This window comes from Pseudophryne corroboree, chromosome 3 (assembly GCF_028390025.1).
Source record: "Pseudophryne corroboree isolate aPseCor3 chromosome 3, aPseCor3.hap2, whole genome shotgun sequence".
Taxonomy (NCBI): Eukaryota; Metazoa; Chordata; class Amphibia; order Anura; family Myobatrachidae; genus Pseudophryne; species Pseudophryne corroboree.
In genome coordinates this window covers 103,381,172-103,525,350 of record NC_086446.1, presented here as the reverse complement: position 1 = coordinate 103,525,350, position 144,179 = coordinate 103,381,172, and the positions used below count along the sequence as shown (strand labels likewise).

Below are 144,179 nucleotides of genomic sequence, written 5' to 3'. Positions count from 1 at the left end.
TTCCAGGGCCAATACTTTAATGAAGAGTCCGGGAAAGAAGGGGGGCAGAGAGGTTGTCCCCTTTGTCCAGAAGTTTCATTCCTCCAGCAGGGAGATTGCCAAATGTACTAAAAGATTGTGGCCCATTGTGACTATGGATAAGGATCTGCCGTGTCTCCGGGATGTTACAGTGATGCCCAGCTTTGCTAGGGATCGTAATCTTAAAGATTGGTTGGTTAAGAATTATATTTCTTCTTTTCAGGATTCGGTTCCGACCAATTTTCTTACCAAAAAACCTGGTTGCTATAGGTGCACGGGGTGCACCACGTGCAGCTTCATGGAGACGGGGAGTTCTTTTCCGCACCCACATACGGGAGCTAGGTGTGCCATCCGACAGCTTTTGACGTGCTCTAGCACATTTGTTGTTTACATCATTCGTTGTTCTTGTGGTCTCCTCTATGTGGGGAAGACCTCAAGGCAATTTAAAGAACGGATGGCCCTGCATAGGTCTGCGATTAGACAGGCGATAGAAAACACTGGGATACACAGTCAGCCAGTTGCGCGGCACTTTAAAGCTTTCAATCATGGGTTAAGTACCCTGCGTTACAAAATTATAGACCAAGCACCCAAGAGAATGCGGGGGGGGGGGAGATCGCAATAGGGTATTGCTACAGAAAGAATCACGGTGGATTCACCATTTGGACACGGTCTCCCCACGCGGTTTAAATGAAATGTTGCCTTTGGGTTGTTTTTCGTAACTTGATCGCACTTTAAAGTATGTGTATATACTGCAATCAGGGTGAATGATGGCACCTGCGGCATCTGTATCTGGTTAGACACCTGCTGGTTGTCCATCATGAGTATCGCTATTGACATTAGGTTTTTTATTAGCCTGTAACTTCGTGTAAGCTTGTCATTAATTGTCTCTCACTTATGTGTTCATAGGGATTTGTTATGTTGTGCCGGGTTGCCATGATGCTGGGCTGTCATCTGGGCTCGCCGGGGGGCGTGCGTCGCACGTGTGGTGACGTCAGTGACCCGGGAGATGGCGCAGCGGCGATGGCTTCCTGACGGGGGGATACGAGGTTTTGTAAGTATATTTTGTTTGTGTTGTCTGTTATATGATCCTGAAGACGGTTTACTTATAAATCGAAACGTTGATCTATGGAGTAGTCTGCTTGTCTCTTCTGTCGCTGTAAAAACTGTAGTCCTGGGAGTGCCGCCCATTGCCGTATAAAGACTATAATGTACAGGAAGTCCCACACTCTCACCCGACACAGATAACGGCTGGGGTGCCAGATCAAAGCCTGATCCAATCATGGGGTCAGACTCATAGTACAATACAGTTTTTCTCCACATACCAGTGGAAAAAGATAGCACTCTCCAGACTTGCGCGATATGATGTAAAAAATTCAGTCATTTATTCAGAAGTTGGGTTCCAAATAACTTCATGTCACAAAGAAGTATAAATATACAGAGGGCTCACCAACGTTTCGGTCCTCAACCGGGACCTTTCTCAAGGTACACGCCAGACAATAAACAATCAAGGCATATTTCTCCATCTTCCCCCTTTCTCACTTGAGATGTGTGTGCAGGCCAGAGTGTAGGCGCCGCTCAGGGCCGGTGCAAGGGTGTTCGGCGCCCTCCTCCCTTAACTCATAAAGGGACAGCGTGCATCACAAAAGAGGGGTGTGGTCTCCCAAGGAAGGGGCGTGGACACAATAGCACCTGAGAACAGTACCTCCAATTCAAATTACGCCACACTGTAGCGCAATCTTATTCACATTACGCTATATGCAGGTAGGGACGCTGAGGGGGAGATACAGGGAGGGTGAGGGCAGGAAAGCTGACGGGGAGGGTGAGGGCAGGGACGCTGAGGGGGAGATACAGGGAGGGTGAGGGCAGGAAAGCTGACGGGGAGGGTGAGGGCAGGGACGCTGAGGGGGAGATACAGGGAGGGTGAGGGCAGGGACGCTGAGGGGTAGATACAGGGAGGGTGAGGGCAGGGACGCTGAGGGGGAGATACAGGGAGGGTGAGGGCAAGGACGCTGAGGGGGAAATACAGGTAGGGTGAGGGCAGGGATGCTGAGGGGGAGATACAGGGAGGGTGAGGGCAGGAATGCTGACGGGGAGGGTGAGGGCAAGGACGCTGAGGGGGAGATACAGGGAGGGTAAGGGCAGGGACGCTGAGGGGGAGATACAGGGAGGGTGAGGGCAGGGACGCTGAGGGGGAGATACAGGGAGGGTGAGGGCAGGGACGCTGAGGGGGAGATACAGGGAGGGTGAGGGCAGGGACGCTGAGGGGGAGATACAGGGATGGTGAGGGCAAGGACGCTGAGGGTGAGATACAGGGAGGGTGAGGGGAGGGTGAGGGCAGGGACTCTGAGGGGGAGATACAGGGAGGGTGAGGGCAGGGACGCTGAGGGGGAGATACAGGGTGGGTGAGGGCAGGAATGCTGACGGGGAGGGTGAGGGCAGGGACGCTGAGGGGGAGATACAGGGAGGGTGAGGGCAGGAATGCTGACGGGGAGTGTGAGGGTAGGGACGCTCATGGGGTATCATAGGGAGAGTGAGTATATGGATGCTGACAGGGAGTTAGAGGAAGGGTGAGGGTAGGGACGCTGACAGGGAGTTAGAGGGATCATGAGGGGCGAGTTACAGGGAGGTAAGGGCAGTGGTACTGAAGAGGGAGTTACAGGGAGGGTGAGGAAAGGGGCCTAAAAATAGATTAGAATAAACAAATGCTCTAAATCCCCCCAACCGTCACTTACCAGATATCTGCAGTGCCTCCTCACTTCTTCCGGAAGAGGCAGCAGTCTGTCACACGTGGGTCTCTATCAGAGATTGTGCAGGACAGGACTCCGCTCACCACCGGCAAAGCTCTTGACTGTGGGCTGGGTCTGAATCCCATCTTTATGTGCCTGGGGGGGACATGGCACACACTTTAGCTAGATGGGGGGACAATGCACACACTTTAGTTAGAGGGGGGGACACCTCACACACTTTAGTTAGTAGGGGGAGGGGGGGACACGGCACACACTTTATTTAGAGGGGGGGGACACGGCACACACTTTAGTTAGGAGGGGGACTTGTCCCCCCCTCTAAATAAAGTGTGTGCCATGTCCCCCCCTCCTAACTAAAGTGTGTGCCATGTCCCCCCCTCCCCCTCCTAACTAAAGTGTGTGTCGTGTCCCCCCCTCTAACTAAAGCGGCACACACTTTATACCCCTTTTCCACCTACGAGCACGGGTCGCAGCCGGGAGCTTGACACGGGAGCTGCCCCCTGCTGCGACCCGTGCTCGGCCCCTTTCCCATCAGCAGTCACAACCCGGCATATGCCGGGTTGGTGATGCTTCTAGTGACGCGGCAGGGGCGGCGCAGGGAGATCACATGATCTCCCAGCGCCGCCCTTCCATACAGTGTAAACGGGAGCCGTGTCGCATCGTCACGGCTCCCGTTTACACTACAACCCTACACTACAACCCTACCCGGATCATTCCCGTGTCCTACCCAGGTAGATAGCCGGGTAGGATTCACGGGTCACTTGATCCGGGTTTACCCTTTTCCACTTGCAAAAAACATGGGTAAATGCGCGCCCCCGTGCATTTACCCGTGTTTTTTGAGGTAGTGGAAAAGGGGTATTAGTTAGAGGGGGGGACACGGCACACACTTTAGTTAGGAGTGGGGGGACATGGCACACACTTTAGTTAAGAGGGGGAGGGGGGACATGGCACACACTTTAATTAGGGGGGGACATGGCACACACTTTAATTAGGGGGAGACATGACACACACTTTAGTTAGGAGGCGGAGGGGGAACATGGCACACTTTAATTAGGGGGGGGCATGGGACACACTTTAGTTAGGAGGGGGGGACATGGTATACACTTTAGTTAGGAGGGGGGATATGGCACACACTTTAATTAGGGGGGGACATGGCACACACTTTAGTTAGGAGGGGGAGGGGGGACATGGCACACACTTTAGTTAGGAGGGGGGGACATGGGACACACTTTTTTTTGAATAGAGTGTTTTTATTCAACAACATAATTAATGATACAGACATTTCAGTGTACACTGGGAAGCACATTTGACATTGTACATTATACTGAACCATACACCTCCCCAAGGATGTACATATACAGAGGACGTTCCCAGTATTGCTGTTCCAGAGCTTCCTTCCCACATAATACATATTTTCTGAAGTCCGTAAACAGATCATGATCTACATACTTAACATTTTAAATATTTTCTCCCCGAACCATTATTGTAAATACCCTATCTAGTAGGCCAGATATAGCCCACAACCCCCCTAACCCAAAACAAAACCCCCTTAAACAAACTCAAATCTAGCCAACCTAAAATGTGTGAGGTGAGGTACAGTAGCAAAATAATTAAACAAAATACGATAAATGAGAGAGAGAGGTCCGGCTCAGCGCCTCAAGGCCCAAAGAACGCACCACGGTTATGGCCAGTGCCCCCTAAATCCGAAGGGCAAGGGATGAGTATGTGAAATTGATCCAAGGAGACCATATTTTCTCTTATTTGGTAAGAGCATTATATTTCATATATACATAGCGGTCTTTCAATAGAGTATCATTTACCAAACCCTTGAATGCAGGTATCGTGGGGGGATGCGGAGCCATCCACGCCCGCACAATACACACCTTAGCAAGGGCGCATATACTGCGGGCATACATGCCCTCCCACCGAGACCCAGAGTCAGGATTGCCCACCCCCAAAATACAAAATCTCGAAGTCAGCAAGCCTCTCGATATTCCCGTATGTTCCAGAATCGACCCGACCCCAGCCCAGAACACCTGCAGCAACGGACACTCCCATGTAAGGTGTCAGAATGTACCTCCGGCAGCCCCGCACTTGGGACAAATATCAACACTATCGACCCTAAATCTGGCCAGCCTACTTGGCGTCATATATGATCTGTGCAAAATAAAGAGCTGTATCTGTTGGAACCGCAGTGATTTTGTGACCTGGCTCGAATTACCCAGAGCACCCTCCCAATCTTCCCCGTCTATGGGGCCCAAATCACACTCCCAGCGCTCCCGAAGATTCGAGAGCGGGTCTGCATGAATTGTTTTAAGAAGGTACGAGTAGGTGAAGGAGATCACCTTGACTCGACCCAGTGAGTGTAGAAAGGTCTTTATGGGGAAGGGGAGGAGCGTCGGGGGAGAATCTCCAAACTGTGCCTGCAAGGCGTGCCTGAGCTGTAAGAATCTGTAAAAGTGAGAATTCGGAAGTCCAAACTCCTCCTTTAATTGCTGAAACGATTTCAATGAACTATCGCTATATAGCTGAGACATTGAAATTATCGAATACGGAGCCCACACCTCCCCACCTTCAAGAGACCCCAGTTCACTGAGCGATGTGGAGTGCCAAAGGGGAGTATCTGGGTCCATGCCATCATACCCGAGCAGACCCTTCAAAGCTAGCCATATCTTCATGGCCTGAAAGACAATAGGAGGTGAGAATCTAGATGGACTCCCCCCCACCAGGACCTGCGCCGGGGAGACATCCGGGTAATAACACCTAAGAAACGCCCAGCATAAACCAGCCTCTTCCCCTCCTCGGAGCCAAATACCGATATGTGACAACTGAGCAGTGTAGTAATACAATTGGAAGTGAGGCAAGGCCAAGCCGCCATCTGTTTTTTGTCTGGTAAGGGTAGTTAATTTTATTCTAGGCCTTTTATTGGCCCAGATCAAGGACGTTATGACACTATTTAATTTCCTGAAGAAGGCTGGAAAGATGTACACAGGGGATTGCAAGAGAACATACAGTAGTTTGGGCAAAACTACCATTTTAATGAGGCCAACCCTGCCCGTCACTGTCAGCGGAAGCTTACACCAAGCTCTCGACTTGCGCACAAATGACTGTACAAGAGGATCAAGGTTCAAGGGCACAAAGTCTGATGGATCGTTAGTAACTAGGATCCCAAGGTACTTAAACTGGTCTGTCCAACATAGCGGCAGGGATAGCCTCGGAACCTGGGGGGGAGAGCCCATAATGGGCATAATAAATGATTTGGACCAGTTTATGCGGAGACCAGAAAACCCACCAAAGGTCTCTAAGACCTGCAACACAGTAGGCATATCCACCACATAATCTCGGAGGAATAACAGCAAGTCATCCGCATAAAGGGCTATTTTGTCAGTGCATGTATCCGTATCAATTCCCCCAATGTCCGGGTGCAACCTAATCAAGCAAGCCAGGGGCTCGATGGCTATGGCAAACAAGGCAGGAGAGAGGGGGCAACCCTGTCTGGTGCCCTGTGTCAAAGGAAAGGAGGAGGAAATATAGCCGTTTACCAGGACCCTGGCGCGTGGATTTTGATATAACAATTTGATCCATTGTATAAAATTAGGGCCAAAGCCCATGTTCCTCATGACTCTCCACAGGTAGGGCCACTCAACGCTGTCGAATGCCTTGGCCGCATCCAATGAGACCACAACCGCGTCCGAGGGGAAGTCATGAGGAGCCTGCAAAACAGTGTACAGCCTGCGCAAATTAATGGACGTGGATTTCCCGGGCATGAAGCCAGATTGATCCGGATGAATTATAGATTCAATAACTAAGTTGAGCCGGACCGCGAGAATTTTCGCCAGGATCTTGGCATCGGTGGGGATGAGGGAGATCGGCCTGTAGGACTCCAAAAGTTTAGGGTCCTTACCAGGTTTTGGGAGCACTATAAGGACAGCCTCGGACATTGAGGGAGGAAGGCGGTTAGCGGTAAACATATCAACATACATGTCATGCAGCTTAGGACCAAAGAACTTTATGTACTGTTTATACAGTTCCGTGGGAATACCGTCACTACCCGGGGATTTGCCACTAGGAGACACCTCCACCGCCGCCGTCACCTCCTCCAGAGTCAAAGGCGCATCTAAAGCATCCCTAGCCTCGGGGGAAAGTTTAGAAAGGGGTATATTTGTCAGGTACAGGTCTAAGTCCTCCATGGAGCATGTCAGCTGAGTATCATAAACCTCCCTAAAGTAATGGAGGAACATTCGTGCAATGTCAGGGGTGTTATCTACCGTGGAGCCGTCAGGGCCAAGCAGCTGCGCTATCGTAGTCCCAGGTCGGTCATAATGCACCAAATGGGCCAGTAAACTACCTGGTCTGTCCGCCTGCATATATATATATTAGTAGCCCTAAACAAGAGGGAGCATGCATTTTTGTCTGAAAGGTGAGCCAGCCAGGCCAACGGGCCTTTAGCGCAGGGGTACCCTCGGTCAGATAACGTGTCTCCAGGTCCCTACACTCAGACTCAAGCTGTCTCTCCGTCGCCCTACGAGCTACCTTGCAGGCAGCAATTTTGCCAATCAGTGTACCACGTAAATAAGCCTTGAATGCATCCCAAACAACTGGGGCCGGGGCCGTGCCCACATTATCCGCAAAAAACCCATCCCACATGGACGCTAAGTCCGGGCAGTCGCCCAGCTGGGCCAACCAAGACGGATGCAACCTCCAATACGACTGTCCCCTCTGGCAGTCCCCATCCAGCGACAGCATCAGGGGCGAGTGGTCAGACAACCCCCGTGCCTCGTAATGGACATCTGTTACACTAGGAAAGAGCCCAGGTGAGACCAGGGCCAGGTCGATTCTGGAGAAGGAGCCGTGCGTACTAGAGAAGCAGGAGTATTGCTGAAGCGTAGGATACCGAGTCCTCCAGACATCCACCCACTGCATACTATCTAGAAAATCTGCAAACTTAGATCTAGATGAATTCGGGTCACCCACCGCCCCTGGATCCCGAGGAGTCCTCCATCTGTCCAAAGAGACATCCAACACATTGTTGAAGTCCCCCAGACAGATGACAGGAGTTTGGGGGGAGGAAGCAACAAATGAGGCAGCCTTTTGTAAGACATCATACGAAAACGGGGGAGGAACATACACAGACAATAGGAAAAAATTACGGGAATACAATTTACATTCTAGAAACACGTATCTACCATATGGATCTGTATTTACCGTGATCAACTCAAACTGTACAGTCCTCTTTATCATTACCGACACCCCTCGTGAATAGGAGGAGTGCGAGGAGTGATACGCCCAACTCACCCAAGGCCTGCGGAGCGACAACAGCCTAGTGCCCTCCAAATGGGTTTCGCTCAGGCAAATAATGTCCGGGCCATATTTCTTGATCATTTTAAATACTAAGGATCGCTTTACTTTGTTATTAATGCCCCGGACATTCCACGCCAAGAATTTTAAGGGAGACATGTCAGCCAATGTACCAACAGGGACACAGCACTCCTAGATACCAGAAGGCAAAGAGGAAATACCATCATCAATGCTATCCGGGCATCTGCCCACCCGTACGGTGCTCCAGTCCCGCAATCATATCGTCCGCAGGCCCCGGTCCCCAATCCAAACCCCATAAAACAGTACAACCTCACCTCACTGTCTGATTGACTAATATATAGACACCAAAAATCTAAGAAATAGAACAAAAAAACTGCTGAGAAGCCAACAGCGGCCCCAGAACAATCCCCCACCCCGTATACCTCCCCGAACTGTGGCATACACATCCCTAACAGAACTCTAGCCCTGGAGATCCCAAAGCCTACGGCAACACTGTACTAGGCGTACAGATCAAAAACAACCTGTCAGACTTGGTTTTGTCTGTGTCCCCGGAGGGGGCGCTAGTGGGTCAGTGGAGGTAGGAGGGAGAAAGTGAGGAGGCTGGATTAAGTTTCTGCGCATGGGCGCAATGATATTTATTAAACAGAAAGTTCACAACGGCAGCAGAAAATAAACAATAAGAAATGCAAATGTCAATAGTGCAGCGTGGAAGCTGAAAGTCTATGGCAACAGGAATATGGCAAATGGATGAATGGTAACTGATGAATGATGACTGGTAAATAATAATAACTGATGAATGTAAACTGATGAATGATAACTTGGTAGAAGATAATCTGGTATGGGAACCAGAGCAGTTTAAAACGTGGAGCCAGCAGAGATGGTAATGAATGGCAAACCTGGTAGCAGAGGCAGGAGACTGACAATGTCCACAGTGCAGGTGATGAGGCACTAGCAGCAAGCAAGCTGCATCACAGGTGGAGAGATGGAACACACCTGGAGTCAGTCTCTACTGCTTAGGCTGAAGCACACTGAGTTGATGATTAGTGTGAAGCCTGTAAACAGAAGCAGGTGTTGCTGAGGCTTGTAGTTCCACGGAGCTGTGAAAGATAACCAGGAGCACAGAGTCTCAGGTAGATGACCAGGAACACGGAGGAACAGGTAGGTATCCAGGAACATGGAGGAACAGGAACCAGATCCAGACACATGGGTCGCAGGAGTGACACAAAGTTCAGGATGCCTACAGACTGATCCTGCAGCTCCTGATATACCCCCTGATGTGCAGTCATTGGTGGGAGTGAGGAAAGTAGGTGCGGCCAAGCACCGGATTGGCCGCCGTGCTCTGACCGATGGAGACTGTCATGGCGGCGCCCATGCCGCGGCCTAGCGGGAACGCGGCGTGCTACACGCCCGCTGTCACAGGAGCGCTCCCAGGCCCAGGATGACGTCTGATGGCAGAGGTGCGGATGACAGTGGAACGCAGGGACCCTGGACGGAGTCCGCACCGGCGGACAGATGTGACCGTGGTGAGTCGATTCCTGACAGTACCCCCCCCTTTAAGGGTGGGCACTGAACACCCACGTGGCTTGGAAGGATGAGTGTTATGGAAGACACGGACCAACCTTGGAGCATGGACATCTGACGAATTCACCCAACTTCTCTCCTCCGGACCATAACCGGACCAATCGATAAGATATTGTAGACGACCATACCGGCAACGGGAATCCAGAATCTTCTCTATTTCGAACTCCACGCCCCGCTGAGTTCGAACTTTGGGGCCGACTGGAAGAGCTCTTTGGAAGCGATTCAGGACTAATGGTCTGAGGAGAGAAACATGAAAGGCATTAGGTATTCGCAGAGAAGGTGGTAATTTAAGCTTGTAGGCCACAGGGCTGATGACTCATTCAACAGGAAAGGGACCGATGAAACGTGGTGCAAATTTCATCGACGGGACCCTAAGACGGAGGTTCCGGGTAGAAAGCCAAACCTTGTCCCCAGGTTTTAAGGCTAGGAACTGCATGTCTTTTGCGGTCAGCAAAGTATTTATACCGGCTGGAGGCCTTCTTGAGAGAAGCATGAATCTTCCTCCAGGTTGAAGAGAACTGACTCAGGGCAGTAGTGGCAGCAGGAACATCCATGTGAGGGAGTTCTTGGAAATCTGGAACACGAGGATGTTGCCCATATACAGCAAAGAATGGGGTTGTCTCAGTAGCAGTGTGATAACGGAAATTGTGGGCAAATTCGGCCCACGGGAGCAGATCCAACCAGTCATCCTGAGAAGATGAAACATAAAGTCTTAAAAATGTCTCCAATTCCTGATTTACCCTCTCTGTCTGCCCATTCGTCTGAGGGTGGTAAGATGACGAGAACTTCAGTTTAACTTGCATGGCAGAACAGAAAGCCCTCCAAAACCTCGCTACAAACTGAACACCTTGGTCGGATATTATTTCTGAGGGTAGACCATGTAGACGGAAAATCTCCCGTAGGAAGATTTGGGCGAGTTTTGGGGCAGAAGGGAGACCCTGGAGAGGAACAAAATGGGCCATCTTGGTAAATCTGTCCACCACAACCCAGATGGTATTGTATCCTTGAGAAGGAGGAAGGTCGGAGATAAAGTCCATGGACAGGTGTGACCAGGGACGGCTGGGAACAGACAATGGTTGTAACTGACCTGCTGGAGACTGACGAGGAATCTTGTGCTGCGCACACTTAGGACAGGATGCCACGAAATCCTTGATGTCAGCTTTCATCTTTGGCCACCAGTATGTCTCAGAGAGGAACTTGAAAGACTTCAGGACACCGGGATGTCCAGTGAACTTGGATTGATGGGCCCAAGACAGCAACTTGGGACAGAGTTCTGGGGAAACAAAAGTCTTACCAGGAGGAGGAGCTGGCGAAACTTGAGATGCAGCAAATACCACTGGACTCAGGATGGAATGCGGAACTGAGTTAGACGTTTCCTCTTCGGACTCCATAGATCGGGATAAGACGTCAGCTTTAACATTCTGAGAACCTGGGCGGAAATGAAGCTTAAAGTTAAAACGAGAGAAAAACATAGCCCACCGGGACTGGCGAGGATTAAGGCACTGGGCTGCCTTTAAATATAGCAGATTTTTATGATCCGTATAGATGTTGAACGGATATTTGGCCCCTTCCAGGAGATACCTCCATTCCTCGAGGGCCAGCTTAATCGCCAGTAGTTCTTGATCTCCAACGGAATAGTTAGCTTCTGCAGGGAGGAATTTACGAGAATAAAATCCACAGGGGTGGATCTTCCCATCAGTTCCCTTCTGGGAGAGAACAGCTCCAACTCCTACTGTAGAGGCATCCACCTCCAACTCGAACGGCTTGTCTACATCTGGTTGAGACAGAACTGGGGCAGACATAAAGGCCAGCTTGATCTTCTGGAAGGCCGCCAAAGCCTCTTCTGACCAGTTGGAATGATCTGCCCCTTTCCGAGTTAAGTTGGTAATAGGAGCGATGAGAGTGGAGAATCCTCGAATAAATTTCCTATAGTAATTGGCGAATCCCAGGAATCGCTGAATAGACTTGAGAGAATTTGGAATGGACCAATTGGCAATGGCTTCCAACTTTGTCGGGTCCATCTGGAGATCCGATCCGGAAATTATATACCCCAGGAAGGGTATAGAGGAAACTTCAAAGGTACACTTGGATAATTTACCGTAGAGCCGGTTCTCACAAAGACGTCGGAGGACTTCACGGACTTGTAGACGATGAGAGGGAAGATCTTGGGAGAAGATAAGGATATCATCCAGATAAACTACAAGGTATTTGTACAGAACGTCCCGGAAGATTTCGTTCACAAAGTGCTGGAACACTGCTGGGGCATTACTCAACCCGAATGGCATTACCAGGTACTCGTAATGACCATCTCGAGTATTAAAAGCTGTCTTCCATTCATCACCACTTCGGATTCTAATGAGGTTGTAAGCACCGCGGAGATCTAACTTGGTGAAGATGCGGGCTCCCTTAACTCTGTCAAATAATTCAGTGATGAGTGGTAATGGATAGCTATTTTTGATGGTAATGTCATTGAGACCCCAGTAGTCAATGCATGGACGCAATCCTCCATCCTTTTTCTTAACAAAGAAGAAGCCTGCACCAGCGGGTGAAGACGAGGGACGGATGAATCCTTTCTGTAAGTTCTCCCTGATGTAGTCGCTCATCGCTTCAGTTTCAGGAATGGATAACGGATAGGTACGCCCCCTAGGTGGTTTCTTGCCGGGAAGGAGATCGATGGGGCAATCCCACTCTCTATGGGGCGGCAGGACATCAGCGGCTTTTTCACTGAAGACGTCAGAGAAATCTTGGTAAGCCGCAGGAAGACTTGACTGGGTTTTGACTTCAGTAGACTTGATAGGACAAACTTGGGCTAAACAGGACTGGTGGCAATGTGAACCCCAAGAAGTAAGTTGTAGCGTTGACCAATCAATCTGTGGATTATGTAGCTGGAGCCAGGGCATACCCAAAACGATCTCCTGGGTGGCCTGAGGAATGACTAAGAACTTTATTAATTCTGAGTGCAGGAACCCAACTCCCAAAATCACTGGTGCGGTTTGGTGAGAGATATTCCCCTTGGAGATTCAGCTACCATCCACAGCGGTAATGTAGACTGGGTATGAAAGTTCACATACAGGCAAACAAAACTTATCTACCGCAGCTTGAGTGATGAAGTTTCCTGCGGCTCCACAGTCCACTAACGCAGATGCAGATTGAAGCCCAACTGAAGTCTCTAAAGTCACGGGAAGGATAAGGTCTTGATTTGAAGGAGCTTGTCTAGAAGATCCCAACTTGACTCCTCCTTTACAAGTCAGGATCTGGCGTTTCCCGAACGCACTGTACAAGAATTAATCTGGTGACCTGCAGCCGCACAATAAAGACACAGTCTCTCACGAAGTCTTCTTGACCGCTCCTCAGGAGTTAGGCGGGACCTATTTATTTGCATAGGCTCATCAGAAGGTGGAGACTGAAACTGTACGGAAGGTACCATCCTTGACCTGCGTGGCTCACTACGAGCACGTTCACTGTTGCGTTCGAGGATGCGAGAGTCCAACTTGATGCACAGGGAAATTAAAGACAATTGCTCAGGAAGATCGCGGGTTGCCAGTTCATCCTTGATCCGATTAGAAAGTCCATGCCAGAAAGCTGCTACCAGGGCTTGATTGTTCCACTGAATCTCTGCGGCTAACATCTGGAACTGGATGACATATTGCCCCATACTACGGGTACCTTGACGAAGTTGGATAAGGTCTGCAGAAGCTGATTTTGCACGACCCGGCTCGTCAAAGATCCGTCTGAAGGTTGACACGAATTCTGCGTAGTTGTTCATCAGAGGGTCAGCACGTTCCCACAGAGGAGACACCCAACTCAAGGCAGAACCAGAGAGTAGTGAGATAATGTAAGCAACCTTGGATCTTGGCGTGGGGAAATTGTGTGACAGTAATTCGAACTGGATTTCACATTGGTTAAGAAACCCGCGACATAACTTTGGGCTGCCATCATACTTGCTAGGCACGGGCAGGTGCAAGCGTGACACTGGAGCTGATGCAGCAGGCATAGAAGAACTCACAGTACTTGCAGGTGCTGGAGTAACAGGAACTGTAGAAGTAAGTACACTAGGCAGGGTTTGCTGTAGTGTATCAATCCGGGAGGACATCCCTTGCAGGAACTGAAACATCTGCTGCTGCACAGCCTCTTGACCATCCAAACGGGAGACCAGATCTTGTAAGGCCTCTGACCCCACACTCCGACCACCGTCCGAGTCCATCGATCCTGAACTTACTGTCAGACTTGGTTTTGTCTGTGTCCCCGGAGGGGGCGCTAGTGGGTCAGTGGAGGTAGGAGGGAGAAAGTGAGGAGGCTGGATTAAGTTTCTGCGCATGGGCGCAATGATATTTATTAAACAGAAAGTTCACAACGGCAGCAGAAAATAAACAATAAGAAATGCAAATGTCAATAGTGCAGCGTGGAAGCTGAAAGTCTATGGCAACAGGAATATGGCAAATGGATGAATGGTAACTGATGAATGATGACTGGTAAATAATAATAACTGATGAATGTAAACTGATGAATGATAACTTGGTAGAAGATAATCTGGTATGGGAACCAAAGCAGTTTAAAACGTGGAGCCAGCAGAGATGGTAATGAATGGCAAACCTGGTTGCAGAGGCAGGAGACTGACCATGTCCACAGTGCAGGTGATGAGGCACTAGCAGCAAGCAAGCTGCATCACAGGTGGAGAGATGGAACACACCTGGAGTCAGTCTCTACTGCTTAGGCTGAAGCACACTGAGTTGATGATTAGTGTGAAGCCTGTAAACAGAAGCAGGTGTTGCTGAGGCTTGTAGTTCCATGGAGCTGTGAAAGATAACCAGGAGCACAGAGTCTCAGGTAGATGACCAGGAACATGGAGGAACAGGTAGGTATCCAGGAACACGGAGGAACAGGAACCAGATCCAGACACATGGGTCGCAGGAGTGACACAAAGTTCAGGTTGCCTACAGACTGATCCTGCAGCTCCTGATATACCCCCTGATGTGCAGTCATTGGTGGGAGTGAGGAAAGTAGGTGCGGCCAAGCACCGGATTGGCCGCCGTGCTCTGACCGATGGAGACTGTCATGGCGGCGCCCATGCCGCGGCCTAGCGGGAACGCGGCGTGCTACACGCCCGCTGTCACAGGAGCGCTCCCAGGCCCAGGATGACGTCTGATGGCAGAGGTGCGGATGACAGTGGAACGCAGGGACCCTGGACGGAGTCCGCACCGGCGGACAGATGTGACCGTGGTGAGTCGATTCCTGACACAACCCCAACACAGAAACCCTTATACGTTTATATCACTTTTCAGCAAAGTCCAGAACCACTAAACAAGAGGAAGCTCCCCGGACTTATACTTGCGGACTGTATGCCCATGGAAGAGGGCGACCTGGTGTCAGTCTGCAGCCAGGTGGCGGACCCCTGGAGCATATCTGTCCAACCAAGCTGCCGCCTCCCTTGGCGAGCTGAAGAACTTGGTCTCCCCATCTGCCACCACACGCAACCTAGAGGGGAACAGCATCGAGTAGGGTAGATTCAGGTCACGAAGACGTCGCTTAATGGGAAGAAACTGGGCCCGGTCTTTTTGAACGTCCGCTGCAAAGTCCGGAAATGCCGACACCCGGATTCCATTCCGAAGCAGGGGGCCCTTCACGCGTCCCAGGCGCAAGACAGAGTCCCGGTCCTTATAGTGCAGGAATTTTGCAATAAAAGTTTGTGGCGGGGCGCCCGGGGGCAAAGGCCGGAAGGGTACTCGGTGAGCCCGCTCCACTGCAAACTGGGAGGTAAAGGATTCAGCGCCATATGCCTCTTTTAGCCAGGACTCCAGGAAATCCTCAGGATGTGCCCCCTCCTCCTTTTCAGGTAGGCCCACGAATCTCACATTATTTCTGCGGAGTCTGCCCTCCATATCCAGGAGTTTGGTTTGCAGTGTCGAGACTTGTTGTGTAACTGCAGACACAGATCGTTGCAGAGGGCCGCTGAGGTCCTCCAGATTAGAGACCCGCGTCTCGGTTTCGCCCACCCTTTCCCGGACCCGCTGGACGTCCTGTCGCAGCAATGATAAATCGCACTGCACCTTCTCCATTTTGTCCGACAGGCGTTGTTCGCTGGCCGCTATGGCCTCCAGGACCTGTTGGATGGAAGGAGCAGATGGCTGTACATTCACCCCTGAGTCGGCCCCGGCCGGGGGATCCATTCTGGCAGAAGGGGAGGGCTTAGGAGGTGACTGCGTCGGCTGGGATGCAGGCTGTCGAGCAAACCTCTCCAATTTAGCCGTGGCCGCGCTCTGGCCGCCCCTCACCATCGTATCAAGGCCCAGCAGTGCTCAAAGTCCCAATATTCAGTGTCAAGAAGTATAACAGTGGGTGGTGAAAGCAATATCAACAGCACACCAGGGACCAGGACATCCAGCTGTAATACTGAAGGGGGAAGGGGGGACCAGAGGGATCCAGTAGTATATATATATATATATATATATATATATATATATGGTGTAAGATAGTCCAGCAGCAGAAGGCAGGGCAGCAGGGACCAGCTCAATTCCTCCAGCCCAACTCTATCTTCATATACACTGCACCATGCAGTGAGGAGGGACACAGGGAGCTGCAGATAAAATGGCCACCCAGCACACTGACTCTCCCTTCTTCACTCTCAGTATCAGCCTTCAGAGGAGCAGGATTGTGCCAGTGTGGAGCCCTGAGGGTGCAGGATTGGGGTGCTGTTCTCCTCTGGTGCCGCAGGCTGCTGTGGCCGCCGCGGGTGCGCGATCGCGCGCCCGGCGGAGCTCTGTAAATTGAGGCCGGGGACTTGTTTGAGGCCTAGGCCCGAGGTCCGGGAGCGCTCGCACGGGTCCTCCAGCGATGCCCGCCGCCTCCCCAGTGCCGCTAGACAGGAGAGGAGCCAAGGGGAAGCCACAAAGAGAGCCCCAGGATTTGTTCAGGATTAATATCCAGGGAGCTCCTCAATCCTGCTGCCTAGTCCCTTGCCACCGTGGCCACGCCCACATGGGACACACTTTAGTTAGGAGGGGGAGACATGGCACACACTTTAGTTAGGAGGCGGGGGCATGGAACACACTTTAGTTAGGAGGAGGGGGGACATGGAGCACACTTTAGTTAGGAGGAGGGAGGGACAAGGAACACACTTTAGTTAGTAGGGGGAGGGGGGGACACAGTAGACAGATCTGCCATTCCGCTCTCACCCTATACTGCTGCTGGTGCGCCCCATGTCTTCCGCTCTCCCCTCTCCTCCATGTGCTGCTGCTGCTGCTCTGTGACTTCCGCTCTGCCTGTGTGTGACAGGCGCCGGTCCGGCAGCAAGGACAGCTGTGCCGTGAGTAAGGAGGCAGGGAGAGGGGAGCCGCTCTTAAGTCAGCGCCGCATCCCGGTGTCCGGGCGCCGCCGCAGCAGTACCTGTCTGGTCCCGTCGCTTCTCCTGCCCGCGTCTATGTGATTGGACCAGCGGCTCCAGCACTGGATCCGCTGTCCAATCACTGGTGCCTAGCTAGCAGGGGCGTGCTTTCCCTGCCAGCGAGGCACTTGTATATGTGCCGCATTCCCCTTCTTTTGTAATGGGCTTTTACAGACCAGCACATGGCCCCGCCCCCTGCTTTGTCCCCGTTTCCACTGGCTACGGGAGGCACTAGCTATCAGTGCCTCCCAAACTAAATACATGGCCTACAATGATTATAATAATATAAATTTGATACATATGACACAGAATATGTGTCACATGTATCTGCTTTATATTATTTGAATCATTAATGGCAGGGGAGGCACTGCCTCCCCTGACTGCACGTCCCTGATTGAATGAGGAACCAGGACCTGTAGCCTCCCAGGCCCCCTATATATACCTGTGTGCTAATGAATGGTCAAACATATGGAACTACGGACGGGCGCGTCACTTCCGGTGGGACCAGAAGTCGCGTACCGTCCCGTGCCTCGTCAAGTGGAATTATTCGAATCGGACATCAGTACATACTTCCCCAACGTCAGCTATGGGGAGTATGTTGTTGAGTCGGCAGCGAGCAGCCGCACTGTATGTGCGGCTGTGATACTGGTCACCATGGCAACCCATGTTCTCCGCAATGTCACTTCCGGTAAGGACCGGAAGTCATGCGTTCCACCCACATAGCGCTGTGCGTTCCACTGGTAACTATGGGCGGTGTCAGGGAGCGGGACAGTGTGCCGCATCAGGAACCCAATAACAGGACACTAAGTGAATCACATAAAGAAGGGGGTGATATTAGGTATATGGGGACCCGGGAAGCTGCACATAGCAAAAATATAAAATGCAGTCACTTTTACATACAGAGTGGTGTACGCTACGCGCGTCACACCATGATATGACAGTAGACTGAAGAATACCTATATAAATGAGAAATATACTGATGACTCATAAATAAAGGAGAAATAAATGCATATGAGAAAACTACCCTGTGCGATCAATTGCTGTAAGGGTGAGCAAAGGATACTCAGGGAACAGGGGGAATGCCCACTAGGATCCGGTCAGATATATTCATATAGCATTGATGGAGAAACCTAGGGCCACCCTAAGGCTTGGTCTTCGGGACCAACAAGAAATTAATCCATCTTAAATCAATAGATATCATGAGGATACTATTGTACCAACAGGATCAGCCAGTGCTGTGAGAAATAAAATAAAATAAATATTGACAACTTCATACATAATACTCAAATGATGAACCGGCAAATCCACGAGTGGAGTCACACGTGCCAAGTCCCAAATAAGCCCAACTAGGATCCCAGTTTTAGTTGCCCTGTGTCAGGTAACCTTCATAGGGGTGCAGGTGAGACTAGACCACCATCACGACTACCTAAGAAATAACGAGAGAGGATTACTCTCGTTCATCCCTCTGGGGGAAATGGTGTCTAATCGGTGGATCCAAAAACTTTCCCTCCTTTTTAGTGCCAAGGTGCGGTCTCCTCCCCGGACGGGAGGTGGTACCCAGTCGATCAGCTTACACCTGAGATTGGATACCTGGTGTTGATGTGCCAGAAAGTGTCTTGGTACCGGTTGTTCTGCTTTCTTAGATTCAATGGCTTGATGGATGGTGGTCCTGTGGTTTGCAATCCTATCAAGGAACCGCCTAAATGTCATCCCGACATAATACAGGCCACATGGACATGTAAGGATGTAGATAACATGGTCCATCAAACAGTGTAATTTATATTTAATCTTGATAGGACGTCCCGAATGTGGATGAGGAAAGGTTGGGCCAGTGAGCATGCTCCGGCAAGTGGTGCAACCAGTACATTTGAAGCATCCCGGTTTCTGCTCTTGCAGCCATGTCCTACTAGGAATGGTTGGTGATGCCATTGGTCTCAAAAGAAGTTGTTTGAGGTTTGGTGCTTTTCGGTATGCCATCATCGGCGGTCGTGTGTTCTTTGCTTTTAGTGAGGTATCTGTTGTGATTATGGGCCACCTCTTACGGAGTGCTTTGCTGATATTTCTGGACTGGCTGTCAAACGTCGTAGTGAATACCATCCTGTCGGCTTTGATGTTCAGATTGAGAGAGATAGTGCTCGGATCCGTAATGCTGGTGTCTGGTGTTGTGATTTTTTCACGGGCTTTGCGCAGACAACGTTGTATGCAGCCATCAGAATATCCACGTTCCTGGAATCTCAGCGACATATCATGCAACTGCTGTTCCATTGTTCATTGGGTTGGAATTGTTTTGCATCACTCTCAGGAATTGTGAGATGGGCAGATTCTCTTTAAGTGCTGGTGGATGTTGGCTGGTGGATAGGAGGAGAGTATTCCTATGGTCGGTTTCCTGTAGAGTGTTGTGTTGATCACATTATCTTCTATGGTAACCGTGATGTCAAGGAAGTTGATATGATGGTCGTCAATCTGGTGTGTGAATCTAACCGGGTTTTCTAGTTCATTCAACGTCGCGACCATCTGGTTAAACATTTCAGTCGTCCCAGTCCAGAGGATGAAAATATCGTCCATGAAACGTTTGTACATCAATATATGAACCCCAAATAATGGCAGAATGTGCTTCTTCTCATAGGGTGCCATGTAGATATTAGCATAGGCCGGCGCCAAATTTGAACCCATAGCGGTCCCTGATAGTTGTACGTAGTGCTTGTCCAGGTAGGAAAAATGGTTAAACTTCAGCACTGCTTCAGCTAATTGGATAATAAAGTCAATCGGCAGATTGGCTGGAGGATTGGCGCTAAGGGCCTCCCTCAGTTTTTGCAGACCTTCTTCATGCGGGATGATGGTATATAATGAACAGACGTCCAGGGTTGCCAACCGCACAACTCCGCGTAGTTGTGGTAGATCGGAGAGTTTGGTGAGAAAGTCCATGCTGTCCCTGATGTAGCTATCTGACTGTTGTACTATTTGTTGCAAAAATGAATCCACATAAACTGCCAGTGGTTGCAACAATGAATTTCATGCCGAAATGATTGGCCTGCCTGGTGGGTGAGAGAGTGTTTTGTGGACTTTGGGTAGAGTATATATAATGGGACACACTGGGTAGGGGACTGTAAGATATTCAAATGTGTGTTTTTCTATCCACTTGGATTGAAAACTGTGTAGTACTAGGCGGTCTACTTGTTCTTTGAAATTGGGAATGGGGTTAGCTTCACAGGATAAATAGGTTGAGGTATCGGCTAATTGTCTGCAGATCTCTCGGTGATAATCACCCCAATCTTGCACAATGATCACTCCCCCATTATCCGCTGGTCTGATGACGATGGAGGTATCATCTCTAAGTGCCCTGAGTGCCTGTCTCTCCTGTTTGTATAGGTTATCATAGGACTTCCTAGACGTACCCGAGCTGATATCTTGCTCAACCAATCGGATGTATGTCTTAATACTGGGGTTGGATGAAGGAGGATCAAAGGTTGATGGCGGACAAAAGGGGGACCTATTGTCAAGGCTGGTGTCCCCGTAATGTTCATGGAGCCTAAGTTTATGCCCAAATTTGTACATATCAATGGCCATCTCGAAGGGTTTGTGTGGACACGTTGGCACAAAAGAGAGACCATGAGATAGGATGCTCAAAGTGGCTTCATCAAGTGGTCTATCAGTTAAATTGAACACTAGACTTTGTTTTTGTCTCTGCACCTTCGCCACACGTCGCCCCTTCCTTGGGTGTGGTCTGCGCATCCCCCGCTGGGGGGGTAGACCTGCGTCTTGGCTTTGTCCTAAAAAAGCTGTGTTACGAGGTCGGCAGGCATCAATCTGTTCTGTGTCCGAGGTGAATGCAGATGATCCAGTGTCGGAGGTGGTGTATTGTCGCCGACCCTGACGGCGTTGCCGGAAACCCCTCTGCGGTCTAGTAGGCCTCGAATCACCTAGTAGCCACCTATCCACGGTGTGGTTCTGATAGTCAGAAACCACCGTGGCCAATTTGCTCCGCTTAAATGCGGTGAGGTCCTTCTTATAATTATCAATTTGGGCTTTCAGTTTTTCAATATGATTGCAGGATTTATCATTCCTGATAGTGGATAGATGAGTGCTATTTAATGTATCAATCTGGGTTTTGACCTTGGTTAGTTCAGTGCCCACCTCCTCAATAACTAGCAACATTAGATCTAGGAAACATTTATTAAGTACACCGCACCAGCGGCTGCAGAACGTGGAGTTATTTCTCACGATGGTCAGGATGTTGCTGACCCTAAATCCCCTAGGGATTTGTTTTTTATGATGGTATTCGGATAAGAATTGACCATGTAAGTTAAGGTCAATTTCCCTCTTGCTGAGTCTTAATAATTGGTGGTATAAATCAGTGGTTGTTTCTGCCGGAAGTGTATCAAATTCTATCTGATCAAAGAGTACTTTCTCAGCATCATCATCAGTTAGTGACACAATACCGTGTTCAGCCTGCGACAAAAGATTGTCATCCAGAAAACCGGCGCCACCCTGAGCCATAGTCTGTGTACCACAGATCAGTGTACGTCCACCGTGGACTGGACTACAGTTCCCAATCTTCCCGGAGGTCTCCATTACCGGTACTACCTGGGCTCGCACTGCTTGGCTTCCAAGTTCAGAAGGAATTGCGCATCTCCAGTGCAGTATGACTGTAGTGAAAGGTACACAATGCAGACCTGTGGCCGAGGAACACTATGATAACTCACTCTCTGAGTCACATGCAAAAACAGTCAACATGTGAGAAAGACGTGCTATGTGCAGATCATACAAAGTGCCTGGTTCACGAATAGGTATTGTGGTGGGTGCAGGAAAAGATAAACTCAGCTTAAGGCCAAGTATATCCAAGTATATGTACAGGAAGTCCCAGACTCTCACCCGACACAGATAAGGGCTGGGGTGCCAGATCAAAGCCTGATCCAATCATGTATGTGTATTATTTGAACGTAACCAGATAGACCGGTCATGTTTACTATTGAAGCAACCAGATTGGTGTGTAGATTCATTTGATACTTGTTATTAAGTTGTAGGACATTGTGACAGATAGTTATGATTGAATGTATGAAAGCTAAAATCACTTTTATTAGAACAATAGATATTCCAAACAGGAATCTCAGGCCAGCCCCTTTGGACGTCCCTAAGGCTGAACCTGTTCAGCATATACAAAGGAACTGGTGACTCATCGTGAATCCCTCCCCCAGAAACTAGATAACACATTGACCACACAGGAAGTTAGTGGCTTTTTGGTCTCAGAGGATGATGGACTTGCTGCCAGTTCAGTTCCTGTTTTTATTTACAGAGAGAGGGAGACATAAGATGCATTGGAGGGAATGGTAATTGTATCGCTGGCCTGTAACTGTATGTAACTGTATGTAATTGTATGTTTTTAAACTGCTTACTGTGTGAGTGTAACCATGTAACTATAGGTATACTGTACTTTGTAATATATATTGAATCCATATCCTTTTAATAACAAATATATATACATCAATGAGCTTTGGAACTCAGATAATGTGTGGGTGTATTGTTTTCTCTTATGGGATGCAGTGTTATGCGATGTATAGTGCACATTCATGGGATATGGTAATAAGAGATGCAGGCATTTACAATATATATTAGAGCGGGCATTTTAAATATTTGTGAGAAATCAATTTGGCATTCTTAGATGGGGGCTGGTCTGCGATATCACGTTCTTAATGATGCACTGTACATTATAAACGAGACACTGTGGTCGATCAGCTTGTGATGGACGCACCCTAAAAGCTGAGAAAATCATATCCGTGTGTATTGTTGTGTTATTAGTAAGACGCTGATATATTTCAAGGGACAATGCGTTTCTCATAATATTTAAGATACTAAAATGTATTTTTATTGTTGCAAAACAAGGTTCAAATAAGTCATATTGTGTTTGATTCAGATTGGATTGTTTATCTGTTAAGTAGGTTTACAAGTATATTTAAAAGTTGCAGCATAGCCTTGATATAGTTTTTATTTTTAACTCAGGCCTAAAATATCTTCTGGTGCTTGTATGATGTGTGATTTCTTTGTGACAAAGGAAGCCGCATGGTCTGTCCTCCATTTTGGACTAACCACATGGCCTGTCCACCATTTTGTGTAACCCTCATGGATGTGGAAGGGGGAGGAGCAGCGGCCATTTTGGGAAGGTCATTTTCTAAATGGCTGATTTTCACTGCTCAGAATAATCAGCTTTCCTTGGTCACATCAAACACCATTTATGAGTTACCAATGCTTTATTTAACCCATGCCATAGTCAATTACAAATAGTTTCAGCTGGGCCTAGTGAGAGTTAATAGATGAATACTTGATGTAAGAATTACACACAGATATAAACAAAGTTTTTTTTCTTTTTCCTCCAGGATTTAGTTAAATCTGCTTGGTAGTTTAGGATAGCCATTGAAATGTTAATTAACCTGTGTAACTGCTTTTTCTTAGCAGTGAAAACCACTTTTACAGGCAGGCAAAAGCACATAGCTTTGATATGCAAATTAGAAGCACTGAATGGGTAAATGAGTCTCATAGGAGACCAGTGAATGGTACATATATATAATATTATTATAATTATGTGTATATTTATATCAGTGTATGTTCTGCAAAATAGCTATCCAATCTGAATCATATAATTTAAATTAATGATTATTGCTAGATTCATTATAGATATGTGTGAAACCGAATACATTTGTTGCTATATAGTTGAAACTAAAATAAATGTTTAAGGAAGTAAGTGTAAAGCACAAACGCAGTCTGGGTTGGTTGTAAAGGTTTATACAGAAAAAACTGTGTTGTGTTAAGTGAGCGAATATAGTTAGTATTGCTCACATTTATAGAAGCTGTGTGATTTGTTTTATTGCGGACGCAGGGTTTTGTACACGTGTCTCGGACAAAGTAAAGGACTGCGCACGCAGCGTAAAAGACACGCATGGTCGCGTGTTTGCACAAAGTGCGTAAGAATGCGGGCGCTGAGTACAAATTATACAATAGTGTCTTTTACTTCAAAGTTGGGATAGTAGACATTTAATACAATAGCACATAACTATCAGATTTCAAAAGCAGGTTACTCTAAATTTAGTTTTAAAAAACTGTATTGCCTCTGGGGTAAAGCTGCCTATCTGAATGAATCCAGAATTTCTGTATAGAAAAACAAAGTGTATTTGAGTGAGCGAAGGTAGGAGTGAGTGGATATTTGAACCCCGGGAAATCGGGATCCCGTCGTGTGGTACATCAAGTAAGAGGAGGCTTGGTGGCGTGAAGTGGCTGACTCACGTTAGTATAAGGTTTAATACGCAAATCGTAAGGTGATTTGCAAAGGACCATGATAGTGCATAAGTATTGCGAAGTATTGAAGTAAAAAAGGTTTTTGTATTACGCTCTGAACTGAGGGTCACAGTTTGTACATCGACCCGTGGTTATAGAGCATACGCAAGCGTGATTTGTGTATAATAAAGTGTATAGGGAGTTTTCGCTGGTCTCTCTGTAAAATCTACAATGGTGTATATTCACTGGAATAGGTAAGTCACTCCTAAACACTTCCAGTGAATAGAAACCAGATAGGGGCCTCACTGGGTTCGCGGTGGTCACTATTGGAGTGAGTTGTGGTACTCAGCGGAGAAGGAGTGGATGAAAGCTCTCTAAGAACTTTCACCGTCTATCTGCAGTGTGCATTGGGGATTGCGTTTATTGGCAAAAAGTCCGCGATGGGATCCAATTGCACAAGCAGTGGGCATTTGGTAACCAGGGTTCAGGTTGAAGAGGTGCGACCAAGAGAGTCAGCAAGGTTTATTAGGTGTGAACAATATGGTTCACACACTGAGGCTTTTTGCAATGAATGGGTATGTATGACTGACAAAGATAGGGTACCATTCCCTAGGGTGGGCAGCTTTGAACCAGAGGTATTGCAGAACTTAAGGATAAGAATATGTCTGATAAAATCCAGAAAACAAAGGGTCAGACATACAAATTGTTTAAACCTGTGACAGCAATAGAGGTTGGTGAGTTTGATCCTAAGGTATTGCAGGTGGTATGTCTAACCAAAGTCATATAAGACAAAAATGGAAAAATAAGAACAGTCTGAACTTGTAGCAACAATAAATAAGTAGGAAAAAAAAAGAGAATGCAAGTACACCGCCTTATGTAGATGTGGAAGCAGTTACGGCCAGCATACAAACTATAGAAAATAATAAAAATATGAAAAATATGACTGTAACCTATATATGTACTAATGAATGTTGAAGTTTTATTTAGGAGGAGAAGGTGACCTGATCGTTTTCAGCCATTTCTCATGCACCCAGAGGAGTATCCAACCGGTAAAAGAAGAGCAGTAGCCTGTGGGGGAAGTGGCTGAGACCAGTGGTACAGGTAAGTATGGTATCATTCGTGTACATATATAGTAAAAATTAAAAAAAATCAATAAAGTAATGTCATGAATGGAGAAAAAACCTGTCCGTACATTAGTATTTGCCAGTAGGAAAGCTGACAGAGACAAGGTAACCCCAGGGTATTTCTTTCAGTTACCATATAAGAAGTATTCATTCCTAGTAATGCCCCTAGTAAAGATGAGCTCGGAAATGTTTGTTGGATAATGTACAGACCCTTAGCACGGGATGAATAAAATACTTTGCATGACCTAGAAGCTTGTTAAACTTTTTTTTTTTTTTTTTGTCTCTTGCAGAAATAGAAAACTCTCCATCTGGATAAGACCACTGGTAAACACTAATTCGGCAAATGGGAGGTGGCTGTCTCTGTGCAAATGGACGGGCTCAATAAGGCATTGAGTGTCAGGGTGCAGACTTCTTTGCAATATTGGAAAAGGGTCACAGTAGCTATTCTTAGATAGTGTGCTATTGAACATCACAAGAATAGTGCTAGGCACAGAGAACAACAGGGTGGAGAGGTTGAGGACGGTAAGTATACTGCACATACAGGAAAGATCCATCAGTCCAAACCCCAGATCCCTAATGGTCAATAATATGTTACACTTGTAGGAAGGAAGGGCATTTTGCCAGAGATTGTAGGAATAGTAGAACACATAGTCAATATAGACCCCCTAGACAGAAAATACAAGCCACATTATTAAACACATAGACGGGACCAAGGGACATATAGTAAGGAATCACCATATAGAAAACACAGATTCAGGTAATGGGAAGAACAAAATAAATGCAACATTACCCTTTGACAAAACTTGAAGACTAATGTCGCATTCTTCTGTCCTAGAATCATGTCCATCACAGGTAGAGGAAATTATCTCACAGATACCAAGTTCCCTATGAACTTAGGATGGACAGGACACTGGATTGATGGCTGGGATAGTCCCAGTAGAGATAAGACACGCAGAATTTTTTTAAAGGGGTATAGATCAAGTAGAGAATCACTTCCCCGTAGTGCCCAATCCAGTTGTCAAATTTTTATAAAATCTTCACCTCTACAAACCTATCGGTCACCAACCTCTATTCTGTTTCTCTACAGTTTCCTTTTCATCTTTTGCATTCACACAGGGTGGTACAAATCATGGACCCAAGTACAGTTCAAACTCCACATGCCTAGGTCCTTCAGAGTTCTGCCTGAACCCAGTATATCTCAACAGCACGATGACACCAGTATTACTGCAGTGTGCCTTGTCATGCACAAAGGGTGGAGAATGGGAATACTGGTGAAGGGAAATTTTGTATAGACATTGATATGCCTGTTGGTGAATGGCAAACCTGACATTTTCTTTTTCATTTTCTTCTTCCTTCACTCCTCTAGAGATGTTTATTTTTTCTTTTTTGTTATGCTCATGGGACTCTACATTGCAAACACACGATAGAAAATTAAAATGAATTTTTTTTTGTGGTCTCTGCAGGAAGAGGCAGTCTGGAGGACAAAGGGGTATGGCCAGGAGTCCTCAGGACTGTGGGCAGGTGGACACGGTAAGCCAGTAGCCCCCAGAGCATACCTTCCAAGTCTAGTTGAGGTGGCACACGGTCTGACTCATCTAGGCAAAGAGGGTAGGTGCAGGCTGATGAGAACCTACTGGTGTGCGCCAGGATTCTATTCTCATGCAGGTAAAGAGAGCAATGACCTGTCATGCTTGCTTGAGGAAGAATATTGGTAAAGCAATACCAACAGAGCCATCCCATATCCCTCCTGCAGACAGATCTTTTCAGGAAATACAAATCGACTTCGTGCAGTTAACACCCTTTAGGAATTATTGTTATGTGTTGGTGTGCACTGATGTTTTCTCAAACTGGGTAGAGGCATTTTCTGCCGCCACGGATGCTGATGTGTTTACCGCAAAGAAAAATTGCACAGAAATTTGTGTGTAGATAATGGTACACCTAGAAGTAGGAGCAAAGCTTGACATTGTACTATTGTGATCATAGATACTGCCACTAGTATTATGTAGCTTCGGAACCACTCCCAGATCTTCACTTAACGAATCACCCTCTTCAAAATTTGTTTTTGTTTTTGTTTTGGTATTTGTGTTTTTTTTGGTTGTTTTTGGAAGACAACCTCATGTCATGATTGATCCGCACAATGATCAGAAATACACCAATTAGGTGACAGTACAGTACTTTATTGAGATGAACCAGCATTTGAGAACTTGACAAAAGAACTTGAAACTGTTGATTGCTGGTATACCAAATACGAACTGTCTTGATTGTGAACCAAGAGACTGTGTGATTGTTCTTACGCTCAGGTTGCCTAATAGACAGGTGGGAAGGAAAATACCAAGATTTGTTGACAGCACTAAAGGTCGCCGAAAGAGAGACTTGGGTCCACTCATCCCACTGCAAGAAGGTCGCTGACCCGGAGAGAACTCGTGACAAAGTAGTTTATTGCTCACATTCATCGAGTTTGTGAACTGTGTGTTCGAAGTGAACTGTGTGTCCAAAGAGCAAGGCAAAGAGAACCTTGTATCACCAGAGACTCTGTTCCGTGAAGACTGAGAGGCGGCACTGTTGAACACTACCTGAGCGTACTAAAGGATTGCAGAAAGACCAGTCATTGTAATTGATTTGTTATGAACAAGAGTTGTTTTGTTCTATTTCTCTTTTCTCTGTTTCCCGCTGACAAACATTTTCTTTCAGGATATTCTATTTTTGCAAGGTTTTTTTATGAGGAGTCGAGTGTGGGACTGGAACTGGTTCTGTAGGAAGGAGTGATCTCCTTATAGGATCCCAGGATTAGCCGATCAGTTTGTTAAAGTAAGAGAAAAATCAAAGGTCTAGTAGTTATGGAGTGCAGAGGTAATCAGGAACAATCAGACAATGGCTATTCACAGATTGCAGATAAAGAGCTCATTAATATTAGTGATGAGCGGGTTCGGTTCCTCGGAATCCGAACCCGCCCGAACTTCACCATTTTTGCACGGGTCCGAGCAGACTCGGATCCTCCCGCCTTGCTCGGTTAACCCGAGCGCGCCCGAACGTCATCATCCCGCTGTCGGATTCTCGCGAGATTCGGATTCTATATAAGGAGCCGCGCGTCGCCGCCATTTTCACACGTGCATTGAGATTGATAGGGAGAGGACGTGGCTGGCGTCCTCTCCGTTATAGTAGAACTATAGTAGAACTGAGTTAGTTATAAATTGTGGGGAGGATTGGGGACTGGGAGCAGCTGTTAGGGAGTGCAGGGTTTTGAATTTAATTAATCGGTTGTTTCTCTGCCTGAAAAAAAACGCTCCACCATATCTGTGCTCACTCAGTGTGCTGCACTGCTGCATGATATATCTGTGCTGAGTGCACTGCTCACACTGCCTAATTGTGGGGACTGGGGAGCAGTTATAGCAGGAGTACAGTGCACAGTTTTGCTGACAGTGACCACCAGTCCAGTATACGTTTGTCTGCCTGAAAAACACTGTGGTGTTTTTTTTTTTCTTTCTTCATGCTAGTTTGTTTAGCAGTCTGCTGACAGTGTCCACCAGGTCCGTTATACAGTATATTATATATATCATTAAGCACTAAGCAGCAGTACGGTAGGCCACGGCTGTACCTACCTCTGTGTCGACTCGTCACTCGTCGTCCATAAGTATAAGTAATACTATCCATCCATCTACATTATACCTGTGGTTTTTTTTTCTTTCTTCATACTAGTTCAGCAGTCTGCTGACACTGTCCACCAGGTCCGTTATACAGTATATTATTTTATATATATAATTAAGCACTTAGCAGCAGTACGGTAGGCCACGGCTGTACCTACCTCTGTGTCGACTCGTCACTCGTCGTCCATAAGTATAAGTAATACTATCCATCCATCTACATCATACCTGTGGTGTTTTTTTTTCTTTCTTCATACTAGTTTAGCAGTCTGCTGACACTGTCCACCAGGTCCGTTATACAGTATATTATATATATAATTAAGCACTAAGCAGCAGTACGGTAGGCCACGGCTGTACCTACCTCTGTGTCGACTCGTCAGTCGTCGTCCATAAGTATAAGTAATACTATCCATCTACATTATACCTGTGGTGTTTTTTTTTCTTTCTTCATACTAGTTTAGCAGTCTGCTGACACTGTCCACCAGGTCTGTTATACAGTATATTATATATATAATTAAGCACTAAGCAGCAGTACGGTAGGCCACGGCTGTACCTACCTCTGTGTCGACTCGTCACTCGTCGTCCATAAGTATAAGTAATACTATCCATCCATCTACATTATACCTGTGGTGTTTTTTTTTCTTTCTTCATACTAGTTTAGCAGTCTGCTGACACTGTCCACCAGGTCCGTTATACAGTATATTATATATATAATTAAGCACTAAGCAGCAGTACGGTAGGCCACGGCTGTACCTACCTCTGTGTCGACACGTCAGTCGTCGTCCATAAGTACAAGTAATACTATCCATCCATCTACATTATACCTGTGGTGTTTTTTTTTCTTTCTTCATACTAGTTTAGCAGTCTGCTGACACTGTCCACCAGGTCTGTTATACAGTATATTATATATATAATTAAGCACTAAGCAGCAGTACGGTGTTAGGGTCTCCTGCCCTGTGCTGCCACGTCGTCATGGCAACCGGGAGACAAGTGCTAGTGGAGTAACCTGAGCGCAGCTGATACTCCGGTTCGGGTCTTTTGCTGTGCAGTGGTTATAGGCTCTGTGCACGGCAGGGGATCCGGTGCTGGTTTTTGTGCTCACAGTCTGTGAGGTCTGAGTGGGGCGTGGACAGCACCTGCTTTATAAGGCCTCTTTTCAGGGTAAGCAGATGCTGCTGAATCTCTGTTGGTTAGTCAGTTCATGAAAGTTAGCCAGTACTGTGTAGCTTTGTATTTGTTTGTTGCTTACTGCAAATAGGCCTGGGGATTTGGTATTACACTCTGCCAATCCAGACCTAGCAGTAAGACTGGAGTCAGTCGTTTAGCTTGCTGGGGTTCTGTTATTACTCTGTGAACTTAGCAAGTTTGCGGCTGTATTCTAACACTTGCCTGTCTAATCCTGTCTCACTGTGCTAGGTGTCAGGGGTCAGTTTAGTGGCAGTAAGCTTAAACCTGTGCACTGCAAGTGAGAATCAGGATTGTGGAGGCTCTCCTTGTGTCTATCATTCCATCTCTGACCAAGGAGTTTACTGCCACACCCGTTGGTAACCCTTTAGGGTTTTGCTGTTGCCCTTAGCAACAGCATTTCGGGTTCTCTACGTATTAAAACACAACATCTTGCTTTTTACATCTGAGCAGTTCTAATACAAGGGAGATACCCAGTTCCTTAGCCTCTGGGCTTCTCTGTTCACTGTGTGTGTATTTTGTTACCCTATCACCTTCTGTGTACGTTATGTCATATTCCCCAGTTTGTCTGTGAGTCCATTTGTTTTGCATAACAGTTCAAACACCAGTACATTCCTGCAGACACTGGAGTGCATAACAGTTCTGACACTAGTACTTTCCTGCAGGCACTGGTGTGCATAACATATTCAGCAGCCTAATACTCCTGTTGAAATTTTGTGGGAATATGGAGCATACCCCTCAAAATATGTTGCAACAGGTGGTCGATCAGGTGCAGGTCCTGACTCGGCAATTTAATGATTTGTCCATTAAAATGCACACCTCCCAGGCTGCTGGCGGAGCTCCCGCAGCAGCAGCACCTGCAGGGGTTAAGGAGCCGAAAGTAAATCTCCCGGATCGTTTTTCTGGAGATCGCTCGCAGTTCTTTTGTTTCAAGGAGAGCTGCAAGCTATACTTCCGGCTTAGGCCTCAGTCTTCTGGGTCGGAGATTCAGCGGGTGGGCATAGTGATTTCCTTGCTACAAGGAGACCCACAGGTCTGGGCATATGGGTTGCAGCCTGACTGTCCGTCGCTTAAAAGTGTTGATGCTTTTTTTACGGCACTGGGCATGTTGTATGATGACCCTGACAAGACGGCCTCAGCCGAGGCTCAGATTTCGATCCTTAAGCAAGGGCGAAGGCCAGTTGAGGTTTACTGTACGGAGTTTCGGAGGTTGGCCCATGATACCCAGTGGAATGACCTAGCCCTGAGACACCAGTACCGAAGAGGTCTTTCTAACCAGATAAAGGACCAACTGGTACAATATCCCTTGCCTGATAGCTTGGATCAGCTCATGCAGTTATCCATCCGGGTGGATAGACGGCTGAGAGAGCGTAGGCTTGAAAGGGAGACTGAGATTTCCTTCCTTCCCAAGGGAACCTCAGACTCTGAGGAATTTTCTGAGGAGCCTATGCAGATTGGGGCTACCCGCCTCTCCTCGCGTGAGAAGACGCGGAGGAGACAGCAGGGGTTGTGTTTGTACTGTGGGAATAAAGGTCATGTGGTAGTATCATGCCCAGAAAAGCCGGAAAACTTCAGGGCCTGAGGGTGATGGGAAATATCCTGTCAGGCCAGAAGTCAGAATTTCCCAAGAAGACTTTTATCATTCCGGTGACCTTGAAGATCCTCGGTCAAACTGTCAAGACTGAGGCCTTTGTGGACAGTGGGGCCGACGTGGTTTTTATGGACCGCCAATTCGCCCTAAAACACTCTGTTCCCTTAGTACCCTTGGCATCGGAAATTGAGATTTGTGGGTTAAACGGGGAACCATTATCCCAAGGTAAAATTACCTCTTGCACTAGCCAGATTTCTTTGTTTATTGGAGCCACACACTCTGAAAAATTGTCCTTTTATGTGACTGTCTGTACTTTTGCCCCATTGGTGTTGGGGTTACCCTGGTTAAGGGCCCACAATCCTCAATTTGACTGGGTCTCTGGGGAGATTCTTAGTTGGGGTACTGATTGTTTCAGGAGTTGCTTGAGCCTTCCAGTCAGGCTCTCGCAGCTAAGTTTGCCAGGATTGCCAGGGTGTTATGCAGATTTTGCGGACGTGTTCTCCAAAAAAGTTGCAGAGGTACTACCTCCCCATCGCCCCTATGACTGTGCCATTGATTTGTTGCCAAATGCTAAGCTTCCCAAGAGCAGGTTGTACTCCCTGTCACGTCCTGAGACTCAGGCTATGGCAGAGTACATTCAGGAGAACTTGGCTAAGGGATTTATCAGACCTTCACAGTCTCCAGTTGGGTCGGGGTTCTTCTTCGTGGGTAAAAAGGACGGTTCGTTGCGACCCTGCATCGACTTCAGGGAATTGAACCGTATCACAATTAAAAACTCATACCCACTGCCTCTCATTTCGGTCTTGTTTGACCAGCTTCGTACTGCCACCATTTTTTCTAAGATTGACCTACGCGGTGCGTACAATCTAATCCGAATAAGAGAGGGGGATGAATGGAAGACTGCCTTTAATACCCACTCAGGGCATTATGAATATTTGGTGATGCCTTTTGGGCTCTGTAATGCCCCGGCAGTCTTCCAGGATTTCATGAATGATGTGCTCAGGGAATATTTGGATAGATTCTTAGTTGTATACTTAGATGACATCCTAATCTTCTCCCATTCCCTGGAGGAACATCGGAAGCATGTACGCTTAGTCCTCCAGAAACTCAGAGACCACCGGCTTGGGGCGAAGCTGGAGAAGTGCGAATTTGAAGTTCAGCAAATCGCATTTCTAGGATATATTATCTCCCCAGAAGGTTTCCAAATGGAGGGTTCCAAGGTACAGGCAGTCCTGGATTGGGTGCAGCCCACTAGTTTGAAGGCGCTTCAGCGTTTCCTGGGCTTTGCGAATTTTTATAGACGATTTATCGCTGGATTTTCGTCTATAGTGGCGCCCTTGGTGGCACTCACTAAGAAAGGGGCGGATGTTGCTCACTGGTCTTGTGAGGCTAAAGCGGCTTTTGCCCGTCTCAAAAGGGCATTTGTTTCGGCCAAGGTGCTGCGACACCCAGATCCAGAGCGTCCTTTTGTGGTGGAGGTGGATGCCTCTGAGATGGGTATTGGGGCAGTGCTTTCTCAGATTGGAGTGTCTGATAATCGCCTTCATCCCTGTGCTTACTTTTCCCGTAAATTTTCGCCTGCCGAGATGAATTATGACGTGGGTAACCGGGAATTGTTGGCTATTAAGGATGCACTCGAGGAGTGGAGACACTGGCTTGAGGGGGCTAAGTTTGTGGTCTCAATTCTCACTGACCATAAGAATCTGGCATATTTAGAGTCAGCGAAGCGTCTCAATGCCAGGCAGGCACGATGGGCTTTGTTTTTTGCTCGCTTTAATTTTTTGATAACATATCGCCCTGGGTCAAAAAACATCAAGGCTGATGCGCTCTCGCGGAGTTTTGCTCCAATCCAGGAGACCACCGAGGAGCCGTTGCCCATTGTTTCCCCATCATGTATTAAAGTGGGCATTACCCAGGACCTCTTATCATTAGTCCTTAGAGCACAGGAGCAGGCTCCTCCAGACCTTCCGGTAGGTCTTTTGTTTGTGCCTCCTAGGTTAAGACAGCGAGTGTTCCTGGAATTCCATGCCAAGAAGTCGGCAGGTCACCCGGGTATTGCCAGAACTCGGGAGTTGCTATCTAGGGCGGTGTGGTGGCCCTCGGTGGCTAAGGATGTGGATCAGTGGGTTCGGGCATGTGACATCTGTGCCCGAAATAAGACTCCTAGAGGGGTTCCTGTTGGCCCATTACATCCACTCTCTATCCCATCTAAGCCATGGACCCACATTTCAATGGATTTTGTGGTGGACTTGCCCAAATCCTCGGGGATGACAGCCATCTGGGTTGTCGTTGACAGGTTTTCGAAGATGGCGCACTTCGTCCCACTGGTTGGGCTGCCATCAGCCAGACGCCTGTCTGAATTATTTATGCTGCATGTTGTGCGTCTCCACGGGTTGCCACTTGATGTGGTCTCTGACCGCGGATCCCAGTTTGTGGCCAAATTCTGGAGGGCATTTTGTTCCGATCTCCAGATTTCTGTCAGCTTGTCGTCAGGCTACCATCCGCAGTCTAATGGGCAGACTGAAAGGGTGAACCAGTCCTTGGAGCAGTTCCTCAGGTGGTTCCTCTGTGGTTTCGGTCCTTAGAGGTATTTGGCGGAAAGTGAAGAAAGCCCTTGTGTCTGTGTCATTAGTGACCAAAAGGGTTTTTGATAAGCGGAAAAGACCCTGCAGCTTCAAATTAGGAGACTTCGTCTGGTTGTCTACCAAGAATTTGAAGTTGAGACAGCCATCTCATAAGTTAGGGCCCCGGTTCATCGGCCCTTATAAGATCACCAGGGTTATCAATCCGGTGGCATTTCAGTTAGATCTGCCCCGTTCTTTGGGTATCAATAAAACATTTCATTGTTCCCTTTTAAAACGGGCGATTAGTAATCCTTCTTCCAGTGGAAGACCTTCCCCTCTTCTGATACGTGGCCAGAGGGAGTTTGTTGTTGAAAGGATTCTTGACTCCAAGGTGGTTCGGGGTCGGCTGTCATTTTTGGTGCACTGGAAGGGGTATGGCCCGGAGGAGCGGTCGTGGGTGCGCAGTTGTGATCTTCATGCCCCCAGACTGATACGCTCTTTCTTCTCGCAGTTCCCCGATAAACCCGGTGGTAGGGGTTCTTTGACCCCTCGTCAGAGGGGGGGTACTGTTAGGGTCTCCTGCCCTGTGCTGCCACGTCGTCATGGCAACCGGGAGACAAGTGCTAGTGGAGTAACCTGAGCGCAGCTGATACTCCGGTTCGGGTCTTTTGCTGTGCAGTGGTTATAGGCTCTGTGCACGGCAGGGGATCCGGTGCTGGTTTTTGTGCTCACAGTCTGTGAGGTCTGAGTGGGGCGTGGACAGCACCTGCTTTATAAGGCCTCTTTTCAGGGTAAGCAGATGCTGCTGAATCTCTGTTGGTTAGTCAGTTCATGAAAGTTAGCCAGTACTGTGTAGCTTTGTATTTGTTTGTTGCTTACTGCAAATAGGCCTGGGGATTTGGTATTACACTCTGCCAATCCAGACCTAGCAGTAAGACTGGAGTCAGTCGTTTAGCTTGCTGGGGTTCTGTTATTACTCTGTGAACTTAGCAAGTTTGCGGCTGTATTCTAACACTTGCCTGTCTAATCCTGTCTCACTGTGCTAGGTGTCAGGGGTCAGTTTAGTGGCAGTAAGCTTAAACCTGTGCACTGCAAGTGAGAATCAGGATTGTGGAGGCTCTCCTTGTGTCTATCATTCCATCTCTGACCAAGGAGTTTACTGCCACACCCGTTGGTAACCCTTTAGGGTTTTGCTGTTGCCCTTAGCAACAGCATTTCGGGTTCTCTACGTATTAAAACACAACATCTTGCTTTTTACATCTGAGCAGTTCTAATACAAGGGAGATACCCAGTTCCTTAGCCTCTGGGCTTCTCTGTTCACTGTGTGTGTATTTTGTTACCCTATCACCTTCTGTGTACGTTATGTCATATTCCCCAGTTTGTCTGTGAGTCCATTTGTTTTGCATAACAGTTCAAACACCAGTACATTCCTGCAGACACTGGAGTGCATAACAGTTCTGACACTAGTACTTTCCTGCAGGCACTGGTGTGCATAACATACGGTAGGCCACGGCTGTACCTACCTCTGTGTCGACTCGTCACTCGTCGTCCATAAGTATAAGTAATACTATCCATCCATCTACATTATACCTGTGGTGTTTTTTTTTTTTTCGTTCTTCATACTAGTTTAGCAGTCTGCTGACACTGTCCACCAGGTCCGTTATACAGTATATTATTTTATATATATAATTAAGCACTAAGCAGCAGTACGGTAGGCCACGGCTGTACCTACCTCTGTGTCGACTCGTCACTCGTCGTCCATAAGTATAAGTAATACTATCCATCCATCTACATTATACTTGTGGTGTTTTTTTTTCTTTCTTCATACTAGTTTAGCAGTCTGCTGACACTGTCCACCTGGTCTGTTATACAGTATATTATATATATAATTAAGCACTAAGCAGCAGTACGGTAGGCCACGGCTGTACCTACCTCTGTGTCGACTCGTCAGTCGTCGTCCATAAGTATAAGTAATACTATCCATCCATCTACATTATACCTGTGGTGGCTTTTAGTTGTGCGCAAAATATGGAGAACAAAAATGTGGAGGTTGAAAAAATAGGGAAAGATCAAGATCCACTTCCACCTCGTGCTGAAGCTGCTGCCACTAGTCATGGCCGAGACGATGAAATGCCATCAACGTCATCTGCCAAGGCCGATGCCCAATGTCATAGTACAGAGCATGTAAAATCATTGCGCCTCTTTTTTTCTTTGCGTCATGTGCTGTTTGGGGAGTATTTTTTGGAAGGGCCATCCTGCGTGACACTGCAGTGCCACTCCTAGATGGGCCAGGTGTTTGTGTCGGCCACTAGGGTCGCTTAGTTTACTCACACAGCTACCTCATTGCGCCTCTTTTTTTTCTTCTTTGCGTCATGTGCTGTTTGGGGAGTAGTTTTTGGAAGGGCCATCCTGCGTGACACTGCAGTGCCACTCCTAGATGGGCCAGGTGTTTGTGTCGACCACTAGGGTCGCTTAGCTTACTCACACAACTACCTCATTGCGCCTCTTTTTTTTTCCTTCTTTGCGTCATGTGCTGTTTGGGGAGTAGTTTTTGGAAGGGCCATCCTGCGTGACACTGCAGTGCCACTCCTAGATGGGCCAGGTGTTTGTGTCGACCACTAGGGTCGCTTAGCTTACTCACACAGCTACCTCATTGCGCCTCTTTTTTTCTTTGCGTCATGTGCTGTTTGGGGAGTAGTTTTTGGAAGGGCCATCCTGCCTGACACTGCAGTGCCACTCCTAGATGGGCCAGGTGTTTGTGTCGGCCACTTGGGTCGCTTAGCTTAGCCATCCAGCGACCTCGGTGCAAATTTTAGGACTAAAAATAATATTGTGAGGTGTTCAGAATAGACTGTAAATGAGTGTAAATTATGGTTATTGAGGTTAATAATACTATGGGATCAAAATGACCCCCAAATTCAATGATTTAAGCTGTTTTTTAGTTTTTTTTGAAAAAAACACCTGAATCCAAAACACACCCGAATCCGACAAAAATAATTCGGTGAGGTTTTGCCAAAACGCGTTCGAACCCAAAACACGGCCACGGAACCGAACCCAAAACCAAAACACAAAACCCGAAAAATTTCAGGTGCACATCCCTAATTAAAATATGTGGAAGAAAGGTTTGAGTGGCTCTCCCCGAACTCCGAAGGTTTATGTTATTTAGGAAGGACACTACTTATAACCCTTGTTCAATGATTAAACCGACCTAGCATACGTTCCAGAAATAGAAACAACGTTCAGAAAATGATAGGAATATGTAGATCATGAAAATTTTATATGTCACTTTCACGATTTGTTTGTGTCTTCTTCATCTACCCAGCAGAACCTCAATTGAATCCAAACATCAGTGTACAAAGATGTAGGTACATGTATGTGTGAAATGTTTGTCGCAAATCAGACATTATAGGCCAAAGCACTACCCCTGCATACTTTATAGGTTGAATGTTGTTCCACACCCAACCAGTGGTCCCGTGACCGCTGAGTGCATATAGAGGATGTCTCGTCCTCCTCCCCGCATTCCCCAAATATAGCCAAGTGTCTGATTTGCAAAATGCATACATACTTGTGTCTAGGTCACCGATTATGGTATGAAATATTTTTACTTATGTGAATAATTTATGGCAGTTATTGTTTATTGCCAAAGGGTGGACTGTTGAAGTAAAAAAAAATTACATAGAGAACATACAAACTACACACATATAACTCGCTATACTTGCAAATACGAGCAGCGAGCACAGCAATATATGGTAACACACGCATTTACAGGGACATGCCACAGAGATGGATTCGACACTTATCTCATACAGTGCATAATTATAATAATATCAAGCGCCAGACATCATGATGATTTAGAATTGTATATGATGGAGTGGTGTCATGTATGTATATTATTTGAACAAAACCAGACAGACCGGTCATGTTTACTATTGAAGCAACCAGATTGATAAATAGATTATTAGAACAATAGCTATTCCAAACAGGAAGCTCAGGCCAGCCCCTTTGGATGTCCCCAAGGCTGAACCTGTTCAATATATACAAAGGAACTGGTGACTCATCGTGAATCCCTCCCCCAGAAACTAGATAACACATTGACCACACAGGAAGTTAGTGGCTTTTTGGTCTCAGAGGATAATGGACTTGCTGCCAGTTCAGTTCCTGTATTTATTTACAGAGAGAGGGAGACATAAGATGCATTGGAGGGAATGGTAATTGTATCGCTTGCCTCTAACTGTATATAACTGTATGTAATTGTTTGTTTTTAAACTTCTTACTGTGTGAGTGTAACCATGTAACTATAGGTATACTGTACTTTGTAATATAAAAAGGATATGGATTCAATATATAACAAATATATATACATCAATGAGCTTTGGAACTCAGATAATGTGTGGGTGTATTGTTTTCTCTTATGGGATGCAGTGTTTTGCGATGTACAGCGCATTCATGGGATATGGTAATAAGAGATGCAGGCATTTACAATATATATTAGAGCGGCCATTTTAAATATTTGTGAGAAATCAATTTGCCATTCTCTCGGGCTTGAGATGCTAAATTGGCTCTTCCAGGGAATAATATTGTCCATCAGTCTTATATATATACAGGTTAAGTATCCCATATCCAAAATGCTTGGGACCAGAAGTATTTTGGATATTGGATTTTTCTGTATTTTGGAATAATTGCATACCATAATGAGATATCATGGTGATGGGACCCAAGTCAAAGCACAGAATGCATTTATGTTTCATATGCACCTTATACACACAGCCTGAAGGTCATTTTAGCCAATATTTTTAATAACTTTGTGCATTAAACAAAGTGTGTGTGCATTCACGCAGTTCATTTATGTTTCATATACAACTTATACACACAGCCTGAAGGTCAATTAATACCTTTTTTTAAATAAGTTTGTGTATTAAATAAAGTTTGTGTACATTGAGCCATCAGAAAACAAAAGTCTCACTCCAAAAAGTCCGTATTTTGGAATAATCCGTATTTTAGAATATTATTATGATATGGGATACTCAACCTGTATATATATATATATATCAATACAAAATGTCAAAAGGGAGCTAGAAATGTTGTGTACATACAATATCCTTCCAGATTATGACCGCAAAGTGATAAAAACAATAGATTTTATTCACATATTCACCAAGTACATCATACTTTTAGTGAACGGAGATTATTACATGAAAATCCAATGGTAAATATAATAAAAATACAGTTTACAATGTTATTGCAGACATGATAACAGACAATGTATCCCATCAAATGGTGTATTATACAGGATGTCTGATGTTTTCACAAGAAACACTACCCGACGCGTTTCGTCCCAAGGACTTCATCAGGGGTTCATGTCTATTTGATAGATATGAATCAAATAAGAAAATTATTAAAAATTATTTTTCCAATATACCATGTTGATCATAATCTGAAAATAGTGTTTGATACATACCAATCAAAGTAGGGGCCAAAAACCGATTTTTACGGTATAATTAGTCCCACAATCAATTTCTGAAAGAACCATATCATAATGAAAATTAATTAATTAATTGCATAATAAGGGTAATTAAATAATCCACTACTATAAAGGAGGGGGGGTGGTACATGAAATTTAAATGGATCTATATAGATGGATTAATATAGATGGATTAAATAGATCTCGTTAATATTCATGGAAACAATCATATATGGACATAATCAACTTAATAGTGATGTATAATTGCAAAAATACAGATGCTAGAATTTATAGAGTTGATAAAAGACCATATATAATGGTCATATATTGTTACCAGTATATACAATAATAACATTAATGGAGAATTTCCATACAATTGTGCCTCATATAACTACAGAATACTTGCAAATAGTCCAAACTGGTATTTAAATATTAATAAGTACATACCAAAAAAGGATTTAAAATCAAATGATCACGCTGAATGTATCAATTTTCACCACGGGTCCAGCCTATATATATATATATATATATATATATATATATATATATATCAATTTTATCCGTCAATTAATCCCCTATACAGATGGGGGATAATTCGCTCCAAAAAAGGGGCCAGAAAAATAATTGATTGTACATACCCTCATAGGAGTGCAAACTGTAGGATTATGCTGTTGTGGTCTCTATTAGCTATAACCACCTTTACAATGTTCAGCCTATGAAACAATTGATGATAATCATGTGCTATTTTCCAAATGAATCCCAGGCTCACATGTTACAATGGAGCTGCATTTGCATCAATTTATATGACAGAGAATGATTCATTATTAGATTACATTGAATAACAAAATGGGACCTTAAACATATACAGATTCTCATAATCTATCTCAATTATAACATGATGACAAACATAGTTAATATGAACCAACATTTATGTGTCAACTCAGCCCTCCAGTGTATAGATTCTCACTAAAGAATACTGTTACAGAGAACAGAAACATTGTAACTTACTTTGAATAGTAGCAGCCTCTCCTGAACAGCAGTGTAACATCATGCTGGGCAGGGGGGTTTAAGTACTCTCAGCCTGATATATTCACTTCCTGTATGTGTGAAGCTTGTTAGTGCCTAATTGCCTCTTTCTGCTTTGTTTTTCATTGATTCATTAGAATCTGTGACTAGGTCTCTTTATTAACAAGTGCCCAGGAATCTTAATTTTTATTAAATGTTGTTTTTTATTAAATGTTGTTTTTTAGCCGCAGTGGACGCATTCGTTGTCTATGCGTTCCACTGCGGTCTCCGGCGTGCGTTCCATTGCCCTCGCTTCCGCTTTGTCTAGCGGAAGTGATAAGGTAATGAGAACGGTTGGGTGCATCTGTAGTGACAAACCTAAACCGTGTATATATTTAACATTACCTCATTTACACTATGTAAACTCTACCTATTAGGTGCATATGGTTTATTAATTATATTATTCCAAATCAGAGTGGACGCATTCATTATCCACTCCACTCTGATTTGGAATAATATAATTAATAAACCATATGCACCTAATAGGTAGAGTTTACATAGTGTAAATGAGGTAATGTTAAATATATACACGGTTTAGGTTTGTCACTACAGATGCACCCAACCGTTCTCATTACCTTATCACTTCCGCTAGACAAAGCGGAAGCGAGGGCAATGGAACGCACGCCGGAGACCGCAGTGGAACGCATAGACAACGAATGCGTCCACTGCGGCTAAAAAACAACATTTAATAAAAAACAACATTTAATAAAAATTAAGATTCCTGGGCACTTGTTAATAAAGAGACCTAGTCACAGATTCTAATGAATCAATGAAAAACAAAGCAGAAAGAGGCAATTAGGCACTAACAAGCTTCACACATACAGGAAGTGAATATATCAGGCTGAGAGTACTTAAACCCCCCTGCCCAGCATGATGTTACACTGCTGTTCAGGAGAGGCTGCTACTATTCAAAGTAAGTTACAATGTTTCTGTTCTCTGTAACAGTATTCTTTAGTGAGAATCTATACACTGGAGGGCTGAGTTGACACATAAATGTTGGTTCATATTAACTATGTTTGTCATCATGTTATAATTGAGATAGATTATGAGAATCTGTATATGTTTAAGGTCCCATTTTGTTATTCAATGTAATCTAATAATGAATCATTCTCTGTCATATAAATTGATGCAAATGCAGCTCCATTGTAACATGTGAGCCTGGGATTCATTTGGAAAATAGCACATGATTATCATCAATTGTTTCATAGGCTGAACATTGTAAAGGTGGTTATAGCTAATAGAGACCACAACAGCATAATCCTACAGTTTGCACTCCTATGAGGGTATGTACAATCAATTATTTTTCTGGCCCCTTTTTTGGAGCGAATTATCCCCCATCTGTATAGGGGATTAATTGACGGATAAAATTGATATATATATATATATATATATATATATATTATAGGCTGGACCCGTGGTGAAAATTGATACATTCAGCGTGATCATTTGATTTTAAATCCTTTTTTGGTATGTACTTATTAATATTTAAATACCAGTTTGGACTATTTGCAAGTATTCTGTAGTTATATGAGGCACAATTGTATGGAAATTCTCCATTAATGTTATTATTGTATATACTGGTAACAATATATGACCATTATATATGGTCTTTTATCAACTCTATAAATTCTAGCATCTGTATTTTTGCAATTATACATCACTATTAAGTTGATTATGTCCATATATGATTGTTTCCATGAATATTAACGAGATCTATTTAATCCATCTATATTAATCCATCTATATAGATCCATTTAAATTTCATGTACCACCCCCCCTCCTTTATAGTAGTGGATTATTTAATTACCCTTATTATGCAATTAATTAATTAATTTTCATTATGATATGGTTCTTTCAGAAATTGATTGTGGGACTAATTATACCGTAAAAATCGGTTTTTGGCCCCTACTTTGATTGGTATGTATCAAACACTATTTTCAGATTATGATCAACATGGTATATTGGAAAAATAATTTTTAATAATTTTCTTATTTGATTCATATCTATCAAATAGACATGAACCCCTGATGAAGTCCTTGGGACGAAACGCGTCGGGTAGTGTTTCTTGTGAAAACATCAGACATCCTGTATAATACACCATTTGATGGGATACATTGTCTGTTATCATGTCTGCAATAACATTGTAAACTGTATTTTTATTATATTTACCATTGGATTTTCATGTAATAATCTCCGTTCACTAAAAGTATGATGTACTTGGTGAATATGTGAATAAAATCTATTGTTTTTATCACTTTGCGGTCATAATCTGGAAGGATATTGTATGTACACAACATTTCTAGCTCCCTTTTGACATTTTGTATTGGTATCCTCTTTATGTACTCTATCTAACAGGGAGTACGTCATTTAGGTTTGGAGCTTTCACAAAGCGCATTATTAGGTCTACACCCTTTTCCATATATATATATATATATATATATATATATATATATATATATATATATATATATATATATATATATACAGTATATATGTGTGTGTGTGTGTGTGTGTGTGTGTGTGTGTGTGTGTGTGTGTGTGTGTACATTATATTGTGTGACCAATGTTGCATTGACATTGAAACGTTGGTCACACAAACCTAGACTGGTGTCTTTTTGTACTGAGTGCCGCCGTGGTGAGATTATATAACTACTGTTCCAGTTTTGCTATTTTTTAGTTTGGAGGACACGTATGGCCGAATTCAAATGTTCCCCCCTGCTGCCTCCAGCGATCGCGCCTGCCCGCAGCTATTCCAATGATCATTCATTTCAGCTCGCTACCCCCAGAGGTATCGAGCTGAAATGCGTGTGAAGAGACCTGTTTGGACGCCCAAATTAGTCTTTTCATGATGGCACCCATCAGTTTAGTCGAGTTTAGGTGCTTTGTGCGATAGGGGCGATAATGGGGTCCATGTGAATATCGCACCTTTATCTCCCGTCACTCTAGATGGGAAATAGGGGGCACGTTAAGATTTGATTCCCCCCTAGAGTTTATACTACTTTTATTGCCATTGTGGAGTGCTGCTTGTTGTAATTATATATATATATAATCTTCAGTATCACCCATGCAAAAGATTGTCTCAGCTATAGCATCACTAGCATAATGAGCAGGAGAAAAGGCATCCAGCCCTAGCCACTGGCAGCATATGGCTGCCTGGTTCTCAGAACCCACAGTGAATGTAAGTTCTGGAAATATAAAACTGTCATATACTGTACAGTAAATACTGTGGCTTTTTGGGGGGTGGGGTGATGGGGGCGGAGAGAGTATGCTGCCTGTCGTATTTTATATACTGTTTATTGGGCACTTTTTTTTTTATGTGTTAACCAACCGCCTCCTCTCATCAATGAAAGCCAAAACCCCTCACCACCAAAAAGGATTTCTGTGTATAGCACCAGACAGTCCTCTCAATGTGCTATACGCCTTTTTATTTATATATGAAAAAAATTTAATGGACAAATCAAGCCAAATTCTGAGTCGTATTCAGCCATGTCTGTGTGTGTGTTTTGCCACTGTATCATATTCGACTTAATGCTAATACTGGTACCACCCTGGTGTACGGTCATGCGTCTGAATGTGAATGTGCAAGAAGTGAGATGCCCACTTTGTGTTTCTTTAGACACTGTAAACCTGCTTTGTGCATCTTTAGATGCAACCAACAAAACTTGCACCAACTGCTTGTTAGGTGCAGAATCCCAGACAGACTATGGCTTCTATTAGCGATTAAACATTTCAGTTTGTTGGCACTCCCATAACATGTACATAAGTAATTGTATCTCCGTGCTTCTGAACTGCCACCTCCCCAGTCACTGCCCAGGAAGGCCCAATACATTATAGGTATATATTAGTGTTTCAGCATAGGGCCTTTCCCGCCTTATTTAGATCTGAAAACAAAGCAAAACGTCACCTCAGTCTTCCTGTCATTCTGCCCTGTCTCGCCTCTCTGTTGCTCTTCCTCACCACCCCTGATCTACTATCTTCTCAGTATAGCTATTATTAAAAAGGTAAGGTCTTTTTTTATTTTTCGTTTTTTATGCAAAGATTTCACATTCATAACATATTTTTTTCATATTACGGTCACATTAACACTACGCTATTGATATATGCAAAGAAGGTATTGAGATTGAGGTTTTAAAGGGACCCGCTAGTCACACCCCATGGCACAGACCACACCACCTGTGCAGACCACACCCGCACAACATTGACCATACCACACATATCACTAGTCACACTCCTGCTGCGGCACAAAATAGGCCATTCATAAACTTCAGCTCCAGGCCCATGTGTGCCGTAATCTGCCACTGAGAGGCAGTAGAATATGAGTGGCACTCTGTGACAAAAGGTCGCCTATAAGTCAAAGCTGGAGGCTCGTTCTATAGGTTTACACAAATAAGTTGGTGCAGTCCTCACAGGTAAAAGTTGACAAATTAGTTTTCCACTCTGCTAGGCCCAGGTCCCAACTCCGTCCTGTTGTGTTCGGCCAGTGATTTCCTGCTCTTGGTTTCTCGCTGTGATGACACTGGGTCTGATTCATGTTTGTAAGTAAAGCAAATAAGCAAGCAACTGGGCAAAACCACACTGCACTGCAGGTGGAACAGATGTAACATGTGCAGAGAGAGTTAGATTTGGCGGGGTGTGTCCAGCATCGGACTGGCTGACCGTGGGAACTGCTTCTGGTCCATTTTGTGTTTAGAAGCACACGACTCTTTACACCCATTACCTGCATCGCAGATGACTGCAGGTGCGAGTGCAGAGAACTGGTTGTCTCTAAACACTGTCCTGGCATAAATGAACCAGAAGTGGTTCTCCGGTCAGCCTGTCTGACACAGGGTGGGTCCAAACAGAAATCTAAATTGCAGTGTTAAAATAAACCTGTCTTTCATTTGTGTGCTACATGCAAAAGCAGCCATTATTTACCCTGAACAGAAAAAAAATTAAATGTATCTGATCCCCATGCATGGCATCATGGTTTGTTCCAGACACAAAGTTACTTTTTTTTGCTTTCCTTACAAACTAAGGTCTGATAAACTAGCATCTGTACACACTAGGCATGGCTGGGGGAGCTAGAACATATGTGCCGACTTTCATGCTGCCCCCTCCAGGAAAGGGCAGCCAGGTCGGAGAGCTGGAAGCTGTGGTTTAATATAAGGGGGTTGTGAAGGGGGCGTGGCAGCGGGATTGCGCCCACACGCTTCCCGCTATGCAGTGCCAAGATTACTGCCATTATACAGAGGGGCGTGGCTATGATGACACGATTCGGCACAAATTGCATCAACACCCACCGGTGGAGCTCACTTCACCTAGCCCTGGGAGACTTGCCCACTTTTCTGGTGGGCCGGGAGCACCACCAGTTTTTCAGGAGCCCCCCGGTAGTTCCGGGAGTGTAGGCAAGTTTGAGCTAGACTGAAGCGTCCTCTTTTAGTTTACATATTTATATACTTATATAGCACACACACATTATGCAGCTCTTTACAGAGAATATTTAGTTATTAATATAAGTTCCTGCCCTAGAGGAGCTTACAGTCTATGCTCACTATCACTGGACTCACACACTAGGCAGGGGCGAATTAACAGAGGAGGGGGCCCGTGTGTACCTCCTGGAATTATGCTGGAGTTTGGCATTGTGCCGGAGTCAACTGCTCATGCACAGGTCTCCAGAAACATGGCACTTGCCATGTTCCTGAGACGAAAATCACTACTGAGCATGCGCAGCAGACATTTTGGCGACAGTTTTTGCTGCAACTGCAGCGCCTGACGCTGGACTCTGGAAAGGTAATTATTAAAAAGGGGTGTAGTGTGTGCACACCACACACACTGCACGCATTTTTAATACTTACCTTTCTGGAGTCCAGCGTCAGGTGCTGCAGTCGCGACCAAGGGGCCCGTGTGTAACGATTTCTAGAGTTCTCTGTGTGTGCGTGCTTGGAAAGATGTCAGCTGAAGCCAGGTGAAAATTAAGTAAAGTTTATTGTGGAAACAGTGGTGGTAAAAATAAATATAAACTGGATGCTTGATTACATGGAACAAAACACGATAAATGGAATATTTCAGGTTAAACATAGATGCAAAATAAACATGAAGAAATCCGGGTTTAAATCAAGCAGGGGAAAAATAACATACCAAAAATGAAGTGATCAGGCAGGAATGGAAACAAACTGCAAATAATAGTCCAGAAATGTAGATGTTGAACTGGCAGGGTAAGAAGTCCAGAAGCAAGGCACATGCGTTTTAGCAAACTGCAGGGAAGTCTCCAAGAAGCAAATAAGGCAGAATCTGGACAGGGTTACTGGAGAGAGCCCAGTCTCACTCCATACGGAACCGCAATGATCTGCAACTAAGTGCCTGTGAGCTGGAGTTAAATAGCAGCAGGGTGTTGGGCTCCAGGTGCACACAATCAGGTAATTACCCTGCAGAGGCAGTGTGCAACTGCCATTCAGACCTGAGGCAACAAGTGAGACCCCTAGAGGCAGGAATGAGGTAATGCAAGGCAAAACAAAACACAAATATTCCTAACATTATCCCCCCCTTAAACAGGCGGATTCCAGACGCCTCAAAGTTCACCTTCTCTTCTTTTTTCCTTTTTTCTTTCTGGGTTGCCTAACCCTATTTGAAGGTGTCACAAAGACACTATTAGGCAATACAGGTCCATCAAAAACGAGTCTCGGATCATCCAGAAGCTCACTCTCAGAGTCGGAGCCACCACCCAGCGGTAGAACTGACCTCTTATTTTCCTGGATGGAATCAAGAGCGGATGGTAAACTTGTAGATGTTAAACTTGCCGAGCAATCTGCGTGAACACCTAGAGATACCTGCCCACATCTGAAAAACTGAGGGTGCTCCCCAGACTGCAAAGGCAGGTTCTCAGAGGGGCACACCTTAGTAGATTCATCTAGGAGCGTGAGGACAGTTGGTGGACTGAATCTTTCGGTCACAGCCTTGAGGAAACCGGGCAAATCTTGTAACACTGGATCTCCCTTATCTATAAGACCATTTACCCACTTCAAGGCCCTCCCCCTGAATCTCATACATACGTTAGCAATGATATCAATAGGGGACAAGTCATCAAAACTCAGATAATATCTGAAGAGAGCTAAACAGTGAGAGATATTTCCATAAAAGTAAGGCAGATCCTCGGGCAAATCTTGGATCTCGGGCATGGCAGGCACCTCTATCTGGTGTTGGACAGGCGGAACCCCCTCCTGGGGCTGGACAGGCAGAACCCCCTCCTGGGGCTGGACAGGCGGAACCCCCTCCTGGGGCTGGGCAGGCGGAACCCCCTCCTGGGGCTGGGCAGGCGGAACCCCCTCCTGGGGCTGGGCAGGCGGAACCCCCTCCTGGGGCTGGACAGGCGGAACCCCCTCCTGGGGCTGGACAGGCGGAACCCCCTCCTGGGGCTGGACAGGCGGAACCCCCTCCTGGGGCTGGACAGGCAGAACCCCCTCCTGGGGCTGGACAGGCAGAACCCCCTCCTGGGGCTGGACAGGCAGAACCCCCTCCTGGGGCTGGACAGGCAGAACCCCCTCCTGGGGCTGGACAGGCAGAGCCCCCTCCTGGGGCTGGACAGGCCTTGGCCGGACCTCTGGCAAGGTGGACACCTCTCGGACCTCTGGCAAGGCGGGCACCTCTCGGACCTCTGGCAAGGCGTGGACCTCTGGCAAGGCGAGCACCTCTCGGACCTCTGGCAAGGCGTGGACCTCTGGCAAGGCGGGCACCTCTCGGACCTCTGGCAAGGCGGGCACCTCTCGGACCTCTGGCGAAGCGGGCACCTCTCGGGCCTCTGGCGAAGCGGGCACCTCTCGGGCCTCTGGCGAAGCGGGCACCTCTCGGGCCTCTGGCGAAGCGGGCACCTCTCGGGCCTCTGGCGAAGCGGGCACCTCTCGGGCCTCTGGCGAAGCGGGCACCTCTCGGACCTCATGCCGTGAGGCAAGGGCAACGGGGACCTCATGCCGTGAGGCAAGGGCAACGGGGACCTCATGCCGTGAGGCAAGGGCAACGGGGACCTCATGCCGTGAGGCAAGGGCAACGGGGACCTCATGCCGTGAGGCAAGGGCAACGGGGACCTCATGCCGTGAGGCAAGGGCAACTGGGACCTCATGCCGTGAGGCAAGGGCAGCAGGGACCTCATGCCGTGAGGCAAGGGCAGCAGGGACCTCATGCCGTGAGGCAAGGGCAGCAGGGACCTCATGCCGTGAGGCAAGGGCAGCAGGGACCTCATGCCCGAAGGCAAGGGCAGCAGGGACCTCATGCCCGAAGGCAAGGGCAGCAGGGACCTCATGCCCGAAGGCAAGGGCAGCAGGGCCGGACACCCCTCCTGGGGTCGCAGGGCCGGACACCCCTCCTGGGGTCGCAGGGCCGGACACCCCTCCTGGGGTCGCAGGGCCGGACACCCCTCCTGGGGTCGCAGGGCCGGACACCCCTCCTGGGGTCGCAGGGCCGGACACCCCTCCTGGGGTCGCAGGGCCGGACACCCCTCCTGGAGTCGCTGGGCCGGACACCCCTCCTGGGGTCGCTTGGCTGGACACCCCTCCTGGGGTCGCTTGGCTGGACACCCCTCCTGGGGTCGCTGGGCCGGACACCCCTCCTGGGGTCGCTTGGCCGGACACCCCTCCTGGGGTCGCTTGGCCGGACACCCCTCCTGGGGTCACTTGGCCGTACACCCCTCCTTTCGAAATTTGAGCACCACAGTGGCATAACTGAGCAGAATTTGGCACTATGGCAGAATGAGGAAAGCTCTTTTTATGTTTGCGAGTAGGACATAACTGAATAAAATGTCCCGACCTGCCGCAATAAAAACAGAGCTTCTTATCCCTTCTATGTCTCCTTTCTTCCTCAGAGAGACTGGGTCGTGGAAAACTCCAAAACTTGCCTTTGCTTACGCTAGAAAAACAGCAGCCAGAATTGAGAGTACCAGACTGATCTTTTCCCCTTTTTTCCTGCGTCTCCTTAAAGGGAGCAGGTAACCTTACTGAATCTTCAGGCAGAGCAGACAGTATCTCTGAAGATAGGATTTGAATACCCTCCAGTTTCTCTCTGAAATCCACCAGCAATGCAGAACTCAAAAACGGCAAAAACTTGAGAGGCAGGGAACCTTTCTGAAGTGAAGCCATTTTATGAGATTCAGCTGAATCAAAACAAAACTCCTGCACACGTTTATTTTGGCAGATCATTCTGTAACGATTTCTAGAGTTCTCTGTGTGTGCGTGCTTGGAAAGATGTCAGCTGAAGCCAGGTGAAAATTAAGTAAAGTTTATTGTGGAAAAAGTGGTGGTAAAAATAAATATAAACTGGATGCTTGATTACATGGAACAAAACACGATAAATGGAATATTTCAGGTTAAACATAGATGCAAAATAAACATGAAGAAATCCGGGTTTAAATCAAGCAGGGGAAAAATAACATACCAAAAATGAAGTGATCAGGCAGGAATGGAAACAAACTGCAAATAATAGTCCAGAAATGTAGATGTTGAACTGGCAGGGTAAGAAGTCCAGAAGCAAGGCACATGCGTTTTAGCAAACTGCAGGGAAGTCTCCAAGAAGCAAATAAGGCAGAATCTGGACAGGGTTACTGGAGAGAGCCCAGTCTCACTCCATACGGAACCGCAATGATCTGCAACTAAGTGCCTGTGAGCTGGAGTTAAATAGCAGCAGGGTGTTGGGCTCCAGGTGCACACAATCAGGTAATTACCCTGCAGAGGCAGTGTGCAACTGCCATTCAGACCTGAGGCAACAAGTGAGACCCCTAGAGGCAGGAATGAGGTAATGCAAGGCAAAACAAAACACAAATATTCCTAACACCGTGTGCACCTCACACATTGCACCCAGTAGCGGATCTTGCCACAGGCAAGCAGGACTTTTGCCCAGGGCGCCGCCGCCGATCCGAAAGCGCTTAAGCCTGGGGGACTTATTTGTGCGGCATTAACGAAGGATCCGGAGGACGTACTCGGCAGTTTTGGACACCTTCAGTAACCGGGACTTTGGCTCCTTACGGGAACGGTGTGCCTAACACATTTATGAAGTAAAATCAGCCAGAATGAGATTCTGCTTACTACATGCAAATTTATCAGCTATACCATGTGAGTGGGACCATTGAGTAATAAAATCACGTCTTTCATTCAAGCGGAATACACTATGTGTTGTATTTTTCTGTTATTTTTTTTAGCCCATTGTTAATCAATTTGGATCTGGAACCATTCTATTATATCCATTGTGTAAGCCATTTTTGACCACTCAATTTCTGTTGTGATAAGGTTGCGCCACCTGGTTTCACTAATTTTGGGTGCATGATTCTTAATTAAAACCACGGTGAAGGTTTTTTGTGTGACTAAGGGCTGCTACTTAAGTATAAGCGCAATTAGGATCTCCTATCTTTGCTTTACCATCTGGAGGGCGCCGCACCATGGCAAGATCCGCTACTGCTGTGCCCTCCGCTGCCCACTGTGTCCCCCGGCTGTGTCCCCCTGTGAAGGGAACTAGACGCTACGCATCTAGTTTCCCTTCGTGGAGAGGACCTTTGCTATGCGGTGCGCGATGACGTCATCGCACACTGCGCAGCAAAGGGACCTTTTGCTGTGCGGTGCGCGATGACGTCATTGCGCACCACTCAGCATTTAAGCGGCGCTACTACTGAACAGGGGGCGTAACTGACCACTCCCCCTGTATTAAGCCACGCCCCCATTACCTGCCCAGGGTGCAGAGAGGGCTCGAACCGGCCCTGATTGCACCCATTATAGAAAGACCTATGACACTAGGGTTATTTTTTTTTTACAGAAACCAATTAACCTACCAGAATGTTTTTGAAGTGTGGAAGTAAACCGGAGTACCAGGAGTAACCTGCACAAACATGAGGAGAACATACTGTCAAAGTCGGAAAAATATCATGCTACACGTTGCCATATATTCACCCCATGCGCTTGCCCGCTGCACATGCACATTCTCTCCCATGCGTGCGCATATTCGCAGTTGCGTGCCAGCGCCTCCACGGCCATGCGCTCGGGCGCGTGGTATGTGCATTAACGGTAGAGTTTGCGTGCGTCTAGCGGGCGACTCAATCGTTACATAGTAAATCCAAATAGTATGTTTTATAGATAATGTTCCCCTTAATAACTGTAAGTTTGTTTATTGTAACTGGTCCCTGGACAGAGGAATTCCTCTTTGCATGATACGAAGGGTCAGATAGGGTCTGAGCGGTGGTGTTTGGTACCTAACTAAAGAACATTTTATTAGGAACAATCCGGTGCTGGTTAGGTAAAGATTAATCGCTCCTGCGTATAGTTATGTCTATTAGTAGTTTCTGGACATTTACTATATTTGCGGTTCATTATCAATGCGGCGGGAATCCTGAGATTCCCTCCCACCTGAGCAGTTCGATATAGTCACAGCTCACCTGTTCAAACCAACCTATGACCTTTTGTTATAATGCGGTCCTGTGTCCAATGAACAATGAGATTATAGGTCCCTTTGTAGTATACTGTATGTATGTAGGGTATATAAGAACAGGCAGCTTGGCCCAGCTCAGTCTTCTCTCTACAACGGTTTTCATCATTGACTAACCCAGAGCTGGTAACCAGGACTGCGCAGCTAATCATTCCCCAGTGTGTAAGTACTCTCTGTGACCATTCTTAATCTCTGACTGTAATTTTGCCACATTCTCTCTCTCTCTCATTGTATGTTATTATTTGCGATTGTGCCGCTATTGTATATTAACGTGTAGTTATTCTGTTAGATATTGATGTTAGCCTGTAGTGTATGAACTGTTAACTGTATTTCCCCTTTTGATATAACTAAATCTTGTTAGTAAAGGTTTTGGAGCCTTAGCAAGGTATTGTGTGTTTATTACATTGCTGAGGGTATTCGGAGCGTCTCAATCGCTCAAACAGCTTTTATATTAACAAGGTTAAGCAGCGTTATATCGCTGCAGTATTTCAGTAGTAAGGTTTACAATACAGACTCAATCTTTCAGTGTGTTGCATACAAGGTTTACTGAGTGTCATCCCGTGAGCGTCTGCGCCACTCGCGTTCTCCTCGCGGTCACAGCGTCCGCTACGCTAGTAGCGTAGCATTACGGTAGTCGGCCGCCTATAGCGTGTTCGATACCAAGCGTAAAGCTGTGAGCGAGCGTGCCGCTTGTGCATCTCGATCACGGCTAAGCGTCTGCTACGCTAAGTGCGTACCCTTACGGTACCCCATACGCCAATTGCGTACTGAGTCTCTTACCTACATATAGTGAAAGTTATAAGGTAATTAAATCAGCATTATCAATTGGGAGCTCGTCCGTCCTCCACACATCCACACTATCGAACACAGACTTTATCTGTCAGCAAAGGGCGGGAAAGTAGTATCCCTTCGTATCCGTATTGGTGGTGAGGGATACAGTGGTGCTGACTAGATAAGCGTCTGTTACGCTACGCTGTAGGAGTGCTGGTGGAATCCGGAACCGGAAGGTAAGAACAATACGCTATTGTCTTTTAAAACTGTTTATTTCTGTTTTGCGTACACACGCACGCACGCACACACCTGCATTTCTTTTTCATTTGTATATTGTTACATTGTCACTCTCCTGGTTGCCATTTCATAATTGATAACGTGCTGAGAAAGATTTGTTGCTATTGGTAGTTAAAAGTAAAAATAATACGTTAAGGAGTAATTTGTAAAACACGCACACGGCTTTGCCTAAAGATACAAGGAAAGATCTGTGTGGTGTTCGGTAGATGATTACAGTTAAAGATCATTTACATTGATATAAACGTGTTAGTTGTATTTCTGTGGACATATCTGGCTTGCGTACGCGTGTCCCTAACAAAGGGAGGGACTAGCGTACGCGACGCGAGGGCCGACGCACGGAGCGTATATTACGCAACGGAGCGTCTGGGTACGCCCACATAATACAAATCACACGATAGTATTGTTTTTAGTAGGCGATACGGAGGCAACGCGATAATAGCGCAAATCAATCTCAGTGTCCAAAATTTTAAGCTAATAGATCCTTCTCTAGTTGCAACTCCTCTGGACTAGACTGTGTTACTGAATGAAAGGGATTTCTGCGCAGAAACGAAAGTAAAGAGTATATGAGGTGAAAGTGTGTGTATACATATATAAGTTTCTCATTTTTGGGTGGAACCACAGGAAATCGAGTTCTCGTGAGGTACATACGTGAGAGTGACAGCACGGTGGCTTGGGAGGCATCCCTTGTTAAACATATTGAAATAAGAGCATTAGAGTATAGCAGACCAGGAGGTCTACTGTAGCACAGACCAGGAGGTCATGGACCAGGAGGTCCAGGTACAGCAGACTAGGAAGTCCGCTATAGATAGAGTCAAGAAGCACAACACCAGGAAGGGTTGGTGCGGTACCCATATAGGCCATTAAGCTCCGGCTGAAGGAATTCGCAGCCACAATTTTCGATTCCGTTGGTCGTTCCGCACATAAGATTAGTTGCTTGTGTGCAGTACGATTGTACCGCACGTAATTGTGTGCATTAGTTTGTAACTTGACCCAGTACCATTTGCGTACGCTAGAGGGGTCATAAAAACGCTATTTGTACATTCTAACGGGATTTGTGTAATTTTTTTTATTTTAGGGGAGGTTCGCTGGTCACTCGGGAACTATCCAACAACCAATAGTTACTGGGAAGGGTTAAGTGCTCTTCGGATCACACCTACATGTTCCAGTAAGCAGAGGTTCAGGTCGCAGGGGCCCTGGGTTGAGTACGCCAGCGCTAGGGCAGCGTGTGGGCGTATTGGTCGACGTGGGCGAGTGAGTGAAGGTACTCGGTAAACTTTCACCGTCGGCCTACCGGACATCTTGGTTTTTGTAAGGGTTCGCTGAAGACCCTGATTTGTAGGTCAGAGGTAGTGAAAGCAACACCTGCAAAGATGGGGGCCAGTTGTTCAGGTGGGGGGCGATCAACCCTGGTTCAGGTTGATTTAGTAAACCGACCAATAGGGTCGGCAAGGTATATCATGTGTGAGAAATACGGTTCACACACAGAGGTTTTGTGCAATGAATGGGAAAGAATGACTGTGCATGATGGGGAAAAGTTCCCACGGGTAGGTAGTTTTAGCCCAGAGGTGTTACAAAATCTAAGGAGAAGGATATGTCTCATTAAATCTGCAAAGAGACGGATCAAGCATTATGACTATTTACAGTTATGGCAACAGGAGGGTGAAATACAGAGAGGATTGGCTCAAGCGGCTGGATCTAACCCTATCAGAAAACTGATAGCCACCGCTCCCCCACCACCATACATGACAGGAGAGAAGGTGGTTACAGAGAGTGGCACACTGGTGTTTGATAAACATGCACTTAGTAAATGTATAGATGTTAAGAATAATGTAACTAAGATTGTTGATGCTAATACTAATCCGTGCAAGCTGTACCCTGTTTTAAACTTTCCTCAGGATTATGACCAAGAGGACGAACCCACAACAATATCGGCACTCTCTCTAGCAGCCACCATAGCAGAAACAACATTGGGCACGGCCCAAACCGTAAGAGTAGTATCAAAGGCCCCTAGCGGAGGGACTGGTGAGGTCGTATCAACTGGTAAGTACGGCACTGTACACTATGCTGAAGCCATTACACCACATGTTGTAGAATCTACTCAGAATGATGTTATTGAACTTAATCCCGTCAGGGTAATTGCAGTACCAAATGGGAAAACTGACACTTCAGGAGTCACTCCTGTCAGGAACATCGCCATGCACTGCCCCTTTTCCCGAACAGAATTAAGATCAATGATGTCTGAATTCCCTGATCCTAGGAAAGATCTGGTTGCAAGCCAGAGATACATTAGAGAGCTAGGTAATTCTGCAGAGCCCACTAACAAAGATTGGCGGACATTGCTGAGGGCATGTTTACCCCCCAATGTCGACGCAGTGAAATTCATCGCCGACTGTAAATTAGATGAAGAGGTACCCCTTATGGATGCGTACAATCAAGATAATGTAAAGAGAATCAATTAACAGTTAGGAGAGTATTTCCCAGCTGTTGTCAAATGGAACAAAATTTTCTCCATTAAACAAAAAGAGGGAGAAACAGCTGCTGATTATTTCCATCGGGCACTGCAGGACATGGCTAGGTATACAGGGATAGAAGACATTAAAACAAATGTGAATCACAGAGAAGTAGCAGTATCTGTGTTAATGGATGGTTTAAAAGAAGTATTGAAGACTAGGGTACAGACCACCCAACCATGTTGGCGAGGTTTGTCGGTGGCTACTTTGAGAGAGGCCGCTATTGATCATGATCGGAATATCACCAGACACAGGGAGTCGCAGAGTGATAAGTTAATGGCCGTAAGTATACAGGCCCTGACCACAAGGCCACCTCAGCTTAAATCTCAGACCCCTGTGGGTAAGTCAAATGTGGAAACTTGTTATTACTGTCATAAAGAGGGACATTTTGCACGAGACTGTAGATTGAAAAATGCATAAAAATCATATCAACCCCCTAGACAACGACATGACACACGAAATTGGGATCAAGGACCGCAGAGACGGAGTTATGAGCCACACGCAGGGGAAACAAGAAGGTATCCCCCAAGGAGAGACTGGCAAGTCTCCGATAGTTCCCATTTACCCCCTTCACAGGTAATAGCTGCCAGTGCGGTACAGGGAGGTCACCACACACCATAGGGGTGGGGCCACACCTGTAATCTGCAGCCAGTGAAATTGATTGCGAGCCTTGGAAGTGTACCCGAGGTCACAATTGATGTAGCTGGTAGATCTCTAAATTTCCTTGTAGATACGGGGGCGGCCAAGTCAGTGATAAATTCGACCGTGGGCATGAGAACCACTGGTAAAACAATTCCAGCCATGGGAGTAACAGGAGTAGTACGACACTATCCTTTAAGCAAACCAGCAGAGATTACGATAGGGCCTTTGCATACCAAGCATTCTTTTCTGCTGGTTGCATCGGCTCCGACTAATCTACTAGGGAGAGATTTACTGTGCAAAATGGGATGCGTCATATATTGTACTCCTGAAGGTGTGTTCTTGGACATACCCGAAAACCACGCTCAGGAAGCGCAGGATATGCTAGACTCCCCAACAAGATTAATGTCACACACTGTTATTGTAAATAGGTTTCCATCCAAGGTAGAAGAAATGACTTCCCAGATACCGGAGTCACTTTGGACCAAGGATGGACAAGACACTGGATTAATGGCAAACGTAGCCCCAGTAGTTGTGCAAGTAAAAGATGGTAGGATAGCTCCAAAAATCCCACAATACCCTCTGAAGCCAGAGGTGGAGTTAGGAGTTTACCCTGTAATAGAGCGCTTGCTACAACAGGGCATTCTGGTAAGGACGTCCAGCACGGCCAATAGTCCCATCTTCCCTGTTAAAAAGAGTGGGGGGAGGGGTTACAGATTAGTGCAGGATCTAAGGGGGATCAACAAAATAGTTGAGAGTCAATTCCCCGTAGTGCCAAATCCAGCTGTCATCCTTATGCAAATCCCTCCCACTGCCAAATTTTTCACTGTGATTGACCTCTGCTCCGCTTTCTTCTCGGTACCTCTGCACCCTGACAGTCAATACTTATTCGCATTTACATACAGAGGAGTTCAGTACACCTGGACTCGCTTACCACAAGGTTTCATAGACAGTCCAAGTATTTTCTCACAGGCCCTGCATGATTGTTTACAGTCTTTCCAACCAGAGAGTGGATCAATATTGATACAGTATGTGGATGATTTACTGCTGTGTTCAGATTCACTGGAAGCGTCCCTGAGAGATACGAAACAACTCCTGTTTCATCTTTCAGACACCGGACACAAGGTTTCCAAAGATAAGTTACAATTATGCCAAACCCGGGTGAAGTATTTGGGACACTGTCTGACACAAGGACTGAGACACCTCACCGCTGATAGAATTCAAGCAATTCGTGACATGACTCTGCCTCAAACCCAGCAACAGATCAGAACATTTTTAGGAATGTGTGGGTATTGCCGTAACTGGATCCCAGGTTTTTCCATACTAGCCTTACCTTTGCAGGAGATGGTCTCATCAAGCAAACCTGATCGGATTTCGCACACAGACGAATCTGAAATGGCATTTGAGAGACTTAAATAGTGCCTAACGCAGGCACCGGCATTAGGTATGCCAGACTATGGGAAACCCTTTGAGCTGTACGGAACAGAGAGTGCTGGGTGCGCAGCAGGTGTCTTAACCCAGAAGCATGGTGATGCCAGCAGGCCGGTAGCTTACTACAGCGCTCAGCTAGATACGGTAGCGCGATCCCTCCCCACATGCTTGCGAAGTGTTGCAGCAATAGCATTGCTAGTTACGAAAAGCGAAGATGTAGTGTTAGGACACAACCTCACAATTCATACACCACATGCAGTGTCAGCCTTGCTGAATTCTGCCCAAACCAGACACGTATCATCAGCACGGTTTACAAGATGGGAATTGGCATTAATGGCCCCAGTAAACATTACTATAAAGAGATGCAGTGCACTAAATCCTGCAACATATCTTCCAGGTGTGCCTGGACAGCCACAAAGGGTGGAGGATGAGAGTGATGGTGAAGGAGGATTTAGTACAGGGGATGACACGCATGATTGTATGGAATATTTGACCCAAAATTTCACGGCAAGGCCTGACATCAGTGACAACCCACTGGAAGTTGTAGATTTTACTTTCTACACTGACGGTAGTTGTCACAGACAGACGGACTCGGGAGACTTGTGTACTGGATACGCAGTCGTAGATGACCAAAGTACCATAGAAGCAGAACCGCTAGGCCCACCACACTCAGCACAAGTTGCTGAACTGGTTGCCCTAACCAGAGCATGCGAATTGGCTAAGGGAAAGTCAGCCAATATCTACACCGATTCTAGGTACGCCTTCGGAGTAGTCCATGATTTCGGGGCCCTATGGCGCCTCAGAAATTTCATGACGGCAGCTGGCACACCCGTAGCACATGCAGCCCACATCAAAAGACTTCTAACAGCGATACAGGAACCCGACAGAGTGGCTGTTATCAAGTGTAAAGCTCACACATATAGCCAAGACCCGGTATCACTTGGTAACAGCCGAGCAGACGAAGCTGCTAAATCAGCAGCCAGTACCCCCTATACAGACAGACACCACACAACTGATGGTATTTAATACTGTAAACACACAGAAATTGTGTGAAATGCAAAATTTGTGTTCCCCACGGGAAAAGGCAGTTTGGAGGTCAAAAGGATATGGCCAGGAGTCCTCAGGTCTCTGGACAGACGGACAGGGTAAGCCAGTGGCACCCAGAGCATACCTTCCAAGTCTAGCGGAAGCGGCACATGGGCTGACTCATCTAGGCAAAGAAGGAATATGTAAGTTGGTAAGAGCTTATTGGTGCGCCCCAGGATTTTCTTCCCATGCGGGTAAAAGTGCGATGACACGTCTCACCTGCTTGAGGAAGAATATCGGAAAGGCAATACCAACAGAGCCATCCCATATCCCTCCGACAGATGGCCCTTTCCAGGTAATACAAATTGATTTCATACAATTGCCACCTTGTAGAAATTTAAAGTATGTATTAGTCTGTATTGATGTGTTCTCAAATTGGGTTGAAGCATTTCCCGCGGCCACAAATACCGCTGTGTTTACTGCAAAGAAAATTGTGCAGTAATTTGTGTGCAGGTATGGTATCCCTAGAATCATTGAGAGTGATAGGGGTACCCATTTTACAGGTGAAGTCTTTCAAACAATGTGTAAATTGATGGGAATTAATAGTAAGCTGCACACTCCGTACCGCCCCCAGGCGAGTGCGAAGGTGGAAAGAGTAAACAGCACTATTAAAAATAAATTGAGCAAGGTAATGACTGAAACAGGACTGTTATGGCCTGAAGCTTTGCCAATCGTATTATTAGAATGCCCATAGACACAGAGCTTATACGCCAGATAGTCGAGAATGGAAAATATTTCCGGTATAGGTACACTCTAGGAAGTAGGACCATGCGAGTTGGAGAAGTATCACCAGGATACTGTGCACATATCGTACAAACAGATACGTGTACTAAACAGATGGGAGAATTAGGGTTAGGAGGTTTCACATGGAAAATTTGTAACATGGTAATGTCATACTCCGTCCCATATGTTCTCCCCGATGATGCATATTTCATATGCGGGAGGAAGGCGTATAAGTGGCTTGCCCCAAACTCAGAGGGATTGTGTTATATTGGAAAAGTACTGCCTGAAGTAATGACTGTATCCCATAACAAAATGAAAGATATTCACCGTGGTGCCCAAGCTCCTTGTACTCACACTCATTACGAGCACATCGTTAAACGGCACCTGATAGAAAGAGCAGAGCATCCGGCCTCTGACTTGATCCATGAATCCACCGGGATTCAAGTCCTACTCGCGTTAGATGTCACTCGTACCGCCAGAGGAGTGTTAAACTATAGATATATATCTGCGCTTGCAAATTTATTAGACAATATCACCGAAATGTATGACGACACATTCAGGTATACTGGGAGAGAGTTACAAGCCTACAAAACAGAACTGGTTCAGCATAGGATGATTCTCAATTACCTCACAGCTGTGACAGGCGGGTATTGTGTTACCCTAGCAACTCAATATGGAATAAAGTGCTGCACGTATATCACAAACAGCACAGAGGACCCAGTGGAGGTCATAGACCAAAAGATGGATGACATTTTGCAATTAAAGTGGGAGTTCCGAAGGAGACACAATCTCACTCTCGCTGCTGTGGGTAATGAGCTGACCGGTTGGGTGTCATGGTTGAACCCACGAAATTGGTTCTCGGGCTTAGGAGAATGGGCCCAAGGTATTATCATGGATGTAGGGAAATTTCTCTTGTGTATATTGGGAGTCGTCATATTTGTTGGCCTGATATTTAGATGCGTTCGGATTTTAACGAAGTGTAAAGGTAATACCAGAGTGATGAGTCTGAGGAGCGAAGACACTATAATAACAACAACAAATTTGATTTATGACCCAACGATAGAGACAATGTTGTGATGAAAATGTGATTCCACGGTCCGTTTCTTTCACCCGTTTCTCCTTTGTTTTCCTCCAAGGTACAAAGACATCCGCTTGGAAGAAGAATTTGACAACCTCTTTTATACAGACCATTGATGGACTATACCACAGACCCCCAATATCCCTAGTGACTTTAAATTTTTACGAAAGCCCAAATACTTTAGAGACTGTAACTTTCTGGACAATGGATAAGCTTTTGTCGCCATTTATAGCAAAAGTATCAAGAGACATCAGACAACATGTACATCAAGACAAGACACAAGACAAGACCTCAATCGGCGAATGCATACTAAACTCACATAGTTTATGACTGCATTTATAATAATTGCTTCTTATCTTCACCTCTACAACCTTCAGGTAATGACACACATAGTCGATAGGGAATATAGACACAGATATCAGCATTCGCATATTCCCCCCATTCATGTATCATCAACTAAATGTGCTCCCCCATTTGTTGCAACCAAAAGCCGAAAAGAGCTCGGTAGAGTTTGACAGCCCATCCACAGACCCTTAATACGGGAAAAGAAGGATTCAAATGTATACATCGCAATACCTCGAAGCTTGATTTAAAACACGTACGGCACGATGATACATGACCCCTCAAACATGGATTCATACACACATGCTTCTACTATCTCACTAGGTCATACCTTTTTCCCACCTTCTCCTCTCCTCCCTTTACCCAATCATAAAATGGTATTTACATGATGACCTATATTTTTCTTTTTTTTTTAACTGTTTTAGGAAGTGGCAGTTATTGATGACTGCCAAAGGGTGGACTGTCAAAGTCGGAAAAATATCATGCTACACGTTGCCATATATTCACCCCATGTGCTTGTCCGCTGCACATGCACATTCTCTCCCGTGCGTGCGCATATTCGCAGTTGCGTGCCGGCTCCTCCACGGCCGTGCGCTCGGGCGCGTGGTATGTGCATTTACGGTAGAGTTTGCATGCGTCTAGCGGGCGACTCAATCGTTACATAGTAAATCCAAATAGTTTGTTTTATAGATAATGTTCCCCTTAATAATAACTGTAAGTTTGTTTATTGTAACTGGTCCCTGGACAGAGGAATTCCTCTTTGCATGATACGAAGGGTCAGATAGGGTCTGAGCGGTGGTGTTTGGTACCTAACTAAAGAACATTTTATTAGGAACAATCCGGTGCTGGTTAGGTAAAGATTAATCGCTCCTGCATATAGTTATGTCTATTAGTAGTTTCTGGACATTTACTATATTTGCGGTTCATTATCAATGCGGCGGGAATCCTGAGAATCCCTCCCACCTGAGCAGTTTGATATAGTCACAGCCCACCTGTTCAAACCAACCTATGACCTTTTGTTATAATGCGGGGAGACATTCCTGTGTCCAATGAACAATGAGATTATAGGTCCCTTTGTAGTATACTGTATGTAGGGTATATAAGAACAGGCAGCCTGGCCCAGCTCAGTCTTCTCTTCACAACGGTTTTCATCATTGACTAACCCAGAGCTGGTAACCAGGACTGCGCAGCTAATCATTCCCCAGTGTGTAAGTACTCTCTGTGACCATTCTTAATCTCTGACTGTAATTTTGCCACGTTCTCTCTCTCTCTCATTGTATGTTATTGTTTGCGATTGTGCCGCTATTGTATATTTACGTGTAGTTATTCTGTTAGATATTGATGTTAGCCTGTAGTGTATGAACTGTTAACTGTATTTCCCCTTTTGATATAACTAAATCTTGTTAGTAAAGGTTTTGGAGCCTTAGCAAGGTATTGTGTGTTTATTACATTGCTGAGGGTATTCGGAGCGTCTCAATCGCTCAAACAGCTTTTATATTAACAAGGTTAAGCAGCGTTATATCGCTGCAGTATTTCAGTAGTAAGGTTTACAATACAAACTCAATCTTTCAGTGTGTTGCATACAAGGTTTACTGAGTGTCATCCCGTGAGCGTCTGCGCCGCTCGCGTTCTCCTCGCGGTCACAGCGTCCGCTACGCTAGTAGCGTAGCATTTCGGTAGTCGGCCGCCTATAGCGTGTTCGATACCAAGCGTAAAGCTGTGAGCGAGCGTGCCGCTTGTGCGTCTCGATCACGGCTGAGCATCTGCTACGCTAAGTGCGTACCCTTACGGTACCCCATACGCCAATTGTGTACTGAGTCTCTTACCTACATATAGTGAAAGTTATAAGGTAATTAAATCAGCATTATCAATACAAACTCCACACATATATGCCTTGGTCAGAAATGGAACTTAGGACCTCAATGATGTGAAATGGAAATGCTAAACACTGTGCCAACCGTGAGTAACCATGCCTGTAGATTGTAGTACAGAATGAAGTGTCAATTTAAGGCATGGAGGCATTGACCCCACTGCTGGAGTATGGCTGACTCAAATTCCCTGGTCCGCAATGACACAAAGGTGTGGCCTCTAAGGTCCGCACCATCAGCCCCAGGACTTGCAAGTATTTTTGCGCTGGTAAAAAAAAAGTGCTGACCACAGATTGCAGTGTGGGTGACTGACCTTAAGGGCTCTACACACTTGGCGATTTGGCCGATTTTCTGTCAACCATTTTTTTTATACACACTGCACGATTTTTATAGCTGATTTGGATGATATGACATTACATTTCATTGATATCGTCCAAATTGGCTTCCATGAATAAACGATGATCGACCAATCATGAACGACTGCGGGGACGCACATCATTAATCGTTGATGCATCCACACTGAACGATATGAACAATTTCATACCCTCCAGCTGTACCTTTTTGGCACGTACAGTACCTTTTTTTTAATGGTCTACCGATTTTTAGCTCTCCAAACGTCCATTGACAGTATAGGAAAAGGGGCGTGGCCACATCCCCTTTATCCGTGGCCATGCCCCATTTTTGAGTTTGTACCAATTTTTAGGTGTAAAATGTTGTAGGGTATGCGATTTATCGTTCATGTTTGAACAATATCGTTCATATCGTCCTTCAATATCGCCAAGTGTGAAGGGCCCTTTATTCTGAGACTGTTGTTTTCAATTCCACGGAAAGCCATTTTTCATGCAGAAGACTTTGCCGAGAATCACCCCCACTCACTCCCCCTCCTTCCTAGTTAAATGGGTAAGAATTAGATAATCCGGTAAAGTAGGTAAGTAGCAACAGACCTAAATTACCAAGATCTATAGGGATCTACATACACCAAAAAACATTTGTACTGTGCAAATAAGGGAAACAACAGGCAATAGAATTTATATTGCCTGAGTTCAAGTTCAAATGTTGATTTCAGGTGTATGATCAGTAGACAAAATGTACTGAACAGCAGCAGGGAGTGTCTTTATTGCACTATTTTATTTTTTCTTATTACATGATGCAGTTGTTGTCTGGAAACTAACATGACGTTCATCAAAGCAACTGGTTTATTTTGCAATGTGGGCAAGATTTTGTCTAATATATATGCTAGCAAAGTGGTAAAAGGAGAAGGGGAGTAGTGCTGTCATTGGAAATCACACAGGTTGGTCAATTCTGCCTCCGGTATTGTCCAGACCGGAAAAAAATAAAAATAAAAAGCAAACATTTTCGTGGATAATAGGATTCAGGAGCAAACTTCCTATTGCCCTTATCAATCATGGCAGCGGCATTCCAAATCTGGTGACGTAATGTCTACTGTTTCCCTAAACTAGCCACAGTACACGTATTGCGCATGCGCGAATGGTTGCTATATGTTGGGGTCGGAGCCACATAGTTTCTTCTTACACACGGTCCCTCACATTGTCTAGCTTACAGCCCGGCATTGTGGAGCATTTTTCGAGATTCATTGCCCCTAACCCGGTGAGCTGCTTTTGTATTTCAGTGCCGAGGCTAACACTTGTTATGTTAGTGACTTAAATGTCTCCGGTTTCGCTACTGTAGTTCATGTGTGTATATGTAAAGTAATGTTGGTCTTCGGGAAAATGGCTGCCGCTGCGCATCGCATGGAGACGCCATGCGTGTTGCTTTTCAAAGTCTGCATATAACAATGTTACTTTTTCAGTGAATGGGATGGTGGAGCTACCATTGTTTGTCTGCATAGTTTTGGGGAGGCCGTTCAGTGGAAAATAATGGATATGGTGTGTGTGTCATATTGAATTTGGATATTATAGCTAAGCAGCTGCAAATGGTTAAAGCATTATATAGTTTAATACATGACGGGATTGTCGGTACCTGTCAGGTTAATGAATAAGAAAGGTGTTTCAGCACAGGTAATGGCAGTCATAAATTAAGAGAGAAGTCCAGAAGCAGAGCATTCTGTCCCTCCTGGAGTGGGTCATGTTGGGAGGTATGCATGACCCCTTCCAGCAGTTATGAAATGCTCTGCTCCTGGACTTCACAATATCTAATGGTTCACCTTTGTTAAAACCTCCATTAATTAACTAGTTCTCCATAGGTGACTGCAACTGTAAAATAAGTGTGATGTCCAGGACAGTTGGTGCATCACTTTAGACCATACCTCCCATTCGTTCCGAATTCAGCGGACAGTCCTAGTTTCTCTGACGTCCTAGTGGATGTTGGGAACTCCGTAAGGACCATGGGGAATAGCGGCTCCGCAGGAGACTGGGCACATCTAAGAAAGATTTAGGACTACCTGGTGTGCACTGGCTCCTCCCACTATGACCCTCCTCCAGACCTCAGTTAGAATCCTGTGCCCGGCTCGAGCTGGATGCACACTAGGGGCTCTCCTGAGCTCCTAGGAAGAAAGTATATTTTAGGTTTTTTATTTTACAGTGAGACCTGCTGGCAACAGGCTCACTGCAACGAGGGACTAAGGGGAGAAGAAGCGAACCTACCTAACTGTGGGTAGTTTGGGCTTCTTAGGCTACTGGACACCATTAGCTCCAGAGGGATCGACCGCATGGAACTGTCCATTGATGTTCGGTCCCGGAGCCGCGCCGCCGGCCCCCTTACAGAGCCAGAAGCAAGAAGAGTCCGGAAAATCGGCGGCTGAAGACATCAGTCTTCTCCAAGGTAGCGCACAGCACTGCAGCTGTGCGCCATTGCTCCTCATACACACTTCACACTCCGGTCACTGAGGGTGCAAGGCGCTGGGGGGGGGGGGGCCTGAGAAGCAATAAAAACACCTTGGCTGGCAAATATATCACAATATATAGCCCCAGAGGCAGAGCCGGCCTTAGGTATAGGCAAACTAGGCAATTGCCTAGGGCATCTGGTATGCCTAGGGGCACGAGCAGCTTCTGCTGATTAAAATGATATGCGGCATGCCTATATACTGTGTGCAGCATTTCGTATGCAGATACAGCCACAGTCGCACACAATATATAGGCATGCTGCATATCATTTTAATCAGCTGAAGCTGCTTGTGCATCCTTGCCACATAGCAATGCAAATAAGATGCATTTTCATAAAAAAAAAATAGGCACTCGACGTTAGCAGAGCTGCCAGTTGACTCACGCCAGGAACTATATGTCATTATTTGTATAAGGGCATTAATAATGTGTAACATACTGTATGTGTCTGGGGCACTATGTGTGTCATTATGGGTATAAGGGCACTAATAATGTGCGGTATATGTGTAAGGGACATTATGTGTGTCATTATGTGTATGAGGGCATTAACAATGTGCGGCATATGTATAAGGAAAATTATGTGTATAAGGGCATTAATAAGGGTTGGCATAATGTGTAAGGCACACTGTTTATAAGGACATTAATAATGTGTGTCATATGTGTAAGGGGCATTACTGTGTGGTATTATGTGTATAAATGCATTACCAATGTGTGTCATTATGTGTATAAGGTGCTCTACTGTGTGGCGTAACGTATAGAAAGGGCACTACTGTGTGGTCTAATGTGAATAAAGAGCAATATGGTGTGGTGTAATGTGAATAAGCAGCAATATGGTGTGGTGTAATGAGAATAAAGGGCTATACGGTGTGGTATAATGTGAATAAGGAGCAATTCAGTATGATGTTATGTGAATGAGGGGCAGTGCTGCAAGGAGTAACGTATATAAGGTACAGTGGTACTACTGTGTGATGTAATGTGAATAAGGGACACTATCACATGATAAATTGTGAATAAAGTTGCACTACTGTGAGGCATAATTTGAATTGGGGGTACTATTGTGTGGCCATGCCCATTGCCAGCAAAAACACATACCTTTTTGGGCTGTACGCCGAATGTGCGCCCTGTTCTTATTTAAATTACAGGGGATAGGAAAACAAAAAGGGGACTGCTATGGGTGAGGGGTGATGGTGCTGGGAAAGGGGCGCAGGGTCAGAGGCAGAAATAGCGATGGTGCTAGGGGGCACCAGCCAAAATCTTGCCTAGGGCATCATAGTGGCTAGGGCCGGCTCTGCCCAGAGGCTATATATGTGATAAATACCCCTGCCAGATTCCTTAAAAATGCGGGAGAAAAGTCCGCGAAAAAGGGGCGAAGCTATCTCCCTCAGCACACTGGCGCCATTTTCTCTTCACAGTGCAGCTGGAAGAAAGCTCTCCCCTGTAGTTTTCAGGCTCAAAGGGTTAAAAAGAGAGGGGGGGCACTAAATTTAGGCGCAATATATGTATACTAGCAGCTATTGGGGGAAAAATCACTCAATTATAGTGTTATCCCTGCATTATATAGCGCTCTGGTGTGTGCTGGCATACTCTCTCTCTCTGTCTCCCCAAAGGGCTTTGTGGGGTCCTGTCCTCAGTCAGAGCATTCTCTGTGTGTGTGCGGTGTGTCGGTAAGGCTGTGTCGACATGTTTGATGAGGAGGCTTATGTGGTGACGGAGCAGATGCCGATAGATGTGATGTCGCCCCCTGTGGGGCCGACACCAGAGTAGATGGATATGTGGAAGGTATTAACCGACAGTGTCAACTCCTTACATAAAAGGCTGGATGACGTAACAGCTGTGGGACAGCCGGCTTCTCAGCCCGCGCCTGCCCAGGCGTCTCAAAGGCCATCAGGGGCTCAAAAACGCCCGCTCCCTCAGATGGCAGACACAGATGTCGACACGGAGTCGGACTCCAGTGTCGACAAGGTTGAGACATATACACAATCCACTAGGAACATCCGTGACTTGATCCCGGCAATAAAATAAAAAAAAAAAAATGTGTTACACATTTCTGACATTAACCCAAGTACCTTTTTAAAAGAGGGTTTTATGTTTGGGGAGAAAAAGCAGGCAGTGTTTTGTTCCACCATCAGATGAGTGAATGAAGTGTGTGAAAAAGCGTGGGTTCCCCCGATAAGAAACTGGTAATTTCTAAAAGGTTACTCACGGCGTACCCTTTCCCGCCAGAGGATAGGTCACGTTGGGAGATATCCCCTAGGGTGGATAAGGCGCTCACACGTTTGTCAAATAAGGTGGCACTGCCGTCTTAGGATACGGCCACTTTGAAGGTGCCTGCTGATAAAAAGCAGGAGGCTATCCTGAAGTCTGTATTTACACACTCAGGTACTATACTGAGACCTGCAAATTGCCTCCGCATGGATAGTGCTGCTGCGGCGTGGTCTGATACCCTGTCTGATAATATAATACACTAGACAGGGATACTATTTTGCTAACATAGAGCATATTAAAGACGTAGTCTTATATATGAGGGATGCACAGAGGGATATTTACCGGCTGGCATCCAAAATTAATGCAATGTCCATTCTGCTAGGAGGGTATTAGGGACCCAGCAGTGGACAGGTGATGCTGACTTTAAAGGCACATAGAGATTCTGCCTTATAAGAGTGAGGAATTGTTTGGGGATGGTCTTTGGGACCTCGTATCCACAGCAACAGCTGGGAAGGAAAAATTTTTACCTCAGGTTTCCTCACAGCCTAAGAAAACTATATTATCAAGTACAGTCCTTTCGGCTTCAGAAAAGCAAACGGTCAAAGGCGCTTCCTTTCTGCACAGAGACAAGGGAAGAGGGAAACAAAAATCTTCTCCCGCTTCCTCTGAGTCCACCGCATGTCACTGGGACTCCACAGGTGGAGCCAGGTGCGGTGGGGGCGCGTCTCGGGAACTTCAGCGACCTCTGGGCTCGCTCACAGGTAGATCCCTGGGTTCTGCAAGTTGTATCACAGGGATACAAGCTAGAGTTCGAGGCGACTCCCCCTCGCCGTTACCTCAAATCAGCCTTGCCTGCTGCCCTCGGAGAGGTAGTACTGGCGGAAATTCACAAGCTGCACTTCCAGCAGGTGATAATCAAGGTACCCCTCCTTTAACAAGGCCGGGGTTACTATTCCACAATGTTTGTGGTACCGAAACCTGAGGGTTCGGTGAGACCCATTTTAAAATTGGAATCCTTGAACACATATATAAAAAAATTCAAGTTCAAGATGGAATCGCTCAGGGCGATTATTCCAAGCCTGGACGAGGGAGATTACATGGTATATCTGGACATCAAGGATGCTTGCCTGCATGTCCCATTTACCATCCTCACCAGGAGTACCTCAGATTTGTGGTACAGGATTGTCATTACCAATTCCAGACGTTGCCGTTGGGCCTGTCCACGGCACCGAGGGTATTTACCAAGGTAATGGCCGAAATGATGATACCCCTTCGAAAAAAGGGAGTTTTAAATTATCCCATACTTGGACGATCTCCTGATAAAGGCGAGGTCCAGGGAGCAGTTGTTGGTAGGGGTGGCACTATCTCTGAAGTGCTACAACAGCACGGTTGAATTCTAAATATTCCAAAGTCACAGCTGGTCCCTACGACACATCTACTGTTCCTGGGAATGGTTCTGGACACAGACTAGAAATAAGTGTTTCTGCTGGAGGAGAAGGCCAAGGAGCTGTCATCTCTAGTCAGAGGCCTCCTGAAACCAAAACAGGTGTCGGTGCATCACTGCACGCGAGTCCTGGGAAAAATGGTAGCTTTCTACGAAGCAATTCCATTCGATAGGTTCCATGCAAGAACTTTTTCAGTGGAACCGGTTGGACAAGTGGTCCAGGTCGCATATCAGATGCATCGACTGATAACCCTGTCTCCATGGACTAGGGTGTCTCTGCTGTGGTGGCTGCAGAGTGCTCATCTTCAAGAGAGCCGCAGAGTCGGCATACAGGACTGGGTCCTGGTGACCACGAATGCCAGCCTTCAAGGCTGGGGGGCAGTCACACAGGGAAGTATCTTCCAGGGGCTATGGTCAAACCAGGAGATTTCCCTACACAAAAATATTCTGGAACTGAGGGACATTTACAATGCCCTAAGTCAAGCAAAACCCCTGCTTCAAAACCAGCCGGTACTGATTCAGTCAGACATCATCACGGCCCATGTAAACCAACAGGGCGGCACAAGAAGCAGGATGGCGATGGCAGAAGCCACAAGGATTCTCCGATGGGCGGAAAATCATGTGTTAGCACTGTCAGCAGTATTCATTCCCGGAGCGGACAACTGGGAAGCAGATCTTCTCAGCAGACACGACCTCCACCCGGGAGAGTGGGGACTTCATCCAGAAGTCTTTCAAAGGATTGTACACCATTGGAAAAGGCCACAGGTGGACATGATGGCGTCCCGCCTCAACAAAAAGCTATAAAAAATAAATAAAAAAATATTGCGCCAGGTCAAGGGACCCTCAGGCGATAGCTGTGGACGCTCTGGTAACACCGTGGGTGTACCAGTCGGTGTATGTGTTCCCTCCTCTGCCTCTCATACCCAAGGTACTGAGAATAATAAGAAGGAGAGGAGTAAGAACTATACTCGTGGTTCCGGATTGGCCAAGAAGAGCTTGGTGCCCAGAACTTCAAAAAATGATCTCGGAGGACCCATGGCCTCTGCCGCTCAGACAGGACCTGCTGCAGCAGGAGCCCTGTCTGTTCCAAGACTTACCGCGGCTGCGTTTGACGGCATGGCGGTTGAACACCGGATCCTAAAGGAAAGAGGCATTCCGGAGGAAGTCATTCCTACGCTGATTACGGCTAGGAAAGATGTGACCGCAAAACATTATCACCGCATATGGTGAAAATATGTTGCTTGGTATGAGGCCAGGAAGGCCCCAACAGAGGAATTTCAACTGGGTCGAATTCTGCACTTCCTACAGTCAGGAGTGACTATGGGCCTAAAATTGGCTTCCATTAAGGTCCAGATTTCGGCTCTGTCGATTTTCTTCCAGAGAGAACTGGCTTCACTACCTGAAGTTCAGACATTTGTAAAGGGAGTGCTGCATATTCAGCCCCAACTTGTGCCTCTAGTGGCACCTTGGGATCTCAACGTGGTGTTGAGATTCCTAAAATCATGGAGCTACTTAAAACCGTGGATCTGAAATATCTCACGTGGAAAGTGGTCATGTTGTTGGCCTTGGCTTCGGCCAGGCGTGTATCAGAAATGGCGGCTTTGTCATGTATAAGCCCTTATCTGATTTTCCATATGGATAGGGCAGAATTGAGGATTCGTCCCCAGTTTCTCCCTAAGGTGGTATCGGCTTTACAATCGAACCAACCTATTGTAGTGCCTGCAGCTACTAGGGACTTGGAGGATTCCAAGTTACTGGACGTAGTCAGGGCCTTGAAAATTTATGTTTCCAGGACGGCGCGAGTCAGGAAAACTGACTCGCTACTTATCCTGTATGCGCCCAACAAGCTGGGTGCTCCTGCTTCTAAGCAGACTATTGCTCGCTGGATTTGTAGTACAATTCAGCTGGCGCATTCTGCGGCTGGACTGCCGCATCCGAAATCAGTAAAAGCCCATTCCACGAGGAAAGTGGGCTCATCTTGGGCGGCTGCCCGAGGGGTCTCGGCTTTACAACTTTGCCGAGCTGCTACTTGGTCAGGGGCAAACACGTTTGCTAAATTCTACAAATTTGATACCCTGGCTGAGGAGGACCTGGAGTTCTCTCATTCGGTGCTGCAGAGTCATCCGCACTCTCCCGCCCGTTTGGGAGCTTTGGTATAATCCCCATGGTCCTTACGGAGTTCCCAGCATCCACTAGGACGTCAGAGAAAATAAGATTTTACTCACCGGTAAATCTATTTCTCGTAGTCCGTAGTGGATGCTGGGCGCCCATCCCAAGTGCGGATTGTCTGCAATACTTGTATATAGTTATTGCCTAACTAAAAGGGTTATAGTTGAGCCATCTGTTGAGAGGCTCTGTTATGTTCATACTGTTAACTGGGTATAATATCACGAGTTATACGGTGTGATTGGTGTGGCTGGTATGAGTCTTACCCGGGATTCAAAATCCTTCCCTATTGTGTCAGCTCTTCCGGGCACAGTATCCTAGCTGAGGTCTGGAGGAGGGTCATAGTGGGAGGAGCCAGTGCACACCAGGTAGTCCTAAATCTTTCTTAGATGTGCCCAGTCTCCTGCGGAGCCGCTATTCCCCATGGTCCTTACGGAGTTCCCAGCATCCACTACGGACTACGAGAAATAGATTTACCGGTGAGTAAAATCTTATTTCTCTAACGTCCTAGTGGATGCTGGGAACTCCGTAAGGACCATGGGGAATAGCGGGCTCCGAAGGAGGCTGGGCACTCTAGAAAGATTTAGGACTACCTGGTGTGCACTGGCTCCTCCCACTATGACCCTCCTCCAAGCCTCAGTTAGATTTCGTGCCCGGCCGAGGTTGGATGCACACTAGGGGCTCTCCTGAGCCCTTAGAAAAAAGTATAGTTTTAGGTTTTTTGTTTTCAGTGAGACCTGCTGGCAACAGGCTCACTGCAGCGAGGGACTAAGGGGAGAAGAAGCGAACTCGCCTGCTTGCAGCCGGATTGGGCTTCTTAGGCTACTGGACACCATTAGCTCCAGAGGGATCGACCGCAGGCCCAGTCCTTGGTGTTCGGTCCCGGAGCCGCGCCGCCGTCCCCCTTACAGAGCCAGAAGCAAGAAGAGGTCCGGAAAAACGGCGGCAGAAGACATCAGTCTTCACCAAGGTAGCGCACAGCACTGCAGCTGTGCGCCATTGCTCCTCATGCACACTTCACACTCCGGTCACTGAGGGTGCAGGGCGCTTGGGGGGGGGCGCCCTGAGCTGCAATAAAAACACCTTGGCTGGCAAAAATACCACAATATATAGCCCTAGAGGCTATATATGTGGTAAATTCCCCTGCCAGAATCCAGAAAAAAGCGGGAGAATAGGCCGCGGAAAAGGGGCGGAGCTATCTCCCTCAGACACACTGGCGCCATTTCTCCTTCACAGATCCGCTGGAAGGAAGCTCCCTGGCTCTCCCCTGCAGTCTACACTTCAGAACAGGGTAAAAACAGAGAGGGGGGGCACTAAATTTGGGCGCAATACATATATAATATAAAAAGCAGCTATAGGGGACATAACTCAGTTAGTCCCTGCATTATATAGCGCTCTGGTGTGTGCTGGCATACTCTCACTCTGTCCCCCCAAAGGGCTTTTGTGGGTCCTGTCCTCATTCGGAGCATTCCTTGTGTGTGTGCGGTGTGTCGGTACGGCTGTGTCGACATGTTTGATGAGGATAATGATGTGGAGGCGGAGCAGATGCCTTTAGAAGGGATGTCACCCCCTGCGGGGCAGACACCTGAGTGGATGGACTTATGGAAAGTAATGAGTGCACGTATAGACTCCTTATATAAGAAAATCGACGACATGCCAAATGTGGGACAGCCGACTTCTCAGCTCGTGCCTGCCCAGGCGTCGCATGGGTCGTCAGGGGCTCTAAAACGCCCGCTACCTCAAGCAGACCCAGATGTCGACACTGATACTGACACCAGTGTCGACGACGATGAGTCAAACCTGATGCCCACTAAGGCCATTCACTGTATGATTGAGGCAATGAAAGAGGTTTTGAACATTTCTGATATAACTACTGGTACCACTAAAAAGGGTATTATGTTTGGAGAGAAAAAACTACCCGTAGTTTTTCCCCCATCAGATGAATTAAATGAAGTGTGTGAAGAAGCGTGGGCTTTCCCTGATAAAAAATTGGTAATTCCTAAGAAGGTACTAATGGAGTTCCCTTTCCCGCCAGAGGATAGGTCACGTTGGGAAACACCCCCTAGAGTGGATAAAGCGCTCACACGTTTTTCTAAAAAGGTGGCACTACCGTCTCCGGATACGGCCGCCCTCAAGGAACCTGCTGATAGAAAGCAGGAGGCGATCCTGAAGTCTGTATATACACACACAGGCATTATACTTAGGCCAGCTATTGCGTCAGCTTGGATGTGCAGTGCTGCCGCTGCTTGGTCAGATAAACTGTCAGAAAATATTGACACATTAGACAGAGACACGATCCTGTTAACCATAGACCATATAAAAGACTCAGTCTTATATATGAAAGATGCACAGAGGGAAATCTGCCGACTGGCATCTAAAGTAAGTGCATTGTCCATTTCTGCTAGGAGAGGCTTATGGACTCGCCAGTGGACAGGAGATGCAGATTCTAAAAAGCACATGGAAGTGTTGCCATATAAGGGTGAGGAATTATTTGGGGATGGTCTCTCGGACCTAGTTTCCACAGCAACGTCTGGGAAGTCAGCATTTTTACCCCATGTCCCCTCACAGCCTAAGAAGGCGCCGTTTTATCAGGTTCAGTCCTTTCGGACCCAGAAAAACAGGCGTGGAAAAGGCGGGTCTTTTCTGTCCAGAGGCAGAGGTAGGGGAAAAAGGCTGCAACAAACAGCAGGTTCCCAGGAGCAAAAGTCCTCCCCCGCTTCCTCTTCCAAGTCCGCCGCATGACGGTGGGGCTCCACAGGCGGAGCCAGGTACGGTGGGGGGTCGCCTCAAAAATTTCAGCGATCAGTGGGTTCGCTCACAGGTGGATCCCTGGATCCTGCAAATAGTATCTCAGGGGTACAAGCTGGAATTCGAGGCGTCCCCACCCCACCGGTTCCTAAAATCTGCCTTGCCAATTGCTCCCTCAGACAGGGAGGCGGTGCTAACGGCAATTCACAAGCTGTATTCTCAGCAGGTGATAATAAAGGTACCCCTACTTCGACAAGGCCGGGGTTATTAATCCACATTATTTGTGGTACCGAAACCGGACGGTTCGGTGAGACCCATTCTAAATTTGAAATCCTTGAACACATACATAAAGAAATTCAAGTTCAAGATGGAATCGCTCAGGGCGGTTATTGCAAGCCTGGACGAGGGGGATTACATGGTATCCCTGGACATCAAGGATGCTTACTTGCATGTCCCCATTTACCATCCTCACCAGGAGTACCTCAGATTTGTGGTACAGGATTGCCATTACCAATTCCAGACGCTGCCGTTTGGACTGTCCACGGCACCGAGGGTATTTACCAAGGTTATGGCGGAAATGATGATACTCCTTCGAAGAAAGGGAGTTTTAATTATCCCGTACTTGGACGATCTCCTAATAAAAGCGAGGTCCAAGGAACAGTTGTTGGTGGGAGTAGCACTATCCCAGGAAGTGCTGCACCAGCACGGCTGGATTCTGAATATCCCAAAGTCACAGCTGGTTCCGACGACACGGCTACTGTTCCTGGGTATGATTCTGGATACAGTCCAGAGAAAAGTGTTTCTCCCGGAGGAGAAAGCCAGGGAGTTGTCATCTCTAGTCAGAGACCTCCTGAAACCAAAACAGGTATCCGTGCATCACTGCACGCGGGTCCTGGGAAAGATGGTGGCTTCTTACGAAGCCATTCCCTTCGGCAGGTTCCATGCCAGAATCTTTCAGTGGGACCTGTTGGACCAGTGGTACGGATCGCATCTTCAGATGCATCGCTTAATAACCCTGTCTCCAAGAACCAGGGTGTCTCTACTGTGGTGGCTGCAGAGTGCTCATCTTCTAGAGGGCCGCAGGTTCGGCATACAGGACTGGGTCCTGGTGACCACGGATGCCAGCCTTCGAGGCTGGGGGGCAGTCACACAGGGAAGAAACTTCCAAGGACTATGGTCGAGTCAGGAGACTTCCCTTCACATAAATATTCTGGAACTAAGGGCCATCTACAATGCCCTAAGTCAAGCAAAATCCCTGCTCCTACACCAGCCGGTGCTGATCCAGTCAGACAACATCACGGCAGTCGCCCATGTAAATCGACAGGGCGGCACAAGAAGCAGGATGGCGATGGCAGAAGCCACAAAAATTCTCCGATGGGCGGAGAATCATGTACTAGCACTGTCAGCAGTGTTCATTCCGGGAGTGGACAACTGGGAAGCAGACTTCCTCAGCAGACACGACCTCCACCCGGGGGAGTGGGGACTTCACCCAGAAGTCTTCCAGATGCTGGTAAACCGTTGGGAAAAACCACAGGTGGACATGATGGCGTCCCGTCTCAACAAAAAGTTAAAAAAATATTGCGCCAGGTCAAGGGACCCTCAGGCGATAGCTGTGGACGCTCTAGTAACACCGTGGGTGTACCAGTCGGTTTATGTGTTCCCTCCTCTGCCTCTCATTCCAAAGGTATTGAGAATAATAAAAAAGCGAGGAGTAAACACAATTCTCGTGGTTCCGGATTGGCCAAGACGAGCGTGGTACCCGGAACTTCAAGAGATGCTCTCAGAGGACCCGTGGCCTCTACCGCTCAGACAGGACCTGCTACAGCAGGGGCTCTGTCTGTTCCAAGACTTACCGCGGCTGCGTTTGACGGCATGGCGGTTGAACACTGGATCCTAAAGGAAAAGGGTATTCCGGAAGAAGTCATTCCTACGCTTATTAAGGCCAGGAAAGATGTTACGGCAACGCATTATCACCGCATATGGCGAAAATATGTTGCATGGTGCGAGGCCAATAAGGCCCCAACAGAGGAATTTCAACTAGGTCGATTTCTGCATTTCCTGCAAGCAGGAGTGGATATGGGCCTAAAACTAGGCTCCATTAAAGTACAGATCTCGGCTCTGTCGATTTTCTTTCAAAAAGAACTAGCTTCAGTACCTGCAGTTCAGACTTTTGTAAAAGGAGTGCTGCATATTCAGCCCCCGTTTGTGCCTCCAGTGGCACCTTGGGATCTCAACATGATGTTGAGTTTCTTAAAATCACATTGGTTTGAGCCACTAAAAACCGTGGATCTGAAATATCTCACGTGGAAAGTGATCATGTTATTAGCCTTTGCTTCAGCCAGGATAGGGCAGAGTTGAGGACTCGTCCCCAATTTCTCCCTAAGGTGGTGTCAGCGTTTCACCTGAACCAGCCTATTGTGGTGCCGGCGGCTACTAGTGAATTGGAGGACTCCAAGTTGCTAGACGTTGTCAGGGCCCTGAAAATATATGTTTCCAGGACGGCTGGAGTCAGAAAATCTGACTCGCTGTTTATCCTGTATGCACCCAACAAGTTGGGTGCTCCTGCTTCTAAGCAGTCTATTGCTCGCTGGATTTGTAGTACAATTCAGCTTGCACATTCTATGGCAGGCATGCCACAGCCAAAATCTGTAAAGGCCCATTCCACAAGGAAGGTGGGCTCATCTTGGGCGGCTGCCCGAGGGGTCTCGGCTTTACAACTTTGCCGAGCAGCTACTTGGTCAGGGGCAAATACGTTTGAAAAATTCTACAAATTTGATACCCTGGCTGAGGAGGACCTGGAGTTCTCTCATTCGGTGCTACAGAGTCATCCGCACTCTCCCGCCCGTTTGGGAGCTTTGGTATAATCCCCATGGTCCTTACGGAGTTCCCAGCATCCACTAGGACGTTAGAGAAAATAAGAATTTACTCACCGGTAATTCTATTTCTCGTAGTCCGTAGTGGATGCTGGGCGCCCATCCCAAGTGCGGATTGTCTGCAATACTTGTAAATAGTTATTGTTAACAAAAGGGTTATTGTTGAGCCATCTGTTGAGAGGCTCAGTTGTTTTCATACTGTCAAACTGGATATTGTATCACGAGTTGTACGGTGTGATTGGTGTGGCTGGTAAGAGTCTTACCCGGGATTCTAAATCCTTCCTTATGTCTGCTCGTCCGGGCACGGTGTCCTAACATGAGGCTTGGAGGAGGGTCATAGTGGGAGGAGCCAGTGCACACCAGGTAGTCCTAAAATCTTTCTAGAGTGCCCAGCCTCCTTCGGAGCCCGCTATTCCCCATGGTCCTTACGGAGTTCCCAGCATCCACTACGGACTACGAGAAATAGAATTACCGGTGAGTAAATTCTTATTTTTTTGGCTACTGTTGGGGGACCACTCTGTCAGACCTGTGCAGACGTTACACACTAGTGCAAGAATGAAAATGCCTCGCTCGCAAGAGTTTACAATCTAAAATTAAGGTTAACATGGTTTCCCTTAAGTCCTAGAGCACAGGTTCTCAAACACAGTCCTCAGGGCCCCACACAGTGCATGTTTTGCAGGTCTCTTCACAGAATCACAAGTGAAATAATTAGCTCCACTTGTGGACTTTTTAAAATGTGTCAGTGAGTAATTAATACACTTGCTGGGTTACCTGCAAAACATGCACTGTGTGGGGTCCTGAGGACCGAGTTTGAGAACCTATGGCCTAGAGGAAACTGGGGTCCACATTCGTACCATGTGGTATAGATGGGTCAACTAGGAGCCTTGGCACTTTAAGAAATTAATAGTGTGGGCTGGCTCCTCTCTCTATGCCCCTCCTACCAGACTCAGTTTAGAAAATGTGCCCGGAGGAGCTGGTGACGCTTAGGGAAGCTCCTGAAGAGTTTTCTGTATTTATTTTCTGTTTGTTGTTTTCAGGCAGGTCTGGTTGGCACCAGACTGCCTGCTTTGTGGGACTTAGGGGGGCAACGGCCCAACCTCCCTAGGGTTAATTGTCCCATTCCCCGCTGACAGGACATAACTCCTGAGGAACCTATCCGCAAGCCCCACCACGGTGACTGTACAGTCCCGCAGCACGCTGCCACCCCTAACAGAGCCAGAAGTAAGAAGAGTGGTGAATAGATGGCAGGTGTCCCAGTTAGCGGGTCGCTGCCGGTAATGGCGGCATGAGGGTAGTAGCGCAGCGCTGACAGGTTTGCAGGCTTCAGAGACATAACATGTTCCGCTGTGAGGGGCGCGTTAAAGCCACAACTATACCCACACTGGCACTAAGTTTACAGGGGTTCTAACCCACTGTAAACCACACATATAACCTCAGCCAGTATAAAAAAAATGGGAAGACGGCACGCCATTACAGGGGCGGGGCTTCACTTTGAGCGGACCCAGCGGCTCACCAGCGCCATTTTCCCTCTGCAGCTGAACAGCCTGACAGAGACACGCAGCTCCTCCACAAAGACTCCAGATTACCTCAGCAGTACCAGGGGGTCATAGCGGGAGGCTGTATAGGAATACTAATACCCTATTAAGGGTATTTAGTCTGCGACCCAGTTAAGCTCAGCTTTAGCAAGAAGGGCACTGTGTGGCTGGCTCCATCATACTCTGTGTTCCCCTAGAAGGGCTCTGTTTGGGTTAACTGGGCTTAACTTTTGTGGTGTGTGTGTGTGTGTGTGTACTTTCACATTACAATGTCAAAGGAGTGTATTTCATGCACTGCAGAGTGTTTTTCTTCTCCAGGGGGATCACTACAATGTACTCAGGGTAGTACACATTCTCTGACTAGTGGATCCGAACCAGCATGGTTGGATTCTCTAAAAGGGATGATCTCAGATATTTCTAATAAATTGTCCCATACTGAGAGACGCAACAGTTAAGACAGCCTATGGATGACCTGATGAATAGAGATTCAAGTCTCATGCCAGCGTTTCATACCCCTGCCATTTGTCCACAAAAGCTTACTCTGGCCCAAATCCTGCAGGCTGACATTGATGATGATGTGTCAGACCCAGAGGAGTGGGAGGTAGACTTAGGTGGGGGGATGCAGCCCTGTCACAAGGAATACAGGCCCTGATAGAAGCTATAAGGGAGGTCCTGCACATCAAGGATGACACAGTGATAGGAGAGGACAAGGAATCTTATTTTCTCTTACGTCCTAGAGGATGCTGGGGACTCCGTAAGGACCATGGGGTATAGATGGGCTCCGCAGGAGATAGAGCACCTAAAAAGAACTTTTACTATGGGTGTGCACTGGCTCCTCCCTCTATGCCCCTCCTCCAGACCTCAGTTAGATCTTGTGCCCAGAGGAGAATGGGTGCACTGCCGAGAGCTCTCCAGAGTTTTCTGTTGAAAAATCATTTTGCCCTGGGCAGCAATATCCCTCACTTTTGGGAAAATTCAGATAGATTAGGCTGCGGAGGCAGTAAATCTAAGATCCCCCGCCATTTTAATAGAACAGTCACTGGGACCGAAGCCTGCCGTCGGGTGGGCGGGGCTTGATCCTCAGCACTAACCAGCGCCATTTTCTCCACAGAAGCTGCATGCATGAACGCTGGCTCCCTGGTCTCTCCCCTGCTGAACTTCACAGGCTGGAAAAAAGAGGAGGGGGGCACATTAGTGACGCAGTGAGTGGGAATTGGTATATTATATATAAAAAAGCGCTATCTGGTCATATTTTTTCCAGTGTTTTTAAGCGCTGGTGTATGCTGGTATACTCTATCTCTGTCTCTCCTAAGGGCCTGGTTGGGGTTTTGTCCCCTTATAGGTTAATCCCTGTGTGTGGGGGGTGTCGGTACAAGTGTGTCGACATGTCTGAGGCGGAAGGCTTCTCCAAGGAGGAGGTGGAGCAAATGAGTGGTGTGTCCCCGTCGGTTGTGCCGACTCCAGATTGGATGGACATGTGGCATATGTTGAATGAAAGTGTGGCATCTTTACATAAAAGGCTTGATAAGGCTAAATTAGGGGGTACATCAGGGGGTCAATCCTCGGATTGGACCGACTCACAGGGCCCGTCGGGGTCTCAAAAGCGTCCCTTAACACAAGACACTACTACAGACACGGATTCTGATTCCAGTGTCGACTACGACGAAGTAAAATTGCACCCTAGGGTGACTAAAACCATTCAGTGTATGATTGTGGCAATAAGGGATGTGTTGCATATTGAGGATGAACCCTCGGTCCCCGACACAATGGTACACATGTTTAAGGGAAAGAAACAGATTATTAATTTTCCCACATCTCATGAATTAAATGATTTCTTTGGAAAAGCTTGGGAGACTCCGGAAAAGAGACTGCAGATCCCCAAAATAATTTATATGGCATACCCCTTTCCTAAGCAGGACAGGGAGATTTGGGAATCATCCCCCACTGTGGACAAGGCCCTGACGCGCTTGTCCAAGAAAGTGGCGCTACCGTCTCCTGACACAGCGGCCCTTAAGGACCCTGCAGATCGCAGGCAAGAAACTACCTTAAAGTGTATTTATTCTCATACGGGTGCTGTGCTAAGACCGACAATTGCGTCGGCATGGGAGTGTAGCGCAATTGCAGCTTGGACAGATGAGCTGACAGATCAATTTGATAATATGGATAAGGATACTATATTCTTAACTCTAGCCCATATAAAAGACGCAGTCTTATTTATGAGGGATGCTCAAAGGGACATTGGATTGCTAGCTTCTAGGGCCAATGCTATGTCTATCTCAGCGAGAAGATCCTTATGGACTCGCCAATGGACGGGTGATGCGGATTCCAAAAAACATATGGAAGTACTACCCTATAAGGGTGATGTATTGTTTGGGGATGGGCTGACGGACCTGGTTTCCACAGCTACAGCAGGTAAATCAAATTTTTTACCATATATTCCCCAACAGCAAAAGAAAGTAACACCCTATCAGATGCAGTCCTTTCGTTCGCACAAGTCCAGAAGAGGTCGGGGATCCTCTTTCCTCGCCAGAGGTAAGGGCAGAGGCAAAAGAGCACCTGCTTCGGCAGGTGCCCAGGAACAAAAGTCCTCCCCGGCTGCTCCAAAACCCACAGCATGACGCTGGGGCTCCCCTGAGGGAGTCCGCACCGGTGGGGGCACGTCTTCGACTTTTCAGTCAGGCCTGCGTCAGTGCAGACCTGAATCCCTGGGTGTTGGAAATAGTTTCCCAGGGTTACAAATTGAAATTCGAGGAGGTGCCCCCGCGCCGATTTTTCAAATCTGCCCTACCAGCTTCCACATCGGAAAGGGATGTAGTGTTAGCTGCAATTCAAACACTGTGTATACAGCAAGTGATAATCAGGGTTCCCCTGCACCAGCAGGGAAGAGGTTACTACTCAACCTTATTTGTGGTCCCCAAACCGGACGATTCGGTCAGACCTATTTTGAATCTGAAATCCCTAAACCTGTACATAAAAAGATTCAAATTCAAAATGGAATCACTCAGAGCGATAATAGCCAACATGGAGGAGGGGGAGTTTATGGTGTCTCTGGACATAAAGGATGCGTACCTTCATGTCCTCATATATGCCCCCCATCAGGAATACCTGAGATTCGCTGTACAGGATTGTCATTACCAATTTTAGACGTTGCTGTTTGGACTTTCCTCCAACTGGAATGGTTTGAGCCCTTACAGGAGGTGGACGTAAAGTTTCTTACGTGGAAGACCGTTACACTGTTGGCCCTGGCTTCAGCCAGGCGGGTGTCGGAACTGGGGGCATTGTCTCACAAGAGCCCCTATTTGATTTTTCATGAGGATCGAGCTGAACTCAGAACTCGCCAGCAATTTCTTTCAAAGGTTGTGTCTGCGTTTCATATCAACCAACCAGAGGTGGATCTAGACTTTTCATTGGGGGGGGGGGGGGGTGTTTATCAAGCCTGACCCCCTCTGCATAACTCCTCCCCTTTTCAGTACGGACTCCTCCCATTTCCCATCTACACAAAACTACACTGTGTAATAACGTGTCAGTTGATTTAATTCTGCCTCTCTGAGTGCTAACAATTAGAACGCAGGTGCTGTGTGACTGGCATGCATGCGCAGCTTAAAATATCATCCAGCTGTCTGTGGAATCGACACTAAGTGCAAATAGAGGGGGGAGAAGCGACTGGCAATGTCTGAGTTTGCACCAGTTATGGGACTGTATACAAAGACTTTGCAGTAGACAAAGTTTTATGGTAAGAACTTACCTTTTGTTAAAACTCTTTCTTTGAGGTACACTGGGCTCCACAAGTATAGACATAGGGGTGTAGAGTAGGATCTTGATCCGAGGCACCAACAGGCTGAAAAGCTTTGACTGTTCCCAGAATGCATAGCGCCGCCTCCTCTATAACCCCGCCTCCCTGCACAGGAGCTCAGTTTAGTTAACCAGCCCAATGCAGTAGCAGGAAGATAGACGACAACGGTTAGTAGCCACATACACCACACTCTCACGACAGGAGAAGTGTCAGTGGCTAATGCCATACCAACCCAAAGAAGCTAAGTGCGTCAGGGTGGGCGCCTTGTGGAGCCCAGTGTACCTCGCAGAAAGAGTTTTAACAAAGGTAAGTTCTTACCATAAAACTCATTTTCTGCTGCGGGGTACACTGGGCTCCAGAAGGATAGACATAGGGGATGTCCTAAAGCAGTTCCTTATGGGAGGGGACGCACTGTAGCGGGCACAAGAACCCTGCGTCCAAAGGAAGCATCCTGGGAAGCGGCAGTATCGAAGGCATAGAACCTTATGAACGTGTTCACTGAGGACCACTTAGCCGCTTTGCACAATTGTTCAAGGGTCGCACCACGGCGGGCCACCCAAGAAAATCCGACAGACCGAGTAGAATGGGCCGTAATGTGAGCAGGAGCTGACAGACCAGCCCTCACATAAGCATGTGCTATCACCATTCTAATCCATCTGGCCAAAGTTTGCTTGTGAGCAGGCCATCCCCGTTTGTGAAATCCAAACAGCACAAAGAGAGAATCAGATTTCCTAACAGAAGCAGTTCTCTTCACATAGATACGGAGAGCCCGTACCACATCCAAAGACTGCTCTTTGGGAGACCGATCAGGAGAAACAAGTGCCGGAACCACAATCTCCTGGTTAAGGTGGAACGAAGAAACCACCTTGGGTAAATATCCGGGACGAGTCCAAAGAACCGCCCGGTCACGGTGAGATATCCGATATGGAGAACTACAAGACGACGCACTCAAATCCAACACTCTTCTAGCTGAAGCAATAGCCAGCAGAAACACCACCTTAAGGGAAAGCCACTTAAGATCAGCTGAACCAAGAGGTTCAAACGGAGACCCTTGTTGGTGGTTTTGGAGGCGCTACAAGTCCCAAGGAGCCACAGGCGGGACATAGGGAGGTTGGATACGCAACACACCCTGTGTAAAGGTATGCACATCAGGTAAGGTTGCAATTGTTCTCTGAAACCACACCGACAAGGCAGATATTTGAACCTTGAGGGAGGGCAGACGCAGGCCTAAGTCCAGGCCCTGCTGAAGAAAAGCCAACAACTTGGCTATTTTAAACTTGGAAGCGTCATAATTGTGAGATGCGCACCAAACAAAGTAAGAATGCCAGACCCTATAGTAAATCCGAGCCGAAGCCGGTTTCTTGGCCCGCAACATAGTTTTACTGGCCGCCTCAGAAAACCCTTTAGCCCTTAAGACGGAAGCTTCAAGAGCCACGCCGTCAAAGACAGCCGGGCTAGGTCCTGGTAGACACAGGGGCCCTGAACGAGGAGGTCTGGGCGTTGTGGAAGTAGAAGTGGACGCTCGGACGATAGGCCTTGCAGGTCTGAGAACCAGTGCCGTCTGGGCCACGCTGGAGCTATGAGAAGCCGATTCCTTTTTCGTGCTTGAACTTCCGAATTACCCTGGGCAGGAGTGACACCGGAGGAACATGTACGGCAGCCGAAACCTCCACGGCACCGCCAGCGCATCCACGAATGCTGCTTGAGGATCCCTCGTCCTTGCTCCGAACACCGGAACCTTGTGATTGTGTTGAGACGCCATCAGATCTATGTCTGGAAGGCCCCACTTTTCCACTAGGAGTTGAAACACTTCTGGATGGAGGCCCCACTCGCCGGCATGCACGTCCTGACGACTGAGAAAGTCCGCTTCCCAATTCAGGACTCCCGGAATGAATATTGCCGATATGGCCGGTAGATGGCGTTCCGCCCAATGTTGAATCCGTGAGACTTCCTTCATTGCCAAACGGCTTTGAGTGCTGCCTTGATGATTTATGTAAGCCACTGTGGTGGCGTTGTCCGACTGTACTTGAACAGGACGGTTCAGAATTAAATGCTGGGCCAGGTTCAACGCATTGAAGACCGCCCGCAATTCCAGAATGTTGATCGAGAGGAGAGATTCCGCCTTGGTCCACCGACCCTGAAGGGAGTGTTGCTCCAGCACCGCGCCCCAACCTCTTAGACTGGCATCTGTCGTCAACAGGACCCAGTCGGATATCCAGAATGGATGGCCCCTGCACAATTGTCTGTCCTGGAGCCACCATATTTTGCCAGGATTAACAAGTCGTCCAGATACTGTCGGGATCCCGGTGTCCGTATTTCGACTGCCCAAATCACTGGGCAGGTAATTTAACCTCTCCCACATTGGCTGCATCAGTGATAATACATTCTGCTGATGTGTGGACCCACTTCACTGTGAACTGGAGGTGAAGTGGGTCCACACACACACACACACACACACACACACACACACACACACACACACACACACACACACACACAATGAAATAAGCCTGTGCGATCCTACATCTACCCCTGAAAGTGAAAAGGTTTTTGTGTTCAGGGCCCAGTCAGAGCTGCTCCATCACTGGTAATATCTCTATGGATCCAGGTTTGCTGCTCCTGAAAGGGTTAATGATTTGGTAGAGGTTTATTGACCAAGCAGCAGTCAGCTGGTGGATGGGATCTTAAAGTGTGAAGTATAGAGCTTAGGGGTGTATTGCTCAAGCTTTATGGGCTCGTAAATCTTGTTGATATCTCAGCAATTTAAACAGGAGAACAAGCTGCAAAGCTATGGGAGCAATGCCCTCTTCTCTCTTCTGTGGGCAGGGGGATGTGGAGTATAATCCATTCAAACTCCAGTGTCTGTCTACTTGCTCACCTGGTAGAGACAGATACTGTGAGTGTGAACCAGGCAGAGATATGTAGCTATCACAATTACAGCCATACTGTATTTTCAGGCACCGTGCATTGTTCTATTACCTTAGTATACTGTATGTGTTCTTGGCCAGAGGAGGAGGGAAGGTGCTGGGAGAGCAAGCATGCTACTACCAGACCAGAGGAGAGTGGAGGGGCTGCTGCTGCCTCCTCTCCCAGAGATCGGACAGACAAGGAGAAGAGATAAGAAAAAAGTGATAGCGGCTGGAGCCTGGAGATAGAGGTCGGGTGTCAGTGGGGGTCTGGGATTGCAGAAATACAGGGGAGGGAGTGTGGGCAGAGTCTGTGGAGTACCTCTTAGCAGCCTGCCCTGTATCTGAGGAATAGACAGTGAGCTGACTTGTGCCACACTGTGCCCGGCTCTGCAGCATTAGGAAGTGGGCTTGGCTACGACAATGTTATGGGGGGCATTCGCCCTGATCGCCCCCTACTGGATCTGCCAGTGCAACCAACCTGTTGTGGTTACCGACACCTCCTCTACCTCAAAATCCCTAGATGTTGTGAGGGCTTTGAAGGTGTATGTACAGCTCGTCACAGAAAATCATACTCGCTGTTTGTTCTTTATGATCCCAATAAATTTGGGTGTCCTGCTTCAAAGCAGACAATTGCACGCTAGATTAGGCTTACTATCCAGCTTGCTCATTCTACGGCATGTTTGCCATGTCCAAGATCTGTATAGAACCACTCTACTAGGTCAGTGGGCTCTTCCTGGGCAGCTGCCCGGGGCGTCTCGGCTTTACAGCTCTGAGGAGCAGCTACTTGGTCTGGTTTGAACACGTTTGCTATGTTTTACAAGTTCAATACTTTGACCAAACTGAGGTTCCTCAGAGGCCAATCAGTTCTGCAGGAACCTCCGCACTCTCCCATCCGGTTTGGGAACTTTGGTACATCCCCACGGTACTGATGTGGACCCCAGTATCCTCTAGGAAGTAAGAGAAAATAGGCAATTAAAATCCTATCTGTAAATCCTTTTCTCATAGCGCGTAGAGTATACTGGGCGCCCGCCCAGTGCTTCGTGTTTCCTGCACAGTTACTTGGTTAAGTATTGTTGTTGGTTCAGCTGTTCCTGTTCAAGTTTGGTTAGCATGGCTTTCCTCTTGTTCTGTGTGTGCTGTTTCGAATCTCACCACTGGCCTTTCAATCCTTCTCTCAAGGTATGTCCGTCTCCTCGGGCACAGTTTCTAGACTGAGTCTGGTAGGAGGGGCATAGAGGGAGGAGCCAGCGCACACTATTCATTTCTTAAAGTGCCAAGGCTCCTATTGGACCAGTCTATACCCCATGGTACTAATGTGGACCCCAGTATCCTCTACGGACTACGAGAAAAGGATTTACCAGTTGGCAATTAAATTCCTATTTAAAAAATTTTCATTAAAGGTTGAGCAATGCATTAATATTTGTACTGCAGAGGCAATTCAGTTCTGTGTGATAGCCACCATGTGCGTTCGGGAACGACACATCAATCACCGTCATCAATAATTCTGCCTTGGACCCCGTGGAGGTGTGCAGGAAAATCGCAGATTGGTTAGTCAGTTGGTTTGTATTGCAATATGACTATATAGCCTTCCTTGCTACAAATGCTACACTACCTTGTCATTTTATTGCAATTTCTGCTGCGGGGTACACTGGGCTCCACAAGTCTGGACAATGGGGTGTAGAGTAGGATCTTGATCCGAGGCACCAACAGGCTCAAAGCTTTGACTGTTCCCAGAATGCACAGCGCCGCCTCCTCTATAACCCCACTTCCCAGCACACGAGCACAGTTTGTCAGTTGGTGCTGCAGTAAGCAGGCACTTAACAGAGGGGCTGCTCCAAGCAGCCCTGAGAAAAGCTTTTTATGAGTTAAAAAATAAGATTTTAAACCTATCGGTAAATCTATTTCTCCTAGTCCGTAGAGGATGCTGGGGACTCCGTAAGGACCATGGGGTATAGACGGGCCCCGCAGGAGATAGGGCACCTAAAAAGAACTTTGACTATGGGTGTGCACTGGCTCCTCCATCTATGCCCCTCCTCCAGACCTCAGAGAACTGTGCCCAGAGGAGATGGACAATACAAAGGAGGATTTAGAAATCCAAGGGCAAGATTCCTACCAGCCCACACCAATCATACCATGTAACCTGGATCATACATAACCAGTTAACCGTATGAACAACAACAGTAATGGTCCAAGACCGATTTCAACTGTAACATAACCCTTATGTAAGCAACAACTATATACAAGTCTTGCAGAGTTTCCGCACTGGGACGGGCACCCAGCATCCTCTACGGACTAGGAGAAATAGATTTACCGGTAGGTTTAAAATCTTATTTTCTCTTACGTCCTAGAGGATGCTGAGGATTCCGTAAGGACCATGGGGTTTATACCAAAGCATCCAATCGGGCGGGAAAGTGCGTATGACTCTGCAGTACCGACTGAGCAAACGCTAGGTCCTCATCAGCCAGGGTATCAAACTTGTAGAATTTAGCAAGTGTTTGACCCCGACCAAGTCGCCGCTCGGAAAGTTGTAATGCCGAGACGCCTCGGGCAGCCGCCCAAGAAGAGCCCACCTTCCTAGTGGAATTGGCCTGAACCGAATTTGGTATCGGCAATCCAGCCGTAGAGTGAGCCTGCTGAATCGTATTACAGATCCAGCGAGCAATAGTCTGCCTCGAAGCAGGTGCGCCAATCTTATTGGCCGCATACAGGACAAACAGAGCCTCTGTTTTCCTAATTCTAGCTGTCCTGGCTACATAAATCTTTAAGGCCCTGACTACGTCCAGGGATCTGGAATCCTCCAGGTCACATGTAGCCACAGGCACCACAATAGGTTAATTCACATGGAATGAAGAAACCACCTTAGGCAAAAATTGCGGACGTGTCCTCAATTCAGCTCGATCCACATGAAAAATCAAGTAGGGGCTTTTGTGTGACAAAGTCGCCCTTTCTGATACTCTCCTTGCTGATGCCAAGGCCAACAACATGACCACCTTCCAAGTAAGAAATTTCAACTCAACCTTGTTAAGCGGTTCAAACCAGTGTGATTTTAGGAACTGCAACACCACGTTGAGGTGCCACTGGAGGCACAAAACGAGGCTGGATGTGTAGCACTCCCTTTACAAACGTCTGGACTTCTGGAAGAGAAGCCAATTCCTTCTGAAAGAAAATCAAGAGGGCCGAAATATGTATCTTAACAGAGCCTAATTTCAGGCCCATATCCACTCCTGTCTGTAGGAAGTGGAGAAAACGACCCAGATGAAAATCTTCCGTAGGTGCATTCTTGGTCTCTGTTAGGTTCCTGGTGCTCAGAACAAGGGAGATGTTTATGAAGTGAGTCCAGAGCACCAGGACGTAACGCTGGGAAAGGGGAATGGAAAGGGAATAGCCCCTGGCGCCCTAACTCCGTTGTCTCACCCGTGCTGTCCGAAATCCCCTGCGAGACTATGGTTGCTTGAGCCCATGGCAGCCGCGTTTGAAGGGCGGATTATGTCTGCCCAACTCCGATGCCCCCCGGTCTTAATGAGAGACAAAGGGAAATCCGAGGCAGGGTGATAACAAGGGGCCCTCTAATCTGAAACAACCAAAGCCAGGGGCTACTAACTAGCCTAAAACTAAATGTATGTGCGGCTTGCCGCCAAAGGAAAAGAACAACAAAGGAAATGCTGACCACACGCCGACACCATACTTTTGTGTACCGGCGGTGACAGCATAAGCAGAACCCTCTGCAAAACACCAGTGACAGGAATAATAACCGAATACAGCGGCCTAGGCCGACGGACGCGGCAGAGCCGCTACTAACGGAACCGGTACGAAAACTGGCAAACAGACAGGAACCTCCAATGCTGCTGACACAGACTCTCAAAACTGGAGGACAGGCAGAATCCCAAACGACAGACCGGTGGACACCAAGAAACCAGAAACTTGACCCGGAACAGGCAAAGCCACTGGACTTCAGGACAGGAACGCTAAACGGCAGGACACGGGATCAGACACAGGAATCGACACAGGGACTGACACAGGAATTCAAGAACTGGCAGGAACAAGCTCAGAACTCAAGCAGACTGGAAACTTAGAAATATCACCAGCATCTGCGAACTGCAGTGAGCCAGCATATAACAGAGAGGCCTAATTAATAATTTCATGCAGCTGCCCTGTTGCATGACTCCAAACTGACAAGATGCAATTAGCAGCCAGGTGAGGCTGAACACATGGGAACAAGCTGCAATTACACAGACTCACCAGCGGCAGCAACCAAGAGTATTCTAAAACAGAGCAACGGGAAATCCTGGCCTGCAAGACAACTTTATAAACATAAAATACAGAACCAAAATGCAAAACAGGAATGAGTCACAGCCGTGGCTCATAACATTACCCCCCCCCTTGAGGAGGGGTCAAAGGACCCCAAAATTCAGACTATCCAAAACAAGGGATACAAAAAAAAAAAACCTGACACACTGGTCTAACAGACTAAAAAACAGAAACAAGCTGTAACCACAGCTTGTAACAGTGCCCTCCCCCTGTCGGTGGCCACTGGACACAAGACAAGGAAAAAAAAAAAACTTTTTTTTTTTTTTTTAATCAAGGCAAGAGTCAAATTTTTTTTATTTTTCTTCTTCTTTTTACAAAGCTCTTTAGGTCTGACCAAGGTAATTCCCCAAACATTGTCTGAACTGATGGTACCACCCAGCAAGGCTGCGTTCAAATCAGAGACAGGTCTCTTACCCTTGGGAGCTGAACTTTCTGGTAAAGTACTATTATTAGAAGAAGTCAGAAAAGCACATCCTGCAGTCAAAACAATGGGCTGGGACTCTTGTGCCGAGTTTACAGTATTTGGTGGACTCTCGGCAGACAAGACGGGTGACTTAGAGGAACCTGAACCAATTTCTTTGGAACCATATCTTTTAATAATTGCATCACTGAATGCTGGGGGATCCTGAAGAATGGGATCTTCAGCTTTCCTTAGGCTGGTCGCAAACTCAAAAGGCTCTCCTCTAAAAGAATAAATAAGATAGAGCACAAGGTTCTCTGAAGTGATACCCAGAAATGGTCTAGACAACATAATAGTGTAATAGTGTTTGAAAAGCGCCAGAAATTGGGCTAAGTCCCCATCAAAAATTATGGATGTTGAGATATCAACAGAGTCAGGATCTGTTTCCTTCCCATCTGACTGACTGGAGTGCTTTGCTAGGACCTGGTCACTATTGACCTGACTCGAGGCTGAGACTCTCTGAACCCCACCCGGGGCAGTGACTTTCTGAACCCCACCCGGGGCAGTGACTTTCTGAACCCCACACGGGGCAGTGACTTTCTGAACCCCACCCGGGGCAGTGACTTTCTGAACCCCACCCGGGGCAGTGGCCTCCGGGAACCCCGCTGGGGCAGTGGCCTCCGGGAACCCCGCTGGGGCAGTGGCCTCCGGGAACCCCGCTGGGGTCAGCACCTCAGATTCTTTTACTGGGACCGAGCCGTCGGCCTCCCCCACTGGGACCGAGCCATCGGCCTCCCTCTCTGAGTCGATAATTATCGAAACTTCTCCCGGGACTGACTTCCGGGACTTTTGCTGAAGCTATAACCTTCAGCACCTCCACTAATGCTACGCCTCTTAAGTTCTTTTCTGGGGAAGCGACCTCTAGACCCTTCTTAGAGGCTGCGTCTCTCGAGACCCCACTTGGGGATATTACTTCAAATATCCCTTCTGGGGTTTTGCTTCTCGAGTTCTCTTCTAGCACTATGGTTTTGTCACGAACCGGTTTTTCACCTCTGCGGGTTCTGGGATTCATCCGTTGCCAGTGCGGTTGCTCGCGGTGCTGTGCGCCCGTGTGGGGACGCGGCGTGATCAGTGGCACAGGTAATGCAGAGTCTGGGAACTGGGAGTGCGGGGACCAAATGGCCTAAGGCACTGCGGTGTGTCTGCTGTATAGGAGGTGGCCATGTTGGAGACCAAATAGGTAATACAGAGCACTTGTGAAAACACCTGTGGGCAGGTGTAAGCCAATCCCGGGGATCATGTTACTCTGGGCCAGTGCTTTGTTGTATCAACGCTGTGCTCTAGCTCTGAGCTCTCTCCGTGCATTCCTGTGTGATTCCCGTGGTCCAGATATCGCCTCCGTTCCCAGAGGTCCGTCTGCAGCCTTCACTGCTGAAAGATCCACCGGCTCTCTGCTGTGCTGTCAGTTAATTGCACACCTACTGGAAACGGTTGAATTCCCAGAGTCTTGCATGAGATTACCTTGTCTGTCTACCATACAAAGTTTGGAGGATTCCATTTCCCTCAGCTGTTCGTTTGTTCAACTCTGCATTTAACCCATTCATCACCTTGTCATCTACTACAGTTTCACAGTGATCTCCGGAACCCGCAAGTAACCCAATTCAGTACTTTATGGCCCTCATTCCGAGTCGTTCGCTCGTTCTTTTTTTTCGCATCGCAGTGAAAATCAGCTTAGAGCGCATGCGCAATGTTCGCACTGCGACTGCGCTAAGTAATTCTGCTATGAAGAAAGGATTTTTACTCACGGCTTTTTGTTCGCACCGGCGAACGTAGTGTGATTGACAGGAAATGGGTGTTACTGGGCGGAAACACGGCGTTTTATGGGCGTGTGGCTGAAAACGCTACCGTTTCCGGAAAAAACGCAGGAGTGGCCGGAGAAACGGGGGAGTGTCTGGGCGAACGCTGGGAGTGTTTGTGACGTCAAACCAGGAACGACAAGCACTGAACTGATCGCACAGGCAGAGTAAGTCTGGAGCTACTCTAAAACTGCTAAGTTTTTTTTGTTCGCAATATTGCGTAAACTTCGTTCGCACTTTTAAGATGCTAAGATACACTCCCAGTAGGCGTAGACTAAGCGTGTGTAACTCTGCTAAATTCGCCTTGCGACCGATCAACTCGGAATGAGGGCCTATATTTGCTATGTTGTTATAACAAGGATAATTCTTCACAGTCTCTCAGTTAACTCTCAAAACTCCATTGCAAATCCTTAGTTATTTCTTCATGTCTGCATTATCCAGTTAATCACATTCTGCAGTTCAGCATCAAAGCTTGTTTATATTTGGACAATTCAACATTTATTCATCAGCTTGTTTTTGCATACAGTACCATGAACATTTCTTTTATTTGTCTTTGAGATTTATCCTGCATATTATTTCTGCCATTCCTGCAATACTTCAGTATGATATGATGATTAACAAACTTGTCATTTAACTCTTTACTGGAATTGTTAATTTCAATAAATATATAGAACGGAACTTTCTTCGTCCTCCCTGCTTTCTTCATACCCCAGCACCTACACCTGTGGTTGGTCCCGGGTTAACGGATTCACAAAACACCTGGACCTGACAGTAAGCACTGGCCACATGGATCCGTCAAGTGACCAATTCGCAGGAGGCGGTGCTACGTCAGATATCCTTTCCCGTCTGGAAAACCAGGAGTCTATACAGACACAAATAGTGCAGTTTATGGAAACTTTGGCAGACCGTTTAGAGACTCTTCATACGGCTATTAAAACGTCTCAAGTCCAGATTCCAACTCCGGTTGTCCCAGTAACTACTACAGCTTCTCCTGTGACGCTGCCTACGTCCCGCTTGCAGTTACCCTCTCCGAGTAAGTTTGACGGAACTACAAAACTTTGCAGAGGATTCCTGAATCAATGCGAGATCCATTTCGAACTGTTATCCGCTAGTTTCCCATCAGCTCGTTCTAAGGTTGCATATATTATTGCCCTCCTCTCCGGTCAGGCTCTGGACTGGGCATCACCATTATGGGAAAGAGGTGATCCTATCCTCTCTAATTACAAGGAGTTCGTATCATCCTTCCGGAGAATCTTTGACGAACCAGGCAGGACCACCTCAGCATCTTTGGAGATTCTCCGTCTACGTCAAAGTTTACGTCCTGTCAGTCAATATATTATTCAGTTTCACACGTTGTCTTCAGAGTTAAACTGGAATGAGGAGGCCCTGATCGCCGCGTTTTGGAATGGACTTTCAGAGAGAATCAAGGATGATTTAACTATCCGGGATGTGCCAACTAAACTGGATGACTTGATTTCTCTCTGTAACAAACTTGACCTACGTTACAGGGAGCGAAGTTCAGAGAAATCCAGGGCAGAGCGATCCAGTCCACGTTATCATCCTTGGCCTCGACAAGATTCTTCATCACAGTCTCCGGTAACGACAGAAGAACCTATGCAGATTGGGCGCTCTCGCCTCACAGAGGAGGAACGACTTCGTCGTCGACAGGGTAACCTCTGCATGTACTGTGGGTCCTCCGAACATTTAGTTAAATTCTGCAAACTCCGACCGGGAAACTCTCGCCTCCTAGCTTATTCAAGAGAGGTTAAGCTAGGAGTTACTTTAGAATCACGTTCTGGGAAAGAGCCAACCTTGTCCATTAAATTAGAAGTTCCAAGTTCTACAGTGAAAGTTTCAGCTCTCCTAGATTCCGGGGCAGCCGAGAACTTCATCTCCTCAGCCTTTGTCATACGGTCTAAAGTTCAAACCATGCCTCTGGAAGCAGCAGTTGCTGTTACAGCAGTGGATGGAAGTCGAATTCCAGATGGTATAATTACTCATCGAACCGTATGTCTCAAGATGAAAGTTGGTGTGCTCCATTCCGAATACCTCTCCTTCTACGTGATTCCCAAAGCCTCTCAAGATGTGATACTTGGTTTACCTTGGTTGCAGAAACATAATCCTCAACTTAATTGGCAAACCATGGAAGTCCTTTCGTGGGGTAAATCTTGTACCAAGGACTGTGTAGCTTCAATTGTACCTCTCCGGTCAATTAGCCTTCCCGATCTACCTCCGGTGTATCAATCCTTTGCGGATGTTTTCAGTAAACAAGCAGCAGACTCTCTACCTCCTCATCGCGAATGGGACTGCCCAGTCGTCCTGGTTCCGGGCAAAACCCCTCCTAGGGGACAAATTTATCCGCTATACATCCCAGAGACGCAAGCTATCCGAGATTGGTCCACTCCTACAACTCTCAAGGGGATTCAGCGATTTCTTGGCTTTGCTAATTTCTATAGGAGATTCATTAATAATTATTCTACGTTAGCTGCTCCCATCACAGCCCTAACTCGCAAGGGAGCAAATCCTACGAACTGGTCTTCTGAAGCAATCAAAGCCTTCTCTGATTTAAAGCAAGCCTTTGTGTCAGCCCCCATTCTTCGACAGCCTGATTTGAATCGTCCCTTTCTACTAGAGGTGGATGCATCTACAGAAGCAGTAGGAGCTGTGTTGTCACAAGTCTTTGAAGATAAAAAAGTCCATCCCTGCGGATATTTCTCCCGAAAGTTCCTCCCGGCCGAGCGTAATTATGCAATCTGCGAGCAAGAATTACTTGCCATCAAGTTGGCATTCGAGGAGTGGAGATACCTTCTAGAAGGAGCACAACATCGCATTACAGTATATACTGATCATAAGAATCTTCTATATCTGCAGTCAGCTCAGTGCTTAAATCCACGACGAGCTCGATGGGCGCTTTTCTTCACACGATTTAATTTCAAGCTCACCTATCGTCCAGGATCTCAGAACAAAAAGGCAGATGCCCTTTCTCGGTTCTTTGCTTCTTCTGAATCAAATGATGCTACCACGAATCAAGCCATTGTGAATTCTACGTCCTTTTTAATGACTCGAACCTCTCCAGTTCCTCCGCCTGGTAAGACCTTTGTTGCCACAAATCTTCGAAAACGGCTGCTTACCTGGGCTCACTCCTCTTCCTTCATGGGTCATCCTGGGGTTCTAAAGACTCTCAAGTTTATTCAACAGTCTTATTGGTGGCCACGTCTCAAAGCCGATGTCCAAGAGTTTATTGCAGCATGTCCTAAATGTGCCCAACATAAGAGTCCAAGAAGTTCTCCACCAGGTTTATTACATCCATTATCCATACCCAAGCAACCATGGACTCATATCTCAATGGATTTTGTGACCGATCTACCTCCATCAAAAGGGCGAAATACCATTTGGGTGATAGTGGATCGATTTTCAAAAATGGCACATTTCATTCCATTAACTGGATTACCATCAGCCCCTTTACTAGCCAAATTGTTCATCTCTGAAATCTTCAAGTTGCATGGCCTTCCTCGAGAGATCATCTCTGATCGGGGAACACAGTTTGTGGCCAAGTTTTGGAGGTCGCTTTGTTCATCTTTAAATGTCAAGTTGAACTTTTCTTCTGCATATCATCCTCAGACAGATGGACAAACTGAGAGAGTAAACCAAGACCTTGAAACATTTCTCCGGCTATATATATCGTCCTCACAGGATGACTGGGTTGACTACCTTCCATTGGCAGAATTTGCTCATAATAATCTCTTCCATTTGTCTTCAGAATCTACGCCCTTTTATGTTAACTTCGGCTTTCATCCTCGTGTGCCGGAGTTCCATCCATTGCCAGCCCTAGAGGTTCCAGCAGCAGATCAAGAGCTTCAACGTCTATCCAGAATCTGGAGTTGTGTGCGTAAGTCGTTGGTCAAAACTTCCGCTCATTATAAATCTTTTGCAGATAGAAAACGTAAAGCTGTACCGAATTACAAGGTGGGAGACCAAGTTTGGATTTCTACGCGCAATCTCAGGTTCAAAGTTCCTTCTAAGAAATTTGCTCCCAAGTTTATTGGTCCATTTCCCATTGTAAAAGTACTCAACCCTGTGTCATACAAAGTCAAGTTGCCACCGTCTTTGAGAATTCCTAACGCCTTTCATACATCTTTACTGAAGCCTTTGATTCTCAATAAGTTCCGTACTACCCAGTCCAAATCTCCTAAAGTTCACTCTTTGCAGAATGAGGAATTTGAAGTTAAAGAGATTGTGGACTCACGTTCCCGATATGGACGTTTACAGTTTCTGGTCGACTGGAAGGGTTACGGTCCGGAGGAGAGATCCTGGGTTTTCTCTGAAGATGTTCATGCTCCAAGACTGGTACAGAAATACTTCATCAAAAATCCTGATAAGGTTCAAAGGTGTTCGGAGACCACCCTTAGAAGAGGGGGTACTGTCACGAACCGGTTTTTCACCTCTGCGGGTTCTGGGATTCATCCGTTGCCAGTGCGGTTGCTCGCGGTGCTGTGCGCCCGTGTGGGGACGCGGCGTGATCAGTGGCACAGGTAATGCAGAGTCTGGGAACTGGGAGTGTGGGGACCAAATGGCCTAAGGCACTGCGGTGTGTCTGCTGTATAGGAGGTGGCCATGTTGGAGACCAAATAGGTAATACAGAGCACTTGTGAAAACACCTGTGGGCAGGTGTAAGCCAATCCCGTGCTTGTGCTGCCTTTAAGTAGGCTGGGATCATGTTACTCTGGGCCAGTGCTTTGTTGTATCAACGCTGTGCTCTAGCTCTGAGCTCTCTCCGTGCATTCCTGTGTGATTCCCGTGGTCCAGATATCGCCTCCGTTCCCAGAGGTCCATCTGCAGCCTTCACTGCTGAAAGATCCACCGGCTCTCTGCTGTGCTGTCAGTTAATTGCACACCTACTGGAAACAGTTGAATTCCCAGAGTCTTGCATGAGGTTACCTTGTCTGTCTACCATACAAAGTTTGGAGGATTCCATTTCCCTCAGCTGTTCGTTTGTTCAACTCTGCATTTAACCCATTCATCACCTTGTCATCTACTACAGTTTTACAGTGATCTCCGGAACCCGCAAGTAACCCAATTCAGTACTTTATATTTGCTATGTTGTTATAACAAGGATAATTCTTCACAGTCTCTCAGTTAACTCTCAAAACTCCATTGCAAATCCTTACAGTTATTTCTTCATGTCTGCATTATCCAGTTAATCACATTCTGCAGTTCAGCATCAAAGCTTGTTTATATTTGGACAATTCAACATTTATTCATCAGCTTGTTTTTGCATACAGTACCATGAACATTTCTTTTATTTGTCTTTGAGATTTATCCTGCATATTATTTCTGCCATTCCTGCAATACTTCAGTATGATATGATGATTAACAAACTTGTCATTTAACTCTTTACTGGAATTGTTAATTTCAATAAATATATAGAACGGAACTATCTTCGTCCTCCCTGCTTTCTTCATACCCCAGCACCTACACCTGTGGTTGGTCCCGGGTTAACGGATTCACAAAACACCCGGACCTGACAGGTTTTAGGTAACCTTTCTGGGGTTACGCTCTTCAAGTCCCTACCTGGGGTAACAGCTTCTGAGACCCCTTCTGGTATGGAAACCTGAGCTACAATATTTGATGTCCCTCTATAAGCTTGGGCATCGGGTACCGCTCCAGCACTCTGGGCATCTGGTACCGCTCCAGCACTCTGGGCATCGGGCACCACTCCAGCACTCTGGGCATCGGGCACCACTCTAGGAGCCTGGGCTACGGGCACCACTCTAGGAGCCTGGGCTACGGGCACCACTCTAGGAGCCTGGGCTACGGGCACCACTCTAGGAGCCTGGGCTACGGGCACCACTCTAGGAGCCTGGGCTACGGGCACCACTCTAGGAGCCTGGGCTACGGGCACCACTCTAGGAGCCTGGGCTACGGGCACCACTCTAGGAGCCTGGGCTACGGGCACCACTCTAGGAGCCTGGGCTACGGGCACCACTCCAGGAGCCTGGGCTACGGGCACCACTCCAGGAGCCTGGGCTACGGGCACCACTCCAGGAGCTTGCAACTCTGCTTCAACAGGAACCTCAAGAGAGGAGAGAAACATTCTCTTTTGATTCCTGAATCTATAATGGGGCTCCCTTGCCCAAGGACCCCAATTATGGGACAGAGAGCTTTTTAGTGTGGGTTGTGTGACAAGTACCTCTGCCACAGTAGAGGCAGGAGTAGGTCTTGTATCCTGACTCAACTTGGCCAGAGGGCAAGACTCGTCACCACACTTTGGCTTGCGCAACTCACAGGTCTGCAGATAGTGGCCTAAACCCCCACAATATAGGCACAAGTTTAAGTTTCTGCGACGCAGACGCTCCTCTTCTGAGAGCCTGGGCCGCAGAAAACTTTTAAACCTTTTCGCTTCAATTAAACCAGAGGATTCTCTTGTCACCATACTGTGAACAAGAGTCTCTTTAGAGATAGATGTACTCTCAACGACTTCTGGCAAGATGAGCAAGATTTTAGTCAGAAGGTTTTGCAGTTGCTTTAAAGATTGCTGCAAAACTTCTAGTCTCTCAGGTTTCAGAGCACTGACAGCAGAGTTCAGGGCTGAGAGAGATGCCTGCAGGGCTTGCATAGTTGACATAGGAGGATTTAAAACTAGACTAGGCAAGACTAGGCAAGACTAGACTAGGCAAGACTAGACAAGACTGGAATTTTTTTTTTTTTTTTTAAACACCGGACTGGATCTCTAAACACCGGACTGGATTTCTAGACTAGACACTGGACTGGGCCAAAAAAGAAAAACAAAGTTTTATTTCTTTTTTGTGGTATGGCTGGTGATAATGTTAGGTTCCTGGTGCTCAGAACAAGGGAGATGTTTATGAAGTGAGTCCAGAGCACCAGGACGTAACGCTGGGAAAGGGGAATGGAAAGGGAATAGCCCCTGGCGCCCTAACTCCGTTGTCTCACCCGTGCTGTCCGAAATCCCCTGCGAGACTATGGTTGCTTGAGCCCATGGCAGCCGCGTTTGAAGGGCGGATTATGTCTGCCCAACTCCGATGCCCCCCGGTCTTAATGAGAGACAAAGGGAAATCCGAGGCAGGGTGATAACAAGGGGCCCTCTAATCTGAAACAACCAAAGCCAGGGGCTACTAACTAGCCTAAAACTAAATGTATGTGCGGCTTGCCGCCAAAGGAAAAGAACAACAAAGGAAATGCTGACCACACGCCGACACCATACTTTTGTGTACCGGCGGTGACAGCATAAGCAGAACCCTCTGCAAAACACCAGTGACAGGAATAATAACAGAATACAGCGGCCTAGGCCGACGGACGCGGCAGAGCCGCTACTCACGGAACCGGTACGGAAACTGGCAAACAGACAGGAACCTCCAATGCTGCTGACACAGACTCTCAGAACTGGAGGACAGGCAGAATCCCAAATGACAGACCGGTGGACACCAAGAAACCAGAAACTTGACCCGGAACAGGCAAAGCCACTGGACTTCAGGACAGGAACGCTAAACGGCAGGACACGGGATCAGACACAGGAATCGACACAGGGACTGACACAGGAATTCAAGAACTGGCAGGAACAAGCTCAGAACTCAAGCAGACTGGAAACTTAGAAATATCACCAGCATCTGCGAACTGCAGTGAGCCAGCATATAACAGAGAGGCCTAATTAATAATTTCATGCAGCTGCCCTGTTGCATGACTCCAAACTGACAAGATGCAATTAGCAGCCAGGTGAGGCTGAACACATGGGAACAAGCTGCAATTACACAGACTCACCAGCGGCAGCAACCAAGAGTATTCTAAAACAGAGCAACGGGAAATCCTGGCCTGCAAGACAACTTTATAAACATAAAATACAGAACCAAAATGCAAAACAGGAATGAGCCACAGCCGTGGCTCATAACAGTCTCACACCAAGACACATACTTTCGCCAGATACGGTGATAATGCTTAACCGTCACCTCCTTCCTAGCCTTTATTAAAGTAGGGATGACCTCTTCCGGAATCCCCTTTTTCGCTAGGATTCGGCGTTCAACCGCCATGCCGTCAAACGTAACCGCGGTAAGTCCTGAAATACACAGGGCCCCTATTGCAACAGGTCTTCCCTCAGAGGAAGAGGCCAAAGATCTCCTGTGAGCATCTCTTGTAGATCTGAGTACCAGGCCCTTCGAGGCCAGTCTGGGACGAGTATCGTCTGTACTCTTCTTTGCCTTATGATCCTCAACACTTTTGTGATAAGAGGAAGAGGAGGAAACACGTAGACCGATTTGAACAGCCACAGTGTTATCAGAGCCTCTACTGCCACTGTCTGAGGGTCCCGAGACCTGGCACAATACCTCCGAAGCTTTTTGTTGAGGCGTGACGCCATCATGTCTATTTGAGGAGTTCCCCAAAGACGTGTTATGTCTGCAAAGACTTCTTGATGAAGTCCCCACTCTCCTGGATGGAGATTGTGTCTGCTGAGGAAGTCTGCTTCCCAGTTGTCCACTCCCGGAATGAAGACAGCCGACAGAGCGCTTACATGATTTTCCGCCCAGCGAAGAATCCTGGTGGCTTCCGCCATCGCGACTCTGCTTCTTGTCCCGCCTTGGCGGTTCACATGAGCCACTGCTGTGACATTGATTGAATCAGAACCGGTAGGTTTCGAAGAAAACTCTCCGCTTGTCGAAGGCCGTTGTAAATGGCCCTGAGTTCCAACACATTGGTCAGACCAGGAGTCCTGTCTACACATCAAAGTCCCTGAAAATGTTTCCCTGTGTGACCGCTCCCCATCCTCGGAGGCTCGCATCCGTGGTAACCAGGATCCAGTCCTGAATTCCGAACCGGTGACCCTCCAGCAGGTGAGCACTTTGCAGCCACCACAGGAGAGACACTCTGGCCCCTGGGGACAGAGTTATTTTCTGATGTAAGTGCAGATGGGACCTGGACCACTTGTCCAGAAGGTCCCATTGAAAAGTCCTTGCATGGAACCTTCCGAAGGGAATGGCCTCGTAGGCCGCCACCATTTTCCCCAGAACTCGAGTGCATTGGTGAACTGACACCCTTTTCGGTTTTGGGCTTTTCTGGATGTCCTGGGTTTTCTCTATTGGGAGGAAGACCTTCATTTGTTCCGTATCCAGTATCATACCTAGGAACGGTAGTCGAGTTGTCGGAATCAACTGTGACTTCGGTAGATTTTTTCTCTTGATCTCGCTTTTATCAGGAGATCGTTCAAGTATGGGATAATTGTGACTCCATGCTTGCGCAGGACCACCATCATCTCCGCCATTATCTTGGTGAAAATCCTCGGGCCGTGGAAAGTCCAAACGGCAACGTCTGAAATTGGTAATGACAATCCTGTACAGCGAATCTCAGGTATTCCTGATGGGGGGCATATATGGGGACATGAAGGTACGCATCCTTTATGTCCAGAGACGCCATAAACTCCCCCCTCCTCCATGTTGGCTATTATCGCTCTGAGTGACTCCATTTTGAACTTGAATCTTTTTATGTACAGGTTTAGGGATTTCAGATTCAAAATAGGTCTGACCGAACTATCCGGTTTCGGGACCACAAATAGGGTTGAGAAGTAACCTCTTCCCTGCTGGTGCAGGGGAACCTTGATTATCACTCGCTGTATACACAGCGTTTGAATTGCAGCTAACACTACATCCCTTTCCGATGTGGAAGCTGGTAGGGCCGATTTGAAAAATCGTCGCGGGGGCACCTCCTCGAATTATAGTTTGTAACCCTGGGAAACTATTTCCAACACCCAGGGATTCAGGTCTGATCTGACCTAGGTCTGACTGAAAAGTCGAAGACGTGCCCCCACCGATGCGGACTCCCTCAGGGGAGCCCCAGCGTCATGCTGTAGGTTTTGGAGCTGCCGGGGAGGACTTTTGGTCCTGGGCACCTGCCGAAGCAGGTGCTCTTTTGGCTCTGCCCTTACCTCTGGCGAGGAAGGAGGATCCCCGACCTCTTCTGGACTTGTGCGACCGAAAGGACTGCATCTGATAAGGTGTTACTTTCTTTTGCTGTTGGGGAATATATGGTAAAAAATGTGATTTACCTGCTGTAGCTGTGGAAACCAGGTCCGTCAGCCCATCCCCAAACAATACCTCACCCTTATAGGGTAGTACTTCCATATGTTTTTTAGAATCCGCATCACTCGTCCATTGGCGAGTCCATAAGGATCTTCTCGCCGAAATAGACATGGCATTGGCCCTAGAAGCTAGCAGTCCAATGTCCCTTTGAGCATCCCTCATAAATAAGACTGCGTCTTTAATATGGGCTAGAGTTAAGAATATAGTATCCTTATCCATATTATCAAATTGATCTGTCAGCTCATCTGTCCAAGCTGCAATTGCGCTACACACCCATGCCGACGCAATTGTCGGTCTTAGCACAGCACCCGTATGAGAATAAATACACTTTAAGGTAGTTTCTTGCCTGCGATCTGCAGAGTCCATAAGGGCCGCTGTGTCAGGAGACGGTAGCGCCACTTTCTTGGACAAGCGCGTCAGGGCCTTGTCCACAGTGGGGGATGATTCCCAAATCTCCCTGTCCTGCTTAGGGAAGGGGTATGCCATATAAATTCTTTTGGGGATCTGCGGTCTCTTTTCCGCAGTCTCCCAAGCTTTTCCAAAGAATTCATTTAATTCATGAGATGTGGGAAAATTAATAATCTGTTTCTTTCCCTTTAAACATGTGTACCCTTGTGTCGGGGACCGAGGGTTCATTCTCATTATGCAACACATCCCTTATTGCCACAATCATACACGGAATGGTTTTAGTCACTCTAGGGTGCAATTTTACTTCGTCATAGTCGACACTGGAATCAGAATCCGTGTCGGTAGTAGTGTCTTGTGTTAAGGGACGCTTTTGAGACCCCGACGGGCCCTGTGAGTCTGTCCAATCCGAGGATTGACCCCCTGATGTCCCCCCTAATTCAGCCTTATCAAGCCTTTTATGTAAAGATGCCACACTTGCATTCAACATATGCCACATGTCCCTCCATTCCGGAGTCTGCACAACCGATGGGGACACACCACTCATTTGCTCCACCTCCTCCTTGGAGAAGCCTTCCGCTTCAGACATGTCGACACCACGTACCGACAACCCACACACACAGGGATTACCCTACAAGGGGACAAAACCCCAACCAGGCCCTTAGGAGAGACAGAGAGAGAGTATGCCAGCACACACCCAGCGCTTAATAACACTGTGGAAAAATATGACCAGATAGCGCTTTTTTATATAATAATATTCCAATTCCCACTCACTGCGTCGCCAATGTGCCCCCCTCTTTTTTTTTCCAGCCTGTGAAGTTCAGCAGGGGAGAGACCAGGGAGCCAGCGTTCAGCATGCAGCTTCTATGGAGAAAATGGCGCTGGTTAGTGCTGATGATCAAGCCCCGCCCACCCGACGGCGGGCTTCGGTCCCAGTGCTTTTTTTATTAAAATGGCGGGGGATTCTTGGATTTACTGCCTCCGCAGCCTAATCCATTTTAACATGCCCAGAAGTGAGGAATATTGCTGCCCAGGGCGCCCCTCCCCAGCGCCCTGCACCCTTCAGTGCTGCTCTGTGTGTGTATAGTGGGAGCAATGGCCTTACCTCATGAAGATCTGATGTCTTCTGCCTTCTCATATTCACCCGGCTTCTATCTTCGGCATCTGTGAGGAGGACGGCGGCGCGACACCGGGACGAACCCCAGGTGAGACCTGTGTTCCGACACCCTCTGGAGCTAATGGTGTCCAGTAGCCTAGAAACAGAGCCCAACCGTAAAGCCAGCCCTGCTTCTCTCTCCTCAGTCCCACGATGCAGGGAGCCTGTTGCCAACAGGACTCCCTGAAAATAAAAAAACCTAACAAAATTCTTTTAAAACAGAAAACTCTGGAGAGCTCTCTGCAGTGTACCCTTTCTCCTCTGGGCACAGAATCTAACTGAGGTCTGGAGGAGGGGCATAGAGGGAGGAGCCAGTGCACACCCATAGTCAAAGTTCTTTTTAGGTGCCCTATCTCCTGCGGAGCCCGTCTATACCCCATGGTCCTTACGGAGTCCCCAGCATCCTCTAGGACCTAAGAGAAAGTGAAGACTTCAAGGGCAGCAGCAGGGGTAAATGTTTTCTGACATTCTCTGCTGCAGCTCCAGCTCTCCCCAGCGGCGCTGTACACTCCCGAGCCCTGGTTGCCAGGTACCTACAGCGGAGGCTCCGGTTTACTTCACGTTAAGCACACACGGCTGTGGCTCTCCAGGATCGCGTGGCCACGCTTTGGGAGGTGGTAAGTGGGTCCCGCTCGAGGGACCCGGTCTTTATTGCGATCCGCCGTATTTAGTGGGAGGCGGGCCGCGTGCGCTGGTGGTGGACACTGTGGATACAGGCGATCCCATTAGATCACCAGGTCATGGGCGCAGGTCAGGTTTTCTCTTAAAACCGATTTGAATATCGCCCACAGTACCCGGTGGTTTTGCCAGCAAGGGGGATAAGGCTTAGACCTGAAGCCCCTCCCCCAACCCCAGGGCGCCATTTCCAGCAAGTGTTCCCGCCCTGGAGCTGCATCTCTGTCTTTTCCTTACTCCCTGTCAGTGTCTGCGGCGCCATTACCCCTCAGCTCACTGTTCCTGGGACTGCTTGGGTAAATCCTCCTATGTAATGCCGCCTGGTTGTCAGTGCTGTGACTTTACATGACACTTAAGTATTCTACCTGTCTTTTTAGTCAGTGTTAGTTAAGAAAGAGTGCATTTAGTCAGGGGTTTATAGTACAATTACCCTGTGATATACATCCAGTTTCTTACTGTGTAGTGTTATATCTATTGACTATATACCAGTGTAAGCTAGTCCAGTGCAGTATTATTGTCAGTAATAACCTCTGCATTGTACAAACTGTGACTATTTGTGTGTGCATTAGATAGCTGAGTGGTGTCCATCTCGTGTCTTTCACTCAACTTGCTATCCCTATATTCTATAACATGATGGGGCTTGGTGCGTCAGGTGTTATTTAAAATAGGATTTTCACAAAGATATACTGTATTACGTATTTTTCTCTGTGATTTAGTCACCATATCTCTCCTTTATCTCTGCTGGTGCTGACTCGCAGGGGTTTGGGTTTGGGATATAGTGCTGCTAATAATTGTACTGTGTTACCTCATACTGCAAGTTATATCATGTCTGCTTCTGAGGGTAACGGTTCTGGGGCTGAACACACTGCTGGTGTTGCTGAAGCCACAGGCACATATGGGGAGAATATAGCAGCTGTGGGCTCTGGTTCTGGGGGGCTCCTTGCCCCCCAGTGGGACTGTAGCAACGGAGGCACATACTGACCCACCGTGGGCCGCTTTTTCCACGCTTCTGCATACGCTAGTTCATAAACTAACACCCCCTATGGGACCCCCAATGCCGGTACAACCGTATGTGGTCACTGCAGCTAACCCGCCGTGGGCGGACGATTTATCTGCTCAATTAAAGAAGTTGAACCAGTCCCTGACTACTAAAAAGTCTGACCAACGCTCGCCTAAGTCCAAGAGGTCCTCTAAGCGAGCGCTCGTCTCCTCACAATCCACTGCTGTCACTGACACCTCGTCTGATGAAGACGGCACATACACTGACCCCACAGGTTCTGACTCAGATACAGCTGATGGGGAGGGTAGTTCACATGTGGATGTTCCTGATCTTTTGGAGGCTATTAACTTAATTCTGCAGATTACTGATGATCCCAAGGCATCCGTTCCTCCTAAGAAACCAGATAGGTTCAAGCGTCAGAAGGTGATTAAACAAGTTTTACCTCACTCTGACCACCTAGTGGATATACGTCAGGAACCCTGGTACGAAGTTTGTGCCTCAAAAGAAGATGCTGGCCCGCTATCCCCTCGCGCCAGAGCTGTCTAAGAATTGGGAAACGCCTCCTCCAGTAGACTCGCATGTGGCTAGGATGGTGGTTTCCTCAGCTCTACCTGTCACTACCGTCACGTCTCTAAAAGAGCCTACGGATAAACATGTCGAGGGTTGTCTAAAAGCGATTTACACCCTCACGGGTGATGCACAAAGGCCCACTATTGCAGCTACATGGGCGGCAGAGGCAATTGAAGCATGGGCCTCGGAGTTAGAGGCTGAAATCTCCTCTGACCATGCTAGACAATGCTTGTCCATATATTGTCACAGCTTCTCGGTATATTAAAGAGGCGGCTTCTGATGCCGGTATCCTAGCAGCCAAGGCCTCTACAACGTCAGTCCTGACTCGCAGGATATTGTGGCTGAGATCCTGGTCTGTGGATCTGGACTCTAGAAAAACCCTGGAGGTACTCCCTTTCAAGGGGAATATTCTGTTTGGGGAGGACTTAAATAAGATAGTGGCTGACATGGCTACTGCCAAAACTGCCTGTCTGCCTAATACAGCTCCTTCTGTGTCGAAGGCCAAAGGCACGTCCTTTCGTCCTTCAGGTAAAGCAAAAGGTCAGGCGTACCATAAGCAGGCCCGCACTTCCAAACCTGGTAAGCCGAAGCCCAAAAGAGCCTGGCCTGCTCGTCAGCCAGCAGCCAAGACCGATAAGCCTGCCGCATGACGGGGCGGGCCTCCCCCTTGGGGATCCCAGGGTGGGGGGCCGGCTTCTAGGGTATACCCAGGAATGGCTGAAGACCACTTCAGATGCCTGGGTACGGGAAGTCGTCACTCGAGGTTACGCCATAGCCTTCAAAAATTGACCCCCTCATCGATTTTGCCAGACAGACGTCACGTCGGACCAGACAAAGGCAAACACTCTGCATTCGGTGGTACAGACCCTCCTGGATACAGGAGTCGTAGTACAGGTGCCTCTTGCTCAGAGGGGCCTGGGGGTACTATTCTCCGCTGTTTCTAGTCCCGAAACCGAATGGGTCCTCCCGGGCCATTCTCAACCTCAAGGCACTGAACAAATTTGTGAAGGTTTTCAAGTTCTGTATGGAAACCTTTCGCTCTATAGTTCTGGCCTTGGAACCTGGGGACTACATGGTCTCCCTGGACATACAGGATGCTTACCTGCATATTCCTATAGCAGTGTCACATCAACAATACCTGAGGTTCGGTATTGGCAACCTCCATTACCAGTTTCGGGCGTTACCTTTTGGTTTAACAACTGCTCCGCGAGTCTTCACCAAAGTTATGGCGGTGATGACGGTGGTACTCCGCCGTCAAGGGGTCAGAATACTGCCGTATCTTGACGACTTGTTAATCCTGGCAAATTCCCCAGATCTTCTCCTGCGTCATCTGGATATGACGGTCCGGTTTCTACAAGCCCACGGGTGGCTCATCAACTGGAAGAAATCCTCCCTGGTCCCTGCTCAGAGCATGGTGCATCTGGGAGCGCTGTTGGACACTCACAACCAGAGGTTGTTCTTGTCTCAGGAGAAAGTCCTGACACTTCAGGACAGGATTCGTTGCTTACTTTCTCGTCCGCAAGGGTCGATACATTCGGCAATGCAGGTGCTGGGCCTCATGGTGTCAGCATTCGACATGGTGGAGTATGCTCAATTCCATTCTCGCCCCCTCCAGAAGCTGATTCTAGCCAAGTGGGACGGCTTGCCTCACCGGATCAGGTCTCACATGATCTCTTTGACTCCGGAGGTCCGTCTGTCGCTGCTCTGGTGGCTCCTGGACTGACAATTGTGCAGAGGCCGTCCCTTCTGGATACCCTACTGGGTCCTGTTGACGACAGATGCCAGTCTAAGAGGTTGGGGCGCGGTGCTGGAGCAGAATTACTTGCAGGGTCAGTGGACCAAGGAGGAATCTCTCCTCTCGATCAACATTCTGGAATTGCGGGCGGTCTTCAATGCATTGAACCTAGCCCAGCATTTGATTCAGAACCGTCCTGTTCAAGTACAGTCGGACAACGCCACCACAGTGGCTTACATAAATCATCAAGGCGGCACTCGAAGCCGTTTAGCAATGAAGGAAGCTTCATGGATTCTACTTTGGGCAGAACGCCATCTACCGGCAATATCGGCAATATTCATTCCGGGAGTCCTGAATTGGGAAGCGGACTTTCTCAGTCGTCAGGACGTGCATGCCGGCGAGTGGGGCTTCCATCCAGAAGTGTTTCAACTCCTCGTGGAAAGGTGGGGTCTTCCAGATGTGCATCTCGACACAATCACAAGGTTCCGGTCTTCGGAGCAAGGACAAGGGATCCTCAAGCAGCATTCGTGGATGTGCTGGCAGTGCCGTGGAGGTTTCGGCTGCCGTACATGTTCCCTCCGGTGTCACTCCTGCCCAGGGTAATTCGGAAGTTCAAGCAAGGAAAAGGAAATCTGCTTCTCATAGCTCCGGCGTGGCCCAGACGGCACTGGTTCTCAGACCTGCAAGGCCTATCGTCCGAGCGTCCACTTCTACTTCCACAACGCCCAGACCTCCTTGTTCAGGGCCCCTGTGTCTACCAGGACCTAGCCCGGCTGTCTTTGTCGGCGTGGCTCTTGAACTTCCATCTTAAGAGCTAAGGGTTTTTCTGAAGAGGTCATTAAAACTGTGTTGCGGGCCCGGAAACCGGCCTCTGCTCGGATTTACCATCGGGTCTGGCATTCCTGCTTTGTTTGGTGCGCATCTAACCATTATGACGCTTCCAAGTTTAGTACAGCCAAACTTTTGGCTTTTCTACAGCAGGGCCTAGATTTAGGCCTGCGTCTGGCCTCCCTCAAGGTTCATATTTCTGCCTTGTCTGTGTTGTTTTTAGAGAGAAATTGCGACTTTACCTGATGATCATACTTTCACTCAGGGTGTGTTGCGTATCCAACCTACCTATGTCCCGCCTGTGGCTCCTTGGGACTTGTCGGTGGTTTTGGAGGCGTTGCAGGAGCCTCCATTTGAACCTCTTGGTTCAAGCTGACCTTAAGGTGGTGCTCTTGCTGGTTATTGCCTCTGCTAGAAGAGTGTCGGAATTGGGTGCCTTGTCTTGTAGTTCCCCATATCTGATTTTTCACCGTGACCGGGCGGTTCTTAGGACTCGTCCCGGATATTTGTCTAAGGTGGTTTCTTCGTTCCACCTTAATCAGGAGATTGTGGTTCCAGCTTTTGTCTCTCCTGATTTGTCTCCCAAAGAGCGGTCTTTGGATGTGGTACGGGCTCTCCGTATCTATGTGAAGAGAACTGCTTCTATTCGAAAATCTGATTCTCGCTTTGTATTGTTTGGATTTCACAAACGGGGCTGGCCTGCTCACAAGCAGACTCTGGCCAGGTGGATTAGAATGGTGATTGCGCATGCTTATGTGAAGGCTGGTCTGTCAGCTCCTGTTCAAATTACGGCCCATTCTACTCTGTCTGTTGGACCTTCTTGGGCGGCCCAACGTGGTGCGACCCTTGACCAATTGTGCAAGGCGGCTACGTGGTCCTCCCCTTTTTGTAAATCACTGAACACCTGTATCCAGGACGCATTCAGGCCACAGCCATTTCATCCGGCCTCACCAACAGCAGCCGCGGACGGCTTTCCACGTGGCCACACGATCAGCTGCAGACGCCGCACGGTTACGGCAATCATTTCCAGCGTTTCCACCTCGGTCTCTACCGGCGGACGGTGCACGTCCAGGTAGCTTGGAAGGAACGCACACATACACTCGGGCTTAAGATACCACCCGATCCAGCAGCTATATATCTGCCGCTCACAATTACCTGCACAGCACTTGCAAGGTGGAACAAGCAGGGTAATCAAACAAACCGTGCAGCCGGCCGACAGATTCAGATATCCTACGTACCCTCCAGCTTCTTTATCTACTGGGCAACTTTTGGACTCACCCGGGGACGCTCGGGTTCACCAGCCCTTGTGGAGAGGTATTTCACACAATAATCTATGCTGACTATCAATAATACGTGCAGTCAATGTGACACATTCATGAATCACGTTTAGCAGCTGTGGCAACAGTGTTTCTAAAAGAGACTGCAACATTCTGATACATATTTTTTGAATCGTACAGTTCAGTGATTTCTCAAGTATATTAACACACTATTAAGATTTAGATAATTCATGTAATTTTTAAACTTCTGTATCTTATATATCATGCTAAAATCATAAGGAACATTAATTGTGAATTATCCATTATGAAATAGTATTTTTATATCACTATTAATAAATATATATATTTTATATTTTTTGATTTATTCCTTGGCTGATACTGAACCTGTGATATTTTGGTGTGTGTTTTTCATGAGCGCCTCTATTTTCATTCTATCATAAGGTTCTATGCCTTCGATACTGCCGCTTCCCAGGATGCTTCCTTTGGATGCCGGGTTCTTGTGCCCGCTACAGTGCGTCCCCTCCCATAAGGAACTGCTTTAGGACATCCCCATTGTCCAGACTTGTGGAGCCCAGTGTACCCCACAGCAGAAAACGAGTTTTATGGTACGAACTTACCCTTGTTAAAACTCTTTCTGCGAGGTACACTGGGCTCCACAAGGCGCCCACCCTGACGCACTTAGCTTCTTTGGGTTGGTATGGCATTAGCCGCTGACACTTCTCTTGTCGTGAGAGTGTAGTGTATGTGGCTACTAACCGTTGTCGTCTCTTTTACTGCTACAGCATTGGGCTGGTTAACTAAAATTAGCTCCTGTGCTGGGAGGCGGGGTTATAGAGGAGGTGGCGCTGTGCATTCTGGGAACAGTCAAAGCTTTGAGCCTGTTGGTGCCTCGGATCAAGATCCTACTCTACACGCCATTGTCCAGACTTGTGGAGCCCAGTGTACCTCACAGAAAGAGTTTTTTAACAAGGGTAAGTTCTTACCATAAAACTCGTTTTCCTATTGCTAAAATGCCAGATACAGGTACGTCATGTTTACCCAAGAGCTTTCTTTGTTCATCTAGCACTACTTTCCTTAATTTCTTGATTTAGCGCTAATTGAGAAAAGAAGACAGTTCTAAGTTCTGAAATAGCCAAATATCCAGGGCAATGGAGACTGGTTCCGGTATGAATGGTCAACCATGTTATGGTCGACAGTCATTAGGTCGACCACTATTGGTCGACATGGACAAATGGTCGACACATGAAATGTTCGACACATGAAATGGTCGACGTGAGTTTTGATAAAGCTTAATATTTATCTTATTCAAAACCCTTTAAGAGGTCTAAGAACACTGTACTCTATTGACGTATGGAGTACCGTAAGGGTACGCACGTTGCGTAGCAATCGCTTAGCCGTAGTCGAGACGCTCAAGCGTCACGTTCGCTCACGGCCAAGAGATCACAGGCAGGCACGCTATTGGCTGTTGACTAACGTAATGGTTCGCTATAGCGTAGCGGACGCTCGGGACCACGAGGAGATCACCAGCGGCGCTGACGCTCACAATGTTAAACCTTTATGTGTAAACCATGAACAATGTATTATACAGGAAAACCTTAGTGTAGTGATAGAGTGTAGATGCAACACAGTGTAACCTTATTAACTTAAAAGCTGTTCGAGCGTCACCGACGCTCTGAGAATACTTAACACTATAAGAAATACACCAATACCGGGCTTAGGGTCTAACGCCTTATATGAATGTTATACTTGAAAAAGAATAATACAATACAAGTCATACACTACAATATAACATAGACTAACTAACCAGATAACTATACAGGAAATACAATACAATACAATTACGTTTAAGGGAAAATGAGAGAGAAAGAGGAAGAGAGAGAGAGAGAGAGAGAGATATGGCTCACAATAACAATAAAGACAATATGATTGCGGAGAAAACTTACGCACAAAGGGAACGATCGCATGCGCCTTTCTGAATATCCAGCTCCCGATTATCAGTGATGAGAACCGTTGAAGAGAGTGAGCTGGATCAGGTCGGCTTGTCTATTTATGCCCCACACACAATACAATTCAATGGTCCCTACAATCTCATTGTTCATTGGACACAGGAATTCGTCTTCGCATTATAACAAAAGGTCATAGGTTGATTCATACAGGTGGGCTGAGACCATTTCCAACTGCTCAGGTGGGTGGGAAACTAGGTTTCCCGCCGCATGGATAAGTAAGTGCAAATAATAGTAAATGGACATAAACTTCTTATGTCCATAACTATTCGCACGAGCGATTAATCCGCTTCAAACCAACACCGGAATATTGCTAATTAAATACTCTTCCGATGGATACTAAACACCACTGTATGACCCATGTCTGACCCTTCGTATCAAACAAAGAGGGATCTCTTTGTCCATGAACATGCTATATTAACTAAACTTTCAGAATCTATCAAAGGGACCATGATCTACAAAATACATTATATGGTTAAAATATATATCGATTGAGTCGCCCGCTAGACGCATACAAACTCTACCGTAAATCCGCATATCGTGCGCCTGCGGGTGCACGCGACTGCGAGTATGCGCACGCACGGGAGAGCTCTTGCACGCGCAGCGGGAGCTCGCATGAGGTGCAAATATTGCAGTGTGCATAGTGATATTTTTCTGACTTTGACAGTCCACCCTTTGGCAGTCAACAATAACTGCCACTTCCTAAAACATTTCAAAACGAGAAAAATATATGTCAAGTGTAAATACATTTCCATGATTGGGTAAGGGAGGAGAGAAGAAGGTGTGAAAAGGGTATGACCTAGTGAGATAGCAGTAGCATGTGTGTATGAATCCATGTTTGGGGGGTCATGTATCATCGTGCCGTACGTGTTTTAGATCAAGCTTCGAGGTATTGCGAAGTATACATTCAGATTCCTTCTTATCCCGCGGTGCGGGTCTGTGGATGGGCTGTCAAACTTTACCGAGCTCTTTTCGGATTTTGGTTGCAACAAAATGGGGGAGCACATTTTAGTTGATACATGAATGGGGGGATATGTGATTGCTGATATCTGTGCCTGTATTCCCTATCGACTATGTGTGTCATTACCTGAAGGTTGTAGAGATGAAGATAAAGAACAATTATGGTAAATGCAGTGGTATTCTATGTCAGGTTAATGAACATTTGTCGGTTGAAGTCTTGTTCGGTGTCTGTTGAATGCAGTCTTCTTTGGGCTTTTGCCAAAAAGGTGTGGGCAAAAGCTTTGTCAATGTCCATAGACTTACAAAGGTGTTGGGCTAGCGTAATTTTAAAATTTCTAGGGAAACTGGGGGTCTATGGCATAGTTCATCAAATATCTGTGTATAAGGTTGTCAAAACTTCTTCTTTAATCCATCAGTTGTTTGTATACAGGATCATCAAATTCCTTGTCCAAGTGGGTCTTTTTACCTTGGAGAAAACGGAAAAACAGGTGAAAGAAACGGACCGTATAATCGCATTTTCATCACATCATTGTCTCTACCGTTGGGTCATAAATCACATCCATTGGAATTACAATTTCCTCACTCCTTAGACTCATTACCCTGGTACTACGTTTGCACTTCATTAAAGCCTGACCGCATCTAAATATCAAGCCAATCGATATGACAACACCCAAGATACATAGGAGAAACTTCCCTACATCCATTATGACTCCTTGAGCCCATTCTCCTAAACCAGAGAACCAATTTCGCGGGTTCAACCATGACACCCAACCAGTCAGCTCATTACCCACACAGTGATCGCGCTGAGACCAAAAAAAAGTGGGTCCCAGGGACCCCTCACTTTTAAAAATTGGGGTCCTACCTGTCCTTTTCTGGGTCCCATCGGAATGAAGGTTTTAATTAGTCTTATTAATGATTCAAATCTAAAAACACAAACTTGATTTGGATACTATAAAAGGGGTGCAAGGGGGAGGATGGGGTGACTATGCTGCTGGGCTGTGTAGCATACAGGACACCCCGCACTTTAGATGTAATTAGACATTTTGGTGACCTTGTGGCAGAAAGAGAATCGGTTCTCCTGCACCGATACAGAAAAGTGCGGCAGTGCGCGCCGAAGGCGCGCTGGAATTTTTTAGGGGCGTAGCTTCGTGGGGAAGGGGCGTGGTCACATAATAGTACCAATTCACATTATTCCACACAGTATACACGTTATACACATTGCACCAGGTAGAGCACGTTATACACATTGCGGAACACATTGCACCAGGTAGAGCACGTTATACATATTGCGCCACACATTGCACCAGGTAGAGCACGTTATTCACATTGTGCCAGGCAGAGCACGTTATTCACATTGCGCCAGGCAGAGCACGTTATTCACATTGCGCCAGGCAGAGCACGTTATTCACATTGCGCCAGGCAGAGCACTTTATACACCTTGCGCCAGGCAGAGCACGTTATTCACATTGCGCCAGGCAGAGCACGTTATTCACATTGCGCCAGGCAGAGCACTTAATTATATGATTAAAAAACAGGACAACATTATTAAATAATACATTTTCTGTATGTAATGGCTTTATGGTGAATGGCTTTATGGTGCCGCTATAATAGGAGCCCCAGACTGGATTTAGACACTACAAAAGTGTTGTGGGGGAGGGAGGGTGGCAGTGCTGCTGGGCTGTTATCATATCAAAAGTATGCATTCAGGATCCTGGCTGTTGGGATCCCAGCAGCCGTAATTCCGATGCCGGAATCCTGACAGCCACCACAATGCCAACGCTGGCATCCCGAGGAGATCAGCATCCGGCAACGATATCCTGACAGTCAGGATCCTGAAGGGAAGTATGCACTGCAGACACTGGTTTAGCTTGCGGGTGGGGGGTTAGGATATGGTGTTGGGGAGGTTAGGGTTAGGCTGCAGAGAGGGGGTATAAGTGTTAGGCACTAAAGGTGGGTACACACTATTAGATATATCTGCAGATCAATTGATCTGCAGATATATCTATGTACGGATCGGGCAGTGTGCTGTGCATACACACTGCCCGATCCGTCGGGGGACTGACGTCATGAATTGGGCAGGCGGGCGCTTGCGCCCGCCCAGTTCACCTGTCAATCACCGCCGGCCGCCGCAGCATGTGTACGGGCGGCCGGACGACCGCCCCGTACACACACAGCGACGCGCCAATATATCGTTAGATATATTGGCTGTCGGCTGTGCTGCGGGGCCGATGCGATACGTCTGTGAACGACTGAGTTCACAGACGTATCGCCCGTACACACTGGCCGACGGTCCCGCGATGTTTCGGCCGTTCATGAGAACGGCCGATACATCGACCAGTGTGTACGGGCCTTAAGGGGGTGGGTTAGGTTTAGGCTGCGGGAAATGGAGGGTTAGGGGTGGGAGGTTAGGGTACCCTCTGCACTCGTCACTCTTGTCAGCTTTGCTGCGATCGGGATGCTGGTGTCGATATACTAAATGCCAACATCCTGACCTGATGACTTTGGACACTTGGTACAACCAATGGATTTGAGTCATGCTACCTGTAATTTATGTGCTGACTGATCAACTTCAGTGACACTAACTGTGCTGGCTGCCTTTACAGTAACCAGCGGCAACCAGCAGTAACCAACAGCAACCAACAAAGGCAGCCAGAACAGTGAGTGTCACTGAAGTTGATCAGTCAGCACATAAATTACAGGCAGCATGACTCAAATCCATTGGTTGTATCAAGGGTCCTGTATGCTGCAGAGACCAGCAGCACTGTCACCCTCTCGCCTCACTCCCACTCCATACCACAAAAATGTTGCATTTAATACATGTTTGCCGGCGCCATGCAGCCCCCATCTCCGCTATCCCACCGATATGAGCAGCCCCCCAGCCGCCACCGTAAGTCCAGCTCACCCTTTCGCGGTCTCCGGCGTTCAATTTCCCCGCAGCACAGTGTGTAGCGCCGCAGAGCCGTCCTTGCTCTCTGTCCGGCTCCCGTGAAGCTGCAGCGGGTGATCGGCGGGGGGGGCGCGTCCTCACTCTGTCCGGCTCCCGTGAAGCTGCACTGGGTGATCGGCGGGAAGGGGGGGGGGGGCGTCCTCACTGTCTGTCCGGCCCCCCTTGAAGCTGCTGCAGCAGGTGATCGGGGGGAGGGGGGGGGGGGTGTGGGAAGCCGTCCTCACACTCTGTCAGGGGGGAAGGGGGGGGGGCCGCGCTGCGCTGCCACAAGAGAACTTAAACAAGATGACCAGCTTCAGCGGAGCGCGTCCCAGGGGACTCACACAGTTTAGAAAAGTGAGTCCCCGGAGCACAGATCAGGGTAAAATACGCGCTATAGCGCGTATTTGCGAACACTGCCACAGCAGCAAGGGTGAGATTGTGTCTCCTGCGAAATCCCCACTTTAATTGGAGAATGTCGTCCATCTTTTGGTCTATGACCTCGACCGGATCCTCTGTACTATTCGTAATATATGTGCAGCATTTCACGCCGTACTGCGTTGCCAGTGTGACACAATATCCACCTGTCACTGCTGTGAGATAATTAAGAACCATTCTATGCTGAACCAGTTCTGTTTTATAAGCTTGAAGCTCTCTTCCAGTATACCTAAAAGTGTCATCATACATTTCTGTGATATTGTCTAACAAATTTGCAAGCGCAGATATGTATCTATAGTTCAGCACTCCTCTAGCGGTGCGAGTGAAATCTAACGCAAGTAGGACCTGAATCCCGGTGGATTCATGGATCATGTCAGAGGCCGAATGCTCTGTCCTTTCTGTCAGTTGCCTTTTAACTACGTGCTCGTAATGGGTGTGAGTATAAGGAGCTTGGGCACCACGGTGTATATCTTTCATTTTGGCATGTGATACAGTCATTACTTCAGGCAGTACTTTTCCAATATAACACAATCCTTCAGAGTTTGGGGCAAGCCACTTATACGCCTTCCTCCCGCATATGAAATATGCATCATCGGGGAGAACATATGGGACGGAGTAGGACATAACCATATTACACATCCTCCATGTGAAATCTCCTACCCCTAATTCTCCCATCTGTCTAGTACACGTATCCGTTTGTACGATATGTGCACAGTATCCTGGTGATACCTCTCCAACTCTCGTAATCCTACTTCCTAGGGTATACCTATATCGGAAAGATTTTTCTCTACTGGCTATGTGGCGTATAAGCTCTGTATCTGTAGGCATTCTATCTGCTCTATATGAAAAGGTCATGGTTTGGTTACTCCATGACACTTCCCAATTTCCCGGCTTTCGGGGATTGGTAATGTTAAAACATATTAGGGATCTATCCACATGATATTGGTGGAGCTTCAAACTAGGAGGACTGGAGATATTAAACCTCCTGTCCACCAGTCTCCCACCCTTTAGCTCAAGTACCTCTCCTACCGTTAAAGGGAATGGTACTAGTCCTGATTTGCTATGACCTTGAGGTACTTGAGAGCATACCCAACAATCTGTTTGATTTAACACACTACCCACTAAGGAGTGATAGTCACTCAATGGATGCCGGTCCATGTGGATATTAAAACTGGATTGGCATTTCTTGATGCACCCATCCTCAACTACATTGTCACAGAGCCTACAGATACAGTTTTCTTCAGCTAACAATCCTTCACAATTCCTTCTATTGTCAATGCTATCGGATCGTTTTCTGATACTCGCCTTTACTTGTTGGTTAAGTTGTTCTTGGAAAACTACGCCTCCATCTTTGTCATCAGAACCCATTCCAGAACCTCTCTCGACCTCCATGGTACTCTCGCCGGAACAGACTGCTCTGGTCAACATCATGGTCAACAGGAAAATCCGGATCACAGTCTCTTGGGGCAAGTCCATCTTATAGGAGGAAACGGAGAAGAATGAGAAGGAGGAAAAAAATAGTTGAGGGAGAGGGGATGGGAAGTGGAGAAAAACAATAAAAGGGAACAGGGAATCGACAACTGCTTTTGATCTTGTGATCTTCAATGCTCAAGTGCCGCCTCAGTCCTCCTGGAACAGGCACTCCAGTGATACAACTTCCTCTACCGTCTGTTCCTTATCACGGGACCTCTCTGGATCAGCAACCTTTTACAGTGGGACGAATGAACCCAAGTCTCTCTCTCGGCAACCTTCAATGCTGTAGTGCTAGTCAATAAGACTTGGTATGGTCCTTCCCATCTGTCAATAAGGCAACCTGAGCGTAGAAAATTCCGTATCATTACATAATCCCCAGGTTCAATGTCATGACAATTACTATCTGGTAAATCAGGAATCACTAACTTCAAATTATCATTTTGATTCCTCAGCTGTTTACTCATATTAACCAGGTACTTTACAGTCACTTCATTGTTACACTTCAAATCATCCTGAGGGTTAATCATAACATGCGGTTGTCGACCAAATAAGATCTCAAAGGGAGACAGATTAAGAGGGGACCTGGGAGTGGTTCTGATGCTGTATAGTACAATGGGTCTAGCTTCTGGCCATGTCAATCCTGTCTCTGCCATAACTTTGCTCAGTTTATTTTTAATAGTGCTGTTCACTCTTTCCACCTTCGCACTCTCGCCTGGGGACGGTATGGAGTGTGCAGCTTGCTATCAATTCCCATCAACTTACACATTCCTTGAAAGACATCACCTGTAAAATGGGTACCCCTATCACTTTCAATTATTCTAGGGATACCATATCTACATACAAATTCCTGCACAATTTTCTTAGCAGTAAACATAGCGGTGTTTGTGGCCGCAGGAAATGCTTCGACCCAATTTGAGAATACATCTATACAAACAAGTACATATTTCAAATTTCGACAAGGGGGTAATTGAATAAAGTCAATCTGTATTACCTGAAAAGGGCCGCCTGTAGGTGGGATATGAGATGGTTCTGTTGGTATTGCCTTTCCGATATTCTTTCTCAAGCAGGTAAGGCATGACATTGCTCTCTTACTCGCATGAGATGAAAATCCTGGGGCGCACCAATATGCTCTTACCAACTTGCACATTCCCTCCTTGCCCAGATGAGTCAGCCCGTGTGCTGCCTCAGCTAAACATGGAAGATATGCTCTGGGGGCCACTGGTTTACCTTGTCCATCCGTCCAGAGTCCTGAGGACTCCTGGCCATACCCCTTTGCCTTCCAGACTGCCTTTTCCTGTGTGGAACACAAATTTTGCATTTCACACAACTTCTGTGTGTTGATGGTATTAAATACCATCAATTGTGTGGTGTCTGTCTGTCTGGGTGTACCAGCTGCTAACTTAGCAGCTTCGTCTGCTCGGCTGTTACCAAGTGATACTGGGTCCTGGCTATATGTGTGTGCTTTACACTTGATAACAGCCACTCTGTCGGGTTCCTGTATCGCTGTTAGAAGCCTTTTGATGTGAGCTGCATGCGCTACCGGTGTACCAGCTGCCGTCATGAAGTTTCTGAGGCGCCATAGGGCTCCAAAATCATGGACTACCCCGAAGGCGTATCTAGAGTCGGTGTAGATATTGGCTGACTTGCCCTTAGCCAATTCACATGCTCTGGTTAGGGCGACCAGTTCAGCAACCTGGGCTGAGTGAGGTGGGCCTAGCGGTTCAGCTTCTATGGTGCCTTGGTCGTCTACGACTGCGTATCCAGTACACAAGTCTCCCGAGTCCGACTGTCTGTGACAACTACCATCCGTGTAGAAGGTAAGATCTACATCTTCCAGTGGGTTGTCACTGATGTCAGGCCTTGCGGTAAAATTTTGGGTCAAATATTCCATACAATCATGCATGTCATCCTTTGTATTAAATCCTCCTTCCCCACCACTCTCATTCTCCACCCTTTGTGCCTGTCCAGGCACACCTGGGAGATATGTTGCAGGATTTAATGCACTGCATCTCCTTATGGTGATGTTTACGGGGGCCATTAGTGCCAATTCCCATCTTGTAAACCGCGCTGATGAGACGTGCCTGGTTTGGGCAGAATTTAACAAGGCTGACACACTGCATGTGGTGTATGAATTGTGAGGTTGTGACCTAGCACTACATCTTCGCTTTTCGTTACTAGCAATGCTATCGCAGCAACGCTTCGCAAGCATGTGGGGAGGGATCGCGCTACTGTATCTAGCTGAGCGCTGTAGTATGCTACCGGCCTGCTGGCATCACCATGCTTTTAGGTTAGGACGCCTGCCGCGCAACCAGCACTTTCTGTTCCGTACAGCTCAAAGGGTTTCCCATAGTCTGGCATACCTAATGCTGGCGCCTGCGTTAGGCACTGTTTAAGTCTCTCAAATGCCATTTCGGACTCGTCTGTATGCGAAATCCGATCAGGTTTGTTTGAGGAGACCATCTCCTGCAAAGGTAATGCCAGAATGGAAAATCCTGGGATCCAGTTACGGCAATACCCACACATTCCTAAAAACGTTCTGATCTGTTGCTGGGTTTGAGGCAGAGTCATGTCTCTAATTGCTTGAATTCTATCAGCGGTCAGGTGTCTCAGTCCTTGTGTTAGACAGTGTCCCAAGTATTTTACTTTAGTTTGGCATAATTGCAACTTGTCTTTGGAAACCTTGTGTCCTGTGTCTGAAAGATGAAACAGGAGCTGTTTCGTATCCTTTAGGGACGCTTCCAATGAATCTGAACACAGTAGTAAATCATCCACGTACTGTATCAATATTGATCCATTCTCTGGTTGGAAAGACTGTAAACAATCATGCAAAGCCTGGGAAAATATACTTGGACTGTCTATGAAACCTTGTGGTAATCGAGTCCAGGTGTATTGGACTCCTCTGTATGTAAATGCAAACAAATATTGGCTGTCAGGGTGCAGAGGTACCGAAAAGAAAGCGGAGCAGAGGTCAATAACAGTGAAAAATTTCGCAGTGGGAGGGATTTGCATAAGGATGACAGCTGGATTTGGCACTACGGGGAACTGACTCTCAACTATTTTGTTAATCCCCCTTAGATCCTGCACTAGCCGGTAACCCCTCCCCCCACTCTTTTTCACAGGGAAGATGGGACTATTGGCAGTGCTGGATGTTCTTACCAGAATGCCCTGTTGTAGCAAGCGCTCTATTACTGGGTACACTCCTAACTCCACCTCTGGCTTCAGAGGGTATTGTGGGATTTTTGGAGCTATCCTACCATCTTTTACTTGCACAACTACTGGAGCTACGTTTGCCATTAATCCAGTGTCTTGTCCATCTTTAGTCCAAAGTGACTCTGGTATCTGGGATGTCATTTCTTCTACTTGGGAGGGAGTCCTATTTGTCATAATGGTATGTGACATTAATTTTGATGGGGAGTCTAACATGTCTCGCACTTCCTGAGCGTGATTCTCAGGTATGTCCAAGAATACACCTTCAGGAGTACAATAAATGACGCACCCCATTTTACACAATAAGTCTCTTCCCTGGAGATTAGTCGGTGCCGATGCAGCCAGCAAAAAGGAATGCTTGGTATGTAAAGGCCCTATTGTAATCTCGGCTGGTTTGCTAACAGGGTAATGCTGGACTACTCCCGTTACTCCCATGGCTGGAATTGTCTTACCAGTGGTTCTCATGCCCACTGTCGAATTTATCACTGATTTGGCCGCCCCCGTATCTACAAGAAAGTTTAATGATTTACCAGCTACATTAATTGCAATTTCGGGTTCACTTCCAAGACTTGCAATCAATTTTACTGGCTGCAGATTACAGGTATGGCCACACCCCTATTGGGTATGGTGACCTCCCTGAATCCCGCTGGCAGCAACTACTTGTGAAGGAGTTAACTGGGAACTAGCAGAGGCTTGCCAGTCTCTGTTCGGGGGGTATCTTTTTGTTTCCCCTGCATGTGGCTCATAACTCCGTCTTTGTGGACCCTGATCCCAATTTCGTGTGTCATGTCGTGGTCTAGGGGGTTGGTATGATTTCTGTGAATTTTTCACTCTACAGTCTCGTGCCATGTGTCCCTGTCTATGACAAGAATAACAAGTTACCACATTTGACTTACCCACAGGGTTTGGTGATTTATACAAAGGCTGCCTTGTGGTCAGGGCCTGTATACTTACGGCCATTAATTTATCACCTTGTGATTCCCTGTGTCTGGTGATATTCCGATCGTGATCAATAGCTGCCTCTCTCAAAGTAGCCACCGACAGACCTCGCCAACATGGTTGCGTGGTCTGTACCCTTGTTTTTAATGCTTCTTTCAAACCATCCATTAACACAGATACTGCTACTTCTCTATGGTTTATGTTGGTTTTAATGTCCTCTATGCCTGTGTATTTAGCCATCTCTAATAATGCCCTGTGAAAATACTCTGCAGCTGTTTCTGACTCCTTTTGTTTAATGGAGAAAATCTTGTTCCATTTAACTACAGCTGGAAAATACTCCTTTAACTGTAAATGTATTCTTTTTACGTTGTCTTTGTTGTACACATCTGTAAGAGGTACATCCTGATCCAATCCACAGTCAGCTAAAAATTGAGCTGAGTCGACATTGGAGGGTAAACAAGCCCTCAGCAATACCTGCCAGTCTTTGTTATTGGGCTCTAAAGTGTTCCCTAGGTCTCTGATGTATTTCTGGCTAGCAACTAAGTCTTTCCTAGGGTCAGGGAATTCAGTCACTATGGTTCTTAATTCCATTCGGGAAAATGGGCTGTACATGGCAATGTTCCTGATAGGAGTGACTCCTGTGGTGTCAGTTTTTCCATTTGGCACTGCTATTACCCTAACAGGATTTAGTCTAGCAACATCATTCTGTGTAGATTCTACAGCCTGTGGTGAAATGGTTTCAGCATAGTGTATGGTGCCGTACTTACCCGTAGATACGACCTCACCTGTCCCTCCGCTAGGGGCCTTTGTTACTAATCTTAAGGGTTGGGCCGTGCCTACTGTAGTTTCTGATATGGTGGCTGCTAGAGAGAGCGCCGATATTGTTGCCGATTCGTCCTCTTGATCACACTCCTGGGGAAAGTTCAAAACAGGGTACAACTTGCACGGGTTAATACTTGCATTGGTTAACTTATTAACATTTACACAGTTGCTAAGTGTTTGTTTGTTACACCCTAGTGCGTCATTCTCCGCAACCAATTTCTCTCCTGATATGTATGGTGGCGGCGGGGCCGTGGCTATCAGTTTCTTGATAGGGTTAGATCCCGCCGCCTGAGCCAATCCTCTCTGTATTTCACCCTCCTGTTGCCATAACTGCAAATAATCATAATGTTTGATCCGTCTCTTTGTTGATTTAATGAGACATATCCTCCTCCTTAGATTTTGTAACACTTCTGGGCTAAAGCTGCCTACTCTTGGGAACTTCTCCCCGTCATGTACCGTCATTCTTTCCCATTCATCACATAAAACTTCTGTGTGTGAACCGTATTTTTCACACATTACGTACCTTGCCGACCCGATTGGTCGGTTCACTGAATCAACCCGAACCGAGGTTGATCGCCCCCTACCTGAACAATTGGCCCCCATACCTGTAGGTGTTGCTTTCTTCAGCGAACCCTTACAAAACCAAAATGTTCAAGATAGGCTGACGGTGGCGGTTTACCGAGTACCCCACTCACTCGCCCACGCCGACCAATACGACCTACACACTGTCCTAGTGCTGGCGTACTCGACCCAGGGCCCCTGCGACCTGAACCGCTATTTACTGGAACATGTGAGGGTGATCCGCAGAGCACTTACTCTTTCCAGTAACTATTGGTTGCTGGATAGTTCCCAAGTGACTGGCGAACCTCCCTTAAAATAAAAAAAAATTACACAAATCACGTTAGAATGTACAAATAGCGTTTATGACCCCTTTCGTACACAAATGGCACTGGGTCAGATTACTAACTAATGCACACAATTACGTGCGGTACAATCGTTCTGCACATAAGCAACTAATCTTATGTGCGGAGCGACCAGTGGAATCGAAAATTACGGCTGCGAATTCCTTCAGCCAGAGCTTTATGGCCTATATGGGTTCCGCACCAACCCTTCCTGGTGTTGTGCTACTTGTCTCTATAGCGGACTTCTTAGTCTGCTAGTGTTCACTCTAGGATTTTTTTAGGGCAGGGTGCTGACCTTGGGGAGGGCACATTTTTGATTCGGGGAGGGCACATTTTTGATTCGGGGAGGGCACATTTTTGATTCGGGGAGGGCACATTTTAATTTAGAAGGGCAAAATGGTGTACATACTGTAATATGTATGCAGGTGTCTTAAACTTGCAGCACATTGTAGCTTATAAACCATCCTGGGACACCTTCGCTTCAATCTGACAGCACATTTTAAGTTTAAATGTGCCGTCAGATTGAAGTGAAGGTGTCCCAGAATGGTTTATATATCATTAATGTGCTGCCAGTTTATTTCTGAAGTGTCTCAATAGGGTTTATATAGTTTATTAAACTATATAAATCCTATTGAGACACTTCAGAGTTAAACTGGCAGCACATGTTTCTATATAAACCCTATTGAGACACTTCAGAAAAAAAACTGCCAGCACGTGTTGCTATATAAACCCTATTGAGACACTTAAAAAAAACCTGCAGCACATATTGCTATATAAACCCTATTGATACACTTCAGAGTGAAATTGGCAGCACGTGTTGCTATATAAACCTGATTGAGACACTTCAGAAATAAACTAGCGCACATCGTATTTTAAATGTGCTGTCAGATTGAAGCGAAGGTGCCCCAGGTTGGTTTATATAACATTCATGTGCTGCCAGTTTATTTCTGAAGTGTCACAATAGGGTTTATATAGTTCATTAAACTATAAGATTAGTTGAATGCTGCCAGATTAAAACTAAAGGGGCACCAGGCGACCCATATACAGTAGGATAAATAGCTTAGTGTGGCAGCACTAGTCTTAGATGATGTTTGTGTGTCAATTCAACTTACTGGGGGCTGATGCTGCAGGAGTGATCGCGCTGGTCCCCCGTCACACACCGCGGAGATGGAAGAAAATGCCCGCCACACTGATCCTACCCGGCATCCTCTTTTATTGGGTCATGTGCACAGAGGAGGGCTGGGTTTGCCTCTGCAGGAGAGGCAAACCCAGCCCTCCTCATCTCACCAGCAGCCTACAGTATTGCCGAGACCCGAGTGCTGTGAGCGCATTAGCGCGACAAGCCTGAGGCAGCGGCAGGGAGGCGTGGCAGCATGGCGGGAGCAGTGGCAGCGTAGCGGGAGGAGTGACGGCGCTGACAGCGATGCGAGAGGAGTGGCAGTGCGGAGAGAGGAGTTTCAGTGCGGCCCGGCGCGGCAGTCCTTTAGTAATCAGCAGGGCGGCAGGGCGGGCACAAACGGGCAGGGCGCATTCTGACACTTAGAAAAGGGGCAGGGCGCAGCGCCCCGCGAAAGAAGGCTAGAGTGAACACTAGTCTGCTGTTACAGTGTGACCTCCTGGTCTGCTACACTCTAATGCTCAAATTTTATGTTTAACAAGGGATGCCTCCCTAGCGACCATGTACGTCACTTACATGCATGTACCTCACGAGAACTCGACTTCTTGTGGTTCAACCTCAAAAATTGTAGAACTTATATAATTGCAAACACTCACTCACCACATGTACACTTTTATTTCTATTTCTGCGCAGAAATTTTCTTTCCTTTAGACCAGATGTGTTGTAAATTTGGAGAAGGATCTGTTAGTCTAAATTTCGGACACTAAAATCGATTTGCGCTATTTATCGCGTTGCCACCTTTTCGCCTGTTAAAATAACACTAGCGTGTGATTTGAGTTACGTGGGCGTACCCGGACGTTCCGTTGCGTAATATACGCTGCGTGCGTCGGCCTTTGAGTTGCGTACGCGAGTCTTAGCCCTTTGTTAGAGACACGTGTACACAAAGCAAATATCCACCGTAACACAATTTACACGTTTATCAATGTAGATGATCCTCGATCATCTACCGAACACCACACAAGTCTCTCCTTGTATCTTAGGCAAAGCTGTGTGCGTGCTTTGCAATTTATCCCTTAATGTATTACTTTTACACTTTAACTATGAAATAGCGACAAATCTCTCTTAGCACGTTTATCAATTATAAAATGGCAAACAGGAGAGTGATATATGAAAATACACGAATGAAAAAGAAATGCAGATATGCATGTGTGCGTACGCAAGACAGAAATAAACAGTTTTAAAAGACACTAGCGTGTTGTTCTTACCTCCGGTTCCGGATTCCCTCAGCACCCTTTACTAAGTGAAGCAGACGCTTATCCAGGCAGCACTACGAGGAATATGATCTCCCGCCCTTTGCTGATGGATAATGTCTGCTGAAATTACCTAGCAGAGATATGTGAAGGACGGACGAGCCGCCAATTGATAAAGCTAAATATTTATCTTATTCAAAACCCTTTAAGAGGTCTAAGAACACTGTACTCTATTGACGTATGGAGTACCGTAAGGGTACGCACGTTGCGTAGCAATCGCTTAGCCGTAGTCGAGACGCTCAAGCGTCACGTTCGCTCACGGCCAAGAGATCACAGGCAGGCACGCTATTGGCTGTTGACTAACGTAATGGTTCGCTATAGCGTAGCGGACGCTCGGGACCACGAGGAGATCACCAGCGGCGCTGACGCTCACAATGTTAAACCTTTATGTGTAAACCATGAACAATGTATTATACAGGAAAACCTTAGTGTAGTGATAGAGTGTAGATGCAACACAGTGTAACCTTATTAACTTAAAAGCTGTTCGAGCGTCACCGACGCTCTGAGAATACTTAACACTATAAGAAATACTAGTGTATTGCGCTTGGTGCACTGATAATCTAAATTTTGGTAAATGGATAAACCAATAAATAGCACTATTTATTTGTGTGTCTGTTTTACTTCAATTAACACACATGGAACTTGCTTTCATAAAAACCAACTAGAATATTTTAATAGCATTTTACATACATAGATCATAAATACCAATATTGGATATATTAAAAATCAATAAACTAAAACACACTGAAAGAATGCGTTTAAATTATCTAGAACACAGATTAAATGATAGTGTCCATAAGTAGTAACAAGTGGACGGCAACAATGTATCGTGTGAGTGCTACACAAGCATGCCTCATCAATTTACAACAGCTGCTGGAGCCTACTGATTTGTGTCTAATATCTCTAATCCTCTTTCTACTGGCGTCCCAGTGTAGAGGAATATTACTTGCAATATATTTACCCGGACAGCGGGATTCTCCACATGTGGCGTATATTACCAAGAGGATATCCTTAAGGCATGCAGCCACAACGTCCGCCGCTAGCACTGTTCTTAGTGCAGTAAGGATCTCTGTCCTGGCGGGCGGATAAGGATCCTTCAGGTGTCAACAATCTGCGGGTTGATTCAGGTAATAGTAATTGGTAATATACGCCACATGTGGAGAATCCCGCTTATGGACACTATTATTTAATCTGTGTTCTAGATAATTTAAACGCATTCTTTCAGTGTGTTTTAGTTTATTGATTTTTAATATATCCAATATTGGTATTTATGATCTATGTATGTAAAATGCTATTAAAATATTAAAATATTCTAGTTGGTTTTTATGAAAGCAAGTTCCATGTGTGTTAATTGAAGTAAAACAGACACACAAATAAATAGTGCTATTTATTTGTTTATCCATTTACCAAAATTTAGATTATCAGTGCACCAAGCGCAATACACTAGTTTTTTTCTTTTTTCTTGTGCTTTCTTGAGGATATTGCCAATCCTTTAGTGTGTGCAGCTGGTGTACCGAATAAACTAACTACATACCTAATTATATTTGCGCCAGGAGCTGGGGTGTTAATCACTCCTAAATTTTGTTTTACTATAAGAAATACACCAATACCGGGCTTAGGGTCTAACGCCTTATATGAATGTTATACTTGAAAAAGAATAATACAATACAAGTCATACACTACAATATAACATAGACTAACTAACCAGATAACTATACAGGAAACACAATACAATACAATTACGTTTAAGGGAAAATGAGAGAGAAAGAGGAAGAGAGAGAGAGAGAGAGATATGGCTCACAATAACAATAAAGACAATATGATTGCGGAGAAAACTTACGCACAAAGGGAACGATCGCATGCGCCTTTCTGAATATCCAGCTCCCGATTATCAGTGATGAGAACCGTTGAAGAGAGTGAGCTGGATCAGGTCGGCTTGTCTATTTATGCCCCACACACAATACAATTCAATGGTCCCTACAATCTCATTGTTCATTGGACACAGGAATTCGTCTTCGCATTATAACAAAAGGTCATAGGTTGATTCATACAGGTGGGCTGTGACAATTTCCAACTGCTCAGGTGGGTGGGAAACTAGGTTTCCCGCCGCATGGATAAGTAAGTGCAAATAATAGTAAATGGACATAAACTTCTTATGTCCATAACTATTCGCACGAGCGATTAATCCGCTTCAAACCAACACCGGAATATTGCTAATTAAATACTCTTCCGATGGATACTAAACACCACTGTATGACCCATGTCTGACCCTTCGTATCAAACAAAGAGGGATCTCTTTGTCCATGAACATGCTATATTAACTAAACTTTCAGAATCTATCAAAGGGACCATGATCTACAAAATACATTATATGGTTAAAATATATATCGATTGAGTCGCCCGCTAGACGCATACAAACTCTACCGTAAATCCGCATATCGTGCGCCTGCGGGTGCACGCGACTGTGAGTATGCGCACGCACGGGAGAGCTCTTGCACGCGCAACGGGAGCTCGCACGAGGTGCAAATATGGCAGTGTGCATAGTGATATTTTTCTGACTTTGACAGTTTTTTTTACTTTTTTGGTGTAGTTTTCTGCGTAAAGTGACGGGGAACCCCAATTAGGGCACCGTGTCCCCTCGCATGGCTCGCTTAGCTCGCCATGCTTCAGGCAAGGTGCCTCGCTCTGCTACCGCTGTGCTCGGCACAGATTACCATTCCCAATCATAGTCCACGTGGATCGTAAAGTATGGAAAAGTTTCTCAAAATATTTTTTTTTTTAAAAACTCATGTCTACCTTTTCATGTGTCGACCATGTCAATGACCAATAGTGGTCGACCTAATGACTATCGACCATAACATGGTCACCATGGAGACCGATGCTACTGGTGCCTCTGTTAAGGGGTCTGCATAGTTGATGCCGCGGAGGCACGTGTTTCCAGCTGGTGGGGTACCTGGAGGGACACCTCACTGCCTGTTGCTGGTTGTGGGTTCTGTACAATCTTTCTTGCCTCGTCTGTGACGTGTGCTGACGGCGGGAGGGGGCCATCCTAGGGAGCAGAAATTCTCAGGGGTAGAATTTGATTGATCGATGGACACAATACCGACTGTTATAACCCCGACGGTCAAAATGCCGACATAGAATACCGACATGTCAAAATGCCGACGTGTTTTTAAGTAATTTTTCCCTAAAACAGACTTGTTCATACTTTACCATCCCAGTGGACCTGGAAGGGGAATATAATAGCATGGCGAGCACACACGGTACACTTACACGGTGTCCATGTTGACCTATGTAACATTGACACAAAATAACAGAAAAACTCATGTTGGTATTTTGAAATGTCGACATTTGAAATGTCTGTATTCTGAGCTGATATTTTCAACATGTCGGTATTTTGCCCATGTCTGTATTTTGACTGTCGGTCAATGGCTGTTGGGAATATGACCGTCGGTATTGTGTCCGTCTGTAAATCATACTGAATTCGTTCCCAGTATGGTGGCAAATAGCCCTCAGGTGAAATGGGTCAGGCTAACAATTTTTGTAGCCACTACATTAAATACACTTGTTTTAAATTGCGTCACTAAAAGAGAGATGCATCAAACGTTGAAGAGAGAGAAGGTGACGTTGCCCATAGTAATTAGTCCGCTTCTAGCTATCATTTATTTAACAGTTTATAAAATAACGGAATGGTTTCTTTGGGCAGTATCTCTCTGTAGCGTTCACACAGCCAACAATGTCTGCCCAGTTGTGTTGTCTTGCCAGAAAGATCATGCGGCGGATTGACAAGTGTGTATGCTTAATAAAATTGGTCACTGAGTCTCTGTCGGTTGGTGGTGCCATCCGCCAAGTGTGTACCCAGCCTAAGGTTCGATACATCCCCCTATACATGATAAACTAACCCAGATATAGTAGATTGCACCCATACAGTATGACTAATACCACGTAGTTCATCCACTTTGCTATTGGAGACATTTAACAACTGATATAAGCATTACATGTAGTCTTTTTGTCATTTTTTTTTCATGTTAGATTGGCATTTCTCTTACATCCTAGATGATGCTGGGGACTACGCAAGGACCATGGGGTATAGACGGGCTCCGCAGGAGACATGGGCACTATAAAGAACTTTTAGTATGGGTGTGCACTGGCTCCTCCCTCTATGCCCCTCCTCCAGACCTCAGTTAGATCCTGTGTCCAGAGGAGACTGGATGCACTGCAGGGGAGCTCTACTGAGTTTCTCTGAAAAGGCTTTTGTTAGGTTTTTTTATTTTCAGGGAGCACTGCTGGCAACAGGCTCCCTGCATCGTGGGACTGAGGGGAGAGAAGCAGACCTACTTAACTGATAGGCTCTGCTTCTTAAGCTTTACACCATTAGCTCCAGAGGGTCGGAACACAGGTGTCGTCCTCGCTGTTCGTCCTGGAGCCACACCGCCGTCCTCCTCACAGAGCCGGAAGATAGAAGCCGGGTGAGTATAAGAAGAAAGAAGACGACTTCACAGGCGGCAGAAGAATTCAGATCTTCACTGAGGTACCGCGCAGCTCACACACACCTAAGGCACTGTAAGGGTGCAGGGCACAGGGGGGCGCCCTGGGCAGCAATAATAGGTACTACGGAGGCAGCATATTACAAAACCCCCGCCAGTATAAAGAATTTGAGCGGGACTGAAGCCCGCCGTTGAGGGGGCGGAGCTTGATCCTCCAGCACTAACCAGCGCCATTTTCTCCACAGCAAGCTGCAGAGAAGCTGCTCCCCGGACTGTCCCCTGCTGAACATAAGTACAGAGGGCAAAAACGAGGGGGGGGGGGGCACATTTAATTGGCGCAGCAAGTGTATTGTATATCTATAAAAGCGCTGTACAGACTGGGACTTTGTTCCAGTGTCCAGTGGCGCTGGGTGTGTGCTGGCATACTCTCTCTCTGTCTCTCCAAAGGGCCTTATTGAAGGGGCTGTCCCCATAGTCGTATATCCCAGTGTGTGTGTAGGGGTGTCAGTACGTGTATGTCGGAATGTCTGAAGAGGAAGGCTCGTCTAGGGAGGAGGCAGAGCAGATGATTGTGGTGTCTCCGTCGGCACCGCCGACACCTGATTGGTTGGATATGTGGAATGTTTTAAATGCAAATGTGACTTTATTACATAAAAGATTGGACAAAGTAGAGTCCAGGGAAAAAGCTGGGAGTCAATCCATGGCTTTGATTGTGTCACAAGGCCCTACGGGGTCTTATAAACGTCCCCTTTCCCAGACAGCAGACACTGATACCGACACAGATTCTGACTCCAGTGTCGACTATGATGATGCGAGGTTACACCCAAGGGTGGCCAAGAGCATTCATTATATGATTATTGCAATAAAAGATGTTTTTTGCATATCACAGATGCCCCCTCTGTCCCTGACACAAGGGTCTGCATGTTTAAGGAAAAGATACCTGAGGTAACGTTTCCCCCATCTTATGAGCTGAACGCTTTATTTTAAAAAGCTTGGGAAACTCCAGACAAGAAACTGCAGATTCCCAAGAGAATTATTATGGCGTATCCTTTACCCTCACAGGACAGGTTACGGTGGGAATGCTCGCCCACGGTGGACAAGGCGTTAACGCGCTTGTCCAATAAGGTGGCGCTACCATCTCCAGACACGGCAGCCATCAAGGATCCTGCTGATCGCAGACAGGAAATTACCTTAAAATCAATTTATACGCATACGGGTGCCTTGCTCAGACCGGCAGTAGCGTCGGCATGGGTGGGTAGCGCAATTGCTGCATGGGCAGATAACTTGTCATCTGACATTGACACCCTAGATAAGGATAGCATTTTGTTGACCTTGGGTCACATTAAAGACGCAGCGTTATATATGAGAGAGGCTGCGAGAGACATTGGGCTGTTGGGTTCAAGAGCCAATGCCATGGCGATTTCTGCTAGACTGTCCCTGTGGACCCGCCAATGGAAGGGTGATGCCGATTCAAAAAGACATATGTAAACTTTACCTTACAAGGGTTAGCTTTTATTTGGGGAAGGCCTCGCAGACCTGGTTTCCAAGGCTACCGCAGGTAAGTCTTCTTTTTTGCCTTATGTTCCTCCACAGCAAAAGAAAACACCTCAATATCGGATGCAGTCCTTTCGGTCGCATAAGTTCAGAAAGGGTCGGGGCTCTTCCTTCATCGCCAGAGGTAAAGGTAGAGGGAAAAGAACGCCTGCTACAGCTAGTTCCCAGGATCAAAAGTCCTCCCCGGCCTCTACAAAATCCACTGCATGACGCTGGGGCTTCGCTGTGGGAGTCCGCACCGGTGGGGGCACGTCTTCGACTCTTCAGCCAGGTTTGGGTTCAGTCCGATTTGGATCCTTGGGCGATCGAAATTGTGTCCCAAGGCTACAAACTGTATTTCGAAGATTTTTCAAATCGGCTTTGCTAGCTTCTCCCCCAGAGAGGGAAATAGTTTCAGCTGCCATTCAAAAACTGTCAACAGCAAGTGATTATCAAAGTTCCCCTAATGCAACAGGGAAAAGGGTATTATTCAACCCTGTTTGTGGTCCCGAAGCCGGATGGCTCGGTCAGACCCATTCTGAATCTAAAATCCCTGAACCTGTACTTAAAAAGGTTCAAATTCAAGATGGAATCTCTCAGGGCAGTGATCTCCAGCCTGGAAGGGGGGGATTTTATGGTATCACTAGACATAAAGGATGCATACCTTCATGTCCCCATTTATCCCCCTCATCAGGCGTACCTGAGATTCTCTGTACAGGATTGTCATTACCAGTTTCAGACGTTGCCGTTTGGGCTTTCCACGGCCCCGAGGATTTTCAACAAGGTCATGGCGGAAATGATGGTGCTCCTGCGCAGGCAAGGAGTCACAATTATCCCATACTTGGACGATCTCCTGATAAAAGCGAGATATAGAGATCAATTACTGAAAAGCGTGTCGCTCTCCCTGAGAGTGCTGCAGCAACACGGCTGGATCATAAATCTACCAAAGTCATAGTTGATTCCTACAACTCTATCGTTTTTGGGTATGATTCTGGACACGGAAAAGAAGAGGGTTTTTCTCCCAACGGAAAAAGCCCAGGAACTCCAGAACCTGGTCAGGGACCTGCTAAAACCAAAAAGAGTGTCAGTTCATCAATGCACTCGAGTATTGGGAAAAATGGTGGCGGCCTACGACGCCATCCCTTTCGGCAGGTTCCATGCGAGGACGTTTCAGTGGGACCTTCTGGACAAGTGGTCGGGTCCCTTCTACAAATACATCAGAAAATAAGCCTGTCCCCTAGGGCCAGGGTGTCTCTCCTGTGGTGGCTTCAGAGTGCTCACCTTCTAGAAGGTCGCAGGTTCGGCATTCAAGATTGGGTTCTTGTGACCACGGAAGCGAGTCTCCGAGGATGGGGAGCAGTCACACAAGGAAGAAATTTTCAGGGACTGTGGAAAAGCCAGGAGGCTTGTCTACACATCAACGTACTGGAATTAAGGGCCATATACAACGGCCTACGACAAGCGGAGAATCTTCTTCGCAACCTACCCGTTCTGATTCAGACAATGTCACAGCCGTGGCGCATGTAAATCGCCAAGGCGGGACAAGGAGCAGAGTGGCAATGGCGGAAGCCACCAGGATTCTTCGCTGGGCGGAAAATCACGTAAGCGCTCTGTCAGCAGTCTTCATTCCGGGAGTGGACAACTGGGAAGCAGACTTCCTCAGCAGACACGATCTCCATCCAGGAGAGTGGGGTCTTCATCAAGAAGTTTTCGCATAGATAACAAGTTGTTGGGGACTTCCTCAAATAGACATGATGGCGTCACGCCTCAACAAGAAACTTCGGATGTATTGTTCCAGGTCGAGGAACCCTCAGGCAGTAGCGGTGGACGCCCTGGTGACACCATGGGTGTTTCAGTCGGTATAGGTGTTCCCTCCTCTTCCGCTCATCTCAAAAATATTGAAAATCATAAGACGAAAAAGAGTGCAGACAATACTCATTGTTCCGGATTGGCCTCGAAGAGCCTGGTATTCAGATCTTCAGGAAATGCTCACAGAAGATCCATGGCCTCTTCCTCCCAGGGAGGATCTGTTGCAACAGGGTCCCTGCTTGTTCCAAAACTTACCGCGGTTGCGTTTGACGGCATGGCGGTTGAACACCAAATCCTAGCTAGGAAAGGTATTCCGGGGGAAGTCAGCCTACTCTGATAAAAGCTAGGAAGGAGGTGATGGCGAAACATTATCACCGTATCTGGAGGAAGTATGTATCTTGGTGTGAAGCCAAGAATGCTCCTACGGAAGATTTTCAGCTGGGTCGTTTTCTCCATTTTCTACAGACAGGAGTGGATATGGGCCTAAAGTTAGGCTCCATTAAGGTGCAGATTTCGGCCTTATCTATATTCTTTCAGAAGGAATTGGCTTCTCTCCCAGAAGTTCAGACTTTTGTAAAGGGAGTGCTGAACATCCAACCTCCTTTTGTGCCCCCAGTGGCACCATGGGACCTTAACGTGGTGTTACAGTTCCTTCAGTCACACTGGTTTGAACCACTTCAAACGGTTGAATTAAAATTTCTCACTTGGAAGTGGTCATGTTGTTGGCCTTGGCATCTGCGAGGTGGGTGTCCGAATTGGCGGCCTTGTCTCACAAGAGCCCCTACTTGATTTTTCATGTGGATAGAGCAGAGTTGAGGACCCGTCCTCAATATGCGGCCAACAAGGTTGGCGCTCCTGCTTCTAAGCAGACTATTGCTCGCTGGATCTGTAACACGATTTAGCAGGCTCATTCTACGGCTGGATTTCAGTTACCTAATTCGGTAAAGGCCCATTCCACTAGGAAAGTGGGCTCTTCTTGGGCGGCTGCCAGAGGCGTCTCGGCATTACAGCTTTGCCGGGCAGCTACTTGGTCGGGTTCAAACACTTTTGCAAATTTCTACAAGTTTGATACCCTGGCTGATGAGGATCTCATGTTTGCTCAATCGGTGCTGCAGAGTCATCCGCACTCTCCCGCCCGGCTGGAGCTTTGGAATAATCCCCATGGTCCTTACGGAGTCCCCAGCATCCTCTAGGACGTAAGAGAAAATGAGATTTTAAACCTACCGGTAAATCTTTTTCTCTTAGTCCGTAGAGGATGCTGGGCGCCCGTCCCAAGTGCGGACTATTTCTGCAAGGCTTGTATATAGTTATTGCTTACATAAGGGTTATGTTACAGTTGAGATCAGTCTCTGGCTGATGCTGTTTTGTTCATGCTGTTAACTGGTTTAGTGTATGCCAGGTTGTACGGTGTGTATGGTGTGGGCTGGTATGTATCTCGCCCTTAGATTAACAAAAATCCTTTCCTCGTACTGTCCGTCTCCTCTGGGCACAGTTCTTTAACTGAGGTCTGGAGGAGGGGCATAGAGGGAGGAGCCAGTTCACACCTATCTAAAGTCTTAGAGTGCCCATGTCTCCTGAGGAGCCCGTCTATACCCCATGGTCCTTAAGGAGTCCCCAGCATCCTCTACAGACTAGGAGAAAAAGATTTACCGGTAGGTTTAAAATCTTATTTTTTTACTAGCATACAGTACTATATTTTACATGATGGTTTTATTTGAAGGTCTTCTATGGGCAATTAATGAGAAAGTAAGACAAGTCTGAATATAAATTGTAATCTAACTATAGTGACAGTATGATTAGTGCAATTAAAATAGGATTTTTATACCTACCGGTAAATCCTTTTCTCTTAGTCCGTAGAGGATGCTGGGGACACTTTATAGACCATGGGGTATAGACGGGATCCGCAGAAGACGTGGGCACTCTAAGACTTTTTACTGGGTGTGAACTGGCTCTGGAGGAGGGGCATAGAGGGAGGAGCCAGTTCACACCCAGTAAAAATCTTAGAGTGCCCATGTCTCCTGCGGATTCCGTCTATACCCCATGGTCTATTAAGTGTCCCCAGCATCCTCTAGGACGTATGAGAAATATACTGTAGCAATATCAGTCGTTTTGTGCAAAGAAGTAAGGTTTAGGAACACTGAGAAGCATAATAGTTATAAAAGTTTTCTTAGTCCACTGATAGGCTGCGTTTAGATGGGTGTACTGTACCTACTGTATATGCAGAATTTCCAATCTTGGAAGAATGGGGTGGTAGGGGCAGGGCTGGCAAAAATAAATTGTGTGTTCATGTCTCTACGGCTAATTGGTTTGTATGGGTCATTAGGTCGACCACTATTGGTCGACATGGTCACTAGGTCAACATGGTCATTAGGTCGACATGAACAAGGTCGACATGAGGTGTTTCTTTTGTTTTGCTTTTTTACTGTTTTTGGTGTCGTTTTCTTCGTAAAGTGACAGGGAACCCCAATTAGTGCACCGTGTCCCCTCGCATGGTGAGCGAAGGTGCCTCGCTACGCTTGCCTCAGGTTACTGTTCCCAATCGTAGTCCACGTGGATCGTAAAGTATGAAAAAGTTCAAAAAATGGGGGGAGGGAAGTGAAAAACTCATATCGACCTTATGCATGTTGACCTAGTGACCATGCCTAATGCATGTCGACCAATAGTGGTCGACCTAATGACCGTATTCCGTTTGCCGTGGACTATCCAGTTAGCCCAGTTAAGCCAGAGGTTCTCGCCGATGCCGGCACTTACCGGGGATTGTGCTCTTCACGTGCCTCAGACACGCAAAGCACAATCCGCAGATATGTTATGTGAAAATACATAGGTCCCGCGAAAAGCCGCAGACCTATGTATGTTTGTGCTAAAAAATTACTTTAAAAAAAAAATTGGATAAGGGGATTAAATAAAAACACGAAAACACCAGTTTTTTGCTCCCGCAGCACTATTTCGGGTAATTGGATAAGAGGGTAGAATCCTACAATCTTAAGATAATGAGCACTCTGGGGAAAAAAAGCAATCACTAGTAAATTTAAAAAAAAAAGTGTGTGCAGAAAAAATTGATTTTCTTTAAAAATTACATTAATGTTACCTCAAATGTCTTTTATGTTCTTTCAAAAAAGTTTTTATCTTTTTTCCTACTGTTGGCAAGATATTTTATTTTACACGTTTTTTTTTTTTCTCCTGCCTCTCATTATGACATTGTGACCCTTCAGTCTTCAGTCTTTCAGGGCGGTGTCCTGTTAGGAGAAATGATTTACCACACAATAATAATGGGATTTTTAGCACGATAACACTATCTGTCTATCCAATTACAGCCCGCTTTTACCGGGCGGCAAATCACCTGTTATCGGGCAATAGCACATGGGATCTGTGATAACTTCGCGGACCCATATGTTTACCATCCGATAAACTGGTCTCCTGGGGCTGGTTAACGAGGACACGCAGCATAATCCCCGATAATTCCGGGCTATGGGACTAATACGATAGCCCTACAGAATCCATAGGCTGCGGTAATTTATCACGGCTAATAGGATACCGTCCTAAAACACAGACCTTTTTAATCTTCCAAATCTGCATTGCCTACAATTGTGTGAATTTAAGAACAATCTTTTTTAATTTGAGTGTTTTGTTCCAGCAGGTGGTTTTGGTAGAGTAAAGACCCTCCGTTGTCCACTGTCACAGGTGTAGGCAGTACAGGATTTTCGTCTGACTTTCCATTGTGCCAAATAAAACAAACTTGCATGAGAAAAAGGAAATATCCCAGAATCCCGTCTGTTGACGAATATATCTAGAGACCAACTTTGATGAGAGCAATGCAGAAATGGTAGCTGTCCAGAAACCGCAAGTTTAACCGCATAAGAGGTGTTATGATGAGGTGAGCCGTCTTACCAATAGGGAGGCTGGCCAAACCACAACGAAAATGTATAATTGTACTAAAGTTGATGAGAGCTATGCATCTAATTCTGAGGAACACCCGACTATTCAGAAGGAAAACAACCACTTCCCTTGCTCTGAATGTGGGAAACACTTCACTTCTAAATCGTACCTAACTATACATCAGAGGCTCCACACTGGTGAGAAACCCTATGAGTGTTCGGAGTGTGGTAAAAGGTTCACTCAAAAACAGCATCTCCAGGCCCACCATCGTACCCACACCGGGGAAAGGCCATTTCAGTGCTCCGAGTGTGGGAAGAGTTTCCCTTTCAACAGCTACTTTAAAATTCACCAGAGACTGCACACTGGTGAGAACCCGTTTGAATGTTCCGTGTGCGGGAAATGTTTTGCAAGCAAGGCGCGCCTGAAAACTCACCAAATCTCTCACACTGGTCACCATCCCCACTCCTGTTCTGAATGTGGGAAAAGCTTCCCATCGAAGATGCAGCTCCGCAACCACCAACTCATCCACACGGGAGAGAAAGCATTTGAATGCTCCGTCTGTGGAAAGCGTTTCTCTACCAATTCACATCTTACTGCTCACAAGACCATCCACACAGGGGAGAAGCCATTTGAGTGCTTTACCTGTGGTAAATGTTTCCGCAGTAAAGCATCTCTTCGCAGTCATCAGTTGTACCACACGGAAGAGAAGCCATTCGTGTGCCGTGAATGTGGGAAAAGTTTCACCAAGAGATCGGATCTGGCTAGCCACGAGAGGCGTCATACAGGGGAGAGACCCCACAAGTGTTCAGATTGTGGGAAAAGCTTTGCTTCAAGTTCCACGTTGTCTGTTCATAAGTTGGTTCACAAAGACGTCAAACCGTTTTCCTGTTCAGAGTGTGGAAAGATGTTCAGCCTTAAGGCAAATCTCCTCAGACATCTATTTGGTCACACTGGGGCCAAACCATTTGCGTGCTCTCAATGCGAGCGATGCTTCAAGCTTCAGTCAGATCTTGTTGCCCATAAAAGGATTCATACGGGTGCTAGAGACTTTGAATGCCCTGAATGTGCCAAATGTTTCACTACGAAATCTCATCTTGTTCAACACCAGAAACTTCACACCGGAGAGAAGGCGTTTGCATGTTCTGACTGCGGGAAAAGGTTCACCCAGAAAATTGGACTTGTTTCGCACCAACAAAGAATACACCTAAAGGAGAAACCATTCACATGTATGGAGTGTGACAAACGTTTCGCCGTGAAACCGGATCTCATTAAACACCAGAAACTTCACACAGGGCTGAAACCTTCAAATGTTTAGAGTGTGGCAAATCTTTCAGTCTGAATCAAGCGCTCCTGTCGCACCAGGATACCCACGCCGGAAAGAAGAACTATGTATGTTCTGTGTGTGTGGGACGTTGTGTAAAAACATCTTCTTTAACACTGTAAAAGTCATTGTAATTGATCCTCATATGTAGGATCTGATGACCAAAAATTTTCACGTGACCTTTTTTTTTTTGCATACACACCTTTTGTCAGGCCAACTTGCCAGTGCTCACCTTAAGTTCAAATGCTATATTTGTACATTATATATAATACATTGTACCATATAGCATCTAGAATAAGGTTCTTGAGCGTTGGTTTTTTATTTATTTTTTTCTTATACCAAGGCAAGATGACCTCTTTCAGCACAGTCACTGAGGGAAGTCGCTGTTCTGTTACTTGGACATTCAGTTTGATCAACATTTGTATGAAGATCCAAATGTTTATTCTAGAAGATGGAGATCTCGCTTTCTTTCTTTTACTCTCTCTCTCTCTCTCTCTCTCTCTCTCTCTCTCTCTCTCTCTCTCATAAAATGTATATGATTACAGAGGTAATCATACAGTGTGTACTTTTTTTTTTTTTTTTTCAATTAATTTATTATGTATGAACATGGTGATTAAATACTAACCATTGATGCATTTAAAGGGCGTATTCGATTAGACCCGCAAAATTTTCAGGTGTTAAAAACGGCCTTTTGCATTTGTGTGTGGTTTGTTTTTTAACGCAATTTATTTATTTTTACATTTCTCTATTCAGTTAGCCCTGTTCTCTCCGTCCGAAAAATGTTAAATTTTTGTGCAAAAACACATAAGAACCGCAACCTATGTGTCTTTGCGGCCACCAACGTGAAAAGAAATACATGCTTATTGTAGATTTGGTGTCGCCTGCCTTCCCAATAAGTGCTGGCTTCAGATCTGATTGGACAGCCCCGGCCAGGTAAATTTTTTTCTTTAGTTTTCTTTAGTACTTATCTGCCTTTGTGTGTGTAGATGGTACATGATTTTTCTTTACAGACAACAAATAGCTCAGGTACAAAGCCAGTATATATATCCTAATAACAATAATGTAAATGAATAGGCAATGCCCTTACTGGAGAGTTGGGCTGGTTCCTGTCCAGAGTGACTACGGGCACCTTGTGTCATCAGTTGAAGGGAGGGGGCGATGTACGGGAGCGGAGGAGTGATGGGCGGTCGGTCAGGTGAAAGACCGTACATTACATCCATCGGTGCAGTGGTCCCAGCGGCCAGCCTCCCCCATTTAACTTCAAAAATGGTTCTGCTGTTGGGCCCAAGGCTCCTTCCCCTCCATCGCAGGCCTTAGTCCCTGGTACTCCCAGACTACTCCAAGAGGCCGCCACCTCCTCCTCCCCAGGACTCCTCACAAGGCACCACAGATCTACCTCACAGATCCATGGTTGCCAAATGAGATTATAGCTTGGCCCCTCCCAACCTTAAAATGTTCTGACACCCCTGAGACCAAAGAGGGTGTGTATCAAAGCTTGGAAAGAGATAAAACACCAACCAATCCACTCCTAACTGTCATTTTTCAAACACCGCCCATTTAATAAGAATTAGAAGCTGATTCGTTTGTACTTTGTCTCTCCATTTTGCCTCCATGCTTTGATAAATAACCCCCCCCAAAAAAAAAAAAAAGTAATAGTGCTGCCCATGTATATAGTGTGACTGAAGTGTACAATCAACATTATATAGATTAAAAGCCATAAGCATCTTTCAAACACATAATTCCTAAGTTGCAATAAACAGACTTGTTATGTCTGTGACTCGTATAGAAAATGCTTACACAAGTCATATTACATGGATCTCAAAGATTATCTTTCTGCAGCGGGGTACACTGGTATTCCACAGGGAATAACATCGGGGGTGTAGAGTTGGATCTTGATCCAAGGCACCAACAGGCTAAAGCTTTGACTGTTCCAAGGATGCACTGCCTCCTCTATAGCCCCGCCTCCAGGCACTGGAGCTCAGTTTGTAAGTTGGTGCCTGCAGAGCAGGCAGCTAACAGATGGGGCTGTGCTAGGCAGCCCTGAGAAGAGCTTTTTAGAAGACTTCAAGGGCCCAGCACTTTATATGTCTTTATGACATGCAGTGCTGTGGCTCCATCACCTCCCTCAGCGGCACTGCATACTCCCGCGGTCGGGTTCCCGGGTACTTGCAGCAGAGACGCACCGTTTTCTAGGCATACCGCCGCTGCCCTCTCCAGGATTGCGTGGCTGCACTATGGGGAGGAGGTAAGAGGGTCCCCCAGGTGGGACCCGCCGGTAAACCGTGATCCGGCATGGTCCCAGGAGATGGACCGCGCCGCTGGCATGGACCCTGTGCCGCACAGGGACCCCACTATATCCACCAGAGCAGGGCGCACAGGTCTGATTTACTATAATCCATTTACAATAGGCTCCATAGTACCCGGTGGTGAAGTCCAGCATAGAGGATAAGACACTGACCTGTAGCCCCTCCCCCAGCTTCGGGCGCCATCTACTGCTGGTGTTCCCGCCCTGGAGCTGCATTTCTCTCTCCCTCACTCCCTGACACAGATTTTAGCCATCTTCACTAATAGCTGGGTTGAAAAATCTCCGGGACTGCAGGGCTCTGTCTCCTCAACGCTGTGCATTTACAGGCACTTAAGTATTCTACATGTCATTTTAGACAGTGTTGGTTAAGAACAAGTGTACTGCTATCTGAATATTTAGTACAAGTATTCTGTGATATACATCCAGTAGTTACTGTGCATTGTTATATCTATATACATATCTATCTATATGTAGTTACTAGTCTCAGTGCAGTTTTATTGTTTATCCGTAATAACTTATGCATTGTACCTGTGACTAAGTGTGCCTGTAGCTGCTGTGTGGATTCCATTCTTGTGTATCACACATATTGATATTACTATATTCTATACCCTAGGGGGCCAAGTGTTTCAGGGTCTCATGTAATATATAGTGCTACACATGATATACTGTTTTGTATTTTTCACTGTGTTTTTCAGTCACCTCACACCGCTTAAATCCTCTGTTTGTGCTCTCTATTTACTGTCCCATAACACAGGGGGTTATTTGCAGGTTTTGTATTTGTCTGGCTATATAGTACTGTTACGCCCTAAGGCTACATTCCCTATAGTGTCTGCTACACAGGGCGGGAAATCCGCTGATGCTCCTGCATCATGCAGTGCTGGCTCCAATGATTTACATGAGGGAGAAGTTTCAGCTGAGGGTTCAGGCACTGGGTGCCAGACTCCTTCAAGTCCGCTCGCAGCACCTGTGGCCAATCAGGACCCACCTTTAGCAGCGTTTTCAAGTATGCTGACTACACTTGTAACGCACCTTAAACCCCCTGTGGGACCTCCTGTGCCATTACAGCCACATATTGTCCCTGTAGTTAATACGCCCTGGGCGGATACTCTGTCTAACCAGTTACAACAATTAAATCAATCTTTGGTTAAACAAGTCTACCCCATGACCTTCTGGAGCCAATGGGTCATCTATGGGGGCCATTTCTTCCTCACAATCTACTAATATTTTGGATAATTCGTCCGATGAGGATGGGGAATATACTGATCCGTCAGACACTGATACAGTTGCTTCTGATGAGGAATCTACAACCCAAGTTCATGTCAGTGGAGGCTATCGACTGATTCTTCAGATTGATGATTACATTGAGCCTCCTGCTACGTCTAAGAAACCTGATAAGGTGTCTAAAGTAGTTTTACAACATTCTGATCTTTTAATTGACATACGTCAGGAATCCTGGTAGTCTCCAGGAAAGAAATTTTCCCTAAAAAGATGCTAGCTCGTTATCCTATCCCTGCAGAATTGAGTAACAAGTGGGAAACTCCACTGCCGGTGGACTCTGTCGCCCGTCTCATGGTGTCCTCTACTCTTCCTGTCACCTCCCTGAAGGAACCGATAGATAAGCGTGTGGAGGGATTGCTGAAGTCTATTTACACTCTTACCGCTGCAGTACATAGACCCACTATGGCAGCCTCCTGGGCTGCAAATGAAATTGAAGCATGGGTTCAGGCAATTGAGGAGGAGCTACCTGAGGATTTTTCTTACACTGCCAGACAATATCTGTCGTATATTACCGCAGCTTCACACTATATTCAGGAGGCGACCTCTGATGCAGGTGTAATGGCGGCCAAGGCGTCTACTACATCTATCCTAGCTCGCCGGATTCTGTGGTTAAGGTCCTGGAAGGTGGACCTGGACTCTAAGAAGACCTTGGAGGTGCTTCCTTTTAAGGGAGACATACTATTTCAGGAGGATCTGAACAAGATTGTGACTGACTTGGCGACGGCCAAGACCAGAGGTGTGGGCCCACACAGTGCATGTTTTGCAGGTCTCCTCACAGAATCACAAGTGAAATAATTAGCTCCACCTGTGGACCTTTTAAAATGTGTCAGTGAGTAATTAATACACCTGTGCACCTGCTGGGTTACCTGCAAAACATGCACTGTGTGGGCCCACGAGGACCAAGTTTGAGAACCTCTGGCCAAGACTGTGCTTCTCCCAAGTACTAATCCTTCTACTCCGAAGGTTAAAGTACCACTTTTTATTCCTTTCGACCTGCAGGTAAAGCAAAAGGTCAGGTGTACGAGACAGGCTCGTGGTTCCAAAACCACTAAGCCCAAATCTAAACAATCTTGGGCCACCCGTCGGCCTGCTCCCAAACAAGACAAGCCTGCTGCATGATGGGGCTGGCCTCCCCCTGGGGGACCCCAGGGTGGGAGGCCGAGTTCTGCAGTTCGCCCAGGGCTGGTTAAAGACCACTTCGGATGCCTGGGTGCGGAAAGTTGTCTCTCACTGGTATGCAATCTTTTTCAAGAAACATCCCCTTCGCCAGTTCTGCTCAGCGGTAAATCTTCGGATCCGTTGAAAGCGCAAGCTCTGCACTTGGTTGCGAAATCCCTTCTGGATATCGGAGTGGTAGTGCCGGTACCTCTGTCCCAGAGGCAGGGGATACTATTCGACCCTGTTTCTAGTTCCGAAGCCAAATGGGTCCTTCCGGCCTAAACTCAATCTCAAACCTTTGAACAAATTTGTGAAAGTATCCAAATTCCATATGGTAACTCTGCGCTTTATTGTACTGGACATGGAGCCCAAGGACTATATGGTATCCCTGG

General features: G+C 46.8%; 1 protein-coding gene and 1 long non-coding RNA gene across 7 annotated transcripts; one reads left to right on the top strand and one right to left on the bottom strand.

Moving 5' to 3' along the window:
* Positions 1-39,535: 39,535 nt before the first annotated feature.
* Positions 39,536-40,973, bottom strand: LOC135057516 (uncharacterized). Its single transcript, XR_010244175.1, has 3 exons — positions 40,884-40,973; positions 39,873-39,931; positions 39,536-39,775 (listed from the first exon to the last, which is right to left on the bottom strand). It is a non-coding gene; the product is annotated as an uncharacterized LOC135057516 (long non-coding RNA).
* A 790-nt stretch (positions 40,974-41,763) lies between these two features.
* Positions 41,764-139,730, top strand: LOC135054897 (zinc finger protein 84-like). Of its 6 annotated transcripts, XR_010243586.1 has the most exons (5): positions 41,787-41,853; positions 42,149-42,223; positions 42,346-42,407; positions 42,799-42,857; positions 42,955-43,194. XR_010243586.1 is itself a non-coding variant. In XM_063958354.1 (2 exons), exon 2 carries the CDS (start codon positions 137,769-137,771, stop codon positions 139,038-139,040), a length of 1,272 nt encoding a protein of 423 aa, XP_063814424.1. In that variant the 5' UTR covers positions 41,839-41,853; positions 137,484-137,768; the 3' UTR covers positions 139,041-139,730. The 6 variants fall into 6 exon arrangements, 3 of the variants coding, with proteins under 3 accessions (XP_063814424.1, XP_063814423.1, XP_063814422.1); XR_010243587.1 differs by lacking the exon at positions 42,346-42,407 and having other exon boundaries at positions 41,788-41,853; XR_010243585.1 differs by lacking the exons at positions 42,149-42,223; positions 42,346-42,407 and having other exon boundaries at positions 41,764-41,853.
* The last annotated feature ends 4,449 nt before the right edge of the window (positions 139,731-144,179 follow it).

Coding starts and splice junctions, on each gene's coding strand:
- LOC135054897 (XM_063958354.1), top strand. CDS start 137,769: ATGTATAATTGTACTAAAGTTGATGAGAGCTATGCATCTAATTCTGAG.